Below are 108,895 nucleotides of genomic sequence, written 5' to 3' on the forward strand. Positions count from 1 at the left end.
TCTTTTGGTACCCAAGCAAACAGCCCCCAGCGCTGCTTTGGAGTCAGATGTCTAAGAGGACATTAGAGGTGGACAAATATCAGCTCAGGCTATGAACCTTGTAAATACAGGATATTTTAATGCATGCTCGGCTGAACTGAAACTATTTATGAAACTTGTTAGGGTGAGAATATATCCCTAGAAAGTAAGGACTGGAAAACAGGAGCCTGTAAACAAACACTTTTTATGCATGCCCTGTGCCTCCAGTGCTGTTTGTGCATTCTTACTCCGGGTTCCTTGATGCTATTTAGCGCTCGCACCTCGCAAAGCCCCAAAAATAGACCCGCTGTGAGATTTTCCATGTGTGGAAGTGAAGCGTCCTCTTCCCAAAGCTGTTTCTCTCTTGTTTGTTGTTCCGCATTTCTCTGTCGTACCCCCCCCCCCCCCCCTCCCCCTTACCCCCTACCCCACGCCCCAAGGGCATCTGAGTCCTTTTTTCGTTCACAAACAAGCAGTGAGCCGTGTCACATGCTCTTGTGTTGTAGCTTGCTGGGAATTCCAGGTCAGTCAAACGGAGGAGGAGAGGGGGCCGAGGACCCCACAGGCCAGGCTGGGTGGCAGCGCGGGTCTCTGTAGGGCTCTCCTATGGCTGCCGATCACAGCGCCAAAAAGAAGAGGGAAAAAAACCGCTGTCGGGAACCCGCGCCCCACTTCAAAGAGCGCATGATAATGGGCCCGGCTTACATAACGGCCTGTGAGAAGAGGAGAGAGAGGAATTAGGCGAACAAGAGGGGTTTATACTCTGACAAAAAAAACAAAAAAAAAACGGGTAAAGGAACATCCATAAAAACTGTGCTTTGAGAAACCACAAGCCCTCGCCTTCTACAGACCTTGTTTCCAGCACTCAAGAGCCGGCAGCAAATTAGGTGCAGAAAAAGATTTTGTTTTCACAAAAAAATGGCTGATGATATATTTCCTGAGAGAATGTTTACATGGCACTTTGAACAAATGCAGACTCAAAGCATTTTTTCAAATAATCTTTTATGTATCTTTTATCGTTGGGTTGTATTTCAAGATAATCTGATGTGTTCGTTGATAATATGAAAATGTAAGCCTTATTAATTTTCTTGAAATACATTTATTTAATTAAATTACATTTGTGTTTTTTATTCAGACCAAAATATAATCACATTGATAAAACTGAAACCGTATAGTTGAGGTTATATTTAGGTGTTTACACCCTACCTTTCTCATTACTGCTGTGTCCTTTTTTCCTGCAGAACATGTTTTGGATTTGGTCAGTTTTTCCACATGGTGGAATGGTGCCCTGTTAAAGAATGGCATAAGTCAGTGCCGGACACTTTTGCTGTAATTTCTATGCCACACACTGGCCCCTTTCACAGCTCCTTGACTCTGAGAACACACTCTGGAGGAACTGCATGGATGAATGGGGAGAGTGGGGGTAGAGAGGGACCCTGTGCCTAATAAAGACCATCTGCTCTTACATAACACAGCAGACAGCAGTGCAACTTCAACACACACACACACACACACACACACGCACACACACACATGCACACACACAGACGCACACACACGTGCACGCAGACACACGCGCACTGCCTTGCATCCTGAGTTTGGCTCAAAGTGCAGTAGCAGGAACGCACACTCCTGTGCGCCTGAACGCACACATGTTAGCAAATACGGAATGTTTGTGAACTGGGTCAAAGGGCCTCTCACGAGTTTGATTTCAAGACCTTCCTCTCTAACCCCAATCCCGGTTCTTTAGGCCAAATTCCCCTGCCACTTGTGTGTCTGTGTGGGCATGCATGCGTGTGCCCAAGTAAACGGGTATATGCAAGCATGCACACTTACACTAGTACACAGGCGGGGGACACACAAGCACATGCATGAATGCACAAACGAACACACACAATGAATCATAGGTCAATTGTGGCTTAAACAGCAGAAGTCTGACAGGGAGAGTATTCTCTGTTATTCATTTAGTAGGATGGAGTGTAGACTGCCACAAGCTTTGATGCAAACTCTGACCTTCTACTGGCATAACCGCTTATCCTCTCTTCCTGTATTTGTCAAAGCACTTCCGCCTGTTTTGTCTCTGTCAAGACAAAAAAAAAAAAAAACATGTCCCCACCTACCCTGGCCCATCCCACTGCCGCTCTTCCAGGAATTCCTGGAGAGTTCAAGGAAAGCGATAATGGCAAAGCATTCTTGACTGCTGGTGTGTGTCAGAAGGGGCAGTGAACTGCTGGAGTTAGTAACCAATCTCAGGGGCAGAATTGGATCCAGCTTCAGAACCTGTGAGCCTTTGATATCCAATAGATCTCCCCATAAGAAGATCTGCACTTTGCTCAGGATTAAATAAATCTTAAATGTTGAACATTTTCTTAGATTTGTTACAAATGGAGGGGTTTTTCCCCATTTCCACAAACACTGATCTCTTGCTCTGCCAACATCACGCTCTGGTGGCTTTGGGTTTGGGTTTGTCCTGGTTGCAGTTTACATATGAATAAGATGGGGCCCTGTCTATCCCTCATGGTGCAAAGACCGTGACAATGAAAAACAATGATGTGATGCATTTGTTCATGGCAGCAAATGAATGCACTTCCAACATACCCAAGTTTGTTTTTCCAGTTTGCCAACAATAGGCATGGTGACAGCATTTGTTATCATTGGCTAAAAAGCTGAACAGCCTGTTCTCTGCTCACATTCTCTGGAAGAGTATCATGACAATAAGTTTGGTTGTACATATTTTAAACCAACATGCTATACATTTGCTTTTCATTTGAATCTATGTAATTTGATAAGTCTTAAGCATTTAATATAATAGAACAAGTAATATTCAGAGGTGGCAAATTCAGGCACAGAAAGTAAAAGTCCCCCACGATATTTTGCAATGACCTGGATTTGCTAATAAGCACAATTATTCAGCCTCCTGTGATTGGTATGCGTCTGTTACTGGCTGCTCAACTTTGAGTCATGACATAACCACTTTTGTACTTACTGTAGACCTGTAATAGATCCGTGTTTTGTATTCATCTAATTACTGATGCCCAAAAAAAACATTATTCCTGCTCCACTAACTCACCAAAGATCAACCTCCACGACCGGCTTGATTAACTGATGCCAAAATGTTTGTTGGTTAGTAGGCTAGGCCTATGCTTGTGAAATTAGACAAATGACTATTTCAGACCAGGTGGTCCAGGAGTGTGTGAATGAGACCTATGTCTGTGCATTGCAAGCGGTATTTTCATATGCTGCAGTCCATTAATTCCTCTCGTCAGTGTACTCATTCAGCACATCGCAACAAAAAAAACCCCGAAAAAACCAAAACCCCAAGTTCACTTGTTAGCGCGGGGGTTAAAAAAGCGCAGAAAAAACCCAACGATACCGAGAGAGCAGCCTGTTTGGAAGGAGTAACTTTTAAATATTTGTGGTTCTGTGGTTTGGAAGCGGTAGGTTCCACGGTCATTTTACAGTTATGTAATTTTACATAGCCTACAATAAGTTAACGTGCGTTCTTCTATTGCAAAAACCAGGTGAACCGGAAGTGCTTTCAATGGCTACGCTCATATTTTTTCAGTCGCTTGTTTTATAATTTAGAAGATTACTTCTAGGCGGAGACTATATCATTTTCTAAATTTAATGTTTTATTGTAATGTGGTTAGAGCGTTAATTAATCAAACCAGGACCGCGGCCTTTTGGTAAGCACACTTTACTAACACATTAGCTTAAATGCCTCCCAAGTTCACTTGGTGAATTTAGCTACTATTTGCTAGCTATCTTGCAACACTAGGTATTGCAATGCAAGTCTCGAAGTGGAGAGGCACTTAGCATGTAGCAATGTCGAATTGGCTAGCTGTAAGGTAATTTCTTTGTTGTGGGCCAACCGTTCACTAACGTGAGTTTTGTTTTAAAGTGAATCAGGTTAGCTTAAGGTCATGTTTGGTAGCGATAGTTTCAATATTTTAGCTTCACTGAATGCATATAGTTTATCCCTTGATTCTTTCTGTGGGCAAAAAAAACAAAACAGTCGGTGAGCATTAAATGTATTGCAAAGTAATCAGTTGAATACTGTTTTTTTCTGGACATTCATGGTTCATTGGATACACAAGGGCCAACAACGCATCTTGCTCAGCATGTTGTAGATTCTACACATTGAGTTAATTGTATCCACAAATTGGGCTACTATTTTGAGCTGGGATAGATGGTATTTGCCATTTGGTTAATTATAAAAAAGATTTTTTTACACCAAACTTTATTTTTCTTATGATACACCAGGTCTAAAGGTTTTCCCACCTCCCCACTGTAACTGTGTTGTGTGCTGTATTTTGTCCATGCCTGGCTGTGGCTGCATTGTGCAGCTTGTATGCATGGCCCCAAGAGCAAACACGTCTCCATTCTGTACTGAAGCCTTCAAGCCTCGCTGTTCAAACGCGCTCATCCACCGCGTCTCTCTCAGAGTAACTCGTAATTCCCTGCACATAAAACAAGCTGTGGAATCTGTTCCTCGCACGTCAGTTCAAGTCCCTCAGCTTTTTCAGTGTGTGAGATATAGTTCCTGTGAGGGAGATGAAATGTTCATAATCGAGCCATTACACTGTACTCAGGATAAGGTGCAGTTACTTGCATATTGTCTTCTGTCCTTGGACAGGAAAAAAAAAATCTATATTTTTGCTGTGACTATTTCTGAAGGAATGGAAAGAAATGTGAAAAAAAGATAAAGCTATCATCTCAGCTGTTCACTCCTGTACAGTGAGTACAGCCTCTTATGATTGCGCTCGGCCCGGTATCACTGTGACCTTGGGACTATTCCAGTGTGAACAGGGGAGAGGTAGCAACTGGCACGAGACACAAGGTTACCTGGAGGTAAGCACCACTGCTGATAAAACCCACTGCGGGCTTACACTTTAAACGCGTGACACACGGTCACCGTCTGCTTCAAATTCTGCGTAGCGGTCTCTTGAAAATAGATGTTTTGTTTTGTAACCGGAAGTTAGTGTTTAGTTTTTTTTCCCGCTGTAGTCCTTCAGCATTTGTAGGTATTTGATTGGGTCTTGTGGAAATTGTGTTTGGAATTAACATTTTTCTGGGGGATAAAAGATGATAATTTGAAAGTGGATCTCAGAGAATGCGGAAAATTAGTTCTGCTCTAAGTGCATGATCCTTGTCCTGATTGTGACATAGTTGCTCTGCCATAGATGCGTAGTATGTCAGACTGGGTTAAACTGAGGTCCTCTCTGATAACATACAGGGCTGTACTTTCTCACAGAGCCACCTCAGGGGAAGTCGTGGCCACGTAGTTTGTGCTCCTGCGCTGGGTGAGATCTATGGGCTGTTACACGCGTGACAGTGCAGAGCCCCTTGGGGATATCCATGTGCTGTGGAAGACACCTGTGCGGGCTTCTGTTACCCAGCAGCCACTGGGGGAAGCTCTCAGGCCCCCGACATTACATAACGGCGGCAAACACGCACGGAATTGAGAAAACATACCGAAGATGATGACGACTCCAAGGGACGTGCGGCTGCAGGGGCTTGTGTCTGCCACGGAAGAGGCAAAGCCGGGGTGCAACGTTATCCTCGCCAGTTTTGTGTGTTGGAACCGTTCTGCGTTGCCCCTGATGCCCTCCGCAGAGTTCCGGCCAGTCGCCTCACCGACACCAGGGCAAACGTGACCGAACCCCTTCGGCACGCTGTCTTCTGGATGCACACGAGGACCGTCATTTTTCATTACCCCCCGCCCCCTCACCCCGACTCCCACTGTAATTACACAACCGTAACATTTCTTTTTGACAGAATGTAATTTAAGTCATTATCTGAACATCGAACCTCAAGTCATTATTTGGATCAGAAATCAAATAATTTTCCCTTCACAGAGCTTGGGTTACAGTGAATCAAAGCATTGTGATATTACTTATTTGCAGTGGCAGTTAGCCTATTTGGATCCTTCCAGAAGTCTCTGGTCTTTGTCCCTGAGGGAAGTGATCTGTGTTACCAGTGGCCTAAGAGCAAAGTGTTAAAACGTCTCGTCTGTGCAGCATTGCATTACCTAATATCTTCGTCTGGCAGATGCTGTTGTTCAGAGCGACCTGCTGTGTAATAGAACACAAAGGAAATTATTTGCAGCAGGCGACATCTGTAAAAGAATCATATGTTCACAAATCCCTAGTAGTATTCCTTGATTTAAAAACAGTGACCTTAATTCAGTCAGCATGTGTTTTTAACTTTGACCAATCATTTTTGTAGACACAGTTAGCCTGCTTATCTTTGTCAACTGCAAAATTTGTTTTGTTTTGTGGTCAACGTTCAGGACAAGCATTGATTGAGTCTAGGTCTGTGTATGGATTCTGAGTGACCATGCTAATTCTTATGCATCAGGTTCTAATGGATCAAAGGAAATGCGTTATTGCAACTGGTGAATTTGCTAAACTGTGAAGAAGCTAAAATAATTTTACGACAGTTATTAATGGGATCACGGTTTAAGTATGCAATACAAGGTTCATCCATTCTGAAAACTATACCAAGCTGTAATAGTTTTTTTTTGTTTCGTTTTATTTTTTCAGTGATTGTGGTTACTGGAGGGAGTGGTGTAATTTCAGCGCTGATGGGATTAACACTCCAGCAGCCCTGGGTGGACTCACCCTGGTTAGCCACACGGGGTAGGGATGGGCCCAGGAGCCAGTGATCCACATCAGCTGATGGCGGGTTAGCGCTGTCTCACTCAGCCTCTCGTGCTCCGCCTGACCTGGCATCTCCCTGGGGAGGCAGACTCTGGGCCAAAGAGCAGTGCCAGGAAGCTCATCTTCGCTTTCCATGTTGGCTCTCGAATAGGAATCTCTGCGCTAAGTATAGACTCCCAAAAAGTGGGGCGATGTCGCCGTGGCAACAGCCTTCCAGGAGCGTCGAGTGGGGTGGGGGTGGGGGTGGGGGGGGGTGGCGTGGCAGGAGAGAACGGTGCCTCAGGGTGTGGTCAGAACAGGTGTGCACAGAGATGGAGCTCCAGGACCTGGGGGCAAGTGCCTAACAATTGACATCACCTACCCAGTTTGCCTTTCAATGATCGTTTCTGCCTTGATAACGAGATCAAACCACCACTCTCACAAATATGCTTATTATTGGGACTGGCTTCAGTTTATTCTGCCTATGGCTGCCCTCAGTCTGAACCGCAAAAAATCGTTTGTTCCTTCCTTCCATACTCCCCATCTTCTGTAATGCATGTTTGGCAGATCCGGATGTCTCGGGAGCAAAAATGTTACAAAATTGATTCCACATGTATTCTATTTACCTGTTATTTTTTTCTGGTCCGTGTACATTTCCCAAGTTTTCATAGTGGAGTCCAGTGAAAGACCAGCCCTGTGGTTAAGTGGCCCACTCTGTAGTGTAAATAGCTCTTACTGTTGGAGTCAGAGCGCAGTAGTGTTCCTACTGTATGTGTTGCACACTCGTTTGTGCAGGCTAACGTGAAACCTGCTACTTTGCACAAGATTTGCTGAGGCCCATGCTCTAGGAGAAGTGATGTGTCATTACATGTAGGCACAGAAGATTTACTGCTGCGGGAGGGCAGGGAGACGCCTCTGCTTTCGCTGGTGGGAGCGTGGTCAGTGAATTGCGTTACCTCGTTCAACCTATTTGTAGCCTTGTGCAACATTAAGGAGGTAGGATGATGACAACTGGGAATTGTATTCTGAAATGAGAAACATGGGCAGGGCCACACAAGGCAGCCTTAGGTTTGATTAATTCCAATAACTGCATTACTTTCAGTATTTTGAGTGAGAATGCTGGTAGATCATTGTCATGTAATTGAGATATATATATATATATATATATTTATTATTATTATTATTATTATTATTATTATTATTATTATTACATTACATACATTATTGGCATTTGGCAGACGCTCTTATCCAGAGCGACGTACAACAAAGTGCGTGCCCATAACCAGGGATAAGTTCACTGAAAGACCCTAGAGGGAAGTACAATTTCAACTGCTACCTGTACAACAAAGATAAGGACGAGGGCCTTTTTTTAAATTTATTTTTTAATTTTTATTATTTTTATTATTATTATTATTATTATTATTATTATTATTGTTTGTTTTATTTTAATTTTATTTATACCTCCAAAAATAAAATGACATTTTATATCTGTTTATATTGTGAGTGATGTAAGTGATCTCAATGTAGAAAAACAATCCAATAGTTTTTATCGCGCCTCTCTGTTTCAAAGTGAACGAATAACTCATAATACCTCAAAGGCCTGGAGGTACGTGGTATGGGCTATAGAAAGGGAAGGAAAGCTGTGATAATGAATTCAAACAATCCCCTGACTCCGGGTGATCGATGCATTATTAATGTGTTGCCATAGACACACAAAACATTGTCCATTGCCTCGCAACTGACGAGGTGCACAAAGTTTTTGGACCGCAGCAGGAATTACAGGCTACACGGACCAGATATATCCACATCTTTCATGCCGTACCAAAGGACATGCTTTAGTTGAAGCTTTGAAAAAGAATGTGGTTTCTCGCTGAGCCGAACATTCGCTCTCCGTTTTCTCCCTCAAGCTGAAAGTCGTTTAAACTCCATTGGGCTTCTCTGATCAAAAAAAGGAATATTTTGAAGAAAAGAAAAACAGTCTAATCGTTACAACGTGGAGCGCTAATGCAAGTATTGACTTACAAGTCCCCAGGAAGATACGGTTGCAAAATGAATCTGTGTTTTTGTTTTTGGTTTTGTTAAGGGTTTTGAATGTCTTGTGAGAAAAGAAAAAAAAAAATAGCGCTTTGCCCATTTCCCTCGTGTACGGGAAAAACAATTGTTGAACTCTGTCCCACGAGCTTCCTGACTGGGGCCTGATAATGCTATATAAATCTTTTCCTCCCTGCGCTGGGCACTGGTCTGTCATTCCTGAAAGGACCACACTTGCAGCTTGACAGGAACCCAACACACCTCTTTCCCACACAGCCGAGTGCAAACAACATGCCATTCATCTTCCAGATGAGGCAGAGCTGGTACAGAGGTTAGAGGTTTAGCACATACAGTAAACACCAAGAAGTGTTCAATGAGTGTGATAAACGTGCGGCTCTTTTAAATGCCTCTAGGGTCAAAACTTTTTCTGAAACTGAAAAATTCTATATATTTATATATATATATAAAGCCGTAACTCACGACAGGCTGTGGTGTAGTCCTGTCCCCTGTAGCTGTGATAAACTGTACGGTTACCAAACCTAATTATATAGATATTATAGACACAATCCAATTATATTATGAACAATTTCATTACAAGAATAATTTACGAGAAAATATTTCCCGCTGCTAGCAGATTGTGCCAAGCGGTTGCTATGCAACGTGAGTAAACTGTAACGTTCTGCCAAACTCGCTAGCTGGTTAGCTTGCAAGCTACTATGAGTGAGGAAACAAAAGTTTATGCCTTTTTGATGTTTATTTGTACTTTCCCATTGTGCAAGCACTGAAAAACTGTCCAATAGTAGTGGGATCATGTTGCTTAGGGCTACTCATCTTATTATTTGGAGAATCGCTGCTCTGCTTTCTCCAGTCAACAAGTATTTTACTTTCCTTTATTTGTCTTTCCTGTGATACTTTTGTGATACTTTTCCAATTGCACATAAGCCTATAATGAGCATTTAGTCAGAGCTGGCTTTGCCGTGTTAGCCATTTGCTTGTTTGATCTGAGTGTCATGGCTTAAAGAAACTGTGGTTAAGCAACCAAGCCAAGGTGCTACTTTGGAAAAATGATACTGTATGTAGGTGGCTAACAAAGCCTGAGTTTTCCACTGACCCGGCCTTCATCAGATAAGAAAAACAAGGGAAGTTCTTTCTGTGTTTATACACCAAACAGTCCAAGTATGTGTCGGACGAAGATGCTTCCAGCCAATTAGGTCGGCAAACGAAAAGCAGACGGCGTTCTGTTTGGACGGCGAGTAGATGCAGAGATGCTGGAACTGCGATAGAACCTCCAATGTGAAAACCACCACGTGAAACCTTGGGGCCAAAACAGGGGCGGGGAGGGGGGGGGACCCCATCACTTGGTGAGGATAAGGAATAGGAAAGCTGCCCTGTTTCTGTTGTGGAGAGGTTGTGGGCAGCCGGTTAATCCTGGAACAACGAAGGGACGCTGCCAAGAGGGTCGCCCTGATGCTTGGAAAAAAAGTGGTCAGAAATAGGTTATGCAGTGAATGCGGAAAGAGGGCGAGAGGGTGATAATGAAAGAGAGGAGTGTGAAGAAGCTGATGAGCGGGGCGTCTCCTGCCGTTTGAGACCGCTGTTCAGTCAACCGGGATGACCGAGGCCTGCCGTCAGTGTAAAAGCACACGCCGGTCAGTGAATTGCGTTACCTTGTTCAACCTATTTTTAGTCTTCTGCAGCATTAAGGAGGTAGGATGATGACAACTGGGAATTGTGTTCTGAAATGAGAAACATGGTAAGGGCCACACGAGGCGGGTTTAGACATTCCCAATAATGGTGCATTAATTTGATTATTTGAGTGAGAATGGTGGTAGATCATTGTCTAATTGATTTATGTGTGTGTGTGCGTGTATATATATATATATATATATATATATATATATATTTTATTATTTATTTATTTTATTTTTTATTTATAAAATTGTATTTTGGAGGTATATCTTATTATTATTGTGAGTGATGTAAGTGATATCGAAAAGCACATCATGTAACGGTGTGAAACCGCATTAGTTCAGGTTAGAGAGATTGGCACAGCAGGTTTGCTTTAAGGGGGATGCTTCTGGGAAACGGTGCAAGGGGTACATTGCGTTTCCTTCCTTACTTGTGCCTGCCAGCTGGCAGAGGGGTGGTTAAGCACCTGGGCTCGTAGCTTAGAGGCTGAAGGCACGCATTCCAAGGTGCTGTAGATCAGTGCTGTTGTGCTTGAGGAAGGCGCTTAACCAGAGTGACCTCGGTCACATGTTCCGGCATGAATGACTAGCGTTTCAAAAAAGAAAAAAGTTTAAGCTATGTAAACTGCACCGTCTACTGAATATGTCAGATCTTAATCATCTGGAGCAGTATTGCTGGGTTAGGTCTCTTTCCCTTGGTATTGGACTTCCACAGTTAAGCGCTTCCTGTTAGCCAATGGAGCCCTGTGAACACTGTTCAGTGGAAGAACACCGTGATTTGTAGCTCATAACACCCCTGCTCATAGACATGGTTAATGAGAGAAGAAAACAAAAACCCACCAACCTGGAGGGGTGAAACACATTTAAGAGGTGCTTGTTAGTGGTGTCGTTGGCTGTAAAAGGAGTTGGTATTTTATGCGTGTGTGTTTTTATGCCGTCTCGTTTTAGCTGTAATATCCCAACTGCTATGCCGTGATTCAAACCTTTGCTGTAAATACCGGCTGGTGTTGATTTGATTTGCTGATTAATAATATGCCGAACCGCCTTGAATGTACGCCATGTTGAAAACAGAAAAGATTACCTTCAGACAACATAAAATCAAGCTGTTGTTTTGGTTTTGTTTCAAAGCTGTTCCTAATTTGCACCTCAAATTATTATTATTTTTATTTTTGTTGTTTCGTGGCCCCAGAATTTCTTAGAATGTTATGTTTAAAAGACTCCCCGCGGGGCTCCCTGCTCTGATGTGTGTTCAGCCATATGACCTGATGGAAGCAGTTCTGCATTTTGGCAAACAACACAAAAAAAACACTTCAATTGAAACAGAAACTAGCAGCCTATTAAGCGCCTTGAAATGTAAGACTTTACCAACTCATACTACAGTACATAGTGCATTTAGCATAATTATAGTATCATTTATAAGTATGGAAGAACACGATAATGATATATTGTAATTGATGGCATGCATATATAGTGTGCGTATATGGTGTCTGTCAACGGTGACACATTCTTTGTTTTGCCTCTGTACTGCCGAACATTGCGTCTGTAATTCCTAGATGGTTCACCCGGGTATTTACTTGAATACTCTCAAATAAAAGTGCAATTTAGCCTCATTCATGGTTTAATTTCAAATCCAGTGTGCCGGAGGCTTTGTGTCACACAAAAGCTGTGTCACTGTCCAAATACTTCAGGACACACACACACACACACACACACACACACAGAAAATGCATCATCTTTGTATGTATATTTTACAGGGAGGGTTTTTGTCTCGCTGTATCATTTGTGGCGAGACCTCAGAGACCGTGGGCCTTCTCCGGATCCGGCTGCAGCTGGATGTTACGAGACTTGTTTTGTGGCCTAAGCGGAATGAGAACGGAAATAATGGAGGCGGAGAAAGGGAAAAAAAATGAAAAAAAGAGCATTCCAGCTGCTTTCATTAAAGCTAGTTTTGCTTCATCACAGTTATTACTGCCACTGCTTTCATTGGAAACACCCTCAGAGGAATGGCATGAGCAGAATGCACTGTCTGGGCGAAGGAGAGTGTGCGTGTAGCTCCAGATATCCCCGTTCCTGGGCCGCACTGCTTCCCCCCCCCCCCCCCCCCCCCCCTCCACTCCACCACTGCTGGGGAAACCAGGGACGGACCATGGCATGGCTCTGTGTACCCGGAGATTACAGGGCCTGCCCAGCATAACATCGCTTCAAAAGAGAGAATACCAGGGCGTTATGCGGAAACCATACTGCTTCGTCTTTTCCAGCAGTGATTTCAACTGTCATTTGCATACAGTGAGGGCGTCTCCGTGGGTTACGCAGGAATCACGGTCGAACAAAATGGAGGGACACGCGTGGCTTACCAGAGAAGACAACTGGGCTGGAGTAATTGATCTGGGGTTATTATTGTCTTACAAATGATTAAATATATACAGCTTGCACCTTGCGCCAAGAAAATGAGATTCACAACTTTTTTAATATATCTTACAAACTAAATAATTGGTTCACAAATAAAAATGGGCGTTTCACAAATGTGGTACCTCTCAAATCATTCCCAAAAAGACAAATGTAAAAATACAATGGGCTATATTTTAATATGTTGACATGCAGTTTTTTTTGGGGGGGAAACCTATACCAATGTATAGCCAATTTTTGACAGTTTACGCATCTCCCCGTTTATGTGGAATAGCTTGCATTCATTTGTGGATTTTTGAGATTTTAATGCATGCATTTTAATGACAAACACCCACATTACTCTGACTTGGTGACTCACAGCACATATGCGCTCACTTCAACCAATCTGCTTGCCATAAAATGGCTTTAAGCTGATACTATAGACTCATCCCAGGTGGCTTACAGTAATATATATATATTACTGTAAGCCATATAAAATATATATTCACAGGTTATGCTTTTCATTACGTTCCATTCTAGATATTTAGAGGTGCAGTGGGTTCCCTGGGGGAATGTAATGTGATGTATGTCTTCAGGATGGAAGCCGATCACAGTTTGCCTGTGTTAAATATGATTAATGATCATTATGTAGTTCTAGCGTAACAGGGCCAAGTACATCCTACCACATACATAGAGTGCTGTATGAATTGTGTTGCATGTTTTCACTACAATTATTCCCAGATGTCAGCAGACTCATGTTAATGGACATTTAATTGCCTGGGCTGAGCCTTTGTGTGTCTGCCTGGGTTAGCATATGAAGTTAAGAGATGGAATTATGCTGTCTGTTGGTGACATTCAAGAATTATGTGTTACAAAATATGAAGTAACATAAAAAAGTTTAAAAAACGCAGCCAAACTTGGCAAAATTCGTTCTTCATGCTTCCAATGTACGTTGCTGACAGTGAGTATCTGAAGGAACTTTCAAGATACTCAATTTTGCATGATTGTTACGAACAATTAGGGATAACTGATTTGCGCATTGCAGAGTAATATGCAGAGAATATTACTAGTCTATAGACTTTGCTGAGAATGGTGAAAAAAACAGCCAGTGAGCAGCAATTCTGTGGTTGAAGGAGAAGGTCAGAGGAGAAGGGCCAGACTGGTCGAAGCTGACCAGAAGGTGACAGTAACGCAAATAACCACACATTACAACAGTGGTATGCAGAAGAGCATCTCTGAACACACAACGCATCAAACCTCTTAAGTGGATAGGCTACAGCAGCGGAAGGCCAATTGGTCTAAAAAAAAAAAAATGTGTCTAATAAATAATGAATAAGGTGCTCACTGAGTGTAGCCTAGCTGTCTTTTCCGCTTTCCTCAGACTGACCGCATTCTTCCACGAGCCTGGGGTCTCCTGGTCAGGGGAATGTGAGGGGCACTGCCTGTCCACCTGTTGCCTCGGTGGTGGCTGACGCAGACCGCATTGACAGGGAGCTGCTTCAGCCTTAGGTGTGTTGCAGGCACACTGCGGACAGCGCGCTCTGGTATAGCAGGGCAGTGACTGCCGAGGCTGACCTCTTCACCGGGAGCATTTCTGGGGTCACATGTGCGTACCCGTATTTTGTATTCCACATTCGTTTCTGTGTTGTGTTCAGAAAGCGAGAATCGCCATCACTCCGTGGCTAGCATGTTGCGTTCGTAAGGGTTGTCCTGGCTTATGCCACTCTGCTATCAAGACACTAGTTCTAGGATAGGTGAATGACGTTGGGTGTGCAAGGCTAACTGTGATTGGTACATTAATTGGAATGGGTAAGTTAATTTGGTTGGATGGGGAATTGTGACGAGAGTTGGACTGTGTAAATGAATTGGTAATGGTACGTGAATTTGTGTTACATTTCTCAATATTTACATGTAATGCATGTGGTAAAACGATATCTTTTTATTTGTTATAAGTGAAATATTCCAAGAGGATTAACCTAACGGAATTGCTTGATCTGCTCTGGCATTCTCACAACACTCAGCCAGCCCCTACAGACTTTCAGTTATTATTTGTTTAGCATGCGCAGCCTGGCTCTTGTTTGTTTTTTTTATACTGATTGATTTTTATGCTGGTGCAATAGATGCGAGGGACTGCTCTCTTAAGATATCACAAATACATATTCCTCCTTGACGTCTAAATGGAAAGTTTTGGCAGGCATACATATCACTGACTCAACTTGCTCATGTGGAGACACTGAATGCCGATGTGCTCTAATAATCATGCAGGGCTGTACAGGAACTCTCATTGATTTCAATGGGATAAGATACCAAATAAACATGTAAAACAAGTGTGCCAATTCTAGCTCTAAACACGTGATGGTTGGTTATCAAAACAATGGTTATGACAACAAACACAAACCTATGGGGTTCAATCATTTCTGATCACTTTGTTCCACTGTTTCGTGCACGGATTCAGCAATTTCACTTGGGGAGGGAACCCACCACCATGCATTAAATTTTTGGCTTTTGGCTGACGCTCTTATCCAGAGCGACGTACAGTTGATTAGCAGGAGACAATCCTCCCTTGGCGCAATGCAGGGTTAAGGGCCTTGCTCAAGGGCCCAACGGCTGTGCGGATCTTATTGTGGCTACACCGGGATTTGAACCACCGACCTTGCGTGTCCCAGTCATTTACCTTCACCACTACGCTACAGGCCACAGCCATTGCTCTGTGCGATCAGTATAATAGCAGTCACACCATTACTTGATACTTAATTTATTCTCTCGGATTCAGTCCGCGCACATTTATTGTAAAGACCCGAAAGAGAAAGGATCTTGGGAGAACACTAGCTGGATGTTCAGTCCAGCTGTACTGTAAGCACTAAGTGTCTCATTTCTGTGTAAACTTGGCAGGCAGTCCCTGCCAAACTCTGAGATCCCTCCACAAACAAAAACCTTTATTTGCTTTACTCCCCATCCCAGCTATTGGGTCATTTGGTTTAAAAACCTGACACTCGTGCTTTAAAGACGATCCCGGACCAGGCCTGGTTTCCAAAGCTGCTCCCACTGTTTTCTCTGAAACTGCGGTCCACCCCTTCTCCCTGTAAGGCCGTTTTGAGCAGGAAAGTCATTAGCCAGGAATTTACGGTCCTTTTCTCCCTCTGTATCTGCAAACCACGTCTCCTAAATAAAGGCATAATAAAAAAATATGATACTGCTCTTTACAGTCCGACTAAAGGGACTATCTCTTAAGGGGCGGGGTCAGCATATTTTGTTGGGGTTTTTCCCCCTCTACGGTGGTGAACAATGGCTATTCCAGATGACCACGAATAAAAGAATGAACCTTTGAGAGAAGTCTCACAGGAGGGAAAGAGTATACATTTTCATGTGAATGGTAGTGCTTTATCCAGAGTTTTATCTGAGCCCATCAAAAGGAATAGTGAACAGAGGGGATTGTTTAGGGCATGAAGACCTGTCCAGAGCCCTTTGATGGCTTCTCAGCTATCTAGCTAATTGGGAAAAGGTTCTCAGCTATTATCCACTTAACCTTCAGGTGTTCTGTAACACCAGGGGGGCAGTTAGCTAAAAACAAAAGGGACAAATTACATTTCTCATTGGGTTTACATCTTACATCCGCACTGCTTTTCTGAACATTAATATTTTGTTGCTTTGCCTTTAGATATTGTTTCCAATTGGCGCATTACAAAATGGCAAATTATTATTCTGTGCACGGAGGCAACGGCTTAAATTCATTTCACTCAATGTCCTTGACTTTGAACTCAATAATAATAAAAAGCATTGTTTGAAAGAAAGAACGTATTTATTTATTTGTAAGAGAAACACACACTGCCTTGAATCCTTTACTCTCATACCACTGAGCAAACTAGTCACATTTTTTTCTTACACAAAATCACCCACCTGTCTTTTAGACCCCATACCCTCAAAATTACAGAAGAAACTATCGCCTGTACTTGGCAGACTAATTCTGGTTATGATAAATTCCTCACTATCACCAGGCTGTGTTCCAAAATGAAGAAGCCATTTCTCAAGAAATTACATTTGAATCCTACTAATTTGTCTAACCACAGGCCTTACATTTTATAGCACTTTGATAAATGTGCAGCTTAAGAATATAACGGCCTCAATGACTTTGAAGAATTTAGAACATGGACAAAGGGGACTGGTGCTAGCATGTCTTCATGAGTCCCCCTTCACATTTGGAGTACACTCCATAGTTAACTGGTAAGGTTGGTCTTGTGTAAGAATATCTTGGTGAATTACTTGTGCTTTACTCTCCACTATGATTGCTCTGTTCACGAGGTGCTGGCCATTTGAAATGTCCGAAAATAACTAAAATTACTAGGGGTGGGCAGCCTTCTCCTACAGTGCAGAGCACTGTGCTTTGGAATATGCAAGCTCACGCTTCAGACACGCTTACCTTTTTGGTCAATCGTGAAGTTGGAGAGATATGGGGCCAGTAGATGAGGACCCATGGAGTTGATGGTCCTATTGCCTGCAGTGCATGTGAATGTTCTAGTCTGCATTTCTGTGCCGTATTGGAGTGCTGCCAGTCCACGAGCACTCTCGTTGGTGTATTCCCCTTTCCTTGTCTCTTTCTTATCTTTTACATATGCTGCCACGGCATAGCGCCCTGTGGTTTTCCCATATTACTCTCCACAGGCGCGCTACCCCTTTCTGCTCTTTTCCTTCAGGCGTCTTGCGCTTCCTGTCACTGAGTTCATAGACTGCTCCAGCCTTGACCCTGTTCATTCAAGCCCACACCATGACCCACGGGCCTGGATGTGTTTCTTTGCGCTTGTGACGTGTGTATTAAGTTCGCTTGGTACGTCTATTTTACCAGCAAGTTCTGTACCTTTATAATAAACTAACACCTTTATAATACCTCTGGTGAACCACCGTGATCGTTTGCTCTGATAAGTTGTCCATTATCTTCATATTAGCTGTTAGCCTAACTACTGACACCGTGCCAGTCAAGGATAGGCCCTACTCTGTGTCTGGGTTCCTCCCCATAAACGGTCTTACCACTCAGGATTTTTTTTCTTAACTAATGACCTATGTTGTTTTTGGGGTGTTCAGGCTCAGTCTCTCCAAAATGTTCGTATTTCTTGTTTTCATGTAAAGCGTCTCTTTAGCTGTCTCTATAAAAAACAAAAATAAAACATTTATACAAATAACAGAACTGTACTGAATTGAATTGCAAAATTATAGTCTGCGATATGAAATCATTTTTGGCACCCTTAATACAGGATTTTGTAATGAATGTGCTGGTCACCATTTTGAGCAGACCACAAAGGCACTTTGTTTACAGGGTAGGCTGTGTGCAATGCTTGATCCAAACCCAGCTAGGCTGAACCAGTTCCTGATTGGCAATATTAAGGTAAGTAACGGTTGAACTATGATTAAGAATGGTTAAATTCATTGACGAAAGTCATTGTAATTGGCTAGATTCCTCTTGAAAGGAAGTGGCAGTGGCAGGCATGGATGTTGAACATGAACTAAATATGTGAACTTGGCCTATGGGGCCATATTTACATATTTACAACTGAAGCTGCCAATGAAAATTGTTCCTTTTTTCACAAAGTGGTGTCAGCCACAAGCAGTGAAAGAAGTGCATTGTTTTATTATTTTTTAACCCATATGTATCCATTTTACCGTCGACCTGTGGAGGGTGAGGGCACCAATGGTGTGAGCAGCACTTCAGGGTGAGGCTCTGTGGAAGGGCCTAGAACCTGCTTCACTCCACCCACTTCTTAAACGGCGCTACAGCCTGTCTGATGGCGCTAATGATGAATGGCGACCCAGGCCTCTGCTCATGCTTGTAGATACAGGCAAACCTACTACCACAACAACAACAACAACAACAACAACAACCGTCCTGCTGGTCAGGCCCACCCCTCACTGGCCTTATCAGCAGGAAACGATACTGTAGGAATTAAAGCCTACAAATGAAACCAAAGTCTGAACCTTGAAATTTTGAATTTGAAATCACCACTAGGTTTAAAATGTCTCGTGAATGCTTTTAAAAAAAAAAAAATTATATCCTACACTGACAGGAAAGTTTAGATTTGACGCAGGACTGTCACTTGTAGGAGTGTTGGAGCCAGTAGCATTACACCGTGCTACATGGCAGGTCTGGGATATGTGTTTGCGCAATTTCCTATGTACACTAGGGCATGTTCGTCGGTAGAGCAAGTAGGGGGAAGCTTCCTTCAGTTAATAGGCAGAGGGCCATACATCCACGTCTGAGAGAAGAGGGTTGTCAGTTGTCAGACTGATACAGTCATCCATTTCGTGTTCTGGTATAAAGTCATTTGAGGCCTCAGATCAAAGCGTGTGTTTTTATGTGGAACTGTTCTCCGACTGAGAGCTGTGCCCAGACTAAAATATCTTTTTGTAAATGTAACTCCGTTGAGCTGGATAGATACTATGTTGGAGAGTTGTGGAGATTGCAAACATCATTAATTCTCTCTGAAATTATATTTTCCAATGTCAGTAAAAGCTGGGTCCAGCATTAATTTTGCACCACATAAATCATACCTAGCTTAACCAGTCATCTGATCGTCAGTAAATCTGTAAATCATTAGTTCAGATCACCAGACCCCTGGTTCAGGGTTGTTATGATGGGGCATTTTTTTCTGCATCACATCCTTTTCCATCAACTGATACCATGGAAGCCCAGCGCACCACGCTTTCCCCATACAATTATGAAATGGCTGATTAAGCCAACCTACATATACACATAAACAGGCCGGGCGTGACACACACTATTAGTTATTTAGTTACATTTAGTCATATAAATGCTTGGACACACCATTTTGTTTTGTAATTTTGGTAACCGCTTCCCACACAGTGCAATTTTAGTCAGAGATGCAATTACCCAGCTCCTGTATGGTATGGCCTTAGTCCACGATCTTATTTAGTCTGTATTACAGTCTGTATTTCTGTTAAATGCCATAACTGACCATCGCATTATTTAACATTGTGGGTGGGAAGCATCTATTTGAGTACTCTGAAGCAAACCTGAAACCGCTGTTATTGAATGAGTACATTTAAGTATATGAAATAAAGAGTGACATCCGAGACCACAGCATGCATTTAACAGTACTTCGGTCTTGGTCTATTTAACACTTAAAAAAAAAAAAAAAAACAGCTGGAGCTGTCAGCAGGGCAAGGGGCTGTAGAAAAATGTTTCTGAAAAAGTTAGTGACTGGAGTTGGTGTGTCCATGCCCTTTAGCTGTGTTGGTGTTTTTTCACTCAGCACTTCATTTTGTTCAGAAACTTGTGTCTGTCTCTGCCAGTTAATACAGAGCATGTGTATGCACCTGGTAATGTGTAGAGTGCACTATACAACAGTGCAGTGAATTGGACAGGGAACTTGCACTTGTACCATTGAGAGTGTGGTTGGGCCCGTGCTAGCATACCTTTAAGCAAGGTCATGGGTTGCTTAGGTAATAAACAGCTGATTATGATTGTTAGTCTTTTGATATGATGTGTGACTGTTTCGTAACAGTAGGGCAATGAACTGATAAAGGACATTGTCATGGTTATGGAAGTGCTGTTATGTTGAGCATATCTGTGCTAAGCTGTACATTCGTTGTGGAAGTTATTTTAGCAACAGAAGTCAGATAATGAATTGGTAAATAGACTAATACAGAATGAACACTATTTTAAACATGTATTTCACCAGTAATGTCTGCAGTAACTGTTTGCCATTTGATCATATTTGTGTGTAAGAATAATATTGTCTCTGTTTAGCTAAGAACAGACATGCTTTTTTTATTCTGATCATATTAAGCCCCACTTAGTTTTCATTTCCAGTAAGGCAATGACTTGAGTATTAATAGTGTTATTATTTTCAAATTTACCATTCCTTGAGGAGTATTATGAAACAAGAATAATTCATGTGAAATGGAAAAGCAAGGTCTCGGGCCAAGCATGTATAAAAAGAGAAATGTTGTTCAAAGCCACTAAATTTGGTTTCATCAAGAGTTGCCAAGTGCCAAGCGCCAAGTGCTCGCATTTTCTCTTTCCTGTTAAATTGATTGTTGTAGTTTTACAGCGCCTCAGCCCTGTAGGCTAGGATACCACCGGAGATCACATTCCCACACTGGCTTCAGTCGGGCTTCATGCAGGTCTTCATCTGCCGATGAGCCACTGTAGACTGGGGGAGGGAGAGGGCGGGGCCTGCGGTTGGTAGGTGGGCTTGCCTCCTGATTGACAGCAGCCGGCTGACACTGATCTGGAGTTACCTCTTCAGGACAGGCGTCGTCTGTGGCCCCAAACCTGCAGTGACACAAGGCATGCACACAGAGTTCCTCATATGCACACACACACAGATGCCTTTTCATGAGATAAGACTGAGGTATATTATGTTATTTCGTGTTTTGCCAGATATTTATTTGTGTTGACATAGGCACGGTTCCATTGCACCACTGATAGTGTGGCCTGCCGGACGGTCTGCCACAGGGAACCTTCTCTCTGCACTAAAATACCGGCTTGTTCCCTCCGTGTGCGCATGAACTGACCTGATTGTGCCTTCCACTTACCCTGGCTTCACCTTCCATTACAGAAAAAAAACCCAGCAGCAAAGTTCAAGCCCGGGGCTAGAAGGTATACAGGCCTGTTTGTGAATTTTTGTTTTCGCAGACAGCCACACTTTGTATTTAATGAGCGGGGAAGCTGTGGGACAACACAGCAGCTGTTCGCCGATGAGGTACATGATGGGGCCACGCCCTTGCACAACCTCAGATATCTCTGACTAAATGAAAGGTTGTGAGCTGGGAGCCCGGCCCTGTTTGCAATGGGTTTGGTGGCCATTGGGAACACTCACTTTTGCTCTCCAGCCACAAGCAGCCCAGATAAGATGCACACACGCCTACTGTGCATACTCAAACGTGCTGGGAGAAGTCTCCTTGACTCTGTGGGCAGACAGGGAGATGTATTCAGAAAACCTATGCTGATGTGCGACTTTCAGACTCCAGAAGATAACCAGAAATAACCACGGCTGTCTGAGAACACTTTATTTAGGATGCAGATGGATGGTGGGCGGGTAGTGGCCTGGATCTGCCAAGCACTATTGGTCATTTTGTGCAGTCCCGTTTTGTGCAGTGATGTGGCTGGATTCGGGTCAGTCTGTGTCCTGTCTGAGGGCAGGCTCCAGATAACTTTCCACACCATGTGACGCCCCGTAGCGCTTTCGATTCGCGAGAATTTCTTGGAAATCCTTGGAAAAGACAGGAAACGAATCGGAATGGATTCAAATCACCATCTGCGCCATAACTATAATGATAACGTTATTATGTTTATTATGATTCTTTGACAGGCCCTAATCTGTGGGCCATGTCAAATTCACGTCAGACAAACGAGCCCTGGACCACAGCTAATCTCGACCATTGAAATCATATGGAGTGTTTACAGTCGCTCATCAATCGTGGCCGAAAGAATCCGGATCCTTCCGTTGATGTGTCAGCTGCCCCCTGTAGAGCCGTGCTAGCGTCGCTGGCTAACGCTCTTCCACTGTGGGAGTGCCGGCCGCTTCCCTGGCCGAGAGCGGAGCAGCCGACGCGGGCTAGCGCGCGGCGGCGCTTTAAAAGCTAACACATGCAGAGTGCTGACTGCCTGATGGGGCCCACATGTGTGAGAGAGAGTGAAGGTTCGCTGGCTGGGACCACTGCTGAGGTCGTGCTGGCCAGATTGTAATTTCTCTGTTTTATTGTTCCGCGCTGACGACTGAGACTGATTACAGGGCTGATGGAACTGAACGTAAGCTCTTGGCAGGCCCGCAGGTCCTGAGGTTTCTCTCTTCCAAAGCCCTCGTTTTTTTCTCCCCTGCTTTCTTCCACATGCACAAAAAACATAAGCACAACACAACACAGGTCTTCACCAAGTTATGTAATATGATACAATGCACTCCAGAGGTTAGGGGTCCGGTTCAGCCAAACCGCTCTGGAGCTGGAAGCACTGTGCTGATTCACAGATGCTTGAGTGGTCTGCTCATCTCACACTTGAGCTCTGGGTCCGGCCTACTCAGGTAATACGACACAGGTGACCAGTACTGCAGTCCTGGAGGGCCAGGGGGATCACCTGGTTTCTGGTGCAGTTATTACTTGAGCGATGGGGTCATTGATTGGTCAGAGGGTCCGCACACCTTGTTTTCGAGGGTTAGTTGAAAGAAGCAGGAAGCCCGGGAGAGCCTGCAGCCCTCCAGGGTTGGAATTTGAATTCCTCGCAGTAGAAACTTTTTATTTTCTTTTTTTCTCTGTAGAATACCAGTTTTCATTCCAGGCAGGATACCAATGGCTTTAAAGGCAAGGGTCTAATTATCAAACTGCTTTGAGATTCCCTTTAAACAGCTGTTGAGAGCCTAGCCAGCCCAGACAATACTAGTTTATTTGTTGTGGGTTTTGTAAAAATGTATTCCTTTAGCAAGTTAGCCCTAAACTGACCCCACATGTCAAATTCCTGCATTTAAGAAAAGAAAAGATTGCCAGCATTACCGTGTTAAGCTCTTCTTGCATATCCTCTATTTTATTAGAGCATGATTAAAATTTTAGAGAATGTCAGTGATTGACAACATATGGCTTTTTAATACCTTAATGAGTTGAGAAAATTAAAAACAGGACTGTGGCAGGAAACATCCCTGCCTGGCTTCCCAGGATGAGAAGGTTGGGGGATTGGGCTACCATCTGTAATTGTGTGCGGTATTTTTTTAACAAAGAGCACATGACCATAAACAGGTAACACTAAGATGCATTAGGTTAGTGAGTGTAAGAATCAGTGCAGGAATGACATCATCAGTGTAATGCTTGTGGTACAATTGGTATATCTTGGCATATCAGTATATCAGTCAGGTTTATAACTCGAGTAACTACTCTTTTTTTTTTCTTTTTTTTTCATTACCATTGAGTAACACATTTATACAGGTGCTACTCTTGAAAAATCTCACATAATTAATTGTGGTTTACCGCAAAGTAATTGCTTTTAGAAAATAAATGTAAATAGCTTTGGTTAGACATTAATCTTGATGTTTTTTTTGGTTTTCTCAGTGAAATTATACTTGACTGGCAGAGATTATTACTTAGTGTGGGTGTACTGCATTTAATTGGATTAATTGGGACATTCTAAAAGGCTTAATGTGAAAAGAGCTTATCAAGGCAAAATAAAACCAAAACTTTGAGGCAAACGATTGCAAAGATTCCCATATGTAGGGCACTACAGAACTTTGCTATGGTGAAAAAAAAAATGTTTTTGAATTTTTTAAATTAATTAATTTTGTGAAAGACGGCCCCAAAAGGGGGCCAGCTTAATGAGCTATTTTTAAAAATAATTATACTAGTTAGTGGGGGCCATGAGACTTCACTGTAGACTTCACATTGTAGTCAATAATGTTTTTTAAATGATCCCAGATTGTACACCTTTCCAGTGTATTTTAGGTCCTGATATCCATAAGATGTGTGTGTGTGGTCATAAACAATCTCGATCCAGTTTTACATGCCCATTCTTCAGTGCTCAGTAATGTCAATAAACCTCTGTTCTGATTGGCTGGCTAGCTCCGCATCAAACTGAATGCCATCTGTGCCGAGCGATTGGATGTCTTTCTGTTACAAGGTGGGCCTTGCTGAAGGCAGACAGACGTATGCAAATGGACATATCGTGCGACGTCACTACTTCACAGAAGCCCATACAGCTGCTTTCAATGCACATTTTCCTCATACGGATAGTGTGGATTTATTTGGGGACTGTGGGTTTTGATACTTTCATAGTGTTTTTATAGTACCTTAAACTCCTTTGTAATCCACGTAGCAAGGGAAATGCATTTTCCCTTTATTTGAAAATGGGACCCTAATGTAATGTCATAAAGGCAAAGTAAATAAATTCATCCCTTACTCAGGCAACAGGGTAGGCTGTGTAAGCAGATAAAAAATTTACAAAAGTAACAATAAAATCAATATGGTGAACAAAAACCAAAGATCCTCAATTGAAAGTGAATGGAGCTGATTGAGCTTTATGTGGTTTATTAAATCTCAAATGTGGGGCACATCTCATCCCACCTCGACCTTTTCCGCTAAAAAGTCCTTTAAAATGTGTTCCCTCAGTTAAATGTTTTATTTGCCTTGTTAAGCTGTTGTCACAGCTTTTTAGAATGCCCCGATTTATTAGTTTTATAGACTAAAACTGTTCCTGTTTCCTGTCTTCATTAGTGAGCGTTGCCTGGGTGGCACGTCTGTAACAGTCACTGTTTTGAGGCTAGCTAGTTCCAGGCCAGTGAAATCAAAAATGTTATTTTAGATATGTATTTATTTATTTTTCTGGTTTAAGTAAGTAAGTGAGTGGGGACAGTTTACCAGACCCTACATATTAGAGGGTGGGTGGAAAGACCTCACACTGGCAGGGTTCATAATTGGGTGAAAAATGAAAATGTTTTATTCAGTAAAATGTAATCCAGTCAGTCAGTTCACGCCCGTTATTGTTGACACACCAACCTGACAAGTTTACAGCAGAAATACCGGTAAGAGCTTAAACCTCAGAACTAAGTCTATAAATGTTTAAAAGTGACATGGAGTAGTGACTCCTGCAGTGTGGAGCTCAGTTTCGGGAGCTGTATCTCTGTGGTTGTAACACAAAGCAATTTAGTGAATGAATAAGCCTGCAACCCCCCGTCTCTATTATATTAAAAATAAATAGAGAGCAGGCTAGCCGCGGGTGGCGTTTTTAAAGACTGGATACAGCCGTGTGTCCTTGGGCCGCGTCACGTGGCCCCATACCTCATCCCGCCCTCTCCCAGGGAACTGTCACGAGCCTCTGATTGCAGAAGCTACTGGAAGGCATCCATCAGCGGGCTGACAGGGCGGCGGGCCGCAGGTACGGCTGGGAATGACAGATACCTGTAATATAGTGGGAAGCAGGACAGCTCAAACCCCTCCATCACGCGCCCAAACGCGCTGGCGTCCAGGGTCCCTCTCGATACGCCGCGTCAGACCCGTTTCACAGCCCCGCAGTGTGAGGCAAACAGATGTGCCGTTTTGGCGAGAGGATTACAGGCCGCAGAGGCTCTCCGGATTCCTCTTTATCGCTCCAGCCTTTTGCCTTTATTTGGTTCCCTGCGCTGATTAGATTCGTTAACCGGCTCCAGATCTTTGGCTGACCATGTGCTTTATTTTCTTGGCCAAGGAGTGGCTCTCTTTGAAGACTGTCTTTGGTCCTGTAACCAATCAGTCGCATCAAGATCAAACTTTTATCTGTTTTTTTGCTCATTTATTTATTCATTTGTCAGAATGACGATAAAACTGAAACAGCCAAACAGCGGCTCATAAACTTCTATGCCGGAGGTACTTGGAGTCTGTCTTATGGCTCACGGATGTGGTTATTGTTATTCCAGAACTGAAGTGAAATGACACAAAAATCATTTTTGTAGGTCACAGGTGCGATTGCCATTTGGCTTTTATTTTGAGTGAAGCACGAAAATAATATTACTGGAGCATCGAATCGGTGAAATCGCAACTTTTGCCTTTCTTGTGTATTCGCCAGGCAGATGACCTCATTGCTTTGTCATTTAGAGAAAGCACATTTAAATTTTGATTTGTCACAGACAATGCACAATTAAAAACATTCCTATCAGTCATGCAATGGATTACACTCTACTTAGGTATCAAGCTTTTTTTCATTGGTAGTTCCAAAGTACAGTATATGGCTTCTATAACATGTACATCTTGTACAATACAACATTGCGCAAGATACGTTTCCAGATAAGTTATTAAAATGTATCTCAATATATAATCAGAAACATTGGGCCAAACAGTCCACTGTTATAATAGAAGAATAAGAAATGCTACAACATAATTGGAAGGTGAGGAGCACACATACAGTAGTACTGAGCACAGCAGAATCACTGTGACTGAAGTCCGTTGAGCAGCTATTCAAGTTCAGTTTTTCCAGCTCTTGGAGGAATGGTTAGCTAATAGAGGGAGGAGGTAGCTGTGTTTGTCGCACTATCTTGTTTGATCTGCGGCCTGCTATTCAAGTATACAAACAAGATATGGCACAGTACAGCAAGTATGTTCGCATGCAGGCTTTCAGTTGTCTGACTTTGCTTGCCTCAGGAATATTTCGTATCCACCCTAAAAAGTCTACACAACAGACGGCCAAGTTTGCACTACTTAGCTTATTAGGGACGTGGTATGAATGCATGCCAAGTTCTCATGCATAGTTTTATTTGATTAGAACCATGCAAAGCCTACCAGCACTATTATAAATGTCATTCTGTGCACTAGTCTTGCACTACTCAAATGCTAAACAGTAGTAAGTAATACATAATTCTCTATTCTTAGAGATTGTGATTGCTGAGTGTACAAGTTTTGCCCCTTGAGTAAACAGATTTTGGGTGCATGTGTGTGTACATTTTGTGTTGGCGGGGGTGGTTGGTACTTCAGAGAGTGTGTATTTAGGCTGCAAGGTGTTGGTACTTGCATGTTTGTGTTTGCGGGAGGGGTTGGTATTTGTGTGTGTGTGTTTAGTGTGTGAGGTGTTGGTACATGGGTGTGTGTGTGTATGTGTGTTTAGCGTGTGCGATGTTGGTACTTGGGCGTGCGTGCGTGCGCGTGCGTGTGTGTGTGTGTGTGTCTGTGTCTGTGTGTCTGGTGTGTGTGTGTGTGTGTGTGTGTGTGTGTGTGTGTGTGCGCGCGCGTGTGCGCGTGTGCATTCGCATACGTGTGTGAATGCATGTGTGTTTAGTGTGTGAAGTGTTGGTACATGGGCGTGTGCATGTGTGTTTAGGGTGTGAGATGTTGGTACCTGTGTCTGTGTCTGTGTGTGTGCATGCGCATGCGTGTGAGCATGCATGTGTGTAGGGTGTGAGGTGTGTGCGTGCGTGCATATTTTTTATTTTTCTGCATGTTCTGGGACAGAGTTTCTTCCCCTTCTTTTTCTAATGTACAGATTCCTGCAGCACATGTCTTTCTGGGTATCGTGCCATAAATCCTCACTGCCGCTCTCATGGAAGTTCACCGAGCATGGCTAAATTGACAACAAATGTTGCCTATTTTTTTATTTTTTTTACCCAGCATTTTCGGAGAAGTGCTGCGAACGGCAGTTGTGTGGAAGGATCAAGCGGAGGGAGCCCAGATTTATGGGAAACATTTGAGATATGCGCGCACTAAAGTGTGTCCGGCCTGCAGGAAGACAGCCCTGAGAGGCTTTCCCTCATGCGCTCAGCTCCAGCAGAATCCCTGCGGTCTGGAGGGGTCATAACAAGTGTAGGTCATGCACGTGTTAAAGCTCTGCACTTTTGGCTGGGTAAAGTGGTCATTGAGCACGTAATGACTATCATGTAATATAGAGAGGAGAGTTCATTCAGGCTGCTGCAAATTGCTCTCTAAACACTGGACATCCTCTTGATACTGTTTTTCCTCATCTCCTTCTCCCACCAATGAGGCACCTGCCACCTCTGTCCAAGCCACCTCTACTCCCTCTCCCCCGGGCACCTCTGTGCCCTCTCCACCAGACCTTGTCCTAATGCTCTAGGCATGTTTTTTTGTTATTTCGGACATTGGACTGGAGTATCCTACGAAGCACATCGTGAAAAACGCTTTCTAAAACGGAGCACATAAATGACTATCTAATGAGCTGGTTTTTATTATTTTCCTTAACTAGAAATACTAGACCGCTTTGTGACGTAACCATCATTCCGTACCTCTTTTTCGAATTGCATTAAAGTGAAAGGATCCGTCCGTTACTCCGAAGCCAAAGTCCACGTCAGTCGGCATACCCCGGAGTTCATTTTTCCATCAAAACATCATGTTCCTCCTGCAGTTAGCCAGCTAGCCTGTCGGAAAGTGGAAAAACAAGCCGACGCACAGGAGGAACACTTTGTCCTGTGATGATACCAAACAAGCACAGATCAGCTGAGGGCTCTCTCTGTGCCATTCATGCTGCGTGTGTGGGAAGTACGCCTCAAGCATTCGCAAACTGTCATTCTTAAAATGACATGTTTATTTTTGCTTCTTTATTTTTAAACTTATTTTTGTAATGGAAAAGCCTGCGTGACTGTGCCTCTTGGTCAGGTGGTCAGGGGCACGTTCCACAAAGCAGGATTACGGTGTTAGCCGGATAACTGCAAAGTTAACACAGCTCTTTTTACTCCAGTCCGTATTCCAGATTTTTCCGTGGTCTGGGTTTGACTCAGTGCAGTTATCCGGCTAACTCTGTAATCTTGCTTCGTGGAACAGGCCCCAGTTCTCTAGTGTGAAAATGTTTATTCAGTGAGACAACCTGTATAGAAACGGATATAAATACAAAATGAAATGAAACGTGACAGGAGATGACGATACGTCATCAGTATGTGGATTCTGTCTGTTGCGCTCCTTTGGCTGTGTTTGGGGCTACCTGCGTGTGTTGGCGTGATTGACCTTTTGTGTGAGGATCGCCCTGCTTTGATGCGGCTGTTGGCACCGCGCGGGCTGATCGCTCGTATGCGAATGAAGCCGTCATGCCCTACAGATATCGGGTGTCACCTGAATTCAAGCACATGCTGTGATTAAGATCAGTCACGTTAGAATGCCATTCTTCCCTTGTGCCTTATTGCATGAGTGTGTGTGTGTGTGTGTGTGTGTGTGTGTGTGTGTGTGTGTGTGCCATTTGCTTGTTTTGCGCATCAAGCGTTGGCAGAGTGACAGTATGCCCTTTTAGGACATTGACACATAGAAAGGCCAGGCCAGGGCAAACATTGTAACAAGGCTTGAATTGGTGGTCATTTATTTGCAGTGTAAGATAAGAAGCTCCATTTGACGCTGATGACTTGTCACCACAGGTGTTCGACACACAGGCACCATTATTATGGAAGTGATGTATTCATCAGGCCAGTGGCGTAATCCTGCCTGGCTTAGACGGCCTCAGAACACGTTCGTCATTAGCCCTTATACAAACCGCAGTGCGGCCGGAGCGAGGCTTCCAGTAGCTCCACGCGCCTGAAAGGGCAAAATGCATTCGCTGCCCAAAATGTGTAATAACACATTTAGAATGATTTAGAAAATTCCTTCCGAAAGCTTTTGGCATTCGATGCCATGGCACACTTGTGGGCTATGACTTACCCTGCACTGCAGTTATAAAATGTATAATAAATGGGCACAGTATTTATAAAAGAATAAAACAAACAGAAAACCCAGAAAACCGCTGGCACGAGTGCGATCCCGAGCTGAAATAAGCAGGTACTCCTGGTACGTTACGCCCAGACTGGCGTCCGCACTGGCGGCCTGTCTCCATGGAAATACGCCAGGCTAGATCCCTCAGTCGGGCCCGACATCAGTGGGACACACAAAGAGGCTCTCACTCTGGAACACAACTGCAGACTTCATAGAGAGTGAGGCAATATTCAGATGATTGATTCTGTAATGCGTTTCTTCAGAGTCGAACATTAAATACAAAGGTCAATGAACAGAGAGTGCTTTTTATTTTTGTGTTGATTTATTGAGCACTAATCAACTGAGCATTCGTCAGCTCATTATTGCATCCCAAATAATCAATAAACATGAATTTATTGGACTCCAATGAATTCATCCTTCTTTGGGATTTTCAACCATCCACTTTTTTCCACTGCCTACGGTTTTCTAGAATCTGTCAGACAGTTGGCAGATTGAGTTGGTAATGCAGATAGTCGATAGTCACTTTCAGGGTCCAGTGTGCCGTAACTTTGCTACACCGGAGACTAAAGGATACATGATTAAACAGACATTTCTTTTGTTTGCCTGTGCTCATGCTTACAGCTCTTTCTCCATTCCAAAGAGCCTTGCCAACAGCACAATAAACACACAGGTGGTGTCTAATTAAAGCATCACAGGTGTTGCTTTGACTTGTGCAACTGGTACAGTATGAGAGAACTGCAGTTGGATTCCCAAGGCTTTTGATAAGAGATCCTGGCTACATATTGGTGCTGCTCAAGGGGAGTTCACAACCCCCAGTGTACAGGTCCTGTAGTTTTAGATCAAGATGTGTGCTGCTGCATACATGCACTTAGTTTTAATGTCTTTTTGTTTTGGACAGAAATATATGTATGCCTATCTGGGAAGATTTGTTGGTGTGTCATATTTGAAGTTATATTGTATTTAACCAGCTATACGCACACACTCAATTAGCTCTTTATTATTTTTGACTTATTTGTTTTAGTCTGCTGTAGCCTATCCACTTGAAGGTTTTGACACGTTGTGTGTTCAGAGATGCTCTTGGGCATACCACTGTTGTAATGTGTGGTTATTTGCGTTACTGTCACATTCCTCAGCTTTGACCAGTCTGGCCCTTCTCCTCTGACCTCTCATTAACAATCTGTTTTTGCCCGTAGAACTGCTGCTCACTGGATGTTTTTAGTTGTTTGCACCATTCTCTGCAAAATCTAGAGATTGTTGTGCTGTTGGTTTTTTCTGACATTTGGTCTGAAAAACAGCTTAACCTCTTGAACTGTTTTTATATCGTTTAGTTGCTGCCTCACGGTTGGCTGATTAAACATTTGCATTAACAAGCTTGTGCGCAGGTCTTCCTAATGAAGTGCTTTGAGTGTATAGTCAACCAAAGTACCAAAGCTTGTTCTTAATCTCTACAGTGAGATGACTCGCAAAGTTCGTAATCCGCATCTGACGAAATCTCACAAATCATTTTCCTGAGAGCACACGGTGACACATCCCCTAACCCATGGACTGAATGTACGTCCACGATCGCCATTATAAATAGCTTTATTGCCGTGTGAGAGAGGGAGGGATGGAAGACAGCTGTCCGTTTCATCCTTTGCCGCTGACATGCGTAATGGATGTTTTAACAGCCGCGAAGCACGCGAGTCTGGCACGGGAGTCTGCGGTGTCCTGCTGAGGTCCGCTTGAGGGACTGACCCTCCATTCACATCCAACGCCAGGGTTCGCTCCTAACACCAATTCCAGCACTGTCATACTTGGCCCGAGTGGCCACCGTTTTTTTAAGTTTCATTTGGCGGGCGGAGATCCTTTTTTACCGTTTAGTTAGGAATGATGAACATTGCTCCAGAAGTACACCTCAGGTTTTACATCAACAAAATGCTATTTTTTTAAATGTTTACAGCCTTTGTATTTTTCACTATTTATGTTAATTGGGTTCATTATTTATGCCCCACATCATTCTGGGTGTAAGCCGATCTTGAATCTTGCACCAGAAACCCCCAATCACACAACTGTAATGACTTTTCAGTCGTTGCGTATCGAGAGCTTTTATGAATAGATTTAGGTTTTCAATGCGTTTTGCTGCAGTGCTTCTCCGGTCTTTGATTTAAGTCATTAATTGGCTAGTTCTGCAATCTAAAGTCTAAATTAGCTGATGATTGAAAATAAATCCCAAAAACCAACAGTTTTGTGGCCCTCCAATACTAAGGTGTGAAAAGCCTGCTTTAGAGTACACAGAAGTCCAGAAACCAGTCTAGTAAGCATCCTAAAAATCTCTGAATCTGAACACTGCATTCAGTTGACATTCAGCTGAAAGTGGATTAGCGCAGTGAGACCTGCCAGGAATGCCGGTCAGGGGGGGGGAAAAACCCCATTCCTGAGCGCTCACGGCGGTGGTGGAGAAAGCGCATGCCTGTCCTGCCAGGAGAGACGGGCCGGAGGGCCTGGAATGGAGCGGAAAAGACTCGACGTCAGACGAGCCTCACTGTCATGAGGCCGCAGGCCTTCTCCCGCCACGTGGGCCCCCTCCCCGCCCGAAGAGATGCCGTGACCGGCCAAGTATGGCATTCCCATGCCCTCCACCCGTGACACCGCAGCTGTAGCAGCGGGGCTCCGGTTTCCCTGTTGCCAGGGTGGCAAGGCTGATGTCAGGAAGTGTGCTTTTTTTGTTTTTTTTGCACGCACCCTGCTCCTCTCAACGTCCCCCAGGCTCTGCTGTTGCTGGGCGCGCAAGCCGGACCGTGGACGGCCGACCCCAGAGGCCCCAGTTAGTATTGCGCAGAGTAGTGTAAATATACACAGGCTGTGCGTGGGTCACCTTTCATTTCCCAACTGGAGCGCAGACCTGCAGGGGCTTAGGGTTAATATACCTGTCCTCTCACTGTCCCCTGCTTCACGTAAACACCAGCTCAATGTTAAGCGGCCATTTTGTGTTTTCTCTCCATTCCACCTCCTTCAGCTCTGCTATTCTCCTTATTCTTTATCTGTTCTTTGTGCTTTTCTTCATGTCCTACCGAGGTAATACTCCCTGATCAACTTTGCACAGTAGTTCTATTACTTGCTGTTGGATTTGTTTCATCTCTTTATGTGCCTCCAGCCATTGGTTCTTCCTCCACCCCAGCATGAACTCTATGAAAAAAGTGTATTATTTCATTTTTGGATGAGTTTCAGGTATGAGTGCTGTTTGCTTTACTTCTCTCGGGCGCTTCATTTCATCCCTAAAACTTTCGCCCAACCGGCAGAGCGAGAATAAGTCTGCTTGAATCCTGGTGCAGGTATTTCTAACTGTGATATCACTTCCTGTTTAGTGCGAATGCCTTTAGAAAACAAGCACATCTTCTCCTGTCATCCTGTCAGGGTTTGTGACATTCCCGTTCCCTCCTGAACATGCCTGGTGGAGGGGTTTGTGATTTTCAGGTGTTTTGCTCATGCTTATGACATGACTCATGTGTTTATCCTCTTTAAACACATTTCTCTAATGCCAGCAGAGATGTGATAAGGTGTCATTTCCGGAGTGGGATGCCTGAGCTGTCAGAACAGTGGAATATTTTCACACATCTAGTCAGATTTAAGGGAGAGGGAGGAAATTTGCAAGCTCCCCTTGTACTGAAGAAGTGCTGTGTGTGTCCGCTTGGGGAGGGGGGGGGGGGGTGGGAGCAGAGATTGCATGCCTGTCTGTCTGCTTGCATGTGTCTGTTGAAGGCAAGGTGTCCTCGAAGGCATATGCAGTATATAGTTCAAACTATATGAAGAAGCTCATAGTTCCTACATCTTACACACCGCAAGAGTACCCTGCGTTTCACGTTTACAGGAGATGCAAGAACAGACCACAACGTGTCTTTCAGCCGCTCCTCACTCTCCTCTTTCAGCTGTTGCCCTGTTCCTCTCCTCCCTCAGCCATCCCTCTTTCTCTTATCCGGGGACCCACGGAGCTTCTGAACATGTTTATGCTCCTCACCTGGGTCCGCGGTGATAAATGTTGAGTTGAGTGTTGAATGAGGAGGTAACTGACGTAATGCCGTCGGAGCGGGGACTTGCTGGGGGAAAAACGGTGAGCTGCGTGGGTTTTCACGAGCCGAAGCAGGGGTGCGTTTCCCTGACGGATCGCTCTGGGGGATTCTTTTACAACCACTACCTGTTTGGCTCAAACGGCATCCAGATGCTGGCACGTACGTGTCTGCGGTCCAGATGAGAGAATCGGCGTAGTATGTTTTTATTCCTCTCCGGAACGTCAGGGCAGAAGTGGCGACTGCGCGGCCTGTGTGTGCGCGTGTCCGTGCTTTCTCGCGCGTGCGCGCAGGTCCTGGGGTGTAAATGTATGAATACGTGTGAGAGCATGTGGCTCTGTGTCGATGCATCTGGTTGTGTTTGAGAGGATACTGTGCAAATGCATACAAGGTTCAGTGGAGAAGGCCATGCACTACTGTTAATATTGGCATGGCCCTCACTGCCAGACCACTGGCCGTGAATCAGCAGTCCTCCGCTAAATCAGGCGAAGTATAGTGTGGAATATGAATGGAGGTTATTTTAGAAATGTGGAGGTATACCGGGCAGATGACATCTATAATTCAGCTGAAAACAAAGTGTATCTTTTTGCAGGGCAGGTAGGGAAACGGTTTTCACGTTCCTGAAACCGCATCCTGCGGAGCGTGTTCTGCCTACATGGTTGCGTGTGTGTGAGTAGGGGTGTGCCGGGGCATGTGAGCGCTTTAAAGTGCGTGTGGCCAGAGGAAGACATTTGCCGTGATCCAGGCCGTGTTTGACAATAACAGCTGTACTCCAGGACATGCTTCATAGCCAAACGCCTGACAACGTGACCTTTAACCTTCTCTGCTTCTCAAATTAAATGGTGCTATCTGTCACAGCTGCTTATTCTGTGTTAATGATGTAATGTTCTGTGATCAAGGCGTGCTGACGAGGATCAGAAACAAGTTTGGCAGGGTTACTGTACATTTGAAATGCTTTCGCTTGATTTTTCTATTTAAAGCTTGCAACCATCACATTTCTGCAGGCGTCGGTACAATGGCTGAGATAAAACTTTAATAATCACAGGGCTTCACACCCTCAACTCATAGAGAGAACAGGACCTGAAGAGCACGTGCCACGTGCTGGTCTTAGAAACCAAAGATCTGGGGCCGTAGCAAATTACACACCTAACCTGAAAGCAAAAGCACAGCTCATCAGCTCTAGACATTCTGGAGATCTGGAGAGGGCCAGCTCAAGAGAAGCAGATAGCTGAGTTTAACCCTGTTATCTATATTGGTATTGATTTATTTCAGTGGGGTACAGCTCAAGTTGCCAGGAAGGAATGCTACAGTGCCTGCACACCAGGCATGAATGGATGCAACTAGGTTGATCACCAGTAACCCAGTTATTGACAAAATGGAGATCAGGTCCGACCAAATGTTGTTTCAAAGGTTGGTTTAGGTTCTGGAAGGCGGCAAGTGTCGTTTTTCCACTGTCCCAGTCCATGGAAATGAGTCGAGATCGTGGAGCGAATTTCCACAGGGTGGGAAGGGAGAGACTGAGAGAAGCCGGGTAGACCTGCCAGAGAGCCGTGAATGGGTGGTACACATGAGCACAAGTGTGCTCAATGCCTGCCTGTGTCTCCAGTCGTCAGTCCCATCTAACAGTGGAAAGCTCCATAGGACCTGTGCCCAGTGGCTGTTCTCTTCTCTGCTCGGCCATCATGTTGCGCTGCTTTCCTCTGTCACTCCGTCTGGGTCTGCATCTTCAGAAGTTCTTAAGTGGAGAGCGATCCTGTTACATAAGCTGGATGAGTTGCTAAAGTTCCCTGGCAGTTCGCTGACATCAATCTTAATGATGTCGTATATTATTTTTATTTGCTTTGCCATGCCAGACAGCTAAAGGGCAGTCCGTGCCAAGACGCAGAGGTCCGGAGAGAGGATTTAAAGGCGTTGAGTCGAGCGGCTTAGGAATGTCAGGGCGTTAATGCCACAGCATGCGCCCGCTCCTATACCTATTCTCACTGTGATGGCTACGTCGCATTAGTCTCATTTAAAAAGATCTCTCACCAAAATGAATGCTCAATGAATGTTACCCACTTCAGTAGATATGCTTATGCATGACACAGTATCACATTTAATAAGCATTACATAAACTTATATCCTCTGAAGCAGAGGATATCCTCTTCAGCCCTGGTGCTGGAGAGGCACAGGGCCTGATATTTTTTGTTGTTACTCTACTATTATTGATAGCCTGAAGCAGTTCATTGCATGTCTCTCCTGGCTACTTGGGTCTGTTTGTTAGTTTTGAGCTGGCTTTCCGTGCCCATGGTTGAAGACCCCTGTGCTAAGGACCCGTAGACAGACATTAAGTGTGCAGGTTCACTCTTCCATATGAGAATACTGGGAAAATCTCAACTCAAAGTATTCATTACATTACATTATTGGCATTTGGCAGACGCTCTTATCCAGAGCGATGTACAGACTAAGCAGGAGACAATCCTCCCCTGGGGCAATGCAGGGATAAGGGCCTTGCTCAAGGGCCCAACGGCTGTGCGGATATAATTGTGGCTACAGTTGGATTAGAACCACCGACCTTGCGTGTCCCAGTCATTTACCTTAACCACTACGCTACAGGCCGCCCTATTCAATTCAATTCAATTGGTTATGAGTGAGTGACGGTCGGGTGTGCTGAGTGGTATGTTAATATATCTGCTGGGTGTTGCACGTTAGCGGTTGCGGGGAGCTTCTCCCACCTAAACGGTGAAACGCTCCGAGGCGCAGTGCGTTATTACCGTGAGGCACTCGCGCGCCGGCGATGTTCTCGGGTATTTCGGGGGACGATGTGCGACTAAAGTGAAAGTAACAGGGCTTGCGGATGGCCTGAGCGCAGAGATCAGGTGTTCCCAGTCTTTCCAGGAAGAGGGAGACGTTTATTTATATCTGACAAATTTCCACCACGCAGGGCCAGAAAGCGAAATCTAAAAATACCCCCAGATGCACAGCAGTGGGCCCGGTGCATTGGTGTGGGTGTTTGTGTGGTCAGACCTGTGTCATTGGGGTTACTGTAAGCTCTGTAAAGTACGGCTGTGTGAGATGCAGCCTAGGTGAGCTTTAGAGTATTCAGGGAGAGATGTTCTACCTGGTAAAGGTAGTACCCTAGCCCGGAAGTCTGAGCTCATGCATGTACCTGTGTCTCCGACTTTATACTTCCTCCTACTCTTCTTTAGGGAAAGCAAAATATCCTCACGGATCAATTAGTTTAAGCTAATAGTGCTATCTGTAAAAGATAAATTACACACAACTTGTATTTTTATTTTTGCCGCAGTTTTTGTAATGGATATGCACTTTGTTGTACGTCGCTCTGGATAAGAGCGTCTGCTAAATGCCTGTATTTGCCTGTAATGTAATGTAGTGTAATGATATTATAAAAAAATAAAAATAGACATTCATTATTTATCTATCGATATGGTATCTGTCCCATATGAAATTATAGGTCAGGTAATTTCTTTCACTGTTGCTATTTGTAATAGAATCAGGTATTGGATGGGTCGTTCATATACTTGCCCTTACACTTACCCTTATAGTTACATTACAGGTAAGTGTATGAAGTGCTGAAGGGAAGGCTCAATTACAGGGGGTGGGGAAATGACATCGCTCAAGTGTACAAGAGCACCCCCTACTGGCACAGATGTGTCATGACCGTGCAGTGCCACTTGCGCCACAGACAGTGGAACGCACACGCGTTTGAACATTGTGTGTGTGTAAGTGTAAAGCAGGAGAGGGTGCACGTTAATTCCTGTACCCAGGAAAGACGTGAAGGAAAAGGAAGAGAAAAACAACATCTGTGAAGATGATCCTGGGCACCTGGGTTTGGTTAAATCTATTTCACTGATTCCTTACCAAATGTTCTACATCCCCATGAGCTTTCTACTAACAAGAGGGATTTGGGTTCATATCCTAACATCTCTACTGCATGTGTGGATGATGTACTTTACCAGCTTCCTGCGTTACAACCTTGACTAAGATCAGACAGATGGTCCGCACCAATGTACTTAACCTCCGTCAAAGGCTCTGACCTGCCGTAGGTCTGCTCCTGGCTTTCGTAATGCCTGCATGCCCCCGTGTGGTTCAGAACGGTATTATACAAAGCTCTGCCAGGAGCTTGTGTATGTGTGAGCACTTTGATAACACTGTTTTATATGATGTCTATGTGCGTGGTCAAACTGTTATTGCGTATAAACCTAACGAGGAGCACAAAACGCTTTCTGTTTGCCATTTGCTTGTCTATTCCCTTATTCTGTCATGTGTAGTTTTCTGCATGTGTACTGTACTGCAGTCCCACGTCTGTATTTGTATTAATTTAGCAGACAAAGCCTGCGTTCAAAGGCTGCTTTGAATAGGAGTTGTCAGATATAATTTAGGAAGCATTTATATTGCTTTATCAATTGAGTTTTAACTCTTGAGTAACATGAAAAAACATAATTTACAGGCAAATTATTTCACAGTTGTTTGTACTTTCAAGTTAAAAAAAGAAACATGTGGTAGAAAAAAATTTTTGGTTGAACAAAGAAAAACATACTTCAATATCATCCTCGTATTATGGCAACACTAATCCATGATGGAGACCGTATGCATTCAGTTGTTGAACATGGCCTTTATCACTTACAGTAATGTAGGTTGTGTGAATTGTCCTGCATATATATTTAAATGTCACAAGTCCTTCTGTTGGCAAAATATATATTGACATATATACACTCACTGAGCACTTTATTAGGAACCTGTACACCTACTTATTCATGCTATTATCTAATCAGCCAATCGTGTGGCAGCAGTACAATGCATACAATCATGCAGATACGGGTCACGCCTTCAGTTAATATTCACATCAACCATCTTACTGGGGGAGAAAATGAGACCGCAGTGATTTCGACTGTGGCATGGTTGTTGGTGCCAGACGGGCTGGTTTGAGTATTTCTGTAACTGCTGATCTCCTGGGATTTTCATACGCAACAGTCTCTATAGTTTACTCCGAATGGTAAGAAAAACAAAAAACATCCAGTGAACGGCAGTTCTGTGGATGGAAATGCCTTGTTGATGAGAGAGGTCAACGGAGAATGGTCAGACTGGTTTTATCTGACAGAAAGGCTATGGTAACTCTGATAACCACTCTGCAATTGTGGTGAGCAGAAAAGCATATCAGAATGCACAACAAGTTGAACCTTGAGGCGGATGGGCTACAACAGCAGAAGACCATGTCGGGTTCCACTCCACTTCCACTGCCAAGCTGAGGCAGCAGTGGACACAGGCTGGGCACTTGAAGACTGGAAAAAACATAGCCTGGTCTGATGAATCTTGATTTCTGCTGAGGCATACAGATGGTAGGGTCAGAATTTGGAGCTGACAGCATGAATCCATGGACCCAACCTGTCCCCCAAACGGTCCAGGCTGGTGGAGGTGGTGTAATGGTGTGGGGAATGTTTTCTTGGCATGCTTTGGGTCCGTTAATACCAATCTATCTTCACTTGAATGCCACAGCCTATTTCAAGGCAGACAGGGGTTTCCAGATGTGCTGTCCAAGCTCTGTTGAAGAAGCACAAGGAAACAGGCAACGTTGAGGACCATAGACGCAGTGGTTGGCCAAGGAAACTTAGTTCAGCAGATGAAAGACACATCATTCTTACTTCCCTTCGCAATCGGAAGATGCCCAGCTGTGCCATCAGCGCAGAATTGACAGAAACCAGTGGGACCCAGGGACCCAGGTACACCCAGTAAGTCTGGTCAGAAGTGGTCTTCATGGAAGAATTGCGGCCAACAAGCCATACCTCCGACGTGGAAACAAGGCCAAGCGACGCAACTACGCACAAAAACACAGGAAATGGGGTGCAGAAAAATGGCAGCAGGTTCCAAATATTTGGCTGTAGCAGAAGGCAGTTTGTTCGCCGAAGGGCTGGACAGGGGTTCAAGATTGAGTGTTTGCATGCAACAGTGAAGCATGGTGGAGGTTCCTTGCAAGTTTGGGGCTGCATTTCTGCAAATGGAGTTGGAGCTTTGGTCAGAATTAATGGTCTCCTCAATGCTGAGAAGTACAGGCATATAGTTATCCATCATGCAATACCATCAGGGAGGCATCTGATTGGCCCCAAATTTATTCTGCTGCAGGACAATGACCCCAAACATACAGCCATGTCATTAAGAACTATCTTCAGCGTAAAGAAGAACAAGGAGTCCTGGAAGTGATGGTATGGTCCCCATTACATTACATTACATTATTGGCATTTGGCAGACGCTCTTATCCAGAGCGACGTACAACAAAGTGCATACCCATAACCAGGGATAAGTTCGCTGAAAGACCCTAGAGGGAAGTACAATTTCAACTTCTACCTGTACAACAAAGATAAGGACAAGGGCTATATATTATTTTTATTTTTTATTTTTATTTATTTTTTATTTTTTTGAACAAACAAACAAACAGAGCAAAAGTGACCAAAGTTAACTATCCAAACACTGCTTACCTAGCCAACTAAAAATACCGATACACAAAGCAAGTCACAGAGACAACAATTAAGGTTCACAGGGAGGTAGGGAGGGATGGGGAGAGGTGCTGCTTGAAGAGGTGTGTCTTCAGCTTGCGCTTGAAGGTGGGGAGAGATTCTATAGTTCTGACCTCAACAGGGAGTTCGTTCCACCACCGTGGAGCCAGAACAGACAGTAGTCGTGAGCGTGAGGTGGAGGTTCTGAGAGGGGGAGGTGCCAAGCGGCCTGTGGAGGCTGAACGAAGAGGTCTGGCAGGGGTGTAGGGTCTGATGATTTTTTGCAGATAAGCTGGGGAAGACCCTTTAACTGCTTGGAAGGCTAGCACCAATGTTTTGAATTTGATGCGAGCCATGACAGGCAGCCAGTAGTAAGCAGGGGGGTGACGTGTGAGTATTTGGGAAGGTTGAAGACCAGACGAGCTGCTGCATTCTGGATGAGTTGGAGGGGTCTGATGGCGGACGCTGGGAGGCCAGCCAAGAGGGAATTGCAGTAGTCCAGGCGGGACAGAACCATCGCTTGGACCAGGAGCTGGGTCGAGTAGGGGGTGAGAAAGGGGCGGATTCTCCGTATGTTGTATAGGAAGAACCTGCAAGACCGGGTCACCGCCGTAATGTTCTCGGAAAGGGACAGTCTGCTGTCCATCACCACGCCGAGGTTCCTTGCACTGGGTGACGGCGTGAGTGTGGTATCCCCGAGGGAAATGGAGAGATCCAGATGGGGAGAGGTATTAGCAGGGATGAATATCATTTCAGTTTTACCTGGGTTGAGCTTTAGATGGTGGTTGTCCATCCAGCTCTGGATGTCCCTCAGGCAAGCAGAGATACGGGCTGAAACCTGCGTATCAGACGGCGGGAACGAGACGAAGAGTTGGGTATCGTCCGCGTAGCAGTGGTAGGATAGCCCATGTGCAGTGATCACAGGGCCAAGGGAGCGAGTGTAGAGAGAAAAAAGAAGCGGGCCAAGGACTGAGCCCTGGGGAACTCCTGTGGCGAGGGGCCGAGGTGTCGATACCGAACCAGCCCAGGCAACCTGGAAGGAGCGACCAGAGAGGTAGGACTCAATCCAGTCCAGGGCTGACAGGGCAGACAGGAGGATGGAGTGATCCACAGTGTCAAAGGCAGCAGAGAGATCTAGAAGAATGAGGACAGAGGAGAGGGAGGCTGCTCGTGCGGCATGGAGTGACTCACTGACGGAGAGGAGCGCAGTCTCTGTCGAGTGGCCCGATCTGAAGCCAGACTGATGGGGGTCTAGCAGGTTGTTGTTAGAAAAGAAGGAAGAAAGTTGAGTAGAAGCGGCTCGTTCTATAGTTTTAGAAAGGAAAGGAAGAAGAGATACCGGGCGGTAGTTCTGGATGATGGAGGGATCCAGGGTAGGCTTTTTTAGCAGCGGAGTGATGTGGGCCCTCTTGGAGGATGCCGGAAAACAGCCGGAAGACAGGGAGGAGTTGACCAGGGAGGTGACAAATGGGAGAATGTCAGGTGTGATAGTTTGGAGAAGAGAAGAGGGGATAGGGTCAAGGGCACAGGTTGTAGGGCGGTGGCAGAGCAGGAGTTGAGAAACATCAGAGTCTGTAAGGGGGGAGAAAGTGGAAAAGGAAGGGATGGGCCTCGAGGGGGGGAAGGGCACAGTGAGGGGGGCGGTGGTTGTAAAGGATCTGCGGATGACTGTGACCTTCTCATCGAAGAAATCAGCAAAGTCATCAGCAGCGAAGGAGGACTGAGGAGGAGGAGGCGGTGCGTTGAGGAGAGAGGAGAAAATGGAGAAAAGTTTCCGGGGGTTAGAAGCGGAGTTCTGAATTTGTCCCCACATTTCAAAATCAAGTCTGTCTGGAATTACATGAAGAGACAGAAGCATTTGAGGCTGCCTAAATAAACTGTGGCTAGTTCTTCAAGTTTGGAATAACCTACCTGCCGAATTCTTTCAAAAACTGTGTCCAAGTATACCTAGAAGAATTGATGCTGTTTTTAAGGCAAAGGGTGGTCACACCAAATATTGATTTGATTTAGATTTGTTCTTCTGTTCATTCACTTCCTCTGTTCATGCATTTTGTTAATTGCTAAAAATAAACAATTTTTTTATTTTTTTTAATTTATTTATTTATAAAGCATTCTTATTTTGCAGAATTTTTTCACACCTGCCTAAAACTTGCACTGTACTGTGTGTGTGTGTGTGTGTGTGTGTGTGTGTGTATGTATATATATACATATATATACATATATATATATATATACATACACACACACACACACACACACACTCTATATACAGTGGGGACCACATTGAAAATATCGGGGGGGATAAACAGAAAGATTTAGGAAATATTTAAACCAATGAAAGTTACTTCACAGCTTTGCAAGGACTATGCGAAGACCAAAGAACAGCAATACAATCCACAATCATCTGACCTCAACTCGATTGAACATTTATAGGGCCACTTGAAGACTGACAGAAGCCAAGCATTCCGTAACATCACAAGATACTCTTTGGAACAAAGTCAAATAAAGCTGGGATAACATGAATCATCAGGTTTTGCACAAATGTGTGCAGTCCATGCCAGCATGAGTGCACATTGCCATTAAAGTCTTGAGCGGAACAATAATATCACAGCAATTTATTTAAACCAAATATGTCTGAAGGCCACTCACAGAGCTGAAAACCAGACTTCTGGAGATGCACAGGAATTAAGTTGGGAAATAAAAATTGTGATATAATTTGTGCAGTTACAATATGCATACAGTAACTTGTGTGTCAGCAGTTACCGGAACATTGTGCTCTGCTGGATTGTGTAGAAAACTGGACCAAAGGACACTGTTTGCTTTATCGTAAAATGCTCAGCCCTATAACACTTTTCTTTATTGATTATTGACTGACGGGAACAAAATCAGATGTGGCTTCAATATTACAATCACTTCTTGTTGGTAAGTATCAGTGATCGTAAAACTTATCTAGTCAATTTGGATAAATGTTGCGTAATACCCTCGGCCTTCTGTTGTGTTCAAGTCAAGTTGTGATGTGTAATTCGTTTGTAATTAATACTATCTAGTTTTTTCTATTGGAACAAGACTTCAGGATATCCCCAAAAAAACTGCTAATGTACTGTATATAAGCACAACCCTGCATCCTCGAGAACAATTATTTTCTTGTAGTACGTACTTGTATTCCCAAATGGGTGCAAAAAGTTTCTTGCAGAATATGGACACTGAAACACGCACCATAAAAAAAAAACTTGAATGTGAACACACCCTCTTTTTTTCTTTCTATTGTTATGTTATATTATATTATATTATATTATATTATATTATTGGCATTTGGCAGACACTCTTATCCAGAGCGATGTAAAGTGTATTAGACTAAGCAGGAAACCCTGGAGCAATGCAGGGTTAAGGGCCTTTCTCAAGGGCCCAATGGCTGTGCGGATCTTATTGTGGCTACACTGGGATTAGACCACCGACCTTGCGTGTCCTAGTCATTTACCTTAACCACTACGCTACAGGCCACCCCTGTCTCTAACTCTTGCTCTCTCTATCACTATCTCTCCCACACACACTCAAAAAGAATACCCTTGCTGTGTCATCACAACTGCTCCCTTTCATAATATCACAACATTCTTTCTCACTGACAAGTACATTACAATTATTTAGTTGGCAATTTCTATCCAAAGCATCTTACAGTTGATTAAAATAATAAAATAAAGTTTGTGCTTTCATTTCAGCCCTGTTCCTGCAGATCCACAGTCGTGTACACTCATTTAAACCCTGTTCCTGCAGATCCTGTCATTTAAACCCCAATTTGGCACAACTGATTACGCTAATTAGCTGCTCAACAAGATCTTTAGTTGTGGAATGAGCTGTGCTTTGTCAGAGTTGGAGTGAAAACCTACAGGACGGTAGATCTCCAGGACCAGGGTTAGGTGCCACTGTTCTTGAGGAAAAATAACTGATGTCGTTGCAATGACGGTATGAGATGTGAAATCCGTCAGGAGGGGTGCATTGCACAGCTCAGTGGACAGTGGAAGGGGAGAGAGGGGTCATTGACCTGGGAGCTGATGGCACAGATGATCCTGAAATGAGAAAAGAGGCTGCAGGCATAGGGCCTCTTCTTCACCTTCCAAAACTGCAAAACCACACCAACCATGTGTGTCACTTTATGTCACTTAAGTTAAATGGCTTTTGAGGGATTAATTTTTGTAAATGATTGCTAAATGCCCTTAAACTACAAGAGAGGTCTTTTATTACTTTTGATTTCAACTTATTGGGGGTGTGGGGTGGGGGCAGGGTGCAGGTATTGGGGCCCATAACTTGTTTAAAACCAGTCTGTCTTATTTGCTTGATATTTAATTGTTGTAGTGGTGGAACAAGTTCTGCTACTTTGAATCGGTGGTCTGGTCAAGTGTACTTTCACTAGCTCATGTGTGATATTTATTTGTGCTTTTGGAAGTCCGCACCTTCCTTTTTAAGGTATTTTTAGACTAATGGACACATTTACCATGAAAAGACATTTTAGAAATGCGGCCAGTTCATAACCAGCTCAATCTGGCCTCCAGTAATCTTGTTTTCCTTCTGCCAACAATTAATGATTGACACAGACGTCAGCCCACTGTCATGCCAGCAGGCTAGTTCTCAGTGCTGAGTTTCTCCGAAGGACACCGGGGCAAAAGAGCAATGACAGGAGCCAAGGAATCTGATTAAAAGATAGGCCTACAAATATAAAACCTCTACTAATCAGGAGACCCAATAAGCAATCAAACAGGGATAGACAGATAAACCACGAAGATAATCCTGACAAAATCACCTTTGTGCTTTCTCATTCCATGTGAAAACAGCCAATTTTAGAAAACCCTCCCACCTCATAGTCTCAGATGTTCTTGCAATTGTCTATATTTGGCTTTTTTAAAAATTCATTATGAAACACTGCAAAGAGAAACTGCACTGATTTTTTTTTCTGTGAATTTAACTTAGGTTCTGAGTTGTGCCTCTTTACAAAACATAAATAATAGGAAAAATGACACTTGCGAATTAGCATTTCATTTTAGAGCATTTTCAGCAGCAAATTGGTGGGGGTGATTTCTGTTTGCTCTAAACCTGTCTGCCCAAAACTGCTACTATATACTGTTATTTGTGTTTTCTTTGCATATTTATAGTGCCATTGGGGTTTGAAGTATTTTAGGAAGGAGTGTTTTGTATACATGATTCACTCGACAATACAATGACATTTTTGTTTTTGTTTAGAACAGCTCTTCATGCGTGTCTTGCTATTTATGGATTTGATGTTTTCACTTATGGAAGAACTTGTGCACTATTATTATCATTATTTTGAGAATTTTATTTGAAGATAACTGGAAAGTATAAATCTAATTATCAAGCACTTTCTGCAAGTACAATGTTTCTTATTCTCTTAGATAACACGGTGCTATGAAATGGTGCCTGTATGAGAGTAAACAGCTTCATATTACAGTAGCGCTGCAAATGAATGCCATTATTTCTTGAATAGCTTACATTAGACACTGACATCAAAAAGGCTAAGATAATACACACTGTCTCGTGTAGACGTTGTTATCTTTACGGCACTTAAAACTTGTCTTGGGGACTTTGGTTTCTCTTTCAGTGTACTGTGTGAATCGATACCGTGCCAGAAAGTACGATTCACTATTTCCAGATTTAGACGAGCATAATAACTCCTTGTGAAATAAATTGAAGTAAGACTTTTCCCATTCGAATACGAAATGGTTATCTACATTTCTGTGGGTGGGGTTCGCTCGTCCGTAGCCTACTGTACCTTTAAGCGACTGTATTGAAATTGACTAGCCAACTGCGTACCAGAGATTGGTAGGCTGGTACGAAGTCAACGCCCCAACCGTGTTCGTACTGTACTTCGGTTTGCAGGTCTTTTGACAGTGAAGCACCGCATATATTTTGTGCTAGAAACCACGTTTTCTCGTTTACTCCATTTGGACGAAGTAAGATACGGATTCATTTCCTGAACTGCGAAGACAAACAAGAAATAAATAAATTGCATTTTGCATACATATTGAGCAGGGTAAGTTAGTTACATAATCCGAAATCTAAGAATATGTATTTTATACTCGACTCGTTTTGCTTGTATATTAGGTAGGCTACTTATATCTACTCTCTTTATAGGCACAATCCTTCAGCTTTTATGGAAAAATAAACTTGAGCGGCTGCACCTTCCCGTACAGATTGATACTATTTTGTATTCGTTCACTTATGAAGTTTTAAACGACCGCCATGCTTGTTCTAAATATAGGAACATAGTGAAATTCATGTTTATATAATGCATAATTAATTTTTTATGCGTTATTGGTAGAATTTTTATTCGTCTTGTTATTTTAGTCTTGTATTTCAGTTAACTGTGAACTCCGTGCACGTTTCTGCAGTGTGCAAGTGTGGCCAACTTTTTCCAACGAAAGTTATCCGTATTATTTGCATACAAAAACGTGTGTCACTGGTTATGGTCACTGGTGGTCTGTCGACTAGCTTTTCTGTATACTCACGAACCAGCCGCTGTTGTGTGAACTGAAAAAGTCGGTAGATTTGCAACATTAGCACGGAGTGAATGGGATTCGTCAAGTAGTAATGGGCTCGGTGCTAGTCTGTGATGTGATTGGTGTAAATCGTTAAAAGTCAACCTGTTGCGTAAGTCAAACAGAACAAGAGAGTACTTCACTGTTCATAAGGGCAATAGTTAGAGCAGCCGGTATAGTTATCCTAACCGGTTTACTGTCCTGAGACATGTTTGATTGATATAGCCGTTTACTTTGTGGACAGCTCTCAGGCAACGTACAATTTTGATTTTGCTTTGGAAACAAATATCTGCAAAGTATATTATAGGTTCATATGTTTGCAAGTAGGCTCTGTACAGCATAAATTAAGTTAAATTCAAACATGTAAATGAAAAATGAATGTATTTATTATACACTAATTTGAATGCATTTTTAACAGGCTAATGGTGTATTTATGCCTTTCTTATCCACACAGTGGTTTGTAAGCCTTTGCAATGAAGATCGCTATAATTGGGCAGAGTTTATTTGGCCAGGAGGTCTACAAAGAACTGAGGAAGGAGGGACATACAATTGCGGCCGTCTTCACAATACCTGACAAGGATGGCAAAGCTGATCTATTAGGTGACTTTCATTTTAAAGTGCTTTCTAATATACTGCATATTCAGAAATTATTCTCTGTCAGTCTTTGTCATGTAATGCTGCGGATGGAAACAAGGGGACAGAGAATTCCCCCTGGAATTTATTCATGATGGTATCAGTGCACTGGACAAACGTGAATTTTCCTGCAGTCCCTTTAACTTTACATGTTGGTAAAGCTCTCTTGCACATCTTTGAATTCAGTAAAACAATTAGCGTCTGCTCTCTGGTTCATTATTAGAACTCGGTTGTAATCTGTGAACGGAATGAAATATAGACTGCGTAGAGTGACGCCCCACAAGGTGGCGCATCATGTGCTGTAGAGTCAGGCTGCTGTCTGTTTTGAGCGAGCCATAGCTCTGAGAGCCCCAACGATAAGCGAAACAAACAAAAATCTGCACACACGGTCTGGAGTGTGATGTAAGCATCCTGTTCACGGCAGTGAAGACGGCGGTTGAGGGGTATGTTGTAACGGCCGCTATTTCCGGGGGTATCGGTACCATGCTTGTGTATTCTTCAGCCACGGAGGCCGAGAAGGATGGTGTCCCCGTCTTCAAGTTCCCCCGCTGGCGTCTGAAGGGCAAGGCCATCCCGGAGGTGGTGGACCAGTACAGGGCAGTGGGTGCAGAGCTGAACGTCCTGCCCTTCTGCTCCCAGTTCATCCCCATGGAGGTCATCGACTGTCCAAAGCACGGTTCAATCATCTACCACCCCTCCCTGCTCCCCCGGCACAGAGGGGCCTGCGCCATCAACTGGTGAGCATCTCCCTTTATAAGCATGGTAACTCTGGCTATAAAGCCAACATCTCCCTTTATAAGCATGGTAACTCTGGCTATAAAGCCAGCATCTCCCTTTATAAGCATGGTAACTCTGGCTATAAAGCCAGCATCTCCCTTTATAAGCATGGTAACTCTGGCTATAAAGCCAACATCTCCCTTTATAAGAATAATATCTTTCCTTACAAGGAGAATATTATAAGGACACAATGAGATTCAGTACACCAACAATGCTCTTTCCCCATACATTTTGTTATATTGTTGTGAAATGGGTTCTGCGTTCAATTGAATCGAACGTTGAATTGAATCAAATGCATCACTGTGAACTGAATCTAGAGTGGCTGTGCACTATATGCAAAGTTAGGAAATCTTGAGCCTTTTTGAGATGGGAGGTCATCATACGCATGCTGTTGCACATGCTTGATGCATACCTAGTTTAGGCGTATGTAAGGTATCGTTAATGTAGTCGCTGCTGCCCTCGCACTGTCCTAGGACCCTGATCCATGGCGATAAGAAGGGCGGGTTCACAGTGTTCTGGGCCGACGACGGTCTGGATACCGGGCCCATCCTGCTGCAGAGGGAGTGCGATGTGGAGCCGGACGACACCGTGAACACCATCTACAAGCGCTTCCTCTTTCCCGAGGGCGTGAAGGGCACGGTGAGTAACAAAATGGCCTCCGTCTCTTCATTCGCAACAGTGGGGCCCCTGTCAGTCACCCAAGCCTGATTTATACTTTCAACACGTGCAACAAAAATGAACGTACTTTGTCAGAGGCCTGTGGGGAGGATTCTATTGTCTCTATGGTAACGAGGCACTAAAATGATGATGTTTACATTTGGTAAGATATGGTGGCACCCGGTGAAATTGTTGTGAGATAGAATGAATGATTTTTTTCTTTTTATGTACTTTTGTTAAAAAAAAAAACCAATGTGAACGGAAAAACAGAATGGTGGTCCGTCAGTCACATAAACCAGAAAAGTCTGGGCAAATATGGTCTAGATCTAGTTAAGTAGATGTGTTGCATGCTGGATGTGAACTGGCATTTCAAGTATTTCAGAATGCCGGCTAACCAGTTCAGTGTAACTGCCTCCATCCCTAAATCATAGCTTATACAATATACAATACTTTATTTCTACAACTTTATATATATATGAAATATCGAAATTCATGGTCGTGGATATATATCATGTGAATATATTTCATTTGGCAGTCAAAGTATGACATTGTCTGTGACGTGACAAGATTTTAAAGGTGTGCAAGACTTAAGAAAAAGTGTCTTGTGATACTGTTTTCAGTTCAAAATATATAATTTTTCTCAAAACCTGTTGAATTGATCTTGCAACATCTATATTTTTGTCGTGTAACACTTGCCGAACGGGTCTTGAGACACCTTCATTTTTGTCATCTAACACTTGTCAAATGGTATGAATCAAACTAACTTGAATTGCTACAGTGAAATGTCCAACCGTCTGTGTTGTGGATAAGAATATGTGCTAAGCACGTGCAGTGTTATATCATGCATGGGTGGTCTGTGCTGAATGAGCCCATGCTATAGATTGTGTCTGGTGTGTGGTCTGTGCTGAATGAGCCTAGGCTATAGATTGTGTCTGGTGTGTGGTCTGTGCTGAATGAGCCCATGCTATAGATTGTGTCTGGTGTGTGGTCTGAGCTGAATGAGTCCGGGCTATAGATTGTGTCTGGTGTGTGGTCTCTGCTGAATCAGTCCGGGCTATAGATTGTGTCTGGTGTGTGCTCTGTGCTGAATGAGTCCGGGCTATAGATTGTGTCTGGTGTGTGGTCTGAGCTGAATGAGTCCGGGCTATAGATTGTGTCTGGTGTGTGGTCTGTGCTGAATGAGCCCATGCTATAGATTGTGTCTGGTGTGTGGTCTGTGCTGAATGAGCCCATGCTATAGATTGTCTGGTGTGGTCTGTGCTGAATCAGTCCGGGCTATAGATTGTGTCTGGTGTGTGGTCTCTGCTGAATCAGTCCGGGCTATAGATTGTGTCTGGTGTGTGCTCTGTGCTGAATGAGCCTGGGCTATAGATTGTGTCTGGTGTGTGCAGGTGGAGGCAGTAAGACTCATTGCTGCAGGGAAGGCACCCCGGATCATCCAGCCCGAGGAGGGAGCCACTTACGAGGGAGTTCAGAAGAAAGACAACGCAAAGGTGAGTGTGTCTGGGATGCGGTGCCCATTTTGTTTCATATCAGTGCAGATGTAGTCAGTTTCCCGAGAGACTGAGGGTTTTAGAGAGATTAAAAACAAAAGTATGTTTGCGGAGGGAACCTGCACCTTCATTTCTGCAACCTCGCTGCACATGACGCTACAGAAGAGATCTTGTGGGAAAATAATCGTTTGCTTTCGCCTCAAGCCTTAACACAACATTTGTTAAGGCAATAACACAACATTTTACCTGCCTGGCGAATCGTTAGCAACCTACATGACATATTTCAGGCAATTATGAGAGTGTTGCTAACTATCAGTGAGAGGTATCAGAGGGCTTTGCTCAGCCGCACCTGTTGATTTAAGCACTCTTAACTGAATCCCGAGCAAGGGTCACACTATTCACCCACAGTGAATAGTAAGTAACAGTTCAGGCCAGGCCAGTTCAGTGGAACAGGTTTAGTTGGCACTGGCGACTCCAGGAGGGCCCGCAACACTCTTTACATTACATTACATTAATGGCATTTGGCAGACGCTCTTATCCAGAGCGACGTACAACAACAAAGTGCGTACCCATAGCCAGGGGGATCTTTAATGGCCGCATGAACATAATTTGCATGGCTAGCGTTGTGGCCAGTATCTTATTCCGGATACTTTCACATAAAAAAATTTACCCCGGCCTCCACAAGTTGATGAACACAGGGAAGAAATTACAACAACAATAATAACGATTCACTCCCTGAATCTGCAACTGTCATCCGTGAGGGGTTTTGGCCTAGGCCAAACGTGCAATAGGCAGTCGGAGTTTGAACGACTGTCCCCACCTTGCATGTGCAGATTGACTGGAACCAAACTGCTGAAGCCCTACACAACTGGATCAGGGGGCACGACAAGGTGCCCGGAGCCTGGGCGGAGGTGGATGGACAGGTGAGCAAACGTACCTGCAGAATGCAGGAATCCCAGCCCAGTCACAGTGGCTGCAGTGCTGTGAGGAACTACTGTACGGGCGGCCTGGTCAGTGTGCTGCCACGATTATATTTGCCTAATCCGTGATGGTAATGCAAAGATAAACTCTTAATGCCAACAAATCATACATTATATTTTGTATGTGAAATATGTATTATATGTATTAAATTGTATAAAATGAATTCTCTAGGGTTATATTATATATATATATATATATATATATTTTTTTTTTTCTCATTCAGTGGAAATTATTTTTGTAAGGTAATTTAAGCAGTCACAGTTGGTTGCATCATTGTGCCAAATGCCTCTGGAAATATAAAAACTGTAAATTTCATTTAGTTGTATTATCTACCATTTTTTAACATGCCTACCATGGGTTGATCTTTCTTTTTAACAAGACAAAGATGAAAGGAAAACCATAATTGCATTGCATTTGTTTAGCAAATGTTTTTATTCAATGTGGCAAGCCGTACAAAAAACATGATTGGATTTAATGGATGTACAAGTGCAGCCGTAACTGCAGAAACTAGCCGTTTACAGTGCAAACAGGCTATGGCATGGCATAAAGAACCATCCGGATAAGCATATCTAATACAGCACATGCAGCATTAAATGGTGTGCTGAGATAATACATGTTGGTGGTGTTTAAGCAGATTGTATCATGTGAAGGAGTGGCATCACGCGGCTCTGCTGTGCGTCTCTTGCAGAAAGTCACGTTCTACGGCTCCACGCTGGTGGACAATGGCACCGCCGTGAGTGGACAGCCCCTGGAGATCCCGGGCGCCAGCCGGCCCGGGCTGGTCACTAAGGGGGGCCTGGTGCTCTTCGGCAGTGACGGAAAGACGGTACGGTAGGGGGTACAGAAGGGGGGGACTTTCTTTGAGCTGACGTATTCGGACTAGTTCTTTTCAGAATTCTCCCCTGTGACCCTTCCCTCAGGAAAAAAAAAAAAAAAGCAGCCCTTTTGTTGGGTGTTATGTAAGGCACATCTGGTGCTTCAGAAAGTGAAGGGAGGGGAGAGAGGGGGGAACGGGGAGATTGAGAGTGATTAATGGCTCATTGAACAGGTTCCTCCATTCCTGTGTGAGAAGGCAGCTGATGGTTTTCCACTCTCGTGCGTTTGTAAATGTCATGTACTGTAGCATAGCATTAGCATAGTGGCCCATGTTAATCCCTAATGTCTAGTTCAGAGATTGCACCGGTGCCCTCCAGTGACTTTTCTTTTTTTTCTTTTAAATAATTTTTTTCTCCCAATTTGGTAGCCAATTGTACCCCGTCTAATTCAATTAGAGCTAGTATTAGATACACCGCCCACACCCTGTCCCTCGGCGGCCCTATGAGAGCGACACGCCTTCTTCAAGCCGTCTCGCCACATGCTGGTAACCGTTATTCCGAGGTGCTTTTTGTGCGGCGATCTACTAACCCTGCCAAGTCCCTCCCCCTGGAGCAGTGAGCCAATTATGCTGCTCCACGTGAGTTGGCCAAACTTGGCTTTTGGCAGGACCGAGAATCGAACCCCGGTCCCCGGTGTGCAACTGCAGCGAACTGCAACCGCAAGTCCGCTGTATCTTAGCCTGTTGCGCCACCGCGGCGCCCCCCCCTCCAGTGACTTTTTCTTACTCCTGTACAATTAACCGATCATTACTTGTCCTGGAGCCCTGTCAACCTAACCCTGCTCAGGTTTAATTGTGGCATCGTGCCATTTAGGCTGAGTTGTCCAGTCTTTTATAAATACCCAGTGTATTGTCCAGGGAATTTTCCAGTCTTTTATAAATTTGCAGATACTGTATATTATACTCTATATTACAGAGATAGTATGCAAAAAAGACAGGTGCAGAGTAGAAAACAGTCGTTTTATTTGTCCCCAATTGAATTTGAACTTTGAAGTTACATGCACTAAAACCTTTTATATGTGCCTTTTATACGTTTCCTCACTTCATATTGCATACTGTGTATCGCAATTATAGTATGATTCCTCTTTATCTGTTTGGCTTCTGCCTGCATATGGGGGGCTGTCACAGAGATTTAGTGGAGACAAAGGGCAGATGTGTAAAGTATGGGTGTGTGTTGTCACGGGGACTTGCAGCTGCTGGTGAAGAATCTGCAGTTCGAGGATGGGAAGATGATCGCGGCTGCGCAGTACTTCCGCTCCGCAGGCAGTGCTGCTGTGGAGCTGAACGAGGAGGAGAAGGCCTTCGCTGAGGAGATGAGGGTGGGGTGTTTCTGTACTATGTCCAGCAACGTTAATGTTTCATCTGTGGTATCACCACGCAATACATCATTCATTTGCTTAATAGCCGTGGCCCATCTAAGGCTAAGATGTTCTGGTTACAAATCAACTCTCCCAAAGCACTACCCCATTTGTCTGTCAGAAGCGTTCATGTGTCACTTATTCCTTACTAAGTGTATTATGCTAGTTAGGAGGCAGTTTAAAAAAGTGCCAGTGTGCTGAGATGAGTGCTGGCGTGTTAAAAATGTGCTCTTATGACAGTTGGTGTGGAAAAGCATCCTGTCTAATGTGGAAGAGATTGTAGACTCCACGGACTTCTTCAAGTCTGGTGCTGCCTCGATGGATGTTGTCAGGTACAAAATCTGTGTTCCTCTATCCTATATTATCCCTGTATCTTGTGTCGTTGCATCCATTGTGCTCCATGTGTGAGATTATTGTCTCTGATTATTGATGATCATTGCACGTCTGTTTTTTCACTGCCTGTGTCTCCGTGTGTCTCTGTGTTTCTCCCTGTCTCTCTGTGTGTCTCTGTGTGTCTCTCTGTGTCTCTCTGTGTGTCTCTGTGTGTCTCTCTGTGTGTCTCTGTGTGTCTCTGTGTGTCTCTCTGTGTGTCTCTGTGTGTCTCTGTCTCTCTGTGTCTCTGCTCCCGTGTCTGTGGTCACCAGGCTGGTGGAGGAGGTGAAGCTCAGGGCCAGTGAGCTCCAGCTGCAGAATGAGGACGTGTACATGGCCACCTCCTTCCAGGACTTCATCCAGATGTGCGTGAGAAAGCTGCGGGGAGAGGACGGAGAGGAGGAGCTGGTGGTGGACTACGTAAGCGCCGTGACCTCCGTCTGTTCACACCCCTCCAGCCGAGCAGGGCAGAGTACGATCGGCTGTACTGTCCCCCAGGGATGGGGGGGTTCCAGTTCTGTCCACTCCCCGTGGAGCTATGTCAGGAGACTCTCGATTCGGAGCATAACATGCAGTTTCCCCGTCTCTCCTGAATTCACGGATGGGGTTACAGTACTGCCCAGGGCTTAGAAATATGAATGGAATTACCTTCTTTTTAGGAAAAATGGTTCTATAAAAAAATGTACCATGATGGACTATTAATTGGAGCAGTGCTCCCTAGACGTATGTGTGAAGTTGACTTTCTGAAACGGGGTGTTTCTCAATGGCCAGGTGGAGAAGAATGTGAACAACATGACGATCCGCATGCCCCACCAGCTCTTCATCAACGGAGAGTTTGTGGACGCTGAGGGAGGGAAGACCTACAAAACCATCAACCCCACCGACGGCCAGGTTAGACACTGCCTGTGTCTGCCAGAGACACTCTGAAAAACAGCTCCTTTTCAGCTTCAGTGCTACAGAAAACACAAAGCGTATTCACATCTACTGAATATTAATCCTAACAAAACAACGTTGTTTTTCTTGTGCTTTTTATGAAAAATTGTGTGATGTGCCTATGAAACAAGATTGATTTCGGTTGGGAATGTTTTGATAATTAGCATGTTTTCAAAGAAAGACTCTATTGTATGGTAGATATGAACTGTAAAAGAATGTTTTTGGCAAATGAAGGATTGTTATGAACATGAATCTTATCTGAAACATTTTATACAAAGGAATAAATGACCTAACCGACCCACTCTTACCCCTCCAGCCCATCTGCGACGTGTCGCTGGCCCAGGTGGCAGACGTGGACCGGGCGGTCGCAGCGGCGAAGGAGGCGTTTGAGGAGGGAGAGTGGGGCAAGATGAACCCCAGAGACAGAGGGAGACTCATATACAGGTCAGCTCTGCTCCCTTCATAGCTGCTCATATAGTACAGTACAGTATACCTGAGACAGGAGAAAACCTTGGCGTAATGACCATTGGTATCTTTTTGAGATAGGGAAAACATAAATCATCATCATTCAGGAAATTTGAAAGATCTGAGTGGTCAATATTGAAAAGGAGTAATTTCCCTCCAGAATAACCTCACGTTTCATTCCTGTTGGTAGTTCATCAGATTGATTTGTGTGTGCCCAAACCAATGCACCAAGGCTTGTTGAGGTGTGTTGCTGTTTGCTTGGTGGTGTGATGTTTTGAGGTTTGTTGGGGTCGACTGTGGTGCGGTGTGGTTACACAAACGTGCTGGGGTGTGTGGAGTAGTGTTGAGTTTGTGGCATTTAGACTATCAACTCTTTAATGAAGTGTCTAAATGTGCATATTCGTCTGTGGTGGATTGGGGTGCAATGTTAATTAATGTGTCTTCTCGCTGAACACAGACTTTTTGATGTATGTTGAGGTTTGTGGGGCAGTACTAAGACTGTAACTGCGTGGTATCCACTCTCCACAGACTCGCTGATCTCATGGAGCAGCACCAGGAGGAACTAGCCACCATTGAGGCCATGGACTCAGGAGCAGTCTACACGCTGGCCCTGAAGACACACGTGGGCATGTCCATACAGACCTTCCGATACTTCGCCGGCTGGTGTGACAAGATTCAGGTGAGGATGGATCCTATATTTTTCAGATTAATGCAGCGTCCACTCAACCTTTTCCATATTTATTCTGCCAGTGGATCATCATTAGTCACCTTATATATATAGCGCCTTTATCCAAAGCGCTGTACAATTGATTCTTCTCATTCACCCATTCACACACACACAACGGTGATTGGCTGCCATGCAAGGTACCAACCAGCTCGTCAGGAGCATTTCGGGGTTAGGTATCTTGCTCAGGGACAATTCGACACAGCCCGGGCGGGGGAACGAACCGGGGGGATCGAACCGGCAACCCTCCGACTGCCAGACAACTGCTCTTACCACCTGAGCTAATGTCGCTAAATCTGTATTGTAATGATTATCCTAGTTTTGCATTGCATAGTTTTGTCACTTTTTCTGATTCTGTTACAGCAAAGAGTCTGATGTCATACAGCTTGACAATGTCACTTCCTCTTCCTCTTCCCTTAGGGTACGACCATCCCCATCAACCAGGCCCGGCCCAACCGCAACTTAACCTTCACCCGGCGAGAGCCTATTGGGTGAGATTTTCCTACTCCACTCACTGGAGTATACGGTAGTTAACAATAATTAAGAAAACGATCTGTTATTCATGCAAATAATAATCATTTCGATGATTTGAATGTAGAGTAATGTGTCAGTATCTCCTGACGATTTCACTTTCAACTTTCAACGGGTAACTGCTGTTTTACCCTTGAGAGCGATTGTCCCAGGTAAATAATTGGTAAGTGCTGTTAAACTGTCCCTGGATGACATAATGATGAAGCCACTGCGGCTGTGCTCCTCAGGGTCTGTGCCATCGTGATTCCCTGGAACTATCCTCTTATGATGCTGGCCTGGAAAACAGCCGCCTGTCTGGCTGCAGGCAACACTGTGGTCCTCAAACCTGCCCAGGTGAGCGTGTGTGTCACCCCCCCGCGGTGACTTCTGGAGGAACAGTGGCTAAATTACTTTACATTACATTCAGGTAGCACTGGCTCTAATCCAGAGCTCTCTCCGTGTTGGAGAACATAGGTGCGTTTACCTGATTTACATGGGTAATAGTCCTGACTAGCAACAGACCATCCATCCATCCATTATCTGAACCCGCTTATCCTGAACAGGGTCGCAGGGGGGCTGGAGCCTATCCCAGCATACATTGGGAGAAAGGCAGGAATACACCCTGGATAGGTCGCCAGTCCATCGCAGGGCACACACACCATTCACTCACACACTCATACCTACGGGCAATTTAGACTCTCCAATCAGCCGATCCTGCATGTCTTTGGACTGTGGGAGGAAACCGGAGTACCCAGAGGAAACTAGCAACAGACCGGGAAAAGTGTTCCACAGCACTATGCCAGCCACACTATGCCAAAACCAAAATGCAAATCCTCAACACGTGCAGAGTACATTAATAACATGGCCTAAGAAAGGAAACCATAATAATATCATAACTTGAATTTGTGGAGTAGGTGGGAGTGCTAGGGGGTGGGAATGGAAGGAGAACCAAGATGCCTTGTGAAGAGGTGGGTCTAAATCAGCTGTGGGATTTTAGTTTTCCCAGATTTATCTGAGAATGCGGTTAAAGGAGTAACATGGTGTTTGGTCACACTTTCAAGGTTTTTATATGCGATTTGCACAAAACGTTGAGAATGTCTTCCTAGTGCGTCATACTTGAATAACCCCTCCCCTTATCCCTCTCCTATATCTCGTGACCCGTAGTTTGCGCTGCTGGCCTCCAGGCAAGACGATGCAAATTTAAATGTTAGATTCACTTAAATTTGAGTGCCTTATGGCTATATGATTGTTATATTCATTTAGCATTGATTTCCCGCCGTGTTCCTGCCTCCAGGTGACTCCTCTAACCGCCGTGAAGTTTGCGGAACTAACCGCGAGGGCGGGCTTCCCTAAGGGAGTGGTCAACATCCTGCCAGGAGCAGGTAACTGTTCAGTGCTCTGTCCTGCATTCCCTCTGTCACACCACTGCAAGGCACTCTGCGGGTGTTAGGCAATATGCCTTCCTGCTCTGTATCCGTGCAACGCACAGTACAGTTTTCAGTTATCGCTTAGGTTCCGGAATATTCTTTGCAGACTTTTGGCCCTTGTCGATATTAAGACATGGTTTGGAATTATTGGCTGCATTTGCATACAAATGTCAAACTAAATGAACGTTGACAGTTTCTGGTGTAAATCAAGTTAAAACGTTATTACTCGTTTAGTTTAATTACGCATTAGCTGATTATCCTAATGAACCCTGCTGCGGTTGTTCGGTCCTGTGTCTCCATTCTGTCCCCCCCGTTCCAGCAGGCCTTAGGCTCTGTTTCCAGCGCTGAGTGTGTGTCTGGCTCCCTTTGCTTTCTCAGGCTCTCTGGTGGGCCAGCGTCTGTCCGACCACCCCGACGTGCGGAAGCTGGGCTTCACCGGCTCCACGGAGATCGGCAAGCACATCATGAAGAGGTGAGAGAGGGGTGACTCTTCAGAGCACGAGAGCGTACATGTTTCTGATGAGGGGACCCCTGGGGGTCTGCAAAGATACCAACGGGGCTTCTGCATTTGCACTCTCAACCCCTCCCTCCCCCACTCTCAACCGGCTTCTGCGCTGGATCAAAACCGGTTGAAAGCCCCTGGTGTAGTCTACTGTTGCGCTTTGTCAGGCCTGGTCCTGAAAAGCCCCAGGCGTCCAGGGGTAGGAATCACAGAGTAACTCACGTTAAGATACTATCACGACACATTGCCCTCTATATGATAGTATCTCATATCACGGTACAGTAGATTCTGTGCTACGCTATATATTGCAAGGCAGTCATCTACAATTATAATATGTGTGACCAAAGAAGGAAAAAAAATACCCCTACAAAGGCAAAATCATTTTTCAAAGAGCAGGAATCGATCGTGCTTTATTTATTCACATCAGACCAACATGCCTCATGCATTACTGCTTGATTGACCCGCAGAGTCAAAAGCTGGCCCGTTTTTACCCCAGACTCTCGCTAACCCCCACACCTGTTTCCTCCATAGCTGTGCCGTGAGCAACATTAAGAAGGTCTCCCTGGAGCTGGGGGGGAAGTCCCCCCTCATCATCTTCAGTGACTGTGACATGGACAAGGCAGTGCGCATGGTCAGTCTGCCCCGCCCACACGTCTCAGTCTCTGCTGTTTTACCCTTACCCTCTCATTCACATACCTACTGCAGTATCTCCAGCAACACTGCCTAAGTGTTTGCTTTGGTCTGAATTCAGCTTCAGCTTCAGGTCTTATTTTTGTGGCATGTGATTCAGTAATGTAACCTGGAGAGTAATTTTTTTATACTGCATTTTTGTTTCATTGGTAACCCATAGATGTTCCCTGAACGTGTTAATCCCAGGAAAAGAGCTTTTTTTGTATTTATTTTTTTAATCATTGGTTTGAAATTATCAGCCGGTTTTAAGATCTGATTTGGTTACATTTTCAGGGTTATACGTCTTGTCTTGAATATGACCTGCAGCAGTGTGACTGAGTCTCTCCTGTCTGTGTGTCCCGTAGGGCATGAGCTCTGTCTTCTTCAACAAGGGAGAGAACTGCATTGCGGCTGGGAGGCTCTTTGTGGAGGAGCCCATTCACGACCAGTTCCTTCAGAGAGTGGTGGGTGTGCATTTGGAGACATGCTTTATTGTCGTAATATTTTTCCACTTCGGCGAATGCTTGAAATGACATCTATCACACTGATAGTTAAATAGTGTCCTGCTAGAGGCTTCGTCCCTCTTTGACTGGCAGATCTTTCTTTCCTCCGTGTCTCCTGCTGCTCCGTCCATCTTCATCTGTTCAGTTGGAGGAGGTGAAGAAGATGAAGATCGGAGACCCACTGGACCGGTCCACGGACCACGGGCCCCAGAACCACAAAGCGCACCTGGACAAGCTGGTGGAGTACTGCCAGATAGGAGTGAAGGAAGGGGCCCGGCTGCTGTGTGGGGGCAAGCACCTAGACCGTCCAGGTGAGACACTGTTCTGTAGAGCCATCAGAGACATCATGTTAATATCTGTTAATATTCATATGATCACAATGAAATGTACTATTCATGTGGTATATCATGTACAGAGGGATGGTGCTATTGTCTAAAAACAGACATAACAAAGTCAACAACTTAGCCATCAAACTAGGCATTTGACCTTATAACAGATTCATGAAAATTGTCTGTCTGTGTGTGTGCAAATGTAGTGTGTGTGTGTGTGTGTGTGTGTGTGCATGTGTGTGTGTGTGTGTAAATGTACAGTATGGGCGTGTGTGTTTTTACATGTCTGCTAACAGCAGTGGCTCCTCTCCTCAGGTTTCTTTTTTGATCCTGCGGTGTTCACCGATGTGACTGACAGCATGTTCATCGCAAAGGAGGAGTCCTTCGGCCCGGTCATGATCATCTCCAAGTTCAAGGCAGGGTGAGTGTGAGTGCCGCTTCCTGTTAGGAGGCTGGTCCAGGCCTCGCTCGCCCAGACTGGCCTCTCCACCGGGCGGCCGTGTAATTGCCTCTCGTGTTGTTCATGGTTTGCGTTAGTGTTTTCCCAACCTTGTTTGTCTCTCACATGTCATGTCTTTGTATCACCTGGATTTTAGAGAATCAGTTAAGAGTCATACTGCTGGGGCGTCTCGGTGGCGCAGCCTGTAGAGCACTGACCACATGCTCATTGCGAGCCGCGACGTCGGCGGTTCGAATCCGGGCGCCCGACAATTTGTCGCATGTCTTCCCCTCTCTCCTGCTCTCATTCTTCCTGTCTCTCTGTACTATACTGTCCAATAAAGCTGAAAAAGGCCTAAAAAATATCTTTAAAAAAAAAGAGTCATACTGCTCTGAAGTCTCGATCTGTGTAACTCTGTGTAACTCTGCTCTCTGCTCTCCCCGTCTCTTGTGATGCGTGTGCCGTGTTTGTGTGTGTATGTGTGTGTGTGTGTGTGTGTGTGTGTGTGTGTGTATGAATCCTTTTCTGTCTTCTCTCCCCTCAGTGACGTGGACGAGGTCCTGAAGCGGGCCAATGCCACGGAGTACGGGCTGGCATCGGGCGTGTTCACCCGTGACATCAGCAAGGCTCTGTACGTGAGCGAGAGGCTGCAGGCGGGCACCGTGTTCGTCAACACCTACAACAAGACCGACGTGGCCGCGCCCTTCGGCGGCTTCAAGCAGTCCGGCTTCGGCAAGGACCTGGGTGAGGAGGAATGCATGACTTCTTCTTTTAATGTATACCATATATTATATAGTATATCATATTCAAAGAATTAAAAGAATTAGAATTAGAATTAGAATTTTAAGAAACCAGCAGGGTGCAGAATTAGAATGAGGAACTTGAGTTAATTCCATGACAGTCATATAAATGCCAAATGCCAATAATGTAATGTAATAAATGTTATTTTGTAATAGAATATAAAAGTCTTTCCAGAAATTTCCCACTTATCAGAAACGATGCTGACATAATTATTAATTATTATGATAGATGTCAGGCAGTGATAGAAAACATAATCCATAGTCCGTAATCAATCGTTTTTTATTTAATAATCGATTGAGTAATGCATTCTTGGAAATGTATTTTTGAAATGTATGTATATTCTTTTGCTGAGCCCTGTGTTTATTTGTCTCCACCAGGACAAGAAGCTCTGAATGAGTACCTGAAGACCAAGGCTGTGACTATTGAGTACTAACAGAGAGGGCCCTCCCATCTTATGTGAACAGACTAGTTCCACAATATTCTTTCCACAATACGTCCTTCTAGGTTGTATACAGTACAGGACGCAGAATCGAGAATGGCTGTTTAATGTTAATATGCTGCTCAGCTCTTGGTAGTATTAAGACATGGATTTCCAGCATCCAGGAAAGTATTTGATTCTGTATTTGATTGTTCCCTGTAAAGCCACTGCACTCACACTGTCCTTTTTTATTTTGTAGAGGTTGAATATGAGTGCGTTATTTCCTAACCAGATAGATTAATTTCAATGAAAACCAGATGTGTTGCTGCTATAACATGTATGACAATGACAGTAATGAATACAATGCAAAGGAAGTGATTATTGGCTAATAGGGTCTTCACACTGTTAAATTAGTTTCAATAATATGAATGTAGTTATGTGGTATGTCATTTGAATATGATTTTCTTTATAATCATATGAACCCACATGATGCATGTATTTAGGACATTAAATATGGAAAAGAAAGGGGGCACCCTTAGTTTTTTCTTATGTTAAGAAAGCACTAATATTTTTTTGCAGTTGCTTAATGCATGACAATGTGTTTTGACAACTCAAATATTATGGAACATAATAGGCTCTAGTACCCTTTGATGACATACTGGTTTCATAATGAAATGAAAATCAAATGAAATGTTAATGATGATGATGATCTACTGATGATGACATAATCAAATGAAATGGTGCCTCCTAGGCACAGAGGACTTGAGGCACCCTTTTGTAGTCCTTGGTTTCACTACTTACGATTGTAATCACAGTTTTTTCCCTTTTATTTTAAAATAAACATTTTTGCCGATTTTTTGCATTCCGTATGTTGCTCGATCTTGCATCCAGTTTTGAACGATCTTTTTTTCTGTAGAGGCAGTGGAGTAAAGCCGACATTGGCACATTGCTGTCCTCTCCCTTAGTCTCCTGGCCCTGCCAGATCAGCACAGATCAGGTCATCAGGTGCCTTCTGTAGAGTTCAGCCGTTCCATCCCAGCTTCAGCCTGCTGGTGAAAGAATTCAGCAGGTAACATAAGGCAAAGTAACGCTAAAAACACTTATTTAGCTTCATGTGCACAAAATAATTCTAATATCAATTCCCTGTGATAACCCTTTCTGGGTTCATTTTTATTTGAAACCAAAAATGCACTGCATTTAATCAAATTTTGCCTATAATCACACCCCTGTGTTTCCATGCTACTTGTCAGTGCAGCCCAGTCTAATAACCAGTTCCTTGACTTTTTAGCCTGTCTGTAATTGTACAATATTTTTTGCAGTTGCCAGCTTTGACATTAAAAGTTCCCCCCTCAATGCAATGAGCATGGTGTGAGCCGTCCTGGGTGTCTGCAGTAGCGCTGTAGATAGAGGGTGTTGTGCATGGCAGAGAGCTGGCACTATGCGTGCTATATTAGGGTACTGAACCTGGCTGTTTGCCAACCACAGTTCATTGCATTTAGTTTCCCTTGTACATGCTGCAACTGCACACACGTCTTGAGGGGACACTCCAGGATACTGAAGTACTTGCGCCATGTTACTGCTCACTACTGGTTTTACTGGTTCATGTGCCGTTTCTGGTTGGATGGGGTGGATATGTTCAATCTTCCATGAGAACCATAAACCCTTATGTTTTATTGTTATTTAATTTGGCAGAGAGCTTTAGACAAATATATGGAGATTTAGCCATTACCAGACCCACGAATAAGGCAGATGATTAATACAATAGGTGTTATTTTACTGCATTTAACTAGGTTATTAACATAACATTTAAATATTGTTCGGCTTGTATAGCAGTCTCGCCTGAAAATAATGAAAGCCTGAAACCAGTACACTTGATTGTGATTGATTTGTACACAATGGCACAAGTGAGGGAACACAGTGTTTTTGCTCTGTTCCCTCTGAGTAAACATGCGTACGGCTTCACCAACATATTCTTCTTCAAAAGTATGCCCTCTAACAGAAATCAACAATGCTACGGACTTTACAAATTATACACTAATGCATTGAATTAAACAGGACCTGAAAGAGATAATGTAGCTTTATGATTGTTAAATGAATACTCCTAGTCCTGGAGATCCATGCAGTGTGGCTCCATGGCTTTTGTTGTTTCTCAGCATTTCTCAACAATGATCAATTAAAGCAGTTAATTACACTGTTAACTCACCTCACCTGGCTTCTTTGGTTTGAATTGGTTGAAGTGAAAACAAAAACCACTACACCCTAAGTCTCTCCACGACCAGGTGTGAGGACCCACTGGTCTAATACGTTAGGTAAAAATGATATGAAATATAACCCAGGATGGGTGCTAGACAAAGGACAGGAGGAGGGCGGTCTCAAAAGTCAAGGTTGAAGGTGAAGGTGAAGGCAAAGCACTGCCAAGAGAGACAGCATCACGGGAGCCGCAGACCGCCAGGATGTGCCGCTGTGCCCGGGACGTGCCTCTGAGAAAGCCAAGGTGGGGATGGTCCGCATTGAGGACGAGTCTGCTGCAGCCATCGGCTTCCAGGTGCTGTTCCCCTACCTGCTGGCCGGGCTGGGCCTGGTGATGGCAGGTACGGTCCTGGACAGAGTACAGGTGGGTCCAGTCAGCCGATCTTCAATCACCCGACTCTTATCAGGAGTGTTTAGTATTAGTCATGTGTCACTGTCATGCAGTCAACCTTGCCTTTGAGTTGTGAATCCAAGTAAATAAATCAGTAGGTATTTTATAATGTCCAATTTTAGCTCTCTGGTACTGGTTTTGGTATAAATCTTTGTTTCACCCAATGCAATTCTCACCTGCTTATTGTGAGGCATGTGTCTTAACTCAAACCTCTAAAGCTTGCTCCATGTTAAGTGCCGTGTTTGTACAGGGCGAGGGCCAGGTCAGTGTGTCCTGCCAGATCTGATAAGAGACCCCAGTAGCACGCCGGAACACGACATTCACTCTGTTGCACTCCGTGGCACACCGCCACATTGCACTTGTGACACGAGTATTCTGGGAATTAAAGTCACCCGGGGTGCTTCAAAAGAAAAGAATACAAACTCCTTAAAGACCCTGTGAAATCAAAAGAATAATTTATTAATAGGTATGTTAGGTAACCAAAGAAAACAAACAACATGAAAGCCAATTTATTCATTTGGTATTTTTTATTTTCCTCACTTTTAATAGAGTTTTAGGGTATGTATATCCTCCAGTGCAATTCAGTTTTTCTCCTGTAGGGGACACAAGTCTCTTGTTTTTATCTCCAGAACTACTACTACGAAGAAAATACAGTATATTATGCTTAAACCTAAGGGTTGTTCAATAAAAATAAAATTAATATTTTATTGAAAATATTTTCACTGCCACATGTTTTTGTCACCCAAGACAAGTTTAAATGCTTTAATTTTATTTGGTTTAATATGTTGGTCTTTTGTTTGTTGCTGGTGTTGTCAGCTAATAGATTGTTACACAACCACCATCCCTTTGCTTTGCATTGAAAGCCATCTTAGCCTAACACCATGGGCCTGGTGAAGGATTAGTATGGAAATGCGGGGTGTGTGCATGCATTCATGCATGGCTGTTTATGTGTCCTTGTGCGCATACTGTGTGTGTGAGTGTATGTGCAAGTCGCAGAGCACAACATCTCCAGAGCAGGCAGGGGGACAGCAGGCAGGCTTCGGCCCTGTCGCTCAGGACAGGAAGTTATCACAGACCAGCCTCCAGTCATCTGCTTCCTCACTGCTCAACAGAAGAGCACCTCTTAGCCTGTGGCACCTGCACGGCTGATAACAGCCAGGGAGAGAATTGATATGGGGCGCACAGAGAGGGAGGGAGGGAGAGAGTGAATGGTGATGGAGAGCACGTAACTATTTGTGACTCTAAAGCGATAGAGGTGAGAGAGACAGAGCATTGGTTGGAAAAGGAATTGACGGCACTGAATGGGAAAGGAGAGAAACAGTCCTGACTCCTGACCGGTCGTAGCAGAATTACTCCTGAAGGTGTCATCTGGAGCAGAAACGCTGCTTCAGTGTCACCCGGATCCAGGGGTTCCCCTCCGCAGTGGCACGAGGACACACACGGTCCTGTCACGGAGACAACAGTGAATGGCCCCTGCTTGACGTATTCAGACGTTTCCAAGGCCGGATTGCCAGAAGCCTTCCCTTCTCTCCACTACACAGCCATTCAGTGTCACTGAGGGGACAAAGCCCATGACCAAACTCGTTTGGATGAGACCAGTAGGTGAAAAAGGGCAAGAGAGGGGGCTCTGAGTGCATCTGAACCAAAAGTGGCAAACAGAACGGGCACAACAAATTCACATCGGGAGGATCTTTCTGGAACACTTTGGTCTACACATTGAATGGAGTTGAATCCAAGTTTGCATTCTTGATTTTAGGCAGAGCAAGGCTCTAATTGCTTGACAGAGGGCCTTCACCTTTTGAATGATAGAGGATGAGATGATGGCACCTCCCGTGGAAGTCACTCAGCTGGAACTCGAGCTGTGCTATGATAGTGGTAAACTGCGCGGCTTCACCTGCAAGCTGACGCGCTCCGCGTACGGCTTCCTCCCGGAGAGCTCCTGCTCCATCGCCGGCCAGGTGCTGCTGCCCTACCTGGTGGCCGGGCTGGGCATGATGGCTGCTGGTATGATCATGGATGCTATGCAAGTAAGGCCATGGGTTTCTCCATGCGTGTGTGCATGCGTGTCTGTGTTGTATCTGTACACGTGTGCCCACGTTGGTGTGTGTATGGATCTGCCAGACTGCCACAAACATGCTTGTGTTCTATGTCAGATACCAGTTGTGTTTGGCCATATTGTCTCTGCAAGAATGTGTAGGTACATGACGACACTTCTGAGCAATACTGCTTCTTCAAGGGGCCGGTTCTGATTGGATGCCAGCAGTTTTTTTGTGTTTTTGTGTTTTGTGTTCTTCCCCCTTGTGGTTGAGTCGTCAACGTGTCAAATTATTGTTGCATTCATATTTATATCATACAAAAAACTGTGGCAATAAAACAACAGGCTCCCCCATGCCACACTAACAGTTTACAACCTGACCTGGTCACACTCGATGTAAAAAAATAAATAAAATCATGTTCCAATGTATATATTGGAATAAAAAATATACAATTCAGAAGTTGCATTTTTTTCTTAGCTCACGTTTATTCCACATCCAGCCAACATATTTTTGGTTGGGAGAAATACAAGTTTGTTTTTCTAAATGCATTTTGATTATTGACATAACATTTAAATGTATGAGGGCTTGCATGACATTCTCTCCTGAAAATAATGAGAGATTTAAACCAGTAAACTCTAATAACCTACTGAATATCCACAATAAATATGCTAAATTATGTTAATCGCATACACTTGAAAGTGGTCAAACGAATAGTTACCCACTGGCGCAAGTGAGGGAACATAGTGGCGCACTGCTAATGCTCCATTCATTGGGGTGTTTTTGCTCTGAAGTAAACAAGTGTACGGCTTCACCAACATATTTTTCTTCAAAAGTATGCCCTCTAGCAGAAATCAACCATGCTACAGACTTCACAGATTATGTACTAATGAATTGAATCAATACCCGATAAAGTTGAAATGGCTAGAAATGTCTGTCGCCACTGGTCTCATAATGTTTGAGTGCGTGCATGCTCCCCCTTCCCTGAGAGCTTTCAAAATTCACTGCTGAACGAATCTGTCCCAAATAATCCTAGCATGTGTCATTTTAAAGACACCCCCCCCCCCCCCCCACAACAGCCTGGCATGGCTTGACTCCTGAATTATTTCTTTGACTGCTGGAGGGCTTTCAGACAGCATTGAGGATGTTTGCATTTAAATTACAATAAAAAGCAGGTTGAGCAACAAAACCTCTAATAGTAAATACAGGTTGGAGCACCCAACCCAAGAGTAATTGGGTTGAATTTGATTCAGTCTGTTTTGGTTGTTTTGCAACTTCCTTGCAACAGGACACAAAATAATCAAAATGTCTGGGTTAGATGGGTAGCAAATTCGGAGTGAAATAAAATAGTGAAAGATGGATGGTCAGTCATACTTGGTAAGGAGAGGGGAGATAATTGGACTTGCCTCCCCAAAGTGCGTGTGACGTGATGGAATCTTGTCAGCAGGCCAGCAGGAGCTGGAGCCAAGGCTTGAGAGATGTCAAAATTAGCTCTCAGGTTCACAAACTTAAGTGCACTCACTTATCTGTACATGGATTTAATTATATCTATTTTTTTCATGTTCTTTATTTGACACACTGGTAGAACTAATACATCTGGTGGCAGATTCACACACTTTTAGTAGCTTGTGGAAAAAAAGAAAAAATGAACATCTTGCTATAATGTCAAATTAAACCTACAAGAACTTTCAGGGTTGGTTGTATAACTGTATGCCATGGAGGCACTGGCGCCTAACTTTAGATAAAAGTGCAGGGCAGAATCCAAATTCAGACAGGGGGTGGGAGGGTGCATTTTTTATCTTCATCCTCCTCTTCCTGAAGAAAAACAGAAACGCAGTAGTGTGGACAATGAAAGAGCAGCACTCTTGCCGCTGCCATAATGTGTGTGCGGTCATCTGTACTGTACAAAACGAGGAAGGCACCACAAAATGTGGCTGTGTCCCTGGTTAAACTTTCTTTCTTTCTCCACACGATCGCGGTATGAATAGCTTTTCACATCACACATATGCTCTCTCCCTCTCAAAAGCTCCACCAACTTTTCTTCTAATTCTACCGTCCGCCAGAACCAGAGTTTGCGCTTTGCTGCTGCCATGTTTACGTTGTCACTGTGCCAAATGAAATGAGAGAATGCTGAATTGTTGTAGCCTGATATAAGAAGTAGTTTTCTTCACAGCATTTTTTTGGCACATGTGAATTTGTGTGTAGAGTGTCCTGACCACAAAGATTCTTCACATTGTACTGTTTGCCATTTCAGCACTGGGAGGTTTTCAGGACCATTACCGAGGTGTTTATACTTGTGCCAGCCCTGGTGGGACTGAAAGGGAACCTGGAGATGACTCTAGCCTCTCGGCTCTCCACAGCAGTGAGCAAACACCGTTATCAGTGTAATTGTAATCAGTGTAATCATACTCCCACTATTACTGTATCAATCCACAGTAAGTCTCTATAAACGTTAATATTGCCATTATCACTGTACAATCACATTTTTACTTGTTTATCAGGTGAAGTGCCTTATTTATGCATTTAGCAGTAATACCTGAAAGTAAAGAGTTTTTTTATGTAAATGGAAAGGAAGTCATATTTCTCTAGCAGCCATGGTGAAGTAAATGAATAAAAATGTGATAAAAAGCAATTCATCATGAGAAATGTGTTTCAGTAGAAAATGTCAAAACACTGAAGACTGTTGTGTTATGTCCAAAATGTGGTACATTTTTCAAATAGTGAAAATATGTTATTGGAATGTTTTTGTTTTAGTTTTGTTTTTTTCAGTTATTTATTATGAATTTTGTTTTACAGGAAATCAGCTAAAAAATAAATAAATAATCATATTTTTTTGGTACATTTGTGTGGCAATTTTTTAGGTTGTCCCAATTTTCAGTATCAAATCTGACTCCCAAAATAGTTCACTTAATATTGCCCACAGTGTGTAAAATGTAGGGTACAAATTATGTTTTTTGTCAGAAGATACAAATTACAGAGAAATTGGTCACAACAATCAAAAGTAAGTAGAGAATGAAGTAAACTAAAATAACAAAATAAGCAAGCTGCTATGATCCTCCCAATCACAATGTCACAGGATATTTCTCTCTCCCCCTCTCTCTCCCTCTCCCTCCCTCCCTCCCTCCCTCCCTCACACATACGCAATCTCTCATCTCATCTCAGGCAAACACTGGGCAGTTGGACGACCCAAACCAGCAGTGGGGAATGGTTCTTAGTAACCTAGCTCTCATCCAGGTAACCACGTGCACCAGCATATTCATGCAGACACATATACGGTATTTATTTATTCAGCAAACCGATTTTACCCTTGAACTGGTTAAAATGGTATTGTATTCCTGATCGTATGGCAAACTGTCTTACTTATCATCTTTGATTCGATGTTCCCCTTCTCACTTTTTCAGCATTGGCAGAAATTCAGCATATTGGTGGAAATACTTAGTCACAATATCACATTCATCCACATGCTTTGAAATCAAATCCTTAGCTGGTCCATATGTTCTGCACTTGCCTCTAAGATTTAAATATGGAAGTAATCTGTATGGGTCAAACTTTTTAACCACAGGCCCACTCTGCCATTACTGAATGCAGTACGTTCAGCATAAAACAAAAGTCAGCTGTAGAATAAATCTCATCATTTTATTACATTTATCTATTCTCACTCAATTCAATTTCATTTACTTTAAAATATAAACAGGTTCACATTGATTGTGTATGTGATGTGCTATACAATAAGGACAGTAACACATTTTGCTCATTGTAGTTCTGTAAAACTTTCCAGTACATCATATAATGAATTCTTCTTTTGAGAAGTGACTTGGCCTGCGCTGTGCTTCTCTGGCAGGTGCAGGCCACCGTGGTGGGCTTCCTGGCCGCTCTGTCTGCGGTGGGGCTGGGGGCACTGACCAGAGGAGGGGTGCAGCTGGACCAGGCTGCTGTGCTGTGTGCCAGCAGTGTCACCACCGCCTTCATAGCAGCCCTGTCCCTGGGTAAACTCACATCCCACTGGGCCTTCTAAAGGCCCGCCGAGATCCAAGCCTGGGGCCTCATTTATGAAATGGATCTTACGATGAAGTTGTATATTAACTAGTATCTTAAATTGATAACTGTAACTAAGTACTTGCTCTTAAATTGCACTTTGACCTGGATATGATTGCATCTCTAGGTCAGGTTTTTAATAGACATAAGTTAATGACATACTGGTTATGTGGAGGTACCATATGTTTGAGGTTTGAGCTGTGTGCAGTTCTTCAAGCTGGGCGGTGTGCACACTTTAGAAATAATATTTAACTTAAAATCAATTTTAGGCATGATGAGTGCATAAAATGTTGAAATGCAGCCTTATTTATAGAAAATGGCTTTGACCACATTCACAACAAGGGGTAATGGTAAAGCATGTTGACGTGATAAATATCATTTGAGATTTATGTAGCACAGATACATAAGACACAGATACGCCATGACGTATGCTATTTTTTTCTTGGTCTCTTATTTTTTTCATGCGCAAGCACAACTTGGGGAAATTAATCAGCCAATCATGTGGCAGCAACTAAATGCATAAAAGCATGCTGACATGGTCAAGAGGTTTAGCTGTTTTACACACCAAATGTCAGAATGGGGAAGAAATGTGATCTAAGTGACTTTGACTGTGGAATGTTTGTTGGTGCCATGCAGGGTAGTGTCTCAGAAACTTCTGATCTCCTGGGATTTTCATGTACAACAGAGTTTGGAGAGAATGATGCGAAAAACAAAAAACATCCAGCAAGTAGCAGTTCTGCGGGACAAAAATGTGTTGTTAATGAGAGAAGTCAGAGAAGGGCCTGACTGGTCAAAGCTGACAGGAAGGTGACGCAACTAACCACACATTAGAACAGTAGCATGCAGAATAAGTTTGAGCAATAAGTACAAAAAAAAAAAAAGTCTAATAAATACCTAATAGTGCTGAGTGAGTGTATAGTGCATGTGTGACAGTATCTCTGCCCGCCTGTGTGTGTGTGTGTGTGTGTGTGTCTGTGTGTGTGTGTGTGTGTGTGTGTGTGTGTGACAGTATCTCTGCCTACCTGTGTGTGTGTGTGTGTGTGTGTGTGTGTATGTGTGTGTGTGACAGTATCTCTGCCCGCCTGTGTGTGTGTGTGTGTAATAGTATCTCTGCCGGCCTGTGTGTGTGTGTGTGTGTGAGTGTGTGTGTGTGAGTGAGTGTGTGTATGTGTATGTGTGTGCGTGTGCGTGTGCGTGTGTCTGTGCGTGTGAGAGACAGTATCTCTGCCCGCCTGTGTGTGTGTGTGCATGTGTGTGTGTGTGTGTGACAGTATCTCTGCCCGCCTGTGTGTGTGTGTGTGTGTGTGACAGTATCTCTGCCCGTCTGTGTGTCTGTGTGTCTGTGTGTGTGTGTGTGTGTGTGTGTGTGTGTGTGTGTGTGTGTGTGTGTGTGTGTGTGTGTACATCAGTGATAATGCCATATACGGACAGAGTCACTGCCCCAGGTGACCACTCATTGGCACCCACATATCCCCACAGGCCTGGTGATGGTTGGGGTGATCATTGGCTCCAGAAGGGTGGGTATCAACCCAGACAATGTGGCTACGCCCATTGCTGCCAGCCTGGGTGACCTCATCACCCTGTCTCTGCTGGCAGGGTTCAGCAGTGTGCTGTTCAAGCACAGGGGTGAGTTACCATCAGTGGTGGAGAGCTGTGGTTATTGTAAGGGTTTGTTCTGGTTTTGTCCCCAGTCTATCTCCAAAAAGGCTGAGATTGTACTCTTATGAAACTCTGCAGGTATTAATTATCTGGGGTCCAAATAATTAATTGAGAATTTGTACTCAAGGGGTTGCTAAAGCAGACATCTGAAGTTGCAAACATTGGATGCCCTTTTCACTCATTTGTCGTGGAGCTACAAAATTTGGCACACAGACATTGTAAAGAACACATTTGCTTCAAGGACATGTAAAGCCTACAATACTGATTTTATGCCATTTCTGTGTGTGCAAATAAAGCACTTAGCTTTGTCACTCAAACAGCATCTGAGAAGTGGTACAGTATAGAACCAGCAGGGGGCAGTGAAAGCTCAATGTTTCCAGAATACTTACTTCACTTGCATTCACATGAAGAAGAAAATGCTCAGCTTGTTTAATTTTGGCAACATTGTCCTCCCTGTAAACACACACAACCAGTACTGTACTGTCCTAAATTAAATATAATTGTCCTAAATGAAAAATAATGTCAAGCCTTTGCAAATGGTTCATGAAAAAACAACATATTTTTAGCATATTTGTTAGCATTATTTATGCAAAAATTATATATATACAGTGGCTTGTGGTGGCATGTGTGTGCGCTCCTGTTATAGCAACATGTTTCTTTGCATGTGTGCGAGATTACTACATATGTCAATCATATACTTGTGGAGTTGTCCATGCAGTGAAATGCCCAATAATGCACTGTAGTGTCCTGTAACTTAAGGCTGAGAGCCCTGTTCTGACCTGCATTACCCGTGTGTCGCAGAGCTGTGGTACCTATCCCCCCTGGTCTGCGGTCTCTTCCTCATGCTGATCCCGCTCTGGGTGCTCATCGCCCGGCGGAGCCCACAGATCCGGCTGGTTCTGAGGTCCGGTTGGCAGCCTGTCATAGTGGCCATGTCTATCAGCAGGTGCGGGAGATGATGTGTGCCATTTTGACCCGCTGAATAAAACACTACACAATGCTCTAGAGCTAGCTACATTCACCAATGCTTAAACATAGTCTGTCAGGAGCCACTGGTGAGTGTTGAGAAGGCTTGAGGCAGACTGTGAGATTTGAAGTGACACCCCATCCATAGATATTCACAATAATTGAACCAAACATATTGTGTAACGCAGGGTGTTTTAGTCTATCAGAATTAAACACATTTCAATATATTGGTGTGCTTCAGTGGTGTATTTTGGTGAGCTATATCTTCGTTTTAGCAATGTCAGTTTTTTTTTGCAAAAAAATATGAATGAATTTCAAAACGCGAATTACACTCAGCTTGTATTCAGGAAAAGTAAATCAAGTTGTATTTCTATCCATTCGATCAAACTGTAGTTTACTAGATAAATACAAAATTGACCAAATAGAATTTCAGTAAACAAATTAAATTTGCACTTCAGTATGAATTGAAATTGTGTTTCAGTTAAACTGTTTAGCAGGAAGTAGGCCAGGCTGTTTTGTGGAGAGGGGCACAGGCAGAAAGCTCCCACCCAAAAATTTCTGTTTACATAGTTCCAGTGGGCTCACCTAGCCCACAATGAAGAGGGTCCTATTTCCCCAAATGAAAAAAAGCTTGAATCTCACCTCAGCATGACACTGCCTCCTGCAGTCTCGGCTGCCTGTAGAGGGAGCTAGACTGTTGGAGGCATCGTGACACTGAGCTGAGATGAAACCTCTTTTCTTTTTCATGATTTCTTGAGTCTGTTGTGCCGAGTTGTGACTGAGTAACCACAAAGTTTTCTGAACGCAGTTTTGGGGGCCTAATCCTGGACAAGACCGTAAGCGACCCCAGCTTTGTGGGAATGGCCCTCTTCACCCCTGTCATCAACGGTAAGCAGACACAAGGTGTTAACACAAGGTAAGCACCACAAGGTATGGACCTAATGGTATCCCTCAAGTCCAGGGAAAACGCACATTGGGTAACAGTACATTACATTTCTCTTTCCAAAACAAATTGGCTAGTTTTATAGAAAGCAAAGAGATGGCAGTCATACAGTCAGTAACCATGTTGTTTTTTTCGGTATCCTGCTACACACATTCAGCTGAAGAAAGTAGTGTCCAGTACGCAGGCACAGAAGTGGAAGATGAAGCTGTGGGAAGATGGCATCTAATCAGTCTGCCTCTCACTGACAAAGGTGCAACTATTAGCCTAAAGTCCTTGCTATACAATAGCTCTTTACAAACAAAAACCCAGTTAGACAAAAAGCTATCCTTCACCTCGAAGCTATCCTTGACATTCCTCTCCACTAAAACTACCCTAGACCTACTGTATGCTCTTCCATGTGATAGAGTTTTAAAGGGTGCCTTATAATGCACTCATTATTGTCACTACCTTCTACACTTTCCCACACTGAGCTTGCTTGGAGTTGAAAATGAGCTTCTTACCCCTCCATTTCCAGGAGTGGAAACAGCCCACCAGTCAACTCAACGCTGACCAGTCAAGATAACAACGCTGAATGGACCAGCGCTTTTGCTTTCCTCTCGGACAGTAGTAGATGTGGAGATTAGGCGCCTGCATTGTGCATGCACATTGTGCTTCTCAGACAGGAACCACTCCTTCTCCGGAGGGGAAAGCACCCTGCTCCCTGTGTCTGCGTTTAGGCGGACATAATGCAGAGAACATTGTGTTCTTAACCAAACTATATCAATAAGAGAGAGAACATACACCCTAGGCAATGAGGTGCAGGCCATCTGACGATGCAAAGCAGAACCTAAAATGTTGAAATGACAAAGCCTTCATTGTTGTTCCCATTTTATGAAGTTTAATTTACATAATCAGCGAGTCAAAAGCCCCGGCATGGACAATGAGGAGAGTGCTGAAGGCTTGGTCAACACGAGGAAGGCGTCTTTAAAATACAGTGAGCAGATGCCCCAAATCTGAAACTGAAGTTTGGAAAAAAGCACAGCCGAGACTGAATAACAATGGGGCATGTGTGAAACCTGGTGCCTGCTGCATACATATAGCGAAACAGCCTGTTTCAGATTTCCTCTTCTCTGCAGATCCATGGTTCCCTTCCTATGTATGACTGTTTTAATAAGGAAGGTTTCTGTCTCCATACTGCTTCCTCTTCTTCTCTTTCTCTCCCTCTCCCTCTCTTTCTTTTTCTCCACCATTGCTGTCTCCGTTGGCAAAGCCACGGATAATGCTAGGCCTCTCTGGCAGCCATGTCAAAGAGTTGCCTAGGTCTGTTGAGAGCACGGTGGCAACTACATGAAAGGGATGGAGCAGGCCTGGATTTATTCAGCCCTTTCTTCCTTTCGGTTCCAAACACTGTTTTCCTTTTGTGCCCCCACCTGTTTTGGAGTGGAGGGGAGTGGAGTGGGTCGGGATGGTTGAAGCGTTGTTCCTGTGGCAGGGCGTGGCTGAGGGTGAGGGGTTTGTACAGGCCTGCAGGCTGTAAAGAACATCTGTCCCAAGTCTTAGCCCTCCCGCCTCCCTCCATCAAAGGGGTCTGTTGATATATGGTTCGGCGATCCAAGTCATTAAAAGATAAAGGGCACATGTATCCATTTTAAGTGTCTGATTAAATTCATGGCAAGAAAATATTTTGGCTTATGCGATTTTATCTTGTCATGCATTTGCTCAGAGAGTAAAAAAATATATTTATAAAACCTTGTGTTACAACCTTTATTACAATACATTACAAGGCATTTAGCAGACACTCTTTATCTAGAGCGACGTACAACAAACTGCATTTATTTATGCATGTGCGATGTTGATAGATTGAGAACTACCTCTCTCGGTCAGCATCAACAATTAAACGGTGTACGACAAGGACTGATCAAAGCAGTGCCTGCCAGACCTACACTGAACCTGCGGATATGAATCCAGGCACTGGCTCCACTTGAGTTGTTAATTAGCGTGTGGATCTTTCCTTCAGGCGTGGGAGGAAACCTGGTGGCTATTCAGGCTAGCCGCATATCAACCTATCTGCATTGTTGGAGTGTTCCCGGGGTTCTACCCTACAAGATGAGGCAGTTCTGGCCCAATCCCTGTGTCACCTACTTCTCCTCAGGTTAGAGTCTCTCCACACTCCACACTGCCAACATCGTGGGGGCAGCCGATAGCCTTGTGGCTAAGTTGCTTAACAGGGACCGAGAAGATTGTTGGTTCAAACCCCAGGGGGATCAATGCTACACATTGCTCCACATTGGTCCCTGCTTAGCCAAATCAACTGTGAGTAGCTTTGGATAAGAGTGTCAGCTGCGTCACTGTAATTGTGTTATAGCAGGTCTCCAGCTGTCCCAGAGTCTCTGAATGCTCCTTGCCCCTCCCGCAGGTGTGAACTCCAGGTCGGCACGGGTCCTGTTCCTCCTGGTGGTGCCGGGTCACCTGGTCTTCCTCTACACCATCCACCTGCTGCAGGGCGGGCACACCGCCGTCACAGTCAGCTTCACCTGCTGCTACCTGTGCGCTGCTCTGCTCCAGGTGGCCATTCAAAACCACAGTCTCTGAATATCCGGTCATTCTGTGCGCTAATGCAAAAGGGCTTACAGTATAACTCAAGTCCAAATGATGATAGTGTTGATATAAACGTTTTTCGTTTTGTATGAATAATGTGGAGCTTTCATGGCACGGTTTTGATACACCAAGTGAATATTTTATGTGCTTCATTTCCACCGTTTAATAGTACATGCTAACCATGTTAATAAATGTACAGTGTTACTCCTCCTCAAATGAGAGTAAATCACTTCAAGGACTGCTCTGTCTAGAGGACAGAACCCTCATTACTGTCCTGGATTGTATGGGGTGAGGGGGAGAGCGCCCCCTACAGGATCACACCTACCTCTTCCAGCAGAACTTTTCTGGAAGCCTCCCAAACAATTACTAACCAAGCCCAGGTCTACTTAACTTCAACAGTATGACATTGGAAGTTCACAAGGTGGGCTCTTTGTCTTCAGTGCCAGGGATAATTTAATGGCCCCACAGTGTCAGGACCTTGATTCAACATCTCATCTGCTGCACAAATACTGCACCCGTGATTCCCATGGCAGCCGACAGTATGCTGCGGTAAATCTGACCCAGAGCAGCCTGGGTAAAAGGTTTGGCTGGTGGCAGCAATGCAGTCATGTTCTCATCTGCCAGGCATGGGAGAGCTGGTGAGTGGTCACCAGGTTTCAGAACAGTGCCAAATTCTTTCATTTTTACTACGTCTGCCTGATTAGGAACATCTCTGTAGTTTGGAACATGTCGTCATGACACACGCTTCCCTGTGGAGTGTGAGTCGGTGTTTGGACGACTCTGCCTTTTGAAAATAAATGAAGGGCCGACTCCTTGCAGAGTGTAAAGTCTTGCAGCAGTTTTCTTGTTGCAAAGAACTTTTGGCTTTGCCCAAGCACACAAAATTAAACCAGTATGTTCCCCAAACTAAACAGTTCCAGCAGTGGCTAATTTCATTAAATTATATCACAGTGCTTGTGTTCTTTGGCCCTTTTCTGTATGCTTTTCCTATGTGAAGTGGGATCTTTTGTCTATTCCGATTTATCTGACAAGACATGTGTGGAACACAAAAGTTTTTTTTAATGCAGAATGTGTCAATCATTATGACTTTTTTTGTTTTGTTTATTACATTGCAATAACAATGGGTGAACTCTGACCTCTGTGCAGGTGGGGATCCTGCTGTACGTGGCTGACGTAATTGTCCGTGTGATGTGGAGGCGGGGCCTGGATCCTGATAACTTCTCCATCCCGTACCTGACGGCGCTTGGGGACCTGCTGGGCACCGGCTTCCTGGCTCTGTGCTTCCGGGCCGTGATGCTGACAGAGGGACCGGGGCTATGAGGCTGGGGAGAGGCTGCCTGGCCTCTCTGCTCCGACGCTGGCCTCTACCTGCCTTCTGACCCTCCCACACACACACACACACACACACACATACACACTCTGCTCTCCTCGTGAGCGTTTCTCTACACTGCCTGTGCCTACAGGCGGGGCTCTATATCGCTCCCATTTTAGGAACGTTTCTGCTAACTCCAACAATAATCGAGGAGCACATCTACTAATTGGAATGAATTGGTGTGCTCCTAAATTCTGTAACTGAGGAGCACATGTGCTGCTTGGAAAAAAACGTTAGCCTCGAGCCCTGCCTGCAACTTCAGCTTCTCAGATGAAAATGTGCCGTAGCCTTTTCTGATGAGGGGAAGAATGCATCTGGTCATGGCTGCCAGGGGAAGTGGGGCATACATTGAGATTAATGGAAGTAGAAAATTAAATGCAGGACTGAGTAGTATGCAAACATGTGTTCAGAACTGGCCTGCAAAGTTGCTGTATAGCTTTGCACGCACTTGGCGTAGGGCACAGTATATTCATTGGGATGAAAACATACTAGTCTCTCTTCATCATGCAGAATCTATCTGGACCAGATGCACAGATGTATGTATCAGAAATTGACTGAAATTTTGTTAATTTAATTTGTGTGTGTGTGAGTCAAAGCAACTGAAACTATAGCAGTGTCGACATTGAAAACAAAAATGTCCTGCCGTGTCTTAGACTGTAATTGTTTGAGGTTTAGCTTACCATCACTATTTGCGTAGATTAAAGATACAGAAACAACGTTTTTCTGAAGGCAAAGCTAAACAAAATGGCACACTGGCCTCCATGTTTGTGAATATGCATTTTGTAACATTATTAATAAGTATAAAATAAATTATTTCATTATTTTAACACATGCAAATAACTTGCCTCTTTATTCTGGAACACAATCAACAGCAAGCTTCTTGCAATATACTGGCAACAGTTTAGAACTACTCAATATGGTACTTACTTACTGTAATAATTACTTATATTTATATACAGTGTGTCCAGGAGATTTTCGAATAAATAACTACAAGTGAATAGTATGCCAGATGACTAAGCGTATATGGTATGCATTTGGACTGAAAATTAAAGCACGTAGATGCAACAATGGGGTTATGGACATATTCAAATTAGCTCGCAATCAGCTGCCTCAAGCAAACAAATACATAGATGGCCCTGTGAGTTTCAGAATGGTTTTATTTGGGGGGGAAATGGTGCCCAGATGTCTGTTAAACCACAGTGAGTTTGATCTCCAACGTCTACATTTCCAGTGAACGTATTGGCAAACATTAACACTGTACACATGAATGGACCATCTGAGTCATCAACAGAAAGCTGAATCATCAACAGAAAACAAAGGGTAAGAACTAATTCAACACTGAATTACTGCCTTTCAACTTGCGTGTTCAACAACTACTGCCTGTATAATTTAGTGCACACTGATATTAAATTCACAGTTTCTTATAAATATGCAATTTCGGCTGTACATTGACTGCAGGCTCCATAGTGTGAGTGTATTCCTGCAAGATCTACAATGAACAACAAACTCATTTTGGGTGCTTTGACTGTGGTTAACTCACTCAATTATAATATATAATTTTGTTAATATATATTTTCATTGGTCTTCATACAATTTGATCATCTGAATAATAGATTAACAAAAAAATACCACATCACAAATCCAGGATTTGTGGACATGTGGTAGTCCTGCTCACCCACAATGCACTTGGGAATGATAAGTGAGCACCTGAGGGATCAGCCACATGGCCACCAGCACTGAACCCATCTGGGGCAGTTAACACAGCAGACGTTCAACACAACCACATTCATTTTTCACACAAAAAGCCTGCTGCATCTGCTAAACCTTTCCAACATTTTGTTTGTCCAGAAGCAGCGCTCTTTGGTAGCATCTTCACGGTAAACTGATCAGTATACGCTGACACTCAGCTACACAGCACCACAGATTCATTCATCAACCAACAGAAAGCTGCATACTCTCTCTCCTCCTGAAGCCGAGACCTTTCAAAAAGGCCAAGAACAGTAATGGACAAGAATTAGCTTCCTGATCACGTGCACATACACACTTTTACTGAAAGGAATGCATCCTGAAACCTAAAATTCAGCATGCTTTAAATGTTTGAATGCTGTACATTGGAAGAATTAAACATGTGAAGTAATATAGGTACATATACTGTACATATGAATGTATTTGTACAGACAGACCTATCCTGATTAATAAGTACCCTACAGTACATATGACCCATTTGTTCATTCATCCATTATGCGGTTTAGACTCATTTGCCATTTATTAAATTGTTTTGTATATGATTCCTAAATTTAAGTAAAAATGTTTTCAGGCTGCATTCTCTTTAGTAGATATGTGTAAATATTAGCCATGCGAAATGGCTGGGATGTCACACTTCTTCATGAATATTCATATGGTAGTAGAAGACACGCAGGATGTTCTGGTTACTGCACGTAGCCCAATGGAAACGGCTAGCAGTACTTAAAGATCACCCAGACGTGTGAAGCCAGCAAGTTTCCCAACACAGCGCTTATGCAGAAGTGTATGCAGCAGTTTCTGTCAGTGTCTTCGTCACTGAGTGCCATTAAGCAGGCACCTAGACCTTTTCTGTTGAACTTTGTTCGCAGTTTTATCATGCAAGGACCATTCATCATGGGTTTGGCCTGAACACTTTCACAGAAAAGGTCAAAATCTGAAACATAACCCCTAAGTTAACTGTTCAGCGGTCCAAGCACACACCATGTAAATGACCACTAAAGGCCACATCTGTAAACCCTCTGTATGTCCTTATTATATTCTTAAAGAACAACCCATAGGTTTTACCACTCACCATTTTGCTTAATTGGGTCAATAAATTTCATTTCAAAATAATTTTCTGAAACCGGAATGATAAAATGCTGTTCCAGACAATGGAGGCTGACAGATATCTGGATGTGGTTCTGGCTTCCCGCTAATTCAAATCTAACATCAGCTCACAGTACTAGTTCACAATAAATACAATGACGAAACCATAAATATGACATAGAAACACTGTTAAAAGGCAATGGTGCTTTTACAGTGACTTTCCCGAGAGGGCTCGAGTCCATTCAATAAAACCTACACATCCTTGAGGCACTGTAGAGGAAGCAAGTGTAGGGAGGCCACCTGGAGATCTGAGAGGAAGCAACCCAGCCAAAGAGGGGCTCTGTTTGTGCAAAAGTCCTGCCTTTGATGCACTCAAAGTTTTTTCCACATTAAGAAGTGAACTGCGTGCACTTACAATCTCTCATAGGCATTGTCCAATGAAAGCCCAATTCAAGAAGCAGCTCGCAATGCCATGTCTAGCAAGCAAATTCCTTCGACACTGAAAGGAAAGAGAAAACATCCAAAGTACCTTATTCAAAGATTTTGCGGGTGCCAGCCTACCCAAAAACCCAGCCTCATTTGAACTTCAGGTAGTCAGGCACGGTGTAGTTGAAGAGCAGGAAGTCCATCTTGTAGAGGTTGTAGAGCTTCTTCTGATAGAAGGGGCTGATGTTGTGGAAGAACTGGGCCGTCATGTCGCCCGTAGTCCGCGCGCTCTTGGCCGAGGCGGGGAAGCGGACCTCGGCCTCCACGCCGGCCAGCTGCAGCACGTAGCGCGAGTCCTGCTCCAGCGTCTCGTACTTGCCCACCACGTCGTAGCGGATGAGGCAGGGGTGGCAGAGCGAGTGCACCCTCTCCCAGTGCTCGTTGAAGGGCTCCTCTCGCTGGGTGTGCGGGTCCACCAGGTAGTACACGAACTCCTCGAAGGACACGTCGTTTCCCCGGTCCAGGGCCTCGGGCCTTGGGTCGGGCCGGTGCCGGCGGATGATCTTGGTGCCGTAGCGCTTGTGGAAGGCCGTGTTGTAGCTGCGGGTGAACTTGTTGCGGTAGGCCGAGACCAGGCGCTCGAACGGCTCACGCACGAAGACGAACTTCAGGTAGGTGCGCAGGCGGTGGTTGATTTCGGCCGTGGAGTACTCGGACAACGTGCGCAGGTTGCCAGCCACGTGGGCCTCGTTGGCCGGGATCTTGAGGGGGTCTTGGTAGCGGCCGTCGCCCGTCAGCACCATCAGAACGCGCTTCCAGTTGGTGCAGGCCACCTTGGGCACGTAGCAGTAGAGCAGCCCGTGCTGGTCGTCCACAATCAAGTGCTTGAGGTCCTCCGGTATGAGGACGCGCTTCTTCCTGGTGTAGGTGTGGCAGGCGTCCTCCATCAGCTGCCTCCGGCCCTGATGCGTGACCTGCGCGCCCGACAGGTCCAGCTGCAGGACAGAGGAGAAAGCTGAATGAGGACGAGGCAAGAGCAAGCTAATCGGGCAGAGATCAGGTGAGTCCAGTGGAAGCACCCTAGCGTGACATAACACGCTCCCGTCCTGGAGAGAAGCGTGGAAAAAGGGAAGTGTGTGTTTTACACAGCTGTTACCTTAAAGAACAGCCTGCTTTTAATGTCTAATGCGGAATACAGAAAACAGGAAGTGAAACAGAGAAGATGGGGAAACAGACAAAAACTTTGTCTTACAGTATGCTTAACTATTAAAGCTGGCACCTATGGGTGACACCATCTTCCAACATCTACCAAAATAACCCATGTTAAATGGGATTACAGCTGCAGCATTTAGACCAAGGCTTTATCTTGGAGAAAGCTGCTCAGGAGAAGCTCATCTGCCAACTGCCTTAAAAGACAGAAAGAAAGAGCAAGAAAGAAACTGTAAAAAATGACTTATATTCCTCCATGTGCATGCTGGCTCAGAGGTAGCAGGGAACATGAGGAAAATAATGAGGAAAAGATGGACCTGGCCAAACTGGACCGCATCCCAGAGGAAGAGAACAAGCCCATATTCTGCCGTTACATCAGAGGCTGCCCGTTGCATTTCCAGCCCTAACCAAAAGCATGACTCTGCATTCATTGCAGTGGACCAGGGGGACCACACACACGTACACGCAAACTCATGCATTCTCACACATGCATGCACGTGCAGACGGACACACAGACATGTAAACAGACAAGCCCTTGCATACACGTTGAAGTACACACAAGCACATTCTCACGCACACACACAAACACGTTCACACGCATGCAAACACAGACACACACATTTTAAAACTTTCACAAGTTTTACATTATCAGTTCTACGCATTTGCACACTGCTTGACTCCATAAATAAACCGTCGCAGCTGAAACCACAGAGAAAACAGCGAACACACAATCACAAGCTCACAGACAACACACACCTGATGGAAGAATGTCACATACTCATATTATGCACAGACCTGTGTCAAATGTTGTCACACTTCCACTGTAACTGATAATCCACTTCAATACCCTTGATTAACTTCTGTATGAAGTTATTTTAATGATTCAGAACATTTACTTAGCTGAATGGTTGGTCTATCAATTCTGAGCCGGTAGCCCGACTCATCGCCTGGTCTTGCCTACGGATTTATAAGACGAGGCTGTACTGCATGCCTAAGGAAACAGATGGTGAGAGGAGACCAGCATTATGGACCAACCTTGCTTGGGCCACTGCTTAATTAGTATGGCCAATTGAACACTTTTACTGATCTTCATAAGGAATCTAAATCGTCAAGTAAAAATTGGAAAAAATATTATAACTGTGATATTTGTGTAGCTAACTTCTGATTAAAAGAAGAGGATTAAAATTAATACATAATTCATTATGTAGAATTACATATTGTTAAATGTACTGACAGTACAGCTGGGTGGCTCATCCCGTTAAGGAACTATTCTCATGTGTGTAAGGGCCCCAGGGTGGACTGTGCCAGGGACAAGTGGTCCAGCCCAGGGAAGGCAGGGTTTTATTAGGCCGGGATTAAAGCATCTCATCGAGGACCAGTGACCCCTGCTGGTCAATCACTGGCACGCAAGTATGCCTGCTAATCTGGATATGAAGAGTCCTCCTAATGCAGCGCTATTAAACTCCACGTCCTGTGGGCTGCAGTGTCTGCAGACATTTGCTTCAAGCGTGCACTACACCACCTGATTTCACAAATTAGCTTATCTGAACCAAGCAGCTAAAATAATGAGTGAAATCAGGTCGTGAAGCGCACGGTAGGAGCAAATATCTGCAGACACTACGGCCCGCAGGATGTGGAGTTGAGTAGCGCTGTCCTAGTGTGTGTGGGAGTGCAACTTGCAACCAGCAAGTGTGATAAGAAGCAGTGTCCTACTTGCTTTAGATGAGTGCTTTTGCTTGTCTGCACGCTCTCAGATTGTTGCAGCGATGGAGATCTACATATCTACAACTGGTGAAAAAGGTGAAAAGGGAAAAAAACGTTTCAGAAATAATTTGTTTAATCACACAGACGCGTGCCTTTTTTTCCATGTGCGCTGCTTTCCATCCTGGGCTTCCATTTGGATGGAAAGCAAAAAGTTCAAAGTCTGGCAGAAAAAAAAGAGCGGAAAAAAGAAACATTCACAGAGTATTATGTGGACTTTACTCACTTCGTACGTGGAGCAACTGCAGCTATTCTGTGTGCTTCAGTGACACGGGGCTTCATTCAGCGGGAATTACACGTAAATTGAGTAGACGATGAACATCCAAACCACAGCACAACTATCGAACAGTGCCTAATGTATTGGTGGTTATGTTGCCTCTTCCTGGTGCTGTTGTATATGAGCTCTGAGACAATTAAATAAATATTTGTATACAACTTGCATGCAGAAGATTACTGTTACATAGAAACTTTTGGAAGGAAAGACCTGTATGCAGACACCACTGAAATGTTTTATACACGTTTATACACGTTTGACACAAAGCAACCGCTTTTTACGTGCAACAGCATCACTTTTATCTTTCAACCCATCACGCTCAGAGGAAATGAAACATCTGCGTTTCTGCTCGGAATCATCCGTTTCATCAACATATATTCCTGTCTCTGACTCAAAGGCCTTTTCAGACAGTTTCTCTTCAGTGGCATTTTTTTTTTTTCCATGAGGTATCACTGCTGTTTCTTAATCATTAAAGGGAACATGAGCTAGAAGGAGAAGGTAATGGCGGCCCCTTTCAAAGAAGACTAATGTATCCGGCACTTAAGCACAGATGAGCTTAAACAAACAAACAGCCAGCATCTGGACAGGGAAGTTTGACATCCACCAGTCTATTCCATATCACTAGATCTCAGGTCACAGCCTCAAATAGGATTACAAAGCCCTTGGTCAAACGGCTAGGGGACTTGCTCACTGTTTAATAGCTGCATCAGTCGCTGGGAGCCACGGGGTTTCAGGGTCTCGTCATTGGTTGCCAGCGGGTCAAAGTTCAGACTACTCCGACTGTGAAACCTGTTACCGTAGTAACTCATCGGCACACGTGGGATTCCACAAGCACCGGAATTGAGGGCGAATGAGAGAAGAGAGGCGTCTGTGGAACACTGTGCTGCTGCCCCTGTTGTGGTTGTTGTTGTTTTCATAACTCAGCATTTTGACAACTGCTGAAACGGACCACCCACTATCCAAGCTACCCAACCCCTCCAGTCCCAGTGGAACAGACAGATTAACATGAACTACAATAACAACAAGTCAACACATGACAGAACTCATAAATTCAATACCAAATAAATACATAAATAAAATTGCATTGACTACAGAGTGAGAAGTGGACGTTTTCTTTTTTGGCGCACAATACAGTTAATACTGTATACTTAGCCTACTACCTCTACTATTCTACTTTTTGGATGATAGATCGTGGACAAGCATATAAAAATGGCTCTGCTAATCCCTCCCAAATCAGCAGCAAGGAGTTTGAAGAAAGTAGGTCTAATTTCTTCCCTTTTCAATGGTTTCCATTTCAAACCTGTGAATCATCCTAAACCAAGAATTAATCTTCTTTCCACTCAGACTTTCCACGTACATGGTTCTTTATGAAGGGGCTTTAACAGAATAGGAAGTTCCAGTACTCAACCAACATGGTTTCTGTGGCTTGCTTTAGACTAGGGGCGTCAAACTCCAGTCCTGGAGGGCTGCAGTGTCTGCTGGTATTTGTGGTTTCCTTTCAATCAGCAGCCAATTAAGGCCTTGAGAACAAAGTGTGTGGACTCTTTCGCCAAAGAAAGACTTTGAAATGTATCTCTCGTGCTGAAACGCACCAAAAACCAGCAGACACTGCTGCCCTCCAGGACTGGAGTTTGACACCCCTGCTTTAGACGACCAAAATGGTATTCATGCCACGTTTCACATAACTGATGTATTCCTGTTTTTATTTCAGTTAAGCACCTCAGGCTCTTGTTTTCTTGCCATAATTCAATCAATCCGACCATTTGTTAGCAAAAAAAAAGATTAAAAAAAACGTTTTTCCCCCTGCACTTCATTGTCCTCATTCTTAATTTAAATGCCAGGCCCTGGTTACCTGGTTACCGAAATAAAAGGGGAATGTTTTTAATAAATTCATAAATTACTAGTCTGTTAAATAAAAATCTGCAGTGAAAGTGGTTCTTTGTTCACTTAATTTCAACTGAAATGTCACAGCTGCTGTTGAGATAGATGGAGTTTTTGCAGCTTTATACTAAAAAACACCTCAAGGACATACTTAAAAAGGGGTTATAGCTAATGAAAAATGTTACCATGCCTCATATTACACATTTATGACCACCAAAAAAAGACCAGAACACCGACAGTCACTGTTGTGTCAAACCTCTATTAACACCGTGCAAGTCGAAAAAGAGTCGTGCAGCAACGTTATCAAGCTGGAAATGAAATGAAAAGCTCGGAATATAACAAACATAGCAATGTTGTTGAGTGCAAATAAGTAAATTACCTTTATTATTCATCACATAAGATATTCACCCCAGTTCTCGCTCAATGTCACTCTTATTTCAGTTTTTCTGTAAAGGAAAGCCTGGACATGTCTGTGCTGTGGTAGCCATGACCCCCCAGCAGGTAGAAACGATTTAAAAATCCTGAAAGTCCCTCTGGTAAGAGCATTCTTCATTCCCTGGATTAGAAGAGCTTTTTTTCCAGAGTGTTTTTCTGAGAGAGTACGAAGGCTGAAAATGCAATAACACAGGCTGCTCTTGCAGAAACAGTTGTATATCTGTCATTACTAGCCTCCTTTTTATAACCGTGATGCCCTTTCTACTGACATTCACCGTTTATATCTGTACCATCTGTTTTTGCCAGCCCAGATCTCTACAGTCTAAAATAAAATGGGATGCTTTTTGTTTTTTTTGTTTGCTTTTGTTTGAAGAGGAATCACTTTTAAGTAATTCTTATGGCCTTTTCCTTGTATTCTTTCGTATCATACATACATAGCTTCTTACGATGCACCGTTCATGAACAGGGCTTTATGTCTCTTTTTGGGAACACAGAATGTACATCAGAACGCTATTGAGTTATGTAATTTGCAAAATTAATGGGACATTCAAACCCCATAAACTGAAAACTTAAAGGTTATCAAAACACAAGCAAAGTAGATGCAAAGCCCCGTTTGTTGTTCAGAGAAGATGGAAGCGGTGTTGTTGCCATGGTGATGTAGAGCAGAGCGGGCGTGAGCCTCACCTGGTCTCCCTCATACAGAGTCTGCAGCGGGCTCCTCCCGGACTTCCCCTGCCAGTCCGTCCGCCTACTGCCCTGCTCTGCAGCTGGAAACACAGAAACGCACCGTGATGTCATCAACTGGGGACACACCAAGAGCCGCTGAACACAGCTCACACAGCCGAACGCTCCTTAAGTACAAATGTACAAAATGGAGTTCACCAAGCAGATTGGTGTAAAACAAGGGTGTGTGCAAGATTAATATTTGACAATAATGAAAGTAAGGAAAGTCAAAAAGGAGCTTGCATGGGAAGGTCCATACAATTAATTTTAATTGGGATGCACTGATGGGGCATCTCATATACAAATTTTATTTTGGAACTGAATATTAGTCAAAAAGAATAAGCATGGACAGATGAATTATAGTATGACAGTACAAAAAAAAGCATGACTCCATATGGATAACAAAAAGATTGAAAAACTGATTAAATTCTCTCTGATCAGTATTAAACATGAATCGGCACTGGGACCGCAAGGTCGGTGGTTCAATCCTCAAACCCAACGATACCTCCTGCAAAATTAACTGCTTGCCATCTTTTCATTGTCCCCAGACTTTTTCACATATTGCAGGTTCTGCCTCTGTTAGCAGGGAGTATGAGTCAGGGCATTGCTGTGAGAAGCTGTGATATTGGTTTTGCCTACGTGCCAGCATGGAATAGGATCTCTTTACAATTACAGGGAGGAAGATAGAACCATAGAGATGGAGAAAGGAATAGAAAAAGATGCAACAGAAGTGGGGGGAGAGAGAGAGAGAGAGAGAGATAATATAATGCCATATAATGCTAATGGCATTATATGGATGCGAGGTATGGGGTCCACTCAGTAAGCTAGACTACACTAGATGGGATAAACATCCCACTGAATCCCTGCATGCAGAATTTATTAGAAACATTCTCAGAATCCAAAGGCAAACACCCACAAATGCATGCAGGGCAGAATTAGGATAGATTTTCATTTGCATTAAACATACAAAAAGATCCTTGAAATTCTGGATCCACCTAAAATCTAGTGCTGAGAACACCATAAAGTTTCAAGCATACAAAAGAGGTCAGCCCTAAAACCAGTCCCCTTTGCCAGTTGGTTCTGAGGTTAACTAACACACTAACCCATGATTCTCAGACCAACACTGCTTTCCAAAATCAAACCAAAATTACCCAAATTATGGAACAAAGTAAGAAAACATATCTGGAACATTGGAGTAACCAAACCAAATCACAATCCAAATTAGAATGCTACCTCAACCTAAAGAGAGATTATGAATTAGCGGAATATCTTTACACCGTCAAAGATACAAAGCAGAGGCAAATCATGGCTGCCAAGAGACCAACGCATTTGTGGTCACTGCACGACTGGTGAGGTTGAGACAGAGATGCACTTTCTCCTTCATTGTGATAAATTCACAAAAGGGCCCACTTTTTCAAAAAACTTTCAAAAATAATACCTGATTTAGACTCATTAAGCAACACAGATAAACTGACTATAATACTAGGAGAGGGGCAAACAGCTCCTCTGGCGGGCCAGTTTGTCAAAGACTGCCATGATGCGAGGGACAGTGTGTAGTTCCAAATCTACTGGATCTCCACCCTATGTGTGTTCACATTTGTCTGTTCCTATAACCAGCACCGTTGTTGATTGTTGTCTGCTGGTTGTTATTGTTCTGTCTTCACTGTCATTATTATTATTTTTTTATTTTTTTATTTTTATTATCACTACTGTTGTTATTATATTTTTATTTTAATACAACAATGCTTTGGCAACACTGTAAATGGAATGGTCATGCCAATAAAGCCACTTGAATTGAATTGAATTGAGAGAGAGAGAGATGGGAGAGAGAGAGAGAGAGAGGGAGGGAGAGAGCGAGGGGGAGAGAGAGGGAGAGAGGGAGAGAGAGATGGCTCTGGAGAGAGAGGTACAGAAGAAAGAGAGAGAAAGAGAGAGAGAGAGAGGGGGAGAGGGAAGGAGGGAGGGAGAGAGAGAGATGGCTTTGGAGAGAGGTACAGAAGAGAGAGGGGGAGAGAGGGGGAGAGAGAGAAACACAGAGGGGGAGAGGGAGAGAGGGAGAGAGAGATGGCTCTGGAGAGAGAGGTACAGGAGAGAGAGGGAGAGAGGGAGAGAGGGAGAGAGATGGCTCTGGAGAGAGGTACAGGAGAGAGGGAGAGAGAGAGGTACAGGAGAGAGAGAAAGAGAGAGGGAGGGAGAGAGAGAGAGACAGAGGGGGAGAGAGAGAGAGGGAGGGAGAGAGATGGCTCTGGAGAGAGAGGTACAGGAGAGAGAGAGAGAGAGAGAGAGAGAGAGAGAGAGAGAGAGAGAGAGAGGGAGATGGCTCTGGAGAGAGAGGTACAGCCCTCTTGGTCTCAGAGGAGCTGTGGTGTGCAGCAGGCCCCTCTCCTTCCCTCCCCCTCCAGCACATACAGTACAGATACAGTGTGCAGCCAACACTGCATCATTATAACCGTACACGCTCAGGGGGAAGCCTGACTGGAAAACTGGTCTACAGCATCCACAGAGAAGCTCTGAGTGTGTGTGTGTGTGTGTGTGTGTGTGTGTGCGCGTGTGTGTGAGGGAGAGAGAGTCAGAGAGAGATTTAGAAAGACAGTGAGAGCACTAATTTTATGTCTTGTCTTCTGTTCAGCGATAGCAAATTCTCTGTATAATTTTTAAAAAATGTAAACAATGAAAATTAAGGCACCAAGTACATTCTGACTATTATTGTATCTATGGTCATGATACGGTTTATTAATAAAACACTGGCTTAGGTTAAGCATCAATTTTCTTGGGGTGTGTGTTTGTGTTTACCATGAAAAATGTTAAATTTGTCTTCTTGTGTAGGCAGACAGGAAACCTAAAGTTCTGGACAGAAATGTCCAAGGTTTTTGGGCCAGTCGGTATTGGGAGGAGTATGTGTGGGAGATTCATGCTGGTTTTGGATCATGGTGAAGCTCTGTAGAAACACTGCCCAACAGTAGCCACAAGACAGACTCGGTAAACAAAAAAGATGACGATCAAAGCACACTGTTGTGAATGTCTATGTCTTGTTTCTTGTCAATTGAAATGGATGGTTGTTGAATGGTCAACCCCAAAAGCTAAACAACTGAAAGATGAAATTGTTATGTAGGCTATATAGCTATATAAAGTGATGCTTACAGTAATTACAGTAAGGTCAGACTGAAGCAAACTCAACAGTAGTCCCACTTGCCAGACCCATAACCTTATCGTTCAGTGAGACGAGCCAAGTTGACATTCTGATGTGAATTTCTTGTCAGGACCTAGTCAGGCGAAAGAAACCATCAGAAACTTGCATGAAGCAATCCGATATCAGGGACGACGATCAAAAATAGACTTTTTCGACAAACTCAAGATAGCGTGAACACTTAAACAGGAACCAGGTTCATTTGATGAAGAAACTTTAGACATGTGACGCTTGAAAATTTGGGAAGGAGAAGTGAAATCAAATAAAGTATCATAAAAGTATCACCTCAAGCGATCGCCTCAACTTCTACACATCAAAATAGTTAGTTAGCCCACCAATAATTTCACGAGGTGCATTCAATATTACAAACCTTCAGCCAACCCCACCACATGTTATACATATCACACTGGCACTGTATGTGCCGTTCCCATTTTTAAACCAAACCCCCATGATCATGAGAAACTTTAAACAACATGTTTCCCTCAAACCGCCTATGTGATTGTCTAAATAATTGCACATGTAGCTGCTTTTGTCCCCGTTACAGATTTAAACTAGTTTCTTAGCCAAAGCCAAAATGTGGAATTGGTGGTTTTATAGAAAAGGGCAACATGGTCTATGCTGTTTTTATCAAGGCTGGGAAGGCAATGGCTGCTTTTATCCATTTATTCTGTCATTCTATTGGCAGGCCATGCTTCTGCTTTTTTGTTTTTTTGTTCTTATTGATTTTTGAAATGCCAATGCACAAATGTCTAGTTAAGTTATTCTTTTGTGGATATGGATGCTATGAAAGAGCCATTTAAAATTCTGGTAAAGCAATATTTCCCCTAGAATACTAAGCAGTAATATTCTGGCAGATACAAATTAATCTAAAAAACCTATGAGCAAGCAGCCTGTGAATACCTCTGGTGGAATAAATTATACAAGATAAATGTCGCCTTGTTTCAAAAGTGTTAGGGAAACGGTGTAATAATCAACTCCCTGCACTTTGGCCATGGAGTCTCACGTACTGGAATTTTCCACCGTCTGACAGAAACTGCAATTCAGCTGGATGCAGAAAACACCTTTAATTACATACGGTGAGGGGGAAAGTTTTATAAAAAAGTACCAGGTGCCCTTAAACGAAACTGGCGCAGGTCAACACAGGACTGGCCACGCTCCTATGACTATGAGACTGGTCAGGAGCATGCTGCACGCAGGGAGGGAGTGATAATTCAGTGACACCTCGACTGCATCCCATAAGAAAAAATCTTTACACGGGAAGTTCTGCCAGGATTATACACCGTCTCATTGCTTCACTTCCTCCAGGGGAACTGGTCGGGACCCAGTTTCACAACATAGCAAAAAATATGGCTAAGTGCATTTTTCAATAACCCTTCATTTAAAGAGCAGTATTCTTAAAGCACGACCACCATTTACAAACATAAAATTGTGGTATTTTGAGATCAAATTACAATTAAAAGTGATCCTATTGGCTAACAGTTTTTAGGCCCATATTACCTATGGGCCTAAAAAGAAAAGTTGGAGATGTCGTTAATTATTGCTCCAGTGTGGCGGTGAGTTGGCTTTACACCACATTACCAAAGAATGAGGAAATTATGAACAGTTGGCAGAATGTTCACCGTGTTAATATGCCGTCATTCTTCAGTTGTTGCTATAAATCGCTATAAATTGGTGCATCTTAAAGGGGCAGTTCACCCAATAATAACATTTCACATACTATCTAAACATCCAGCTATTTTTGCTGAGATGTGAATAATTGTCAAGATTTGACGGCTTTTTGGATACTGACATAATTACTCGGAGATAAAAAAAAATGCACATTTCATCAAGAACTAGTTCATTGCATGAGCAAGCACGTACAAGTTTCCACCAAAGCACACCAGGATTCTGGGTGACGTGCTTGGGAGAAGTGTTGCACTACTTTGATCAGTAACTTACCAAACTGTGTAATGGAAACTGCGTAATGTTGCCGCATTCATGAACATGAAAGACGAGACACGGAGAGGTCCATTATATCATGGTGAACTGTATCCAAAAAGTTCTTATAATCTCCAAAATGAAAAGTATCTGGATGATTAGATCGTAGTAAGTGAAAGCATACTTTGGCTGAACTGCCCCTTTAATACAAAAATATTTTAATGTGTGGACACAGAGCAGGAAAGGCAGGGGGTACAGGCGCTGGGGACCTGAAGTGCACTGAGGATCTGAATGTCTCACCTTTGAGGACTGAACTGACAATAGCATGAGAAGGGTTTATATGAGCATCATATAATGCCTAATCATCAGTCTGTGTAAACCAACCCAAGACGACTGTATTGTGGCTGCACATTGTTAGGTAGACTAAAACCGATTATAGTCTATTCTGAAACATAAAAGATGTGACATGAAATAAGTACAAACGGTTAGACTAAAATTCAATAAGACCAGGAGGAAACATTCACACCGTGATGTCACTGGCCAGTTAAATCAGACAACATACATTTTTCAACTAACCATGAACACAAATATTTTCATGACAAATCCATAGTTTTGAGAAAGTGAGATGCTCAGTATCAAACTCAAAATTCAGCACCAAGCACAGTTTGCCCACAGTACTGCGACCCTGGACATTTCACCCCACATTTCAACAGGAAGTTAACAGCAAAGAGGAAGTGATCGTGGTTCATCATGTTCACATAGTTAAGAGTCCAAAGATAGCCTCTGCCATCTGTGGTTATTTCATCCTAATGCACTTACTGAATGGAGTCACATCTTGTTTCGAAAGACCAGTACCTTTACTCACACGCATACCCTAAAAGACTGTTGGGCTCTAACTATTATTTTGCAATGCTGTGCCTATAGAGAAGTAGTTAGGATCTTTGGTACAAAAAAAGAAAGAATCACACTCTCAATGACCACTGCCCTCCTGATCAAAACCCAATACGACGACAATAATACAAATATCACATGAGCAGTTATGCAAAATGAATCTATTTCAAAGTAAACACTGAAACCTGCTTTCATTTCCATCTGTGAAAAAAATGCATAAAGTGTGGCCATAGGATTGGATTCTGAGTGGGGAGTCTAAATACTTCTGCGCCAAGCAGTATGGTGTGGGATTGGCACTTGCAGTAATGATCTAACTGCACTGGGACCAACAAGCCTCTAATGTTAGAGAGTGAGAAATGGAGGAGATCCTCATGGGAAATATAAATCTTGTTTTTTAAATCACATTTTGCTTTTTTGGCATTAAAATGCAACAAAACTGACATGGGGCTTTCTCAGCTGTGGTCTTTCTTTATCGGAATAAATGACAGTAAAAAAACTGTCGCTCCATCCATTAAAAAAAGATGACAAATCCAAATTTCACACTGTTGATCTTTAAATGGAGGCTCTACGTGCCCAGGTAGAGTCCTGCGAATAAGAGGTGGTTGTGCCAGCTCTAATGTGCCAGTCCACCCTCTTCCTGATGTGGGTGAAAGCAGAGGCAGAACCAGGAGAAGGGGGGCCCCAGGGGCTGTGCTGCCCACAGCGACTGGCATCAGCATTGGCCCTGACAGAAGGGCACAGTGTGGGCGCGCACGAGTCAACAGCCTATTTTTCCACATCTCTGCTCAGCCAGCAGTCCGGCCAGTCGAACAGGACTGCCAGTGTCTGCTGCCTATTTCTCATCTAACTGAAGAAAATAAAAATGCCTACCGGACCCTGCCTTCATTAGCTGACCTTCCATTTGTATTTTCCCCGACTTCTCAGCATTCATTTATTTCGACCAAACTTTATGTATGGAATTGGCCACGTCCGAGTGACAGAACATGAAGAATCATAGCGGGATTCACCTCCATTTCAGCCTGAATGATTTTTCCATTAACTGGCTAAATGAATTAAAGGGGCATCTCAACGTTTCAAAGTAACCGATAGCAGGTAATTAAAAAAAAGAAAAAAAACTAACTTCATAACGTTTCTTAGAAAACAGGAACACGCCTAGTTTCTAGACTATTTCCAGTGGCTACTTATGGATTGGGCAACATGAGATAAGGTCCAGGGGATTTCACAACATGGTCACGTTGACAGAGGCCAAAAGGGTTCCACCTTCCATGAAATTCCAAGCTTTTTTGCCAGAGTCTGTGTGGCTTCAGGTTTCGGCCAGAGATTAAGCGTTAATGGAAGACAGTTGCTCCCAACGCCAGGGTTAGGTTTCACAGCACGGCTAAAGCACTGCCAGCCGTGTTTGCCTAGGGAAGTCAGACAGCGGGTTTAATTGCTTTAACTCGGGCCATACCATCCTCTCAGGACAAAAAACGCTTGTGCGGAAAGCACAATCTCAAGGTGCACAATGCACATGCTTGCTTTAATGAAAGTCATAAATACTGCAAAAACTGGACTAAAAAAAAAAAAAAAAAAAAAAAAAAAAATTAATAAATAAATGAGCAACTATGACGAGGTCATCACGTCATCACATGACTTAAAAGCAGGCACATTTCAAAATGATTATGAATGATTATGAAGCGGTCACCAACAACATCTTCGGCGTCAGAAGGTATCCGCAGGGGCAGACTTTATGATTTTCAGTTCGAGTTCCCAAACTGCACGACAGCACTATCCATTATCCATCTGTTTTTCCAAAATTCCAATATGTGACCCACTCACTCCTTCAGCCCCCCAAAGCCCAGTCAATCATTGGGCTATGAAAGGCCTTCAGGGCCTCGTTCACAGAGCTGCTTCCCTCCAGATTATTCCTCCTGTTCTTCAGGAGTTTCTCTCAACTACAAAGAGAGGAATCCAGCCACTTTCCTTTTTACATGCAGGTACGGTACCACATCCGTGACACATTTAAAACCGTAAAAAAGACATGATTTTATGATCAAACGGCCGTAAGTGTAATGAGGTTTCACGCGCTGGTGCGTATTACTGGCGGTGGAACGGAGACGCGGTGAAAGACTGAAAGAGCGCAGAGGAGAATGCTAATGCTGTGGTTAACGGACACAAAAGAGGCAGTGCTGAAGAGGACAGCGTGCCCCCCATCCGCTCATTTTCAATAAAGGACTGGTGAAAGATGTCCGCATGAAAACGCTTATTCATTCAGCAGGCTGGACGCTCCTACACCTAACCCCCCGCCCCCAGAGCCACAGAGAGGGGAACTTATTCATATTCATCCCTATCCTCTTACTTTAGTCAAACTAATTAAGCTTTAATCACATTCCTAAAATGCCTTCTTGTTTTCCTGTGGAAGGGTCTGAGCGCCGTTATAAATGATTGTGGAATGAGCTCCCCGCTAGTCAGCAGACTGTGCCCATCTTCTGGCACAGGCTGAAAACACATCATTTAAACTGAACTTTGGCTCACCTAATGCACATTGGTCACACGAATCTACTAACTCTATCTATATTAAATCAAACCTACATCCATGAAAAATATTTGCTCTAAATCTTGCAGAAACCACAGCTTCTAACTTCATATTTTAAGATCGTGTACTGATAACTACTATTGGTTGTGACATGATGAGTTAGCAGGAGCACTGTCTGTTTCTTGTAGGTACTTGTGTAAGTTGCACTGAATAACGGGGTTTATTAACATCAATGTGAATGTAAATATGCGCTACATTAGGAGCAGGACATAGCCTTCAGCTGGCTTAACATAGGGAGCGGCACAAAGTCAACAGATTTATATTTTGGTCTTTCTTGCTAGGGCAGACACTGTGCCCTCACCCTGGGCTGTTTGGGGCTTTCCAATGTGAGCTGGAGGAGGCCATCTCCCTCAGACAGCACCTCTCCTCTCACCAGCTGGGAGGCTGGTTTAATGGGCCACATTCCTCCCCACCCGAGCCAGGGGGCAAGTTCAGACACGCTCACAAACTCAGCGGCGTCTCCCCTCCCCCAATGATTCCTGGAGGGGTCTCCTTTCATTATTACGACTTAATCAATCAATATGCTTAATGCCAAAGATGACTGGGCAGACTCTGTATGTAGGGTCAACATGTAAAAGTTACCTGCAAGCTGCAATTATCAGGGTCCAATCACCACAAACAACAATTTGGCAACACAGAGTATATGAATGAATGCACAAACTTTTTATATGTTCAAATTAAGACAGAAAAAGCAGCTAACGAGCCAAGTTTAATCGGTTTCACCCCTGTGGTTAGGCCAAAACAGGAAACAGAGGAAAATGGCTAATAGTATGTAGAAATGGTGGCAATCCAAGATGGCGGTGACACAAAAGGTAAAGATATAGTTCATTAGAAATGAGGAACTTTTGCTCAGGATGGGATTGTCAATATAGCTACTGAAGTTCAACTTCCATTAAACCAGTCACAGTGACATCAATTTTTATTGACTTACTATGGCCATGTTTTTTGAAGAATCAACATTCTTTATAATACTTTTTTAAAGGAAAGTCAACAGAACAAACTAATGTAAGGTCCGTGTTGATACGTCAAATGGACTAGAAGGAGAAAAAAAATGTTCTGAGGAATCTGAGGAAAAAATATGATGACCAAATGGTTTGAAAGTTATAGCCCAAAATCTTTTTACAATTTCACTTCCTATATTGCTATCCTCTGGCAAACCTGGGTACGTTTTTTAGTTCCAAGTGGAAATGCGAACCTAATCCACAAATTATGTTGCTCTACGATGTAGTTTTTTGCTGAGCAAACACTTTTAGGTAAGAAAAAAATTGAACAAACACAATAGGGTCCGAGCACATAGAAAAACGCTAATGAAATAATAAAAAAGCCATATACTGTCAGGTAGAATTTTTCAATGATCAAAATGAGTTGTTCAGCCAGAGTGCTCAGTAATATGAGCTCGGTCCAAAGGGTTTTAGATTGTTGTATTCCTGTAAATACGAAAGCTGCACCGGAAAGAGCCATTCCAAGCAGCATCTGTGCAGAACTGATCTGGCCGTTATCTGAAAAGCTGTGCCAAACTTCAGGCCTCTTGCAAGCGTTCAGTACAGCCAATAGCAACAGCCACTGCAAACGACCATTTCTCACATTTTCTCGCTTGCACACAATCGACACTTGTTCAACCACGTGTGTGCATGCCTGCGGTGTGTGACGGTCAGTGTATCAGCGTGCGTCTGTGTTCACGTGGGTCGGTACCGGGCTGGCAGAGTGAGTCAGGTGCTGCCGTGCCTTTGGGGGTGTAACAGGGTGTGGTAGGGCCCGTTTTCATTACTGCACTTTCACCCTCCTGAAAGCGGTCCCTGTGCCGGCGTCCCCTGCTGTAGGTCAGAAAGCGGGCAGAGGTCCTGCACGTTCTGCTCTCTGATGCAGCCTGACATTGCAGTATCTGTACCGGTTCTGTTCTGCTCTCTGATGCAGCCTGACATTGCAGTATCTGTACCGGTTCTGTTCCATGGACAACCTGTAGCACTCACAGCCCTACAGCATCCCCGAATCTTGAATCTGAAGGATGCAAATGTAAGGGCATCATAAATCTGACTACAACAAGCAGGCCGCTACATTACATTATTACATTATTGGCATTTGGCAGACGCTCTTATCCAGAGCGACGTACAGTTGATTAGACTAAGCAGGAGACAATTCTCCCCTGGAGCAATGCAGGGTTAAGGCCCTTGCTCAAGGGCCCAATGGCTGTGTGGATCTTATTGTGGCTACACCGGGATTAGAACCACCGACCTTGTGTGTCCCAGTCATTTACCTGAACCACTACGCTACAGGCCACCCTCACTCACTTCTGAGCATGACTGGTTATGAAAGGCAAACATGTCTTATCAACAACGGAGAATACCGAGGAGCATAACTCATCACAAGGCACTCAAGCGGCCAGGCTAACACCGCTTCACCGCTACGTACACATCTATTCAGGCAGTGGGTTCACACAAGTACATTAGCATCCATTTTATAATTTTCTATGTTAGGGGGATCCCACCCTCATTATATTTCTGTTACGATTCATTCCATCTTAACTGTTACGCCAGGCCAGCCAGGCCTCTTTAGCCAGGTTCCTCTCGAGATTTCCTATTGGGGAGTTTTTTCCTCGCCACTGTGTGTTTTTCAACCCACTGGGGAGATTTATTTCCTCCTGAATTACTTGCTTTTGGGATCAGGCCTGGGCCTTTGACCAATTTTCTTTTGTATTTCCACTGTACAGCTGTATTTCCAGGGTCTCTGTAAAAACACTGCTAGATAAATGAAGTTGAACTGAATTTGATTATATTTGTAGACAGTATCCCGTTTATGGCCAGAGGTCAGTTTCTGGGAGACGTTTTTCCGCAGTGGCCGTTCCTCAGCCATTCTCAAACCCTTTTCTCCTCCTTCTGATTTCTCTCTCAGTTCTTGAGGTTCCTCTCAGAGGTACGTTCAAAGAGCACTCAACATTACTTGGTGGACTGACTTTGGAAAGTGTGGCTGGCTGACGGTAAAACTGATCATAAATGGAATTCTGTCTACGTGCATACGTGGGCCTACTGGTGAATCTTAATTGGGAATTCCTAATGCCCTCATTATCTCTACCACACCTTCGTTCTCTTAGTCCTCTCATAGAGCGTGGTAGACACACATTTCCTCTCTCTCTCTCTCTCTCTCACACACACACACACACACCCACACACACGCACAAAAACACGTATGCACATGCACACACACACGGCTACATGTGTTTCCTCTTTGTCCAGGGTGGAATTTCTCTTGACAGACTGGAACACAAATCTTTGGTGCTTTGGGGCCCTGTCTCCAAGCTGCACCGCAGAGTAGCCGTAGATTAAGTTAAAACACAGAGACTGCAGAGGTGGGAGCTGACTGCCACGTCATCTACTTCACCACGTCCGGATTACAGCGCTTCCTAAACACACTCATCCGCGGTTCCAGCACCGTCATCACTGACGTAGCTCAACGTCAAGGTCGTTATTCTTAAGATGACATAAGGGCTGCCTTCAAACCAAAAAGGTGAAAAGCAACTAATGTTTGCAAGCCTCAGATTCCATGGTATTCCAGATACCATTGCCCACCGCTTGACACTGCCAAAGCTTGCCTTCAGAAGCACTTCCTCCTCCAGTAATTATTTTCCAGGGAGAAACCCTAGACTGCATTACCAAATCTAGATGGGCCTGGTACAACTATCGTGACTAGTGTGGACTGCCAGGCACTACTGTGCATTGATGGGTTCTGATGTGATCCAACTGAAAGTATTTGGCGGGACCTGGTCTGAACATGAAAAGGTTAAAGGTTACAGTTAGCAGAAGTGATATCAGGGTGGCACAGAGGACAACCTTGGTGGTGGCGTGTCCTCCTCACCTTAATCCCACAACGAAGCGCGCCCTATTCAAATATTTATAGCACATCAAAATATTCCTCTCTATAAATACCTGGTGCCTAAGCACTAAATCCAGTTTGAGTTCATTCTCTTGGGGATGCATGTAACTCAGCACTTCTGGCTTTACTGAATGCCATGACCGTAGGCCTCGAGGACTGGGCAGACAATCTGAGGATTCCCGCAGTCGCCTGAACCAGGAAGTATCGCTGGACACAGGAACACCAGCCTATCTTGGGAGAGCTTTGGAAGCAAATAGTCTCTAACAATTGAAACACTTTAAAAAGCCAATATGTTTTGGGGTGATAAGTTAATCTCAAGGAAACTACAATGAGTCAGTTACTCGCACAATGGCTCACTTGGCAACATTCCTAAAAACAACTGGGAGAGTACAAAAGCCACAGTTGTGAGTGCAGACCATAGAAAGACCTCCATCTGTACTTGCATCACTGTTGCAGTAAACTCATACAGATCAGCTGACTTTTTTCATTGCTTGTCATTTACACTGTTACACTGAGGGAGCTGGGAGTATAAGGCAAGAAGACCACGTTTGAATGTCATTGAACGCCCTGGCATTGAACCCCCTGGCATTAAACCCCCTGGCACTGCCAATTCCATAAGACCCCACAAGAGCCACCAGGGCCCAACATGAGACCAGGGTGTTGTTAAAACCACGGGCAGCAGTGTTTTGGGAGGAACTGTAGGCACCGACACCCAAGAGCCGTTTTAAAAGGCTTCTGGGAGGAAGGAAGGGCGCAAACTCCTGAGCCAAAAACAGAGCAGCGTTATATAAAGCGCGCAGTAGGGAACCACTCTTAGATAAGACTGAGGATTGAGGAATTGCAAGCCAAACCCTATTGTAAAATGCCAAGCCCTCACATTAAGCCTCAGATCCGGAGTCCGCAAATGTGCCCCCTAAATGACCGTGGTATCGCTAAACTCCACTTCCCACCCACATTGGACTCAATAAAATGAAAAACTTTTGATACCTTCATGCTGCATGCACTACCCGCACTACATTTAACATACTAGAACATTGAAGTGCAGCTAAATTGTGATATCATTAGATCATGGACATATATGTTGTATCCATATCTACAGGATACAACATATAGCAAAGATGTAGAATTATTACAATGAACACAAACCTCAGTTTGAGATCCCCTGCCTTATATTGCCAAATATTGTCAACACAGTACAAGATCATAGCCTCTCAGAATCCACCAAATAACTTTTAGCCGCTTTGATACATGGACACACCAACCCACACAGACCCCCTCTCAACCCCAGGGCCACTCTTAAAAGTTTCTCCATCTCTTTAACCCTGTGTACCACATATCAGGGGTCCTTAAAGAGGGGACAGGAAAGCCATAAAGGTTAACAAACACAAATAATTCAACAGAAACGATGGTGACTGGGTGAAGTGTTTGGCCGGTTGGCGGTTGAAGGCAGGGGGGAGGGTTCCCCACTGAGCTGGGTCTAATGAGGCCCCGTATTGGACCTCTCGCAGAAGGCCGGAGACATATGGTCCCCCTTATGGGGGTAAGCTACAGTTTTACTCTCACTCACAACCTTTCGCCTGAAACAAAGCCACATATAACACACAACAATTATATGGTGGAAAGCACCATCATGTCAAGTCACAAGTAACAAAGGTTCAAGACTGCAATTCATTTATATGAATTGCCTTGCATTTTTTTCATGTTGTCATCTGTTATCAGTTAGCATTAGATCAGTGTTTCCCAACTCCAGTCCTCGGGACCCACTTGCCAGAAGGTTTTTGTTGTAACCAGTAGCTCACACACCTGGTTCAATCATTAAATCAGGTGTGTGAGTTACTGGTTACAACAAAAACCTTCTGGCATGTGGGTCCCGAGGACTGGAGTTTGGAAACACTGCATTAGATAGAAAGAGGGGGAGAAGTGGTATGTGACATCAGTAACACCAGTTCAGACATCAGTTTTACAAGCACTGTAAAAAAAAAAAAAGAAAGAGAAAAATAGATGGGCAGAGATTAATATTATTATTATTTTAAATAGACACTTAATTTTGCCGCACTCTCCAGGCTAATGAAACTGCCGTGTCTGCTCGTCCGGCTGGGTGATCACAGCACAGCTGGTTGTGTCTGAAAACCAAAGTATCCTCCGAGCTTTCATGGTCGGGCTGTCAGGATAGCTCATCCATTTTACAAGAGGTTTGCTTTATATTCATAGCAGCAGTGTAGATGTTATTTTAGTGGTTTCAGTCGGCCAATTCTTGTCACACTGCCAAAGAAAGGACACTAGTGGGAGAAAAAATAAAAGGTTTTGCCGCTTCGCCTCAACTTGATTTGCACCAGTATTCTGTATAATTATTTTACCATGGTTACCCAACAAATTACCTTTGCTTTCTGGAAAAGACAGGTCACAGACTAGCTAATGTCACAAACACCATTTGAGAAAAGTAATTAAAGAGCCAGCAAAACACGCAAGCACAGCACCAACTACTGTTATTTCCACAGACTTCAAAGAATACGATGACTAAAATGTAGTGTCGGAAAACATTTACTGAATTCAGTTGTGTGGCAGACTTGCTAGATACTGTTTCACAAACTGCTGTGAAATAAACCCGCCTCTGCCCACACAAAAACATCGAGCCTATTCACAAAGAATAATGGCCTTTTCAAGAATTAGTATTAGTCATGCAGTAAAATGGTGTATTGATGACGCTGATATTGCATGATGACAGATTGTAAATGTACCATACAGCTTTTTCAGAACTTCCTGTGCCAGTATTTGCTGTTCTGCAGCGTGAAGTGTGTGTAAACTTTAAATGTGTTCGGCACCCCCACCCGACATAGCACAGACAAGGCACAGACAAGGCACCCGTGACACAGGACACTGCACAAACTGACCACAGCACAAACTGACCACAGCACTATCAAGCCAGGGGTGCAAGCACAATCTCATTCTACTGACACCGTAGAAAAGTGGTTCCCATTTAAAACCTTCCTGGTAGTATTCTACCCAGCCACTTCACATGTAGACTCACTAGTAAATGTGCGCTAAATGTCCACTACCACCGAGTGGGAGTTTTACAAAAATGTCGCTCGACGCATGGCAGGCATCCGTTTCTAAACGTACTTTTTAACATCTGATCAGGGTTAACCACACCGATGTGGGCCATACTGCAGATAACACAGCACTATGAGGAGATGCGTTTTCTGGTGGCGTTGATAGCGTATGTGATATGACATATGACATTCAGTACATGTAATCACTTAATCCTGTTGGCCGTTTCTGGGCACTGAGGGAGGGAGAATGTTAGTCCACGTGTGAGCTGGGATAGACAATGGAGAGAGAGCTGTCCTTATAGCCGACTGAAAAATAACCTGCGGGCAGGCTCCTTCAAATGTTCAAATGATAAATGAGTGGACTAAATGTAAAGTTCACCTACCAGCCTGGCCATGCCATCGCTGAGAGAATGAATAAATCTGCTGGAAGCAGGAAGTAGACATGGTGGAGGAAGCAGGTGCAATCACTTGGCAGCCTAGCTTCAGGGCTCGTACGTTTGGAAAATGAAAGAAATGAGGGGAAAATGCCCTTTTTGGCATATATATGCTTGCCAAGTACAACAGTTAATTCCTATGATGAACACAGCTGGAAGCAATTGAACCTGTAAGCATGAACTCACATGTGGAGGAATCTGTGCTGCATCATGATCCCGGCATAATCACAGGACAATCCATTACGCTGAGTGCACTTCTGCAGACAGACGGCTAGAAACTGTGGACACCAAGCAGACGATTGTCTACCAGTCCAAGAGACTGAAAAAGTTGAGAGAATCAAACTGTATACAAAAGTGAACCACTGCACTGTAAAGTGTTTAAGCATTGCCAATTAAGCACAGTCTTTTATTATATTAAGGTACAAAATCTTCATACAGCTTAATGCTGTAGCATTGTTTTTTTAAACCACTGGCAATAGTGCTATATTTCAGCTACTCCTGAGGGTGTGTCTCACCCCTTCACATTGCGAAACTGTATACTTCTCAAAAACACAGTTATCCATCACTTGGGGGCTGTGGACTCCTTTCTCCCTTCTCAACATTGCCCCCTCGCAACCCCTCTGGTCCCCCCCTCGACTACATACCATCAACATCCCACACCGACTTTAAAAAAACCTCCTTTACCATGGGCAAGGAAAAACATGTAATCCCAGGTGAGCACAGAGCCTGTAGAGATCTCACATCCACTTCAACCGCCACTGAACTGCAGCCCCACAACAGAAAGCTCACCCCTCCGACCAGCAAAGAGGTCATCTTCTCAACTGGATCCTACATCGCATCCCCCCTGCTTCAGCTGATAATACCCAATAATACGGCAAACAGAGTGCATCCGTTTCAGCTTAGTTTCCTCTTAAGTTAACTTACCTAAGCTCTCCGCCCAAAGAAATAAAAAGACCAGATTTGCCGTAAATTATTTTTTGTTTGTTTCCACAAGTTGACCTGGGGGAATTTTGTCCTGCTTTTCCTTGGCAAGATAAACACTTTTTAGTGTTTTTCCATTCGCTCATGAGCAGAAATCATTTTCATTTCTAGAATATTCATTATACATATAAGAGAATGCAATATGCAAGATGTTGCTGGGGAACAAGACATTCATTTTTTTATTTTTTTGAAAATTTAGTCAGTGAAGTCTTATTTTTAAAAACACAATAATGAAATAGACCTACATTTTTATTCACTGACTGATGCGTGTCAACGTGGCTCCCTGTGGAGGAAACCTAAAAAGAGGTTGTCTTTGTGCGCTTGGGCGCACGCGTGTGTGTGTGTGTGTAATCTTCATTGTCAGGTCAGGTATGACCCCAGGCATCTCCGCTCAAGTCCAGACAGCGCTGGTATGAAAAGTGGGGGGATAGAGCTCCGGCTTGGTCTGCAGTAGTCAGTAGCAATAGAGATCGAGCCAAATGCTACCATGGCATAGCTTTTTTGTCCTCTTTCTACATGTAGACATAAGCTAAAAACCTGGGCAGCTTGTGTGGTAATAACTCTCAAAGTATGGGTTCCCACGGGAAATTCACAAAACAACAACTGTACATCAACTGAGTTTTGACTATTTAAAAAACAAATCTGCTTCAATAATCCATCCAGCCTCCATTCATCCGCTACTCTATTGGACGCTAGTCTTCCTGGCTTATAGTTGGGCATGGGAATGCATGCTATGGACATCCCAAGCCAATACGAATGATCAATAACCGACACACGTCTGGCTGTATTGGCTCATGCTGATGGCAACGCTGAAGTAGTTACTTCCCTGTTATACAATATAGCACAAATGCAACCTGCAACCAAGTATCCAAATCCATAGAAGTAGCAGATGAGGACAGATTTTAACTTGTGAAGTTGAATTGTATGTTTACAACATATAACGAATATTGCAACCTGTTTGCTCTATTATTAAGCAGAAAATAGTTTCTGTATGGTATATATGCTAGTGAGTTTCGCTGATAAAGAATTATATACAATTAAAAACAAACAAATAAACAACAAATAAGTGGTTCAGATGGCTATGATGAGGTTATTTTTCAAATTGTACATTTTCACTTAATTTAGAGCATCACCTCTCTGGCACATGTATACTGCATAATCATATCGATGACCCCAACCAATGTGATTGTGGATTCTGACTGCAAAATGCTAAAAATTGTGAGAGACTGCATTAGACCCAGAAATAAGTGAATGGGGCTTTCAAAACTAAATAGAGATGCAAAACATGTTCCTTCATCATATGAATTTTCTTGTCTGGTTTGCGGGGAGTTTCTCTCTCTAAATTGCTGGTGGCTGAACAGTGAAAAGTTTCTCAAAACATCGGTGGCCTGTCCCAACAACCACTGACAGGACCTGAGGTCACAGGACTCTGGACGAACATACGGCTATTTTTGTGACACAACCACAAAACGTTGGCCGTTCGTGTCTTCTCGCTCGAAGCAATAGAACAAATGTGCTGTATAATTACACTGGACTTAGGCATTGGACCATGGGCATAGGAACCAATTCAACTCCACAAGGGGGAGGAAGAAACAGAGCAGCTCTGGAATGGACCCGACTGCGCTAGGGCGATGAGAGGGCAGCACAGCCGCTGGAGCACACAGCAGAGGAGGAGGTCTCTCCCACCCCCAAACTGGGACACGTTCCTGAATACTTTTCACAGTACTGAACACAATATATTAAACACACGACACCGTTTTGCCAGGGGACGCATGAAATGAGGCCTTTCATTAATCAACAAGTACTGTAAGCTCAAGGCGGCTGCACAACCTCCGCTCAGTAACACATATAAACACAAGCACGCATTGTCACCAAACAAAGAGATTTTCAGTTAAACTTCAGTAAAATACATCTTGCAACCTTGGAAATTCATAAAACTAACCCAAAAGGCAAGGGGGGCGGGGGGGGATACCCCCTGTGCACAGAGCAGGTCTGCGATGTGATCTTAATTTGCTCTGCCAGGCTGAATGCAGCCATTGTGTTGAGCAGAGGGGAAGGACTGACTGGCCCTGGGAGTTTCAGCAAAGCAGCTCACAAATGCGGCACGCATTCGGTCCACAAACACTGCAAGGCTCAAGGTGACTCAGTTTACCAGTAAAGGGGTTTTGAAATTTGGAAAATTTCCAAAGAAGTACCTTACTGGAAATGGGATATCTGAACAGAACTATTTTCAAATCAACTTGGAAAAAAATAATAATAATGTGGTCCAATGGACGCCGAAATCACCACAACATCCATGGACTGACATGTTGGCTCAAAAAGGAGCTTATAGAGCCAGTGCATTTTATCTGTAACCATAAGGAAAGTAATGTCAAAACTGAACATACAATAGTTCAGCCTAAATAGCAACAGACCACCTTAGATAATCTAAACACATGAATCACATCAAACTTACCCATGTGGCAAGAAGTTCAGTCCTACTATAAATGTGATGCTTTAAACAAGATACTGACAGAAAACAGATGTGAATGCAGAGATTGAACACTATCTGTCCAAAGTTCCAAGCCAAGAGATACAACGACTTCAACAGAGAAGCGATTTAACATCATTCAAATACTCATTCTGCTTCCAAATTCTGACAAGTACGAAACATCTTTATCTGGTCAACTTTCAACGGCCAATTATTTGGAATTGACCACAAGGGCACTACAAATCTCTGTCGCTCCATTACAGTGCTCGAAAAACGTCCAGGGTGCCTTTCTTGTAATTTGGCTCATTAAAAAAAGAAAAGAAAAAAGCAGCCACAACACTAAGACATACAAGGCAGAAAATTTTCAGTTTTCGGAGGGATGGAGCAATAGTTTGGTTCAAGCTGGATTGGAAGGGGTAGAACTATCAATGAATGAAAACTGTAATTTTTACAAAATGATGTATAGTGTCTGTATAGTTGTTGACACAAAAACAGACCATGACTGAAAAGGGAGCAACTGGACAGCACTCTTAGCCGTACATTAGCATCCTTAGTCTTGTGCAACTATTCCACTGTAAAATGGTATCTAGGCTACCCAATAACAGTATCAGGAAAAGGAATTGCTACCATTAGTGCCTGTTGCATCTGCAAGTTCAGCGTACAACTTACAATAAGCATAGCAAATTATATTTATTAAGTATTATTTTACAAAAAATTTAACTATTTCGCAATACAGACAACAAAATTATAAGCAATTAATGTGTATTCCTTAGCAGAAGTCTAGGCCTGCCATGGTAGTCATGCTATTGGTAGGTTTCTGCTGCTGCTGCTAATAATAATAATAATAATAATAATAATAATAATACAATTATTATTCTGAAATAGCCTACTGCTTGTAAAGCTGTACCTTTTCACAACTTACCTGGTTTTAAGCTGGTCTGAAAGTAAAACACGACTATGATGAAAGACCCCACACATGTCGCCAGAATCATCCGACACACCTTGGGTCTTCTCATCCTGAATCTCCGAAGTGGCAGAGCCCAAACCTGGTCCCGCGGTGGTTCATGCGAGACAGCCCTTCTGCTCGCCGAGAAAGTTTTTAAGAAAAAGTTACAATGAATTGTCTTTGCGTGTAGCTGACCTGTTGGTTATCCACGCTTGTGGAAGTCGTCATCTTTAAAGAACCCAGTGCACACACTGATCGCTTAAATCTACTGACCCGTATAGCAACAGCAGACAAAAAAGAAAAAGAAATCCGGGCAGGCAAATGGCTAATAAATAGCCAAAGCCCTGTGGATAGCCGCGAGCAACAAAATATGAGTTGCGCTAACAAGCTGGTTATTGAACACTTTCTCCCAAGCTTAACTGCTAAGCAGTGGCGCAACATATATCTTACAGACCACGACTTAAAGACATCGCCTCAATTTTCTGAAACGTCGGTTTTCCTGTTAACTCTAAACTTTCCTATAACATGGACGGCAGTGAATGGCCATGCGTGACGTAACGGCTATCGCTACCCCCTAGTCAGAGCACTAGTCGTGTGTGCCTGTAATGATCCATAGCCTGTTTTAAGTAGGGTAAAAAGGCTTCGGTATATCCCTCTCAATGCGCTACCTAGTTTACAAAAGCACCTCGTTAATGTAAAAAGCGTGCGTGCAATTAATTTATTTTTGTTATTTACCATGTAGGCCTATGAATTGGAGGGGAAAGAATAAATTAGAATTCAGTTCCAGTTTCATCATGTAGTCCAAGTTGTTCCAATGAAATGTTTATTTATGTTTAGCCTACTGTTTGCTCTCTGAACTCAACTGGCCTCTTTTTGCATTTAGTCTACGCCTCATGTCGTTTGTTAAAAATCGTTGCCGATTACAATAACCAACTTGAGATTCCAATTCAATTATCCTTTAATGCCATTC

At 43.8% G+C, this 108,895-nt stretch overlaps 3 protein-coding genes and 1 long non-coding RNA gene across 6 annotated transcripts; 2 read left to right on the forward strand and 2 right to left on the reverse strand.

Moving 5' to 3' along the window:
* Positions 1-503: 503 nt before the first annotated feature.
* On the reverse strand, positions 504-3,284 carry LOC133109544 (uncharacterized). The gene is made up of 3 exons (XR_009704734.1): positions 3,089-3,284; positions 1,225-1,306; positions 504-731 (listed from the first exon to the last, which is right to left on the reverse strand). It is a non-coding gene; the product is annotated as an uncharacterized LOC133109544 (long non-coding RNA).
* A 306-nt stretch (positions 3,285-3,590) lies between these two features.
* Positions 3,591-62,697, forward strand: aldh1l1 (aldehyde dehydrogenase 1 family, member L1). Of its 3 annotated transcripts, none has more exons than XM_061219401.1 (23): positions 3,591-3,704; positions 47,433-47,578; positions 48,114-48,348; positions 48,862-49,027; positions 50,437-50,538; positions 51,372-51,461; positions 52,208-52,345; positions 53,587-53,712; positions 53,992-54,083; positions 54,396-54,543; positions 54,895-55,014; positions 55,373-55,500; positions 56,050-56,200; positions 56,666-56,736; positions 57,004-57,109; positions 58,050-58,137; positions 58,561-58,654; positions 59,216-59,315; positions 59,719-59,817; positions 60,002-60,167; positions 60,501-60,606; positions 61,169-61,368; positions 61,803-62,697. In XM_061219401.1, exons 2-23 carry the CDS (start codon positions 47,452-47,454, stop codon positions 61,856-61,858), a joined length of 2,709 nt encoding a protein of 902 aa, XP_061075385.1. In that variant the 5' UTR covers positions 3,591-3,704; positions 47,433-47,451; the 3' UTR covers positions 61,859-62,697. The 3 variants fall into 3 exon arrangements, with proteins under 3 accessions (XP_061075385.1, XP_061075383.1, XP_061075384.1); XM_061219399.1 differs by lacking the exon at positions 3,591-3,704 and adding an exon at positions 46,288-46,473; XM_061219400.1 differs by lacking the exon at positions 3,591-3,704 and adding an exon at positions 47,151-47,229.
* Positions 62,698-64,334: 1,637 nt separating this feature from the next.
* Positions 64,335-78,814, forward strand: LOC133110146 (solute carrier family 41 member 1-like). Its single transcript, XM_061220036.1, has 10 exons — positions 64,335-64,457; positions 68,772-68,879; positions 69,680-69,751; positions 70,359-70,503; positions 72,032-72,178; positions 73,013-73,157; positions 73,986-74,065; positions 76,117-76,251; positions 76,516-76,664; positions 77,844-78,814. Exons 1-10 carry the CDS (start codon positions 64,344-64,346, stop codon positions 78,015-78,017), a joined length of 1,269 nt encoding a protein of 422 aa, XP_061076020.1. The 5' UTR covers positions 64,335-64,343; the 3' UTR covers positions 78,018-78,814.
* Positions 78,815-79,208: 394 nt separating this feature from the next.
* si:ch211-236h17.3 (carbohydrate sulfotransferase 11) lies at positions 79,209-108,485 on the reverse strand. Its single transcript, XM_061219755.1, has 3 exons — positions 107,902-108,485; positions 87,569-87,651; positions 79,209-82,319 (listed from the first exon to the last, which is right to left on the reverse strand). Exons 1-3 carry the CDS (start codon positions 107,993-107,995, stop codon positions 81,474-81,476), a joined length of 1,023 nt encoding a protein of 340 aa, XP_061075739.1. The 5' UTR covers positions 107,996-108,485; the 3' UTR covers positions 79,209-81,473.
* Positions 108,486-108,895: the final 410 nt, after the last annotated feature.

This window comes from Conger conger, chromosome 14 (genome assembly GCF_963514075.1).
Source record: "Conger conger chromosome 14, fConCon1.1, whole genome shotgun sequence".
Lineage (NCBI taxonomy): Eukaryota > Metazoa > Chordata > Actinopteri > Anguilliformes > Congridae > Conger > Conger conger.

Bases quoted from the DNA above. Each gene is read 5' to 3' on its own strand.
- aldh1l1 (XM_061219401.1), top strand. From the start codon at position 47,452: ATGAAGATCGCTATAATTGGGCAGAGTTTATTTGGCCAGGAGGTCTAC. The intron at 51,462-52,207 runs GTGAGCAAACGT...CGTCTCTTGCAG, and splicing joins GGGCGGAGGTGGATGGACAG to AAAGTCACGTTCTACGGCTC. The intron at 59,818-60,001 runs GTGGGTGTGCAT...TCATCTGTTCAG, and splicing joins ACCAGTTCCTTCAGAGAGTG to TTGGAGGAGGTGAAGAAGAT.
- LOC133110146 (XM_061220036.1), top strand. From the start codon at position 64,344: ATGGTCCGCATTGAGGACGAGTCTGCTGCAGCCATCGGCTTCCAGGTG. The intron at 64,458-68,771 runs GTGGGTCCAGTC...TTGCCATTTCAG, and splicing joins CGGTCCTGGACAGAGTACAG to CACTGGGAGGTTTTCAGGAC. The intron at 72,179-73,012 runs GTGAGTTACCAT...CGTGTGTCGCAG, and splicing joins TGTGCTGTTCAAGCACAGGG to AGCTGTGGTACCTATCCCCC.
- si:ch211-236h17.3 (XM_061219755.1), bottom strand. From the start codon at position 107,995: ATGAGAAGACCCAAGGTGTGTCGGATGATTCTGGCGACATGTGTGGGG. The intron at 87,652-107,901 runs GTAAGTTGTGAA...CTGTGTTTCCAG, and splicing joins TCAGACCAGCTTAAAACCAG to CTGCAGAGCAGGGCAGTAGG. The intron at 82,320-87,568 runs GTGAGGCTCACG...TCTGTCCTGCAG, and splicing joins CTCTGTATGAGGGAGACCAG to CTGGACCTGTCGGGCGCGCA.